The 116,461-nt window shown below is 56.0% G+C and overlaps 7 protein-coding genes and 1 long non-coding RNA gene across 13 annotated transcripts; 2 read left to right on the top strand and 6 right to left on the bottom strand.

The window, feature by feature from the left end:
• Positions 1-7,335: 7,335 nt before the first annotated feature.
• LOC309439159 lies at positions 7,336-8,667 on the bottom strand. The gene is made up of 2 exons (XR_014183930.1): positions 8,281-8,667; positions 7,336-7,588 (listed from the first exon to the last, which is right to left on the bottom strand). It is a non-coding gene; the product is annotated as an uncharacterized lncRNA (long non-coding RNA).
• A 1,320-nt stretch (positions 8,668-9,987) lies between these two features.
• On the bottom strand, positions 9,988-12,794 carry LOC309439059 (extracellular matrix organizing protein FRAS1-like; the record flags this gene model as incomplete). The annotated part of the gene is made up of 5 exons (XM_082051182.1): positions 12,680-12,794; positions 12,285-12,451; positions 11,764-11,969; positions 11,075-11,221; positions 9,988-10,512 (listed from the first exon to the last, which is right to left on the bottom strand). Exons 1-5 carry the CDS (start codon positions 12,697-12,699, stop codon positions 9,988-9,990), a joined length of 1,065 nt encoding a protein of 354 aa, XP_081907308.1. The 5' UTR covers positions 12,700-12,794.
• A 9,647-nt stretch (positions 12,795-22,441) lies between these two features.
• On the bottom strand, positions 22,442-24,008 carry LOC309439060 (extracellular matrix organizing protein FRAS1-like; the record flags this gene model as incomplete). Its single annotated transcript, XM_082051183.1, has 3 exons — positions 22,442-22,966; positions 23,528-23,674; positions 23,973-24,008. The coding sequence occupies 3 exons, from the start codon at positions 24,006-24,008 to the stop codon at positions 22,442-22,444; spliced, it is 708 nt and encodes a 235-aa protein (XP_081907309.1).
• A 228-nt stretch (positions 24,009-24,236) lies between these two features.
• On the bottom strand, positions 24,237-31,484 carry LOC309439061 (extracellular matrix organizing protein FRAS1-like; the record flags this gene model as incomplete). The annotated part of the gene is made up of 12 exons (XM_082051184.1): positions 31,455-31,484; positions 30,544-30,771; positions 30,063-30,176; positions 29,280-29,430; positions 28,464-28,623; positions 28,090-28,279; positions 27,094-27,269; positions 26,821-26,981; positions 25,409-25,623; positions 24,716-24,866; positions 24,486-24,593; positions 24,237-24,373 (listed from the first exon to the last, which is right to left on the bottom strand). Exons 2-12 carry the CDS (start codon positions 30,670-30,672, stop codon positions 24,237-24,239), a joined length of 1,692 nt encoding a protein of 563 aa, XP_081907310.1. The 5' UTR covers positions 30,673-30,771; positions 31,455-31,484.
• A 4,784-nt stretch (positions 31,485-36,268) lies between these two features.
• Positions 36,269-46,416, top strand: GRSF1 (G-rich RNA sequence binding factor 1). Its single transcript, XM_082050723.1, has 10 exons — positions 36,269-36,469; positions 36,777-36,921; positions 37,793-37,948; positions 38,298-38,438; positions 39,805-39,934; positions 43,009-43,169; positions 43,319-43,443; positions 44,342-44,477; positions 44,599-44,682; positions 45,390-46,416. The coding sequence occupies exons 1-9, from the start codon at positions 36,284-36,286 to the stop codon at positions 44,658-44,660; spliced, it is 1,242 nt and encodes a 413-aa protein (XP_081906849.1). The 5' UTR covers positions 36,269-36,283; the 3' UTR covers positions 44,661-44,682; positions 45,390-46,416.
• A 148-nt stretch (positions 46,417-46,564) lies between these two features.
• On the bottom strand, positions 46,565-97,127 carry RUFY3 (RUN and FYVE domain containing 3). Of its 6 annotated transcripts, none has more exons than XM_082050712.1 (18): positions 96,772-97,125; positions 72,641-72,814; positions 71,649-71,766; positions 69,821-69,922; positions 68,735-68,858; positions 67,971-68,032; positions 67,574-67,639; positions 67,394-67,463; positions 65,457-65,549; positions 64,896-64,976; positions 64,414-64,581; positions 63,561-63,658; positions 53,861-53,980; positions 52,420-52,522; positions 51,037-51,116; positions 49,583-49,610; positions 48,954-49,028; positions 46,565-48,025 (listed from the first exon to the last, which is right to left on the bottom strand). In XM_082050712.1, exons 1-18 carry the CDS (start codon positions 97,067-97,069, stop codon positions 47,858-47,860), a joined length of 2,028 nt encoding a protein of 675 aa, XP_081906838.1. In that variant the 5' UTR covers positions 97,070-97,125; the 3' UTR covers positions 46,565-47,857. The 6 variants fall into 6 exon arrangements, 5 of the variants coding, with proteins under 5 accessions (XP_081906838.1, XP_081906839.1, XP_081906840.1 ...); XM_082050713.1 differs by lacking the exon at positions 96,772-97,125 and adding an exon at positions 88,074-88,625; XM_082050714.1 differs by lacking the exon at positions 53,861-53,980 and having other exon boundaries at positions 96,772-97,126.
• Positions 97,128-101,914: 4,787 nt separating this feature from the next.
• UTP3 (UTP3 small subunit processome component) lies at positions 101,915-103,641 on the bottom strand. The gene has a single exon (XM_082051667.1). The coding sequence runs from the start codon at positions 103,598-103,600 to the stop codon at positions 101,990-101,992; it is 1,611 nt and encodes a 536-aa protein (XP_081907793.1). The 5' UTR covers positions 103,601-103,641; the 3' UTR covers positions 101,915-101,989.
• Positions 103,642-108,652: 5,011 nt separating this feature from the next.
• JCHAIN (joining chain of multimeric IgA and IgM) lies at positions 108,653-113,239 on the top strand. The gene is made up of 4 exons (XM_082050803.1): positions 108,653-108,846; positions 110,638-110,773; positions 111,611-111,691; positions 112,136-113,239. Exons 1-4 carry the CDS (start codon positions 108,783-108,785, stop codon positions 112,332-112,334), a joined length of 480 nt encoding a protein of 159 aa, XP_081906929.1. The 5' UTR covers positions 108,653-108,782; the 3' UTR covers positions 112,335-113,239.
• The last annotated feature ends 3,222 nt before the right edge of the window (positions 113,240-116,461 follow it).

The raw sequence follows: 116,461 nt of genomic DNA on the forward strand, positions 1-116,461 counted from the left end.
CAGCTGTGCGAGCGTGCTTAACAAACGCACATCTTCCCATTTGTGGAAACTTAACGTACAGCATGCTCAGAGCATCACTTCAGCCCAAGTTTTCAAATAAGCAAATTGCATCTTTGCTGACAACAATATCACAATTATTTTGCTCTTTCCAAGCAAGAGAGCTGCACACCAAGGTTACACAGTGCAAAAAGTGTCCGGCAGCTCATTTGACACCAGATGACAGCTGCGGGCTGGAGACTGTGCTCTGGGAATCCCTACCTCCTGTTTCCAAACAGGGAACTGCTGTTAATTCTTGGGTTTGTCTCACTCACTTTAAATGTTCGAGGGGAAACAAAGATAGCAGCATCCAGAAGGCTTTAAAATAAAATATATTCATATCAAACAAGGACCGCACATTCCATTGTACACTTAGCCACACCCAGGTGCCAACTCTTTCTGGCAGAAATCACAATCCCAGCCTGCAATTTCACATGCAAATTTGCCTCTGTTTAGGTCGGTAAGAAGGCAGCTGGATTCCAGAGAGGGCCAGGACTTCAGCCCCTGCCCCGAGCGGATCCCGCGAGGCCGGCAATCCGCACGGCCCACGCTGCTGCAGGTAGGCCAGGGGAAACCCGCTGGCTTTCACGTTCGCTATCGGGCAAATTCAGTACACACAGCACTACGTGTCCGTACAGCACGTAAGGGGTTTCATCTACAATACTTTACGTGGCAACAAGGACAGTCATCTGCTTCTTTCATGTTTTCAAATGCTGAAACTGCATTTTCTATTTTCCTGGCTCTGTCCTTCACACCAAGTGACAATGCCAGGTCAGTGCATCTGTAAGTAAAAGAAAATTACACTGCTCTTCTTTGGGCACTTTTAAAATCAAGTCTTTTACTAGGCAGTGAAGGTACAATTAAAAAATTAATTTCATGATGTTTGCAATTTTCCTTTTGGCCACATTAGTAAAAGCAGACATGTAAAGGGTCTCGGGGCACTTTGTAACAGACGCTGTCAGACTAATATGGCCACGTACATCAAACTACGGAAAAAAGTATTGCTGATCTTTCAAGCACATTCATGTTGGGACATGAGCAACCTCCATTTTCTGTTCCCACCCATACGCTTCCTTCTACGCACAGACTGTTTTATCTTAGCAGCAAGTTAAACGTCTGTTACTGCCGCAGTCAGTAGGAAATAGCTTGCCAGGGTGGCTGTCAGGAGAAATGGTTGCGTAACGTGTACATTTTGAGTCTCACTTAGTTTTTGTCTATTCAGGACAGCTGAGGGTCACACAAAGTGCTCACTTCAGAGGCTGCCGCTGCCAGGGGCTGGCAGCACGCTCCAGTCTTACGTAAGAGTCAAACGGCTCAGTTGCTCCAGGAGAGGCACGGTGAACGCACCCACGGCCTCGCGTCTGTCATTTTGGTTTATCCATTGTACTGTGGAGCTAAAAGAATTAGTCTGAAAGGGCCCTCAAGCTAACAAAGTGCTTTGGTCCTGAACTGAAGCTTCCAGGTGCTGCAGCACAACTCAGTAAGCACAGAACGTTCCAGCACAAAAAAGCTCAAAAATTAAAATGAAAATACTTAATATGCAATGTTATCAGGAATACAAAAAAGGAAGCATAATTTTATTTCTAAATGTAAATAATACAGTATGTAAATACTAAGCTCTGCAAACATTCTCCCCACATTCTATCTAAACTGATAGCATCCATCAATTTTTTAATTGGATACTTGTCTGTGCATTAAGGTAAAGGATTTGATTTGTGAACAAGCGATACCTAGAGGATTAATGATAGAACTGTAGCAAAGTATCTAAGTATCAATATCAGACTGAATGTGTGGTACGTACTCATAGAATAACTACTCTCTACAAAACAATGCAATGCATGAAGAACTTACAGGAACTCTGAGGTTAGGAGACAGCGGTCCCGGGAGTCACCACAACGCTGGAGCTGAGACAGTACAACTCATCAGCCTTGTCACTGCTGGACTGTAGCAACAGTAATAACTTGGGCCTCCTGTTGCCTCCAGCAGTCACGGTGCTCAGATAGGTGTCATTCCTGCTACGACATACATACACTTCAGTAATGTCTCAGAAATCAATTATTTGTGTAGGAGCTGCTCCACCAATCTCAACAGTATTTATGGTGTACATACCATCTGCAGGGAGGATCAAGATCTCAAAATCTCTGTGCAGAACGTTCTCTCGTCTCTGTTTTTCAGTGCCGACGGGCTCGCTCAGGCCAAGCACGCTGTGTCTTGGCAAATGCAGAGACAGTGGCAGATGAGCGACTGTATGCCAGGCTCATCTTCCATGGAAATTGGTGGAAGACCCACTGCTCACATAACCGAAAGCTAAATTAATAATTTTGGAGTATACAACAACAGAATACAAGGCCAGGTTTTCTTGATGACAGATCACAAAGCGACAGCTAACGTATCCCAATATAAAATAAGCATTTGTTTTAGTCTCAGCTGAGGGGATTTTCCCCTCTTGCTCTGATCAAATTAAAAAACCAGCTAGTATTAATTATTTTTAACAACAACCTGTTTTACGTTAGGTATTGAAAAGGTATCTTGCACGGCAGATAAATCCAACTTCTTGCTCAACAGCAGTGCGGAGGGGCATCTCCTGAGCCTCAGGGCTTTTATTTACCGTAACAGATTTTCTCTCAGAAGTAGAGTCCATTCAACACCCGTTCTGTTTAGTGGATAAAAGCAAATTCTATCACCCTCGGCTAATTCTTTTTTCCATTATAAGTGCAGAGGCTTTGCTCCCTCACATTTGCTAAGGAAGCCCTGAGATGCTTGGACAACAGATGCCCCACAAAACGGTGCCTTCTGAGGGTAATTTGCACACAGTGACAAGCTATGGGACAAACAGCAGCGGGATACTTTTCACTGTACTTGGGAAACAAATATATTGAAGGAAAAATGGGTGGAAGACGTGTGTCTGTGTTAGAGTCCTCCTTGTGCCTTGCTTGGTTCTCAAGAGAGGAATGTACCTAACATTCTCTTGGTCCCTAACATTCAGGGATCTGCCAATTCAATGAGATTTCAAGCATGAAAGCTAATCTAGATAAAGATAAGTGTTCCAGAGGAATTCCTACACTTATCTTAATTTTTTTCTCCAATAAAATTCGCTTGTTTATTTAAAGAAGGCTTTGAAGAGAAACGGGACTTGTAGACTATGAAAAACTGGAATGTGAACCACTTGAGCACCGAGGTCAACATTCCTTTGAAAATGTGGATAATACATGATTTACCTTGAACAAGAGATCAAGAGCGCTATTGTCAAGAGACTGTGCTATTGTTAAGGTAATAGTCTGTCACATGAAAGTTACATGAAATAGTTCATAACAGAGATTACTTGCAATAGCTTGTTTTCAAAATACTGATAAGAAACAGTCAAGGCTTCCAAGAAATTAACCAGTTGGCTGCACTACAAGCTGGAAGACTCCTGAAAAAAACAAGACCATATCTTGTTTGCTGGTTTGCAGCGGCCCACAAGCACAACTCTTATTGTTGATCCCAAGACGGGAGCTACAGGATGCCAGCCAGAAGAACCTCCCTGTCACAGCTGTCACCTCCGCACGCTGGGGTCCACGCACAAGGAAAGGCCAGCACACCATCCTTCCAAAGAACCTCTCAGACACCTGCCAACATACCCTGGATCCAAACCTCACAGCCTCCCTCGGCCTCCTTTGCTGGTGGCTGGTTGTGGCTTGTCTTTTGTCTTCCTCCTCTTTCTGCTTCACCCTAATTATTCTTTTGAGTTCAGCATCATCTTACCTTCCCCATGCGTGCACTTACCATCAGACGGGCCAGTAACACCCACGCGTCCCACAGCCCAACAGCAGCGCTCAGCACCAGAGACCCCGTATTCTCTTTGTCCCACAGCCCAACAGCAGCGCTCGGCACCAGAGACCCCGTATTCTCTTTGTCCCACAGCCCAACAGCAGCGCTCAGCACCAGAGACCCCGTATTCTCTTTGTCCCACAGCCAACAGCAGCGCTCAGCACCAGAGACCCCGTATTCTCTTTGTCCCACAGCCAACAGCAGCGCTCAGCACCAGAGACCCCGTATTCTCTTTGTCCCACAGCCCAACAGCAGCGCTCGGCACCAGAGACCCCGTATTCTCTTTGTCCCACAGCCCAACAGCAGCGCTCAGCACCAGAGACCCCGTATTCTCTTTGTCCCACAGCCAACAGCAGCGCTCGGCACCAGAGACCCCGTATTCTCTTTGTCCCACAGCCAACAGCAGCGCTCGGCACCAGAGACCCCGTATTCTCTTTGTCCCACAGCCAACAGCAGCGCTCGGCTCCAGAGACCTGTATTCTCTTTGTCCCACAGCCAACAGCAGCGCTCGGCTCCAGAGACCCCGTATTCTCTTTGTCCCACAGCCCAACAGCAGCGCTCAGCACCAGAGACCCCGTATTCTCTTTGTCCCACAGCCCAACAGCAGCGCTCGGCTCCAGAGACCCCGTATTCTCTTTGTCCCACAGCCCAACAGCAGCGCTCGGCACCAGAGACCCCGTATTCTCTTGCACAGACGCAGCAGCTGCTTTTCCAGATCATCTGGAAGCTGCATGTTCTTGGCAAACCGGTTACGACAGTCCTGCCTCTAACACAGAGGGGTAAATCAGCTCTTATTAGAGTCTACAGGGAAGGGGTGTAAGAAATGTTGTCGTGCTTAAGTCTCACTTAAAACTTGACACTGCTAATACACTGTGGGGTTCTGGGTTTTTTTCCTTCCTGTTCTCATTTATAAAAAGGGAAAAAAAAAAGTGTCAGAAATTCTAAGTAAGCAAAAGGCGCGGGGAACCGAGAGTACACCGCGGGCCGGACGGGTGCGGGTGTCGGCGGCGGGACGGCGGGGCCGGGCCGTGCCCGTGGGGCCGGGCCATCCCCCGTGGGGCCGGGCCATCCCCCGTGGGGCCGGGCCATCCCCCGTGGGGCGGGAGGGCACGAGCGGGCAGGGCCCGGGTGCCGACCCCCGGCCGGGCGCGGCGGCCGCAGCCCGCGCCATGTGCCGCCCGCTCCCCCGCTGCACGGCCGGCCCCGCCGGGACGCGCACGGACCCGGCTCCGTGGGCCCGGCGCCGCCATCGTGCGTGTTCTCTGGTCGGTGCAGGTGCCGGACGCGCCGCCGCGGGACGGTCACCGCCCAGAGCGGGAGCACGAGCCGCCTCAGGCAGAAAACGACGGCGTGTTCCTCGTCAGGGCACAGGGATTCCCCTTCTCCTGCACGGAGGAAGACGTGCTCACCTTCTTTGACAGTAAGGGAGTTAATGTTCCTGTGTAACTGTTCCGTGTGCTGCTATTGAACCTAATAGCTTGCTATAAGTTTACAGAAAAAATATTTAAAAAACCATTAGCTAAAGAAAGATCAGTTGTTAATACTACTGTAAAACTATTCACAATTTATGCGTATAAAACAAATAATTACCTCCTAACTGCTGGAGGATGACTAGAAACTCATCAGGATGGAGTTTCACGTTCAGCTGACCATGCCTTTCCCTTCTTACTCCATGTTTCTGCGCGGATCCAGTTTCAGGTGGCTCCTCGGAACACCGCTATGGTGGCTTTTCCCCGCTGCCCTCCTTTAAACTAACCGAAGGGTCTCGAGAATTCATTAGTTAAAACTGCAGTGCTGCTTTTGGAGCCCCACTAATAGGCTTGTGCAGGACTGATCCTTCCGTACTCTCTGTTTGTGAGGCCCCTCAATTCCCGACTTAGTCTCTGTTTGTGAGCCCCACAATTCACAACTTAGCCTCTGTTTGTGACCCAGATTCATGATTTAGTCTCTTTGTTGTGGGCCCCACAATTCACGACTTAGTCTCTGTGAACCCAGCTCACAACTTAGTCTCTGTTTGTGAGCTCTCCAGTTCCTGACTTAGTCTCTTTTTGGTGAGCCCCTCAATGCACAACTTAATCTCTGAGCCCCAGATTCATGACTTAGTCTCTGTGACCCAAATTAACCCAGCTGGACAGCGGGTGCATTTGGCCAGAGGGAGGGCTCAGGGACAGAGACTAAGTCGTGAATCCGGGTCACAATAGAGACTAAGTCGTGAACTGGGGGGGCTCACAAAAAAGAGACTAAGTCGGGAATCGCAGAGCTCCCGGTTGCAGCCGCAGCCCAAGCTCACCGCCCCCGGGCCGGGGCTGCAGCGCCGCGTCCCGCTCGCTGGTTCCCCCGGAGCGCCCGGTCCGGTACCAGCGTCCGCCTGGAGCGGAGCCGCCGCGGTTCTGCCGGAAGAAGAGGCGGCGCGTGCGCGGGGCGGGCCGGAAATGCAGCGCACCTGGGCGGGGCGGGGCCAGCGCAGGTGCGAGGGGCGGGGCGTCGTGGCGCATGCGCGGGGCGGGGCCACCACAGGTGTGAGGGGCGGGGCCTCGTGGCGCATGCGCGGGGCGGGGCCAGCACAGGTGTGAGGGGCGGGGCGGGCGGGGCCCGGAGCGCGTGCGCGGGGCGGGGCCGAGGGTATTTAAGGCGCTTGGTTCCGTCAGTTCCGGTTTCTCGGTGCGTGCGGGGGCGGCAGCGGCCGGTCCGGGCTCTCCCGGCGGGGCCCAGGTGAGGTGCGGGGAGCTCGGCCCGGGCGCGGCCGCGCCGGGGGTCGGGGCTGGGAGCGCGGGGCCGGGCAGCGGGGAAGGGGCCGCGGCCCCGGGGGCTCTCGGGGCGGAGGCGGGTGGGCAAGGGCAGCCGGTGCCCGGGCGGCTCCGCGGAGCAGCAGCCGCAGCCGCGGGGCTCGGGGCGCCGGGGCGGAATAAAGCCCGGAGGGCCGGAGCCCGGCGCCCCCCGTCCCCGCCCGAGCCGCCCGCGGCCACACGGGGCCGGGCCCGCTCCGCGGGTCCCCCCAGCCAGTTCTCAAGCACCGCCCGACACCGCCGGGGCTCCCGACATCACACACGGGGTTGGGTTCGCTGGGGCTGCGGGCTCCGTGGGTGCTTGTGCAACTGGAGCCCCGGGCGTTTCCCAGCCCTGAGCACGGAGCCTGAGCTGCGTTCCCGGGGCTGGGAAAGGGGCTCCTGGGGCCCAGGCCTGGGCTTTGGGCTCAGGAACAGAGACCCAGTCGCTGTTCCTGGGCTCAGAGCCAGGGGCCGGGTTGGCCCCTTGGGCAGGGGCTGGTGGGCGCTGGGCAGGGGAGGGGGGTGGGCAGCAGTGGGAGGCTGGGGAGGCAGAGGGGGGGCCAGGCAGGGGGACCCCCTCCGGAGGTGGGGGTCCGGACGCCCTGGCCCCCAAACGCTGGGACGCCGGCCTGCACCAGGCCGTTTCAGGTGTTCGACTTAGTTTCTGGCGCGAAAAGTGATTTTCCCCCCTTTTTTATTCAAGGACTGTTCAACCACTGGACTCGTTATTAGATAATTAGTTCATCTTTATTCATGATTAGTTATGACAGGTCATATTCATAAGCAGCTTGTGACAGTGATTGATTTACAATCTGGAACAAGGCCAAGCTCAGTGGAACAAGCACAAGCTGAAATGGGCTGGAAGCACAAGGAGCTGGAGCTGAACTGGAGCTGGAGCTGCACAACAACTGGAACCAGGAGCAGCTGAAGAGGAGCTGGAACCGCAAACAAGCTTGAAGCTGCACAGGCTGGAGCTGAAAGAAACCAGAGAGAGAAACTGGAACCAGAACTCAACTTCATGTGAAACACAAAAGGCACAAACACAAAGTGAATAATAAATGGTGCACACCAAATCAAGTGGGGTACACACCCAACAAAGGAGGCACAAGCACAAACCCAATAAAAAGTGGTCACTGCCAATAAAACAGCTGCACACACCAACTCATATGGGGGCAACAAACCCAACAGGTGCAGAAACCAAAGAGCCACAGCTGAACAAACTGCAACACAACAGGTGCAGAAACCCAAAACACAATGGGTGCACAATCCAGCAACAAAGAGGCACAAACCAAAAAACCAAAGGTGCAGACCCCAAAGCACAGCCCCCCTAAGAACAAACCGCGTGCAGAACCCCCCAAACGGGGACACAACCCGGCCCCCCAGGCCGAGCTGGAGCAGAAACCCCCGCGGCCAAACCCCCCGGCCCCCCAGCCCAGCGGGGCCAGCGGCTCCGGCCGGACCCCCCAGCGCCCGCTGCCGCCTCCCCGAACACCCCCCGGCCCGGCCCGGCCCCGGCTCAGAACCGCGGGGCCCCCCCTGCACCCCCAGCAGCCTCCAGCCCCGGGGGAGCCCTGCCGGGGGACGGGACCCCCCTCCCCGGCCCGCAGCAGGACGGGGGGCGAAGCCCCGAGCACAGACCCGCTCCCCGAGCCCCCGGGACACTCACCGGGCACGTCCTCGCCGCCTCGGGGCCGTCCGGGCTCCTCGCCCGGCGCCGGGATGAGCCTCTGCTCCCGCCGCAGCGCTGGGGACCGGGACCAAAGGGGCTCCGGCCCGAGCCCGGCTCCGCGCAGGGCCCAGAGCCGCCCCGCGGCCCCGCCGAGTGGAAGGCAGCTCCCCCGGCAGCAGCTGCCCCGGGCCCGGCAGAGCCCCCGCCGGGCAGAGCCCGCACCGGGACCCGCTCCCGCCGGCCCCGCTCCCGCCTCTGCGCGTGCGCCCGCCGGAGCGGCGCCCCCTGCCGGCCCGGGGAGCTTTTGAAGCCTCGGGGGCCGCCGCGTCACGTCCCCGCGGGCTCAGCTGCGCTCGCGGGGCGCGGCCGTGCGCGGCTTGGCCCCGCCCCTCTAGGCCCCGCCCCTCTAGGCCCCGCCCCCTCATCCCCGCCCCTCTCTCCCGCACAGTGGCGCCGCCTGGCGGACACAGCGCGGCACTGCTAGCGAAGCGTTACCCGGTGGTCATTGGGCGGCACCGCAGCTCCCCCCCGGTACTGGTGACACCTTCCCGTGTCGCTTTCCCCTGGCGGGGGGGAGAACCCGGGTCCCCGCATCGGGGTGGGGCGGAGGGGGGGGGCAAGGTATCCGGGAATAGTCGCTGGTGTGGGATGGGTGGGCTGGGGGAGCTCAGGGCACGGCTCGGCCTGACCCCCCCGCCCCGGGCTGCTGACAAGAGGGACCCGTAAGGACCACGGCGACATGCGGACACTTTCCACCACCCCCTATCGAAGCCATTGTAGGTTTTAACCCTTCCCGCCGCTGCCTCTGTCCGGGACCTGCCCGCAGGCACCTGGAGCTCCTGCGGAGAGAGGGGACGAGTTCAGCCTCAGCAGCCGCCCCCCAACCGGGGGTGTCCCCTCCCCCAGGCTCAGCCGCCCCCCGGCCCCACGCACCTTCGCGCCCCGTCCGTGTCCAGCACGTCCTCGCTGCGGGCTCGGCTGCGCTGACCTGAAACCAACGAGGCACCAACACCAACCAGACACACAGGGGAACGCACCGAACAAACGCGGCACCAGCACCGACCCAATGAAAACCGGTCACCGCGTCCCCGCTGCGGGCTCAGCTGCGCTCGGGGCGCGGCCGAGCGGGTTGGCCACGCCCCCTCTGATCTCGGCAACGCCCCCTCTTCTCTCGGTGCCGCCCCCTCTCACTCGGTCCCGCCCCCCCCGCAGCCCGGGATGGCGCCGCCTGGCGGACACCGCGCGGCCCTGCAGAGCGCAGCGCCATCTCGTGTCCGTTCGGCGGCACCGCAGCCGGGGCAGGGACAGCGGGGCCGGGACTGGCACACGGGGGAGTCACACGGGAACGACCCCCGGGCAGCCCCGCTTCGTGCTCCCGCTTCACTCTCCCCCTCGTGGGACAACTCCTGTCGCTGCCGCCCCCGCCCCAAAACGAACCTCCCAGCCCCAGCCCCAGGGCTGCACTTGGCCTTTCTGGACGGTTCTGCCGCATTTTCTGCGGCAAACGCCGCGTCTCGGGTGCTAAACGAGGGTTTCCCGGGGCTGCTGAGAGCTCCCAAAGCCCTGGGGCCGCTGCTGGAGCCGCTCTGCCCTCCCCCAGACCATAGAAACAACAGCACAACTTTTCTTACCTTTTTATAAAGTCTTTTATTTTTTTCACAATTTATAAAAGGCGTTTCTCACCAACCCACAGCAGGTGCTGCGTTAAACCTCTGTCCCATCGTGCAGATCGTTCTGCGCTTTGACTGCCCCGTTCGGCCGCTGCCCCTTCCCGCCCCTCCCCGCGCAGCCGCCCCCGGGGTCCCCCCGCACGGTCCCGGTCCCGTGTCTCACGGTGCAGAACCGGCCGCCCTCCCGCTCGGGGCTCGGGGGCCGCTGCTCTCGCTTCCTCCGCAGCCCCCGGCGCTTCCCGCCCAGGACGCAAACCCCGGCCAGCAGCAGCAGCAGCAGCAGCAGCGCCGCGGCCAACGCGCCGCCCAGGGACGCGCCGGCGGGGGACGCGGAGGCCGCGGCGGCGGCTTCTTCCCTCTGCAGCGTCAGCGGCTTCATGTTGGTGCCGTTCCTGACCTGGTCGCCGTCGTTGTCGTAGATCAAGGGGTCGTCCAGCGCCGCGTCCCGGCGGCCGCGTGTCCAGCGGCGGGTGAGCGATCGCTGCACGCGGGGCCCCGCGATGCTCTCCGGGCCGATCACGTAGATGACCTGAAGGTACCACTGGTGTCCGGCTTCCACCTGCACAGACACAAGCGGGCAGCAAATTCTAACGGGGCCTTGGGAGAAAGCGGGTTTGCTGGGGCGAGGTGGAGCTGGTGACTCCTTCATCCCCTTTACTGGCTCCTGCAAACACCAACAGAGCAGCTCGGGGTGGGTTTGGGAGCCCCCGCAATCGTGGTCATCACCAAGTGAGGTGTTCAGCCTTCTCATCTGTCTTTGGAAACTGCACTAATCAATTCAGGAACGTTAATAAAGTGGTGCTAAGGAGCTCCTTTCCCGACTGCTTTCAAAGAACAAACCACCTTCATCACCAGAATAAACTCCTCACCTCTGTTTCCCGTGCTAGAGTTTGTTTGGTACCTGGCTCCGCTGTTAATTTACGGTGCAACAGACACAGGCCACTGGGGGACAAATACGGCCCGTCTGGGGAAATCGGGATATAAAATCCTGCCAGAGCCTCCCCAGCGCGGATTCGGTGTCTCTGGGCAGCGTGGGGCCCGGCGCCCGCCATTCACCGATGAACCCGGGGCGTCCCGGGCAGAGACGGGAGTTCTGGGGCCCGAAACCCCTGGGCACAGACCTTGTAGAGAGCGTCCACCCTGAGCGTGAAGCCGTCGACTCCGGGCGCGCTGCTGACGGAGCGGAACTCGGCCAGGTCGGAAGCGAAGTGGGCGTCGAAAGGCACGTCGTGGAAATACCGATCGGTCGCCTCGGGCTGCGTTCGGTCCTGGCACCAGAGAGCGGCGGGACGAGGGGCTTGTGACCCGCACGATCTCACGCTGGTTCAGCGCTGAGTGTGTCAGGCCGGAGAACTGACCATAGAGACGGGTGTGACCAGCCCGCTCGGCTGTGCTAACGCCAAACCGACCGACACCGGGAACGGCACCTCGTTCTGGGGGGGTAACGGGGCTGCGGCGGGGACGCGGGCTGATGGTGGTTTATACAGGGAGGGAGAACTCCTGCGTAACCGGTAAATAAATGTCCCTTTACGGGCGGCCAGCCCTGTCCGTTCCCAGCCACGGCACCAGCAGATCGAGGGCGATTGCGCAGGCTCGGTCCATCCCTGGTTCCCCTCTCCCTGCGCTGCTGTTCTCAGGGTCCCTGTGCTCCGCGCCCCGTGTCCTGCCTGGCGATGCTCTCCCGGGCTGGCAGGAACGCCATTCAGCTCCAGGGCTGCTGGGGCAGCCAGAGCCCCAGAGACCAGGCCTGTGCGGCCCCGAGCGCATGCAACGCTCCACACGCTGGTTCTGTGGGCGGCGGAACACTTACCAAGAGCAGAAATCGGTGCTTCAGCTGCTTGTTGGGCTGGATGCAGCCGTACTGGGGCCCCTCGTTACAGACGGTGCCGGTCGGGTCGAAGAAAGGCACGTGCCCGTCCTTGCCCGTGCACAGATAGACCTTTTCCAGCTGCAGCTTGTAGGCGGCGTTCAGGTTCTGTTCGGGGCTCCAGAGCACGCGGCCGTACAGGATTTGCCCTGAGGAGGGCGGGAGAAACACGGTCGGGTTAAATTCTCCAGAAAACAACAGAAAAGAAAGAACAAGAGGAGCCTCGTGAGAGCCAAATGCCCCGAGCCACGCGCGGTTCTGGTTCTGCAGGGCTGGGTTGCGTGTGCAGGTGACAGAACGCCGTGCAGAGCACGTTCCTGTCCCTGCTCACGCTATTCCAGGGCTGCAAAAGAGGCAAAGCCCAGGCTGGGTTCACCCCTCTCTCTCGCAGGCGTGGAAGTTGGGGAGACGGAAACATCAGGTACGAGGGGAACAGGTAACACAGAACAATACGGAACTCCCACCCTTTGAAAAAGCCCCTTTGTAATCCATTTCTGCCAGGGACATTTCGGATTGGGTGGGATCCATCAGAAACACCTTCTCGTTGTTGCAGAGCTGGAACTCCGTGTTCAGGGAGTAGACGACAGGAACCGGGCGGTTCGTCTGCTGGAAGGCGATCGGGATCAAGAACCTGACACGGGCACAAAAAGAGGCAAAGGGAGAGGTCGGGGCTGCCCGCGCCCCGAGTGCCCGCGCTGCTTCCCCTCCGCTCCCTCAGCTTCAGCGCCGCTGGTCCAGCGCCCGTGGGCCGTGGCGCTCAGCCCCCGCCCCTTCCCGCTGCCGTCACCGCCGGCACACGGGACCACGAACCCCCCGGGCGGGCTGGGACCGTCCTGCCGGGGTGCTGACGAGTCCTTACCGCTCGGGAGCGTGGGCCATGCAGGGCAGGGGCTTGTCGCCGGGCTCTGCCCAGGCCTGCGTGGGCTGCACGGTGCAGGGGATCAAGAATCACAGAACCACAGAATCCCAGAATGTCAGGGGTTGGAGGGACCTGGAAAGCTCATCCAGTGCAATCCCCCCATGGAGCAGGAACACCCAGCTGAGGTTACACAGGAAGGTGTCCAGGCGGGTTGGAATGTCTGCACAGAAGGAGACTCCACAACCCCCCTGGGCAGCCTGGGCCAGGCTCTGCCACCCTCACCCCAACAAGTTTCTCATCAAATTTAAGTGGAACCTCCTGTGTTCCAGTTTGCACCCATTGCCCCTTGTCCTGTCACTGGTTGTCACCAGAAGAGCCTGGCTCCATCCTCCTGACACTCCCCCTTTCCATCTTGATCCCCAGCAATGAGTCCCCCCTCAGTCTCCTCTTGTCCAGCTCCAGAGCCCCAGCTCCCTCAGCCTTTCCTCACACAGGAGATGCTCCACTCCCTGCAGCATCTTGGTGGCTGCGCTGGACTCTCTCCAGCAGTTCCCTGTCCTGCTGGAACCGAGGGGCCACAACTGGACACAATATTCCAGGTGTGGTCTCCCCAGGGCAGAGCAGAGGGGCAGGAGAACCTCTCTGACCTACTGACCACCCCCTTCTAACCCACCCCAGGTACCATTGGCTTCCTGGCCACAAGGCCCAGTGCTGGCTCATGGTCACCCTGCTGTCCCCAGGACCCCCAGGTCCCTTTCCCCTACGCTGCTCTCTAATAGGTCATTCCCCAACTTACACTGGAACCTGGGGTTGTTTCTGCCCAGATTCAAGACTCTACACTTGCCCTTGTTCTATTTCATCACATTTTTCCCTGCCCAGCTCTCCAGCCTGTCCAGGTCTCTGATGGCAGCACAGCTTCCAGTGTCACCACTGCTCCCAGCTCGGTGTCACCAGCAAACTTGCTGACAGTCACTCTGTTCCCTCGTCCAAATCATTGATGAATATATTGAACAGTCCCGGCCCCAGCACTGCCCCCTGAGGCCCTGCACTGGATCCAGGATCAACTGGACTCTGCCCATTGACCACGACTCTCTGGCTTCTTCCCTTCAGCCAGTTCGCAGTCACCTCACCACCCGCTCACCCAGACCGCTCTCCCTCAGGGAGGGACAAGTCGTTCCACCAGTTTCCCAGGGATGGAGGTGAGGCTGACCGGTCCAGAGTCACCCGGGTCCTCCTTCCTGCCCTTTTTGAAGACTGCAGTGACATTTGCTTTCCTCCAGTGCTCAGGCACCTCTCCCGTTTCCCAAGACTTGGCAAAGATGATGGAGAGCGGTCCAGCAATGGCCTCAGCCGGCTCCCTCAGCACCCGCGGGTGCATCCCGTCCGGACCCACGGATTGATGGTGTCCAGATTGCCCGACTGCTCCCTGACCCCGTCCTCACCAGCCCAGGCAGGCTCTCCACTGTCCTGCCTTCCTCTGGGCTCAGCGGTGCGGGATCCTCAGCACAGCCCCGGCAGGGCAGACAGAGACACAGAACATCCCGTAACTCTGCCTTCTCTGTACCTTCTGTCACCAGGGCACCCACCCGTTCCTCAGTGGGCCTGCATTGCCTCTGCTGTTAGTTTGATCTGCCACCCATTTGAAAAAGCTCTTCCTGGTGTCCTTGACCCCTCTCGCCAGCTGTAATTCTAAGGAGGCCTCAGCTTTCCCAGTTGCCTCCCTCCACCCTCTGACAACAGCCTGATATTCTCCCTAAGTGCCCAGCCCCTCCTTCCATGATCTGTAAACTCTTCTCTTCCACCTGAGCTTACCCAGCAGCTCCTGTTTAGCCACGCAGGTCTCCTGGCTCCCTTCCTTGGCTTCTTACGTGTCGGGATGCTCTGATCCTGTGCCGGTACAAACAGTCCCTGAACAATGACCAACTATCTTGGGCCCCTTTACCTCCAAGCAGCCCCTCCCATGGGATTTCCCCAGCAATTGCCTGAAAAGGCCAAAGTTTACCCCGCTGAAATGCAGGGTTGCAATTCTGCTTCTGTCCTGCTCCTGCCACACGAGATCCTGAACTCCACCATCTCATGGGCGCTGCAGCCAAGGCAGCCCCAACCCTCACCGCTTCACCCAGCCCGTCCTTGTTAGTGCGGATGAGGTGCAGCAGGCGCCTCTTCCAGCAGAGATGGTGTGCTCGCCGGAGCAGTCCTTCCTGGGACAGACGGGAGGCACCGCGGGCACCAGCGGCACCCCGAGCCGGCACCGTGGGATGCGTTTGCCCGACACCCACCGTCTGCCAACAGGGGTGAGCGGGCAAGACCGAATTCACAGCAGGACCCGACCCTCCCAGGAACGTCCGTCCGCTCCAGCAGATGCGGGACGGACAAACGTGACCCGCGGGGTTAATTTGAGCCGCTGTGCGAGCAGCAGGACTGAAGGAAGAAACAGACACGGGCAGAACTCAGAGAAAGGAATTCCTTCTAAAAGTGAACCAAACTTTCTTAACACACCGACCTCCGCCAAGCACAGCGCTACTGATTAAGGTGTGGACGCAAAATCCCGCTTTTAACTTGCTGACGGCAAAACGACCTTGAACACATCAGCACCGCTGGTGTCCACCTGCCCCGGCTTAACTAGAAAAGCGCATTTACAACGCAACGAAGGGTTTTTTTCTCTGAGTCTGTAACGCGGGCCGGTTCCCGAGCAGCCACACAACTGCTGTGCCCGCGGCTGCTCCAGGGCCACAGGGATGCTCTGGGTTCGGTTAATTACACGCACATAATCGCTTCCGAAGCTGAACCCGCCGGCCTCACCCGTTGCAGGAGCCGGTCGCTCTCCAGAGCTGGGAGGGCGAGTCGAAGGTCTGAGCGCTCCACAGCAGCTGCAGGTCGAACTGGATCCTGCCAGGTGCTCCGGGGTCAGGAAAGCCGAGCTGGCGTGGGGCAGGCTGTGGTGCTCCAGCACAAACAGCCCTGGGGCAGGACACGGGGGGACGGCTCAGGCAGCGCAGGGGGACTCCTCCCGGGAACAGCGACCCGTCCCGGCGCCGGTGATCCGGGAATGAGGGGGACGGATGGGGGACCCGGGCTGCGGCAGAGCCGGGAGCTGACGGACCGTCGGCTGTGCCGGGGAACGTGAGGAGGGACAGCGGGGACGGCCGGGGGGCTCTGCCCGCTCCGGCTTCGTGTTGTCCTGAGCGCGGGAGCGGGGCGACACCGGGACCCCCCGGAGCGGAGCGGGGGACAGCGGGACTCCCGCGGGGCACAGCGGGGCAGGGCCGCCCCGGAGCCAGCGGGGAGGGACGCCCGGCCAGCCCTGCCCGCGGGGACTCGCTCCCTTCTCGGGGAGACACACAAGCCCGCGGGGGCCGGAGCGCCGGGCTCGGGGGTCGGTCGGTGCCCCCCCCGCCGCCGGGGTTTGCCGGTGCTGGGCGGGCGGGCACCGGGACCGCGCGGACAACGGGCCGGACCCCTCTGGCCACGCCCCCGCGCCCCCAGCTCCGCCCCAGCGGAGCCTCCTCCCCCGGGCGGGGCGGGGCCCAGGGCGCCTGCGCGGGGCGGGGCCGAGGAGTTTAGTCCCCTGGCGGCCGCCGTCCTTGTGTTATTGTGGGTGTGGCTTCGGGTCGGGTGGGTTCGGGTCTCGGGAGCAGCGGCCCGGGGGGCAGCGGCGGCCCCGCGGGCGGGGGGACCGGCCCGGCCGTTCGGCGGGAGCTCGGAGCGGCGGAGGGGCCGAGTCCGCCCGCCCCAGGTGAGAGGCCCGACCGGCCCGGGGAGCGGCAGCAGCGGGGGCTCTCGGGGCGGAGGCGGGTGGGCAAGGGCAGCCGGTGCCCGGGCGGCTCCGCGGAGCAGCAGCCGCGGGGCTCGGGGCGCCGGGGGGAATAAAGCCCGGAGGGCCGGAGCCCGGCGCCCCCCGTCCCCGCCCGAGCCGCCCGCGGCCACACGGGGCCGGGCCCGCTCCGCGGGTCCCCCCAGCCAGTTCTCAAGCACCGCCCGACACCGCCGGGGCTCCCGGCCCCGACAGCACACGCGGGGTTGGGGCTGTTGGGCGCTTCGGGGGCTCAGCAGCTGGGCTGTGAGATGGAGAAGGAGCTGCGGGGGCTGCCGAGGGACAGGAGCTCCCTGGGGGTGCAGGGGCAGAGCCGAGGGCTGGGGCAGCCCAAAGCCGGGCTCCCCGGGCCGGGCCGGGGGCTCAGAGCCCCAGTCCCCCGTTTCCAGGGCCGGAGAGCGGCTGGGGCTGCTGGGGGCTCAGCCCGGCTGGGAAGCAGAGCCCGAGGCGGGTGGGTTGGGGCTCAGCGCCCGGGGGGAGGCTGAGCTGTGCCCCGGCACCTCCAGCGAAGGGAGAGCCCGTCCTGCCCGGGGGAGGAACAGAGACAAGTCCTGCAGTTGGGGCTGGACAGCGGGTGCATTGGGACAGAGGGAGGGCTCAGGGACAGGGACTGGGATGTGAATCGGGGGGCTCACAAAAAAGAGACTAAGTCGGGAATTGGGGGGCTCACAAAAAAGAGACTAACTCGTGAATTGTGGGGCTCACAAACAGACTAAGTCATGAATGTGGGGCTCAGAGATTAAGTTGTGCATTGAGGGGCTCACCAAACAGAGACTAAGTCAGGAACTGGAGAGCTCACAAACAGAGACTAAGTTATGAACTGGGTTCACAGAGACTAAGTCGTGAATTGTGGGGCCCCCAACAAAGAGACTAAATAATGAATCTGGGTCACAAACAGAGGCTAAGTTGTGAATTGTGGGGCTCACAAACCAGAGACTAAGTCCTGCAGTGGGGGGCTCACAAACAGAGACTAAGTCGGGAATTGAGGGGGCTCACAAACAGAGACTAAGTCAGGAATTGAGGGGGCTCACAAACAGAGACTAAGTCGGGAATTGAGGGGGCTCACAAACAGAGACTAAGTCGGGAATTGAGGGGGCTCACAAACAGGCTAAGTCATAATTTGGGTCACAGAGACTAAGTCATGAATCTGGGGCTCAGAGATTAAGTTGTGCATTGCGACGCGCACCAAAAAGAGACTAAGTCAGGAACTGGAGAGCTCAGAAACAAAGTTGTGAACTGGGTTCACAGAGACTAAGTCAGGAATTGAGGGGGCTCACAAACAGAGTCTAAGTCGTGGATCTGGGTCCCAGGGCTGTGTATTGTGGTGTTGATGAAAAAAGAGACTAAGTCGTGGCTCTGGGTCCCAGAGGCTGATTCAGTGTTGGTGACTGACAACCAGGCTCATTTGGCCTGTGAGGGGCTGGACACCAAGTGCTGTGTGTGGAAGGGCTGGAACCCGTGTCACTGGGGCAGTTCTGGCTGGAGGAGGAGACTCAGTCCCTGTTGCTGTGGTTGCAATGAGGCTCATGCGGCCGCTGATGGGTCAGACACCGAGTCCTGTGTTTCGGGTGCTTGAAACGCGGCTCCTTTGGCCGGTTTTGTTGGGGGCTCAGCCCGGAGCCCCCCGGGTGTGTCCGGGGCGGGCGCAGCCCCCTCGGGGCGGGGCCCGAAGGGCTGTGAGAGCCGAGACGTCCCCTCCCTTCCCCTCCCCTCCCCGGTCGGTGTTCGGGAGCCCCGTTGGGCCCCGTTGGCCCCGAGCTGTGCGGCGGGTCCGGGCAGCCGGTGCCGGGGCAGCCCCAGGGCCGCCGGTGGCTCCAGCCTTCCCGGGGTGTCCCCGGCAGCCCGGCCCGGCAGCAGCCGCGGGGGAACGCGGGACTTGAGCTCCGCAGCTCCGGCAGCTCCCGGCTCGGTTCCGGCGCTGCTGCTCCTGCTCCTGCCCGCCGGGCCGGGGCCGGGGAGGCCGGACTCGGGGCTCCGGGAGCTCGGGGGAGCGGAACCCTCCGGCCCCGGCCGCGCGGGGAGCGGCGGACACCAAGTCCCGGGCCGGCAGCAGCCCCTGCAGGGCCGCAGCCCCGGTCCCCGCGAGCCCCGTCCCCGGTTGCAGCCGCAGCCCAAGCTCACCGCCCCCGGGCCGGGGCTGCAGCGCCGCGTCCCGCTCGCTGGTTCCCCCGGAGCGCCCGGTCCGGTACCAGCGTCCGCCTGGAGCGGAGCCGCCGCGGTTCTGCCGGAAGAAGAGGCGGCGCGTGCGCGGGGCGGGCCGGAAATGCAGCGCACCTGGGCGGGGCGGGGCCAGCGCAGGTGCGAGGGGCGGGGCGTCGTGGCGCATGCGCGGGGCGGGGCCAGCACAGGTGTGAGGAGCGGGGCGTCGTGGCGCATGCGCGGGGCGGGGCCAGCACAGGTGTGAGGGGCGGGCGGGGCCCGGGGCGCGTGCGCGGGGCGGGGCCGAGGGTATTTAAGGCGCTTGGTTCCGTCCGTTCCGGTTTCTCGGTGCGTGCGGGGGCGGCAGCGGCCGGTCCGGGCTCTCCCGGCGGGGCCCAGGTGAGGTGCGGGGAGCTCGGCCCGGGCGCGGCCGCGCCGGGGGTCGGGGCTGGGAGCGCGGGGCCGGGCAGCGGGGAAGGGGCCGCGGCCCCGGGGGCTCTCGGGGCGGAGGCGGGTGGGCAAGGGCAGCCGGTGCCCGGGCGGCTCCGCGGAGCAGCAGCCGCAGCCGCGGGGCTCGGGGCGCCGGGGCGGAATAAAGCCCGGAGGGCCGGAGCCCGGCGCCCCCCGTCCCTGCCCGAGCCGCCCGCGGCCACACGGGGCCGGGCCCGCTCCGCGGGTCCCCCCAGCCAGTTCTCAAGCACCGCCCGACACCGCCGGGGCTCCCGACATCACACACGGGGTTGGGTTCGCTGGGGCTGCGGGCTCCGTGGGTGCTTGTGCAACTGGAGCCCCGGGCGTTTCCCAGCCCTGAGCACGGAGCCTGAGCTGCGTTCTCGGGGCTGGGAAAGGGGCTCCTGGGGCCCAGGCCTGGGCTTTGGGCTCAGGAACAGAGACCCAGTCGCTGTTCCTGGGCTCAGAGCCAGGGGCCGGGTTGGCCCCTTGGGCAGGGGCTGGTGGGCGCTGGGCAGGGGAGAGGGGTGGGCAGCAGGGGGAGGCTGGGGAGGCAGAGGGGGGGCCAGGCAGGGGGACCCCCTCCGGAGGGGGGGGTCCGGACGCCCTGGCCCCGAAACGCTGGGACGCTGGCCTGCACCAGGCCGTTTCAGGTGTTCGACTTAGTTTCTGGCGCGAAAAGTGATTTTCCCCCCTTTTTTATTCAAGGACTGTTCAACCACTGGACTCGTTATTAGATAATTAGTTCATCTTTATTCATGATTAGTTATGACAGGTCATATTCATAAGCAGCTTGTGACAGTGATTGATTTACGATCTGGAACAAGGCCAAGCTCAGTGGAACAAGCACAAGCTGAAATGGGCTGGAAGCACAAGGAGCTGGAGCTGAACTGGAGCTGGAGCTGCACAACAACTGGAACCAGGAGCAGCAGAAGAGGAGCTGGAACCGCAAACAAGCTTGAAGCTGCACAGGCTGGAGCTGAAAGAGACCAGAGAGAGAAACTGGAACCAGAACTCAACTTCACGTGAAACACAAAAGGCACAAACACAAAGTGAATAATAAATGGTGCACACCAAATCAAGTGGGGTACACACCCAACAAAGGAGGCACAAGCACAAACCCAATAAAAAGTGGTCACTGCCAATAAAACAGCTGCACACACCAACTAATATGGGGGCAACAAACCCAACAGGTGCAGAAACCAAAGAGCCACAGCTGAACAAACTGCAACACAACAGGTGCAGAAACCCAAAACACAATGGGTGCACAATCCAGCAACAAAGAGGCACAACCCAAAAAACCAGAGGTGCAGACCCCAAAGCACAGCCCCCCTAAGAACAAACCGCGTGCAGAACCCCCCAAACGGGGACACGACCCGGCCCCCCAGGCCGAGCTGGAGCAGAAACCCCCGCGGCCAAACCCCCCGGCCCCCCCAGCCCAGCGGGGCCAGCGGCTCCGGCCGGACCCCCCAGCGCCCGCTGCCGCCTCCCCGAACACCCCCCGGCCCGGCCCGGCCCCGGCTCAGAACCGCGGGGCCCCCCCTGCACCCCCAGCAGCCTCCAGCCCCGGGGGAGCCCTGCCGGGGGACGGGACCCCCCTCCCCGGCCCGCAGCAGGACGGGGGGCGAAGCCCCGAGCACAGACCCGCTCCCCGAGCCCCCGGGACACTCACCGGGCACGTCCTCGCCGCCTCGGGGCCGTCCGGGCTCCTCGCCCGGCGCCGGGATGAGCCTCTGCTCCCGCCGCAGCGCTGGGGACCGGGACCAAAGGGGCTCCGGCCCGAGCCCGGCTCCGCGCAGGGCCCAGAGCCGCCCCGCGGCCCCGCCGAGTGGAAGGCAGCTCCCCCGGCAGCAGCTGCCCCGGGCCCGGCAGAGCCCCCGCCGGGCAGAGCCCGCACCGGGACCCGCTCCCGCCGGCCTCGCTCCCGCCTCTGCGCGTGCGCCCGCCGGAGCGGCGCCCCCTGCCGGCCCGGGGAGCCTTTGAAGCCTCGGGGGCCGCCGCGTCACGTCCCCGCGGGCTCAGCTGCGCTCGCGGGGCGCGTCCGTGCGCGGCTTGGCCCCGCCCCTCTCGGTCCCGCCCCGCTCGGCCCCGCCCCCTCATCCCCGCCCCTCTCTCCCGCACAGTGGCGCCGCCTGGCGGACACAGCGCGGCACTGCAGAGCGCAGGGGGCGGCACAGCAGCCCCCGGTACCGGTGACACCTTCCCGTGTCCCGTTCACCTGGCGGGGGGGAGAACCCGGGTCCCCGCATCGGGGTGGGGGGGAGGGGGGGGGCAAGGTGTCCGGGAATAGTCGCTGGTGTGGGATGGATGGGCTGGGGGAGCTCAGGGCACGGCTCGGCCTGACCCCCCCGCCCCGGGCTGCTGACAAGAGGGACCCGTAAGGACCACGGCGACATGCGGACACTTTCCACCACCCCTTATCGAAGCCATTGTAGGTTTTAACCCTTCCCGCCGCTGCCTCTGTCCGGGACCTGCCCGCAGGCACCTGGAGCTCCTGCGGAGAGAGGGGACGAGTTCAGCCTCAGCAGCCGCCCCCCAACCGGGGGTGTCCCCTCCCCCAGGCTCAGCCGCCCCCCGGCCCCACGCACCTTCGCGCCCCGTCCGTGTCCAGCACGTCCTCGCTGCGGGCTCGGCTGCGCTGACGTGAAACCAACGAGGCACCAACACCAACCAGACACACAGGGGAACGCACCGAACAAACGCGGCACCAGCACCGACCCAATGAAAACCGGTCACCGCGTCCCCGCTGCGGGCTCAGCTGCGCTCGGGGCGCGGCCGAGCGGGTTGGCCACGCCCCCTCTGATCTCGGCAACGCCCCCTCTTCTCTCGGTGCCGCCCCCTCTCACTCGGTCCCGCCCCCCCCGCAGCCCGGGATGGCGCCGCCTGGCGGACACCGCGCGGCCCTGCAGAGCGCAGCGCCATCTCGTGTCCGTTCGGCGGCACCGCAGCCGGGGCAGGGACAGCGGGGCCGGGACTGGCACACGGGGGAGTCACACGGGAACGACCCCCGGGCAGCCCCGCTTCGTGCTCCCGCTTCACTCTCCCCCTCGTGGGACAACTCCTGTCGCTGCCGCCCCCGCCCCAAAACGAACCTCCCAGCCCCAGCCCCAGGGCTGCACTTGGCCTTTCTGGACGGTTCTGCCGCATTTTCTGCGGCAAACGCCGCGTCTCGGGTGCTAAACGAGGGTTTCCCGGGGCTGCTGAGAGCTCCCAAAGCCCTGGGGCCGCTGCTGGAGCCGCTCTGCCCTCCCCCAGACCATAGAAACAACAGCACAACTTTTCTTACCTTTTTATAAAGTCTTTTATTTTTTTCACAATTTATAAAAGGCGTTTCTCACCAACCCACAGCAGGTGCTGCGTTAAACCTCTGTCCCATCGTGCAGATCGTTCTGCGCTTTGACTGCCCCGTTCGGCCGCTGCCCCTTCCCGCCCCTCCCCGCGCAGCCGCCCCCGGGGTCCCCCCGCACGGTCCCGGTCCCGTGTCTCACGGTGCAGAACCGGCCGCCCTCCCGCTCGGGGCTCGGGGGCCGCTGCTCTCGCTTCCTCCGCAGCCCCCGGCGCTTCCCGCCCAGGACGCAAACCCCGGCCAGCAGCAGCAGCAGCAGCAGCAGCGCCGCGGCCAACGCGCCGCCCAGGGACGCGCCGGCGGGGGACGCGGAGGCCGCGGCGGCGGCTTCTTCCCTCTGCAGCGTCAGCGGCTTCATGTTGGTGCCGTTCCTGACCTGGTTGCCGTCGTTGTCGTAGATCAAGGGGTCGTCCAGCGCCGCGTCCCGGCGGCCGCGTGTCCAGCGGCGGGTGAGCGATCGCTGCACGCGGGGCCCCGCGATGCTCTCCGGGCCGATCACGTAGATGACCTGAAGGTACCACTGGTGTCCGGCTTCCACCTGCACAGACACAAGCGGGCAGCAAATTCTAACGGGGCCTTGGGAGACAGCGGGTTTGCTGGGGCGAGGTGGAGCTGGTGACTCCTTCATCCCCTTTACTGGCTCCTGCAAACACCAACAGAGCAGCTCGGGGTGGGTTTGGGAGCCCCCGCAATCGTGGTCATCACCAAGTGAGGTGTTCAGCCTTCTCATCTGTCTTTGGCAACTGCACTAATCAATTCAGGAACGTTAATAAAGTGGTGCTAAGGAGCTCCTTTCCCGACTGCTTTCAAAGAACAAACCACCTTCATCACCAGAATAAACTCCTCACCTCTGTTTCCCGTGCTAGAGTTTGTTTGGTACCGGCTCCGCTGTTAATTTACGGTGCAACAGACACAGGCCACTGGGGGACAAATACGGCCCGTCTGGGGAAATCGGGATATAAAATCCTGCCAGAGCCTCCCCAGCGCGGATTCGGTGTCTCTGGGCAGCGTGGGGCCCGGCACCCGCCATTCACCGATGAACCCGGGGCGTCCCGGGCAGAGACGGGAGTTTTGGGGCCCGAAACCCCTGGGCACAGACCTTGTAGAGAGCGTCCACCCTGAGCGTGAAGCCGTCGACTCCGGGCGCGCTGCTGACGGAGCGGAACTCGGCCAGGTCGGAAGCGAAGTGGGCGTCGAAAGGCACGTCGTGGAAATACCGATCGGTCGCCTCGGGCTGCGTTCGGCCCTGGCACCAGAGAGCGGCGGGACGAGGGGCTTGTGACCCGCACGATCTCACGCTGGTTCAGCGCTGAGTGTGTCAGGCCGGAGAACTGACCATAGAGACGGGTGTGACCAGCCCGCTCGGCTGTGCTAACGCCAAACCGATCGACACCGGGAACGGCACCTCGTTCTGGGGGGGTAACGGGGCTGCGGCGGGGACGCGGGCTGATGGTGGTTTATACAGGGAGGGAGAACTCCTGCGTAACCGGTAAATAAATGTCCCTTTATGGGCTGCCAGCCCTGTCCGTTCCCAGCCACGGCACCAGCAGATCGAGGGCGACTGCGCAGGCTCGGTCCATCCCCGGTTCCCCTCTCCCTGCGCTGCTGTTCTCAGGGTCCCTGTGCTCCGCGCCCCGTGTCCTGCCTGGCGATGCTCTCCCGGGCTGGCAGGAACGCCATTCAGTTCCAGGGCTGCTGGGGCAGCCAGAGCCCCAGAGACCAGGCCTGTGCGGCCCCGAGCGCACGCAACGCTCGACACGCTGGTTCTGTGGGCGGCGGAACACTTACCAAGAGCAGAAATCGGTGCTTCAGCTGCTGGGAGGGCGAGTCGAAGGTCTGAGCGCTCCACAGCAGCTGCAGGTCGAACTGGATCCTGCCAGGTGCTCCGGGGTCAGGAAAGCCGAGCTGGCGTGGGGCAGGCTGTGGTGCTCCAGCACAAACAGCCCTGGGGCAGGACACGGGGGGACGGGTCAGGCAGCGCCTCCCGGGAACAGGGACTCGCGTTTTCGGGACAGACGTGGGCTGGACGGCTCTCTCCGTCGCGCTCACGCTCTCACCTCTGAACTTGGCCTGAGTCTTGAACTCGATCACCAGCCGGCCGTCCTCGCGGATGTAGATCCTGACGATCTGCAGGCGGGCCGACAGCACACTGTCCGTCTGGATCCCTGCGGGCGGCAAGAACAACGTCACCACGCGGGCTCTGTCACCTCACGGAGCTCCAGGGGCGCCACAAAGTCCCGGTTCAACCGGGATCAGCCCCGTGCTCCCTGCAGAGCCTGGGGCCCACCTGTCCTCCAGAGAACGGTGTCGTAGAAGAAGGAGAACTCCATCTCGGTGTGATGCTCCAGAGAAGCCCAACCTCTCGGCGCCGTCACGTAAATGTAGGACACGTAGAGCGGGACGTGGACGGTTAAGAAGGACTGAGCAGAGTCCCGGACCTGTTGAGAAAACCCAAAAGGTGGTTCCGCAAAGGAGAGACGCCGGCCCAGGCTCATTCCACGGGGAAGAAAAACTGAGGCCAAAAGTGGCCAGTCTGAAAGCGTTTCACACCCTCACATTTAGGTGCAGCTACTTCAGACAAATCTGCATTTTACATAAGGGTAAGTACTGACGTGCTCTGGTGTCGTGGGACAACAGGAGCTGGGGTCACTTCACCGCAAAAAACCCAACTCAGTTTCTAATTACGTGAATTAGAAATGATCAATTCTGCTTGCTCAGGACCGCACATGTCTAATCCACCCATGAGAGGGCACTGAGGCACGTCTGGGAGAGAAAGCCAGAATTAAGAATTGGCCAGAATTAAGAAATTACTTAAAGATTCCTGTGACCTCCCTGCCCTGAGCAGTGTGGACTGACATGCCTCTGCTCTGCGCTCTTTTATACTGGCCAAGACCGTGGTGAAAATTGTAAGAGAACGGAACACAAGTGGGAATATTTTGTATTTCCAGTGCGTCCTGGTATTTAAAAGGCAGCACCTCACCTGGAAGTCGGCGGTGACAGCGCCCCCGCAGACGTCAATCAGCTCGGTCATGTCGTAATAAGCATCGAAAGTCCAAAGGCAGCTCTTGAGGTTGAGGTGCCTGTAGAGCTGGATGCTCTTGGGCTCCCTCACGCCGGGGTCGAACTGGAACGGGCGGTCGTAGCCGGGACCCAGGACGATGCTGTCGTAGGTCACCTCCTCCAGAAACCCGCCCTCTGGGGTGGACAGACAGCAGGACACGGGTCGCTCAGGGAGCAGACATTAAAGAGCTCGAGGCTGAGCACTGAGGCCCCATTTTCCCTCTCAAATCATGTCAGTGACTTTGATTATATTGGGGACTTGACGGGCTCCTCTCCCTTCGTTATCCTGCATATGCACAGGTCTGCAGGGGAAAATGCTGTAGGAGCGAGGTGAGAATCCTAAAAGCCAAACCCATGGACACATTAACGGAAGGCTGAAGGTAAACTCTGAGAAATGCAGAACAGCTCGAGGACGAAATGAACAGAATGAAGTTCAAGCACCCCCTGCCCACCACCGAACAAGCGTGGAGCACGTTACCCTGCGCTTCGGGGACAAAACTATCCACGGAACGAGCGTGGAGCACGTTACCCTGCGCTTCGGGGACAAAACTATCCATGGAACGAGCATGGAGCACGTTACCCTGCGCTTCGGGGACAAAACTATCCACGGAACGAGCGTGGAGCACGTTACCCTGCTCTTTGGGGACAAACTATCCACGGAACGAGCGTGGAGCACGTTACCCTGCTCTTCGGGGACAAAACTATCCACAGAACGAGCGTGGAGCACGTTACCCTGCTCTTCGGGGACAAAACTATCCACGGAACGAGCGTGGAGCACGTTACCCTGCGCTTCGGGGACAAACTATCCACAGAACGAGCGTGGAGCACGTTACCCTACGCTTCGGGGGCAAAACTATCCACAGAACGAGCGTGGAGCACGTTACCCTGCTCTTTGGGGACAAAACTATCCACGGAACGAGCGTGGAGCACGTTACCCTGCGCTTCGGGGGCAAAACTATCCACGGAACGAGCGTGGAGCACGTTACCCTGCTCTTTGGGGACAAAACTGCCTTTTTTCGCTGGCTCTGGCATTTCCCGTAGCAGTGAACGTGCTTTTGCCACCTCTGTGACACACACAGAGTGACCCACTGCCTGTGGGTCCGTTTTTAATGACACGGACATCACAAGACGGATTCAAAAAGCAAAAAAGTCACCAGCATGGTGTGAACCTACAACCTCCTCACCTCGAGCAACGCTGCGTAACCCCGTCATTATTATTGAAAGATCCCTTTGCATCCCGTCTCATCTCTGACAGGGTAACTCTGTTCACTGCTGTTAGTGCAGGAAGATTCATTAGTGTTAGTATTTAGCAAAAGTGGCTTTAAAGATTACCCGAGATGCCTTTGAGGTCTCTGGCGGTGACCAGGTTGGAGCAGACGTGCTGGTGCCTGTAGATGGACTCGGAGAGAAGGAAATGCAGGTTGTGCAGCGGCAGGGTGGAGATGAGGGGCAGCATCCCGTCCTGATGGGGAATCTGCACCGAGATGTGGATTCTGGAACAAACCGGGTGAGACGCGGCTCAGACACACGTTCTCTCCTCTCACAGCGGCCCCGTCACCGCAGGGCCCGGCGCGGGACGCGCTGTCCCCTTCTCCAGGCTCCCACCTGTTGGGATGCTCCTTGTGCTTCACGTCCAGGTACTTGAGAGTGGCCACGAACGACTGCGCCTGGAAGCCTCGGGCTGTCCCCGCCACCACGGGCGTGTGACAAATGGCGCTGTCGGTGCCGATGGTCACCACGTTGCTTTGGGGACTTTGCTCATGGCCATGGGATCGCAAAACCTGCTTAAATTGAAAGAAGCAGCTGCTGAAATACCCTCTAAATCATGATGATATAACACTTCTATTAAATCAGCAATAGCCACAAAATCCAGGGCTCTAGACAGCACAGGACGAGGCAGAAAGGAAAAGTGGGCTTTCTGAAAACGTGCCAAAAGAGCCACTGGAGAAAAGGTAAGAAATCCCAGCGCTGTGCTGAGGGTGCTCAACACGATCCCGAGGTGCACGGAGAAGGAAACAAGAACTGAAGGGCTGGAGGTGCCGTGCACAGCACCCAGGGACAGTCTCCGGTAGGAGGTCTCTGAAGGAAGAAATGGCTGGGGACAGAGACAAGTCCTGCCAACTATCCGTGCAATTATTTTGTAGTGAAGGTTTTCAGGAGCTGAAGCTCCTGAAGATAAACACGTAGAGAGAGAGTTACTGCCTAGGCAGAAAACACACAGCGCCACAGAACTCCTGGGTCTGGAGGAACACGAGGAAACAAGGATTGTGGAGAAGGAAGCTCATGTCCACCAAATGCCACCAGAACTAAAGACTTTGTAGCAGTCAGCATGTCTGACTGTAGGAACAACCTCACCAGAGAAGCGCTCTTCCTCTGGGGACTTAAAATCCCCGTTTCAGATGTTTTTCCGGAAGACATAGTTTGGATGTCACTGAGCATAACCCAGCCCAGCAGCTCCCAGGCACTCCAGACTGGGAAGCTGCTGGAAATATAACCCAGTTTCCAAGCGTAGTTGTGATAACTACAAGCACACCACGGTTTTCCAGCAGCTTCCCAGCGGGAACTGCCCTCCTGCCGTCACTGCCACCCCGGGGCGGTGACCTGTCCCCTCCGGTGTCCCCAGCCCACCTGCCCCGCGTGCTCCACGTAGTCCCGCAGTCCCGGCGGCCGAGCGGCGCCGGAGGTGGCCGTGCCCTGCTCCGTGCGGCACAGGACGATCGCGTACTGCTTGAGGTTTCCCACCCGCCGCACCGGGATGCTCACGGAGCCAGCGCTCTCTCGGACACTGTAGCTGGAAACACATCAAGCAGAGACAATTAACGGGCTGGGGAGCGAACGTGATGTGTTTGCGCTGATAACGAGCACTGCAGACTGTTGCCTCCATGGAAAATCCAAGACGTCCGCCATTCCGCAGCCCTGCTGCGTGGTTTAACCCGGCAGGCGCTTCCCACTGACCAAAAAAGAGTGCTGTTTACCTGGTGTGGGTAAAGCTGAGGAGAGACCACTGCACGTGGAAGACGTTGCCGCTGACCACGTTGGGTTTGCTGTCCCTCACCAGGAACTGAAAGCTGTCCATGGTCTCCCAAACCTTCTCCTCGTCCACCACGTACCGAATGAGGCCCTGGTTCACATCCTCTGCCGGGAGGAGACACCCCGTGAGCGGACCCAGACATTCCACAGCAATTGTACCGACGAGCAGCGTGGAGACACATCTGGGTTGGACGAGATGCTCTCAGCGGTCCCTTCCAACCCTGACCACTCTGTGATCCTGTGATCTGCACAGCGCGGGGACCGGGTTCTCCACAGCCCACCAGCTGCCACAGTCATTCCCTTGCCTGGGCTCTATCCGTAACGCTCAGGCTTAAAAACAAAGTCAATGTAAAGTAGCTTGGATCAAGTGCAAAGGTTTGCCTGGGCAGCACATTTCAGCGCTGTTCTATAAGCTGGTGTGTCCTCACAGGGCTCCTTCTCACTGAGGCCCTATGGCCTTCTGCACTCACTGAGATGTTTCCTGAGCTCCAGCCCTAAAATCACCACTCTACACTGTCGCGAGTCAAACCTCCAGCTACAGTAAGTCTGGAGAACCCCAGCGTGCTACAGGACATGGGCTGGCGTCTCTCAGAAATTAGAGGATCCCTGCAATTTAGAGCAAAGTTCATATCTTATTTTTGCATGCACCTTTGAGATCTGACCCCTCCCACCTTCCTTTTCGCTCTCAGCACACACAAGCTATTTGGCAAACTGAAGCAGCTGAAGGAGAAGAGAGAAAACACAGAACCCCAGTTCCATACCTTGCGTAAAGGTGGTCACAGCCACCCCTGGCCTCAGCTTGTTCTCCACATAACCATTTCTAGGAGCAGTTGTGATCTCGTAGATCAGCTGCTTGTCATCTGTGTCAGGATCTGTCGCCAGCAATTCCTTCTTAGTGATCACATTGGCTGCCTGGATTAAAGCCAAAGCAAGGGAGTCAAACACTCTGGAGACCCAGCAGCGCGAGTCCGATGGACAGTTCATCCCAAAGCCCAGCCATCCCTCCGTCAAACACCACGCTGCGAGGGAAAACCCAGGCAATGTCCGAGCACCAGAGAGCTTCCTGGGTTTTCTTTGGACTTGAGCAAAACAAAGGCACGGCACAGCAAGAAATCCCTGCGCCGCATTGCTCTGAATGCCATATATATTATCTTTACCATGGCTGCTGTGGCACATCATCAAGACTTCTCTGTCATCAGCAAAGCTGAAAACGTCCCACCCTGGGGAGGGGGACAAGAGCTGCCTTGCACGGGACAGCTCACGCAAGAGCCAGAAGAGCCAGGCCTGGCGGTCCCGCCGACGGCAGGAAAGGAGATGGCCCAGGAAGCAATTCAGTAGCCAGGGTGCCTGCTTTGGCTCATGAAGCCGCCGCGCGGGCAGCCCTGCACAGCTCTGCCTTTGCCAGACCCTGCATGAGCGCAGGGGGACACCTGTTCTGTACCACAAAAATACAGATGCTGACGGATCGGGATGTTCTCCTGTGCAGCCCCTTCTCCTGGAACGGCCCGAGAAACAACCTAAGCCGAGCCCAGGCCCGCGGTTACCTTGCCGTCAATGTACTCCAGCCACTGCAAACCCAGGTTGGTGACAACACGGGGTGTCCCATCGTCCACAGGGAGAATGTCCACCTGGAAGTGCTGCGGTGCTGCTGTCACCACCTGACAGAAGTGCAGAGAGACGGCTGTTACTTTGGGAGGCAGAGTCTGGGCCACCGTATCTCCAGCTTGGCTCTTTTGGCTCTGTTGGGACTGAAGTCCTGGGGCAGCTGCACCACGGAATGTGGCATTAGAGAGTCATTTTGACTGGAAGAGACCCTCAAATTCATCGAGTCCAACAGTTAACCTTGGCACTAATCCATGTTCCTAAGATCCTCATAGGTAGGAGTACTTATAATTATAGAGTCCTAAAATTACATTCGGTCCTCTGAAAGCAACCGTGAGGCTGATGTGACCCCAGTGGAAATGAGTTTGGCAGCCCTGTACTAGCTGGAGAAGGTCTCCCTCGCATCCCTTCTGCTCCCCTCACCTCCTTCCCCCCATCCTCCACGATGAAGAGGGGGTTGGTCCCATCGCTCACGGTGAACGTGAAGCGATCCTGCAGCGAGTTGCTGCCGTCGTGACTGTAGCTGACGCGGCTCTGGTAGATGTCGTCCATCGTGAAGGTGGCGGCTCGGTGGTAACGCTGCCCGGAGCCGGTGCGTTCGATCAGCCCGTGCCGGGGGGGCTGCACGACCGTGAACGTGATTGACTCAGCCTGCAGCAAGGAGACAGCGTTGGAAACCGAGGAGGTGACCCAGGACCGAGGACAGGCAGGTCCTCCCAGCTCCAGGGACTCTGGGCCAGGACAGCTTTCCCAGCACAGCGTTTCCAGCCGGAACAGAAACGCAGCACCACACGCTGAGCTGGGCTCCCTGAGCCCTGTCCCGTCTCCATCCCTCCCCCAGGGTGACTCTCTGTGAAACCACCCAAGCAGGGAGCCCTAGGCCGGACACATCAACCAAACTCCTGCTTCGGCTGCTCTGAGATGGCTCCCGCCCTCGTGCCAGCCCCTCAAACCCAAGAGCAGACCCCGTTCTGCAGCCCTTCCAGGCCACATGTGCCCCCTGTCACTTCTGTCGGGGTGGGGCAGTGACAACCTTTGGGTTTGTCCCTCAGGGCTCTTGTTTAGGGGCGTCTGAGACATCGCACATGAAGCCATTTCTCAAGGCAGCGCTTTGCTTGGCTCAAACACTGATTGTTCTGTTTCTATGCAAACCGGGCCTCCCACAAGCTGTTTGTCTGACGTGGTGACAGACAGACAGACAGACAGGGTACGAGCACAGGGAGGGATGGCACTCACTGCAGTCTCTCTCTTGCAACACGAGCCCGTTTTTCTGGGAGCCCAGACGGGCAGAACAGGGCAGGGGGAGGAGGCTCGGGGGAGTCCTGCCCGATTACCTCTGTGTCAGCATCTCTTGCTTTCAGCTCGAACTCCCTCCGGCCTCCTTCCCTTCCCTGACAAACGGCATCCCCCCTCCCCTCACACACCCCGTGTCTCCGGCGGGACTCTGCCCTGAGCGCCGCTGTCTGCGGCAGCGGCCTCGGCCTCGGGGACAGCGCAGGCCCCGGCAGTGTGTCCCCAGGCCGGGGAGCCAGAGGAGCAGAGGCCGTGAGCAGGGCCCGGCCTCCCCAGACCCTGCCCGGGAAACCTGGGCTCGCTCCGGCTGTCCCTGGGCAGGACTCCATGGGAGCGAGCGCCCCGTGGATGCCCTGGCGGCCTTCAGGCAGCTGTGGCAGTGAAGCCCTTTCCCCGTTTCCTTGCCCCACGGAGCCTGTCCAGGCTTGGTACCTCAGGCTGCCATTTGCAGGGTCTGTAACCGCATGGAGACGGGTATGCTGTGGAAATGGCACCATTTCTGTCCCTGTGCCCCCGCAGCAGGGCCTGGGCAGGGCAGCCTCCATTCTGTGTGGAGACACCGTCACGGCTGCGGCAGCAGCTTCTGGGCAGGAGCGTGAACAGCCCTGATGTTCCCCACCAAGTATTGCAGGGGAGCCACAACAAGAGCCTCAGCAACAGCGTGGCCTCCTGATTCAGTGTCTTCCACCCCAGACGCTGGCTGTGGAGCGTCCCTGTGTGCCGCAGGTACGGAGCCGATCACTGCGGCTGTGCGCATCGTGCACAGACTGAAACGCAGTACACCGTAATTACTGACACCATCCAGGCTTCCTTACGTGGTACCAACCCACAGATAACCACCATGGTCATAAAAAGAACAGGGAGACCCTAAATTCTACGTTTCTGCCCTCTCACTCAATAGTCCCAGCATTTTATAAAAGAAGTTTCTCAAAATGGCCTCCAGTATTTCAGAAGTCTCAATGTTTGATGTGCGAGCACTGTGGGACTAAGCTGGCTGGGGCCGGGGACGGCTGAGGACACGGCCCAGAGGGAAGATACAGGCAGCTGCAAACTACTGCAGTAAAAAAGGACGCTTTTTGTTACAAACGCTGGGCAAGCCCTTCACCTGACCTCTGCCCCGAACCGCTCAGCTGTGCGAGCGTGCTTAACAAACGCACATCTTCCCATTTGTGGAAACTTAACGTACAGCATGCTCAGAGCATCACTTCAGCCCAAGTTTTCAAATAAGCAAATTGCATCTTTGCTGACAACAATATCACAATTATTTTGCTCTTTCCAAGCAAGAGAGCTGCACACCAAGGTTACACAGTGCAAAAAGTGTCCGGCAGCTCATTTGACACCAGATGACAGCTGCGGGCTGGAGACTGTGCTCTGGGAATCCCTACCTCCTGTTTCCAAACAGGGAACTGCTGTTAATTCTTGGGTTTGTCTCACTCACTTTAAATGTTCGAGGGGAAACAAAGATAGCAGCATCCAGAAGGCTTTAAAATAAAATATATTCATATCAAACAAGGACCACACATTCCATTGTACACTTAGCCACACCCAGGTGCCAACTCTTTCTGGCAGAAATCACAATCCCAGCCTGCAATTTCACATGCAAATTTGCCTCTGTTTAGGTCGGTAAGAAGGCAGCTGGATTCCAGAGAGGGCCAGGACTTCAGCCCCTGCCCCGAGCGGATCCCGCGAGGCCGGCAATCCGCACGGCCCACGCTGCTGCAGGTAGGCCAGGGGAAACCCGCTGGCTTTCACGTTCGCTATCGGGCAAATTCAGTACACACAGCACTACGTGTCCGTACAGCACGTAAGGGGTTTCATCTACAATACTTTACGTGGCAACAAGGACAGTCATCTGCTTCTTTCATGTTTTCAAATGCTGAAACTGCATTTTCTATTTTCCTGGCTCTGTCCTTCACACCAAGTGACAATGCCAGGTCAGTGCATCTGTAAGTAAAAGAAAATTACACTGCTCTTCTTTGGGCACTTTTAAAATCAAGTCTTTTACTAGGCAGTGAAGGTATAATTAAAAAATTAATTTAATGATGTTTGCAATTTTCCTTTTGGCCACATTAGTAAAAGCAGACATGAAAAGGGTCTCGGGGCACTTTGTAACAGATTTTCCCCTCTTGCTCTGATCAAATTAAAAAACCAGCTAGTATTAATTATTTTTAACAACAACCTGTTTTACGTTAGGTATTGAAAAGGTATCTTGCACGGCAGATAAATCCAACTTCTTGCTCAACAGCAGTGCGGAGGGGCATCTCCTGAGCCTCAGGGCTTTTATTTACCGTAACAGATTTTCTCTCAGAAGTAGAGTCCATTCAACACCCGTTCTGTTTAGTGGATAAAAGCAAATTCTATCACCCTCGGCTAATTCTTTTTTCCATTATAAGTGCAGAGGCTTTGCTCCCTCACATTTGCTAAGGAAGCCCTGAGATGCTTGGACAACAGATGCCCCACAAAACGGTGCCTTCTGAGGGTAATTTGCACACAGTGACAAGCTATGGGACAAACAGCAGCGGGATACTTTTCACTGTACTTGGGAAACAAATATATTGAAGGAAAAATGGGTGGAAGACGTGTGTCTGTGTTAGAGTCCTCCTTGTGCCTTGCTTGGTTCTCAAGAGAGGAATGTACCTAACATTCTCTTGGTCCCTAACATTCAGGGATCTGCCAATTCAATGAGATTTCAAGCATGAAAGCTAATCTAGATAAAGATAAGTGTTCCAGAGGAATTCCTACACTTATCTTAATTTTTTGCTCCAATAAAATTCGCTTGTTTATTTAAAGAAGGCTTTGAAGAGAAACGGGACTTGTAGACTATGAAAAACTGGAATGTGAACCACTTGAGCACCGAGGTCAACATTCCTTTGAAAATGTGGATAATACATGATTTACCTTGAACAAGAGATCAAGAGCGCTATTGTCAAGAGACTGTGCTATTGTTAAGGTAATAGTCTGTCACATGAAAGTTACATGAAATAGTTCATAACAGAGATTACTTGCAATAGCTTGTTTTCAAAATACTGATAAAAAACAGTCAAGGCTTCCAAGAAATTAACCAGTTGGCTGCACTACAAGCTGGAAGACTCCTGAAAAAAACAAGACCATATCTTGTTTGCTGGTTTGCAGCGGCCCACAAGCACAACTCTTATTGTCGATCCCAAGACGGGAGCTACAGGATGCCAGCCAGAAGAACCTCCCTGTCACAGCTGTCACCTCCGCACGCTGGGGTCCACGCACAAGGAAAGGCCAGCACACCATCCTTCCAAAGAACCTCTCAGACACCTGCCAACATACCCTGGATCCAAACCTCACAGCCTCCCTCGGCCTCCTTTGCTGGTGGCTGGTTGTGGCTTGTCTTTTGTCTTCCTCCTCTTTCTGCTTCACCCTAATTATTCTTTTGAGTTCAGCATCATCTTACCTTCCCCATGCGTGCACTTACCATCAGACGGGCCAGTAACACCCACGCGTCCCACAGCCCAACAGCAGCGCTCGGCACCAGAGACCCATATTCTCTTTGTCCCACAGCCCAACAGCAGCGCTCGGCACCAGAGACCCCGTATTCTCTTTGTCCCACAGCCAACAGCAGCGCTCGGCTCCAGAGACCCCGTATTCTCTTTGTCCCACAGCCAACAGCAGCGCTCGGCTCCAGAGACCCGTATTCTCTTTGTCCCACAGCCCAACAGCAGCGCTCGGCACCAGAGACCCGTATTCTCTTTGTCCCACAGCCAACAGCAGCGCTCGGCACCAGAGACCCCGTATTCTCTTTGTCCCACAGCCCAACAGCAGCGCTCGGCACCAGAGACCCGTATTCTCTTTGTCCCACAGCCCAACAGCAGCGCTCGGCACCAGAGACCCGTATTCTCTTTGTCCCACAGCCCAACAGCAGCGCTCGGCACCAGAGACCCGTATTCTCTTTGTCCCACAGCCCAACAGCAGCGCTCGGCACCAGAGACCCCGTATTCTCTTTGTCCCACAGCCCAACAGCAGCGCTCGGCACCAGAGACCCCGTATTCTCTTTGTCCCACAGCCCAACAGCAGCGCTCGGCTCCAGAGACCCCGTATTCTCTTTGTCCCACAGCCAACAGCAGCGCTCGGCACCAGAGACCCCGTATTCTCTTTGTCCCACAGCCAACAGCAGCGCTCGGCTCCAGAGACCCCGTATTCTCTTTGTCCCACAGCCCAACAGCAGCGCTCGGCTCCAGAGACCCCGTATTCTCTTTGTCCCACAGCCCAACAGCAGCGCTCGGCTCCAGAGACCCCGTATTCTCTTTGTCCCACAGCCCAACAGCAGCGCTCGGCTCCAGAGACCCCGTATTCTCTTTGTCCCACAGCCAACAGCAGCGCTCAGCTCCAGAGACCCCGTATTCTCTTGCACAGACGCAGCAGCTGCTTTTCCAGATCATCTGGAAGCTGCATGTTCTTGGCAAACCGGTTACGACAGTCCTGCCTCTAACACAGAGGGGTAAATCAGCTCTTATTAGAGTCTACAGGGAAGGGGTGTAAGAAATGTTGTCGTGCTTAAGTCTCACTTAAAACTTGACACTGCTAATACGCTGTGGGGTTGTAGGTTTTTTCCTTCCTGTTCTTATTTATAAAAACGGAAAAAAAAAAAGAGTCAGAAATTCTAAGCCAGCATAAGGCAGTAACAACTTGTCTCGACCCGCCGCGCCCGCCGAGCCCGGCGCGGTGCCACCCACAGCGCGGCACTCGGAGCCGCCGTCCCGCGGACCCGGCCGGCGCGGGGACCGACCCGCCCTGCTCACCTCCGGCCGGCAGCGGCGCCGCGTCCCGGGCAGGGGGCGCCCGTCCCGCGGAGCCCGGCGGCTCCTGGGAAGGAAGGCGGAGCGCTCTCCGTCCGTCGCTCATGGCCGCCGCAGCGCGCCGCGGGCTGGCCGTGCTGCTGCTGGGCCGCCGCCCGCCGCCCTGGCTGCGCCCGCCGCCCGCCCGCGGCCTCCCCGGCGCCGCCGGCCTGGGCCCGGGGCTGGGGCTGCTCCCGGTCCCGCCGCGGGCTGCGGCCCCGCTCCGCGCCGCGCTCCGCCGGTACAGCCAGGTAGGCCGGGACGGGCCTAAGATGGCGGCGCGGGGGGGACCGAGAGGACCCCGCGGGCCGGACGGGTGCGGGTGTCGGCGGCGGGACGGCGGGGCCGGGCCGTGCCCGTGGGGCCGGGCCGTGCCCGTGGGGCGGGAGGGCACGAGCGGGCAGGGCCCGGGTGCCGACCCCCGGCCGGGCGCGGCGGCCGCAGCCCGCGCCATGTGCCGCCCGCTCCCCCGCTGCACGGCCGGCCCCGCCGGGACGCGCACGGACCCGGCTCCGTGGGCCCGGCGCCGCCATCGTGCGTGTTCTCTGGTCGGTGCAGGTGCCGGACGCGCCGCCGCGGGACGGTCACCGCCCGGAGCGGGAGCACGAGCCGCCTCAGGCAGAAAACGACGGCGTGTTCCTCGTCAGGGCACAGGGATTCCCCTTCTCCTGCACGGAGGAAGACGTGCTCACCTTCTTTGACAGTAAGGGAGTTAATGTTCCTGTGTAACTGTTCCGTGTGCTGCTATTGAACCTAATAGCTTGCTATAAGTTTACAGAAAAAATATTTAAAAAACCATTAGCTAAAGAAAGATCAGTTGTTAATACTACTGTAAAACTATTCACAATTTATGCGTATAAAACAAATAATTACCTCCTAACTGCTGGAGGATGACTAGAAACTCATCAGGATGGAGTTTCACGTTCAGCTGACCATGCCTTTCCCTTCTTACTCCATGTTTCTGCGCGGATCCAGTTTCAGGTGGCTCCTCGGAACGCCGCTATGGTGGCTTTTCCCCGCTGCCCTCCTTTAAACTAACTGAAGGGTCTCGAGAATTCATTAGTTAAAACTGCAGTGCTGCTTTTGGAGCCCCACTAATAGGCTTGTGCAGGACTGATCCTTCCGTACTGTAATATTAGGATGCATCCTTACAGAATAGTCACAGATAGTCAGATCCAAGTTCTTAAATGTTTTAACAACCTGTTGAGCTAAATCAAGTCAGTTCGCGTTCTGAGGGGAAAGAAAATACAGCGGGCAGAGTATGACTGAAAGACTGCAGTATTTGTTCCAGGTGTCCAGTACCTCAGAAACAAGTAGTTTCCAACAACACGGGGAAAGGAATTTTACAGTTATACAGCTGTGGAAGCTAAAGGACATCAAATGAGCTTCTCCGTGTTGTGTTTTAGAGCTAAGGTTAGAAACAGGAGTCTCATAGCCTTTGTTTCAGGACACTGTTTTGCACCACTGAGGGAAAGCGCTATACACAGAATATTCATTTTTTAACTTCAGTTGGAAGACCCCCGCATTTGATGCAGTTGCATCTGTTTCTGTATCGTGTGTTCCCTGATTTCTAGGCTGTAGAATTCGAAACGGTGAGAACGGCATACACTTCCTCTTAAACAGGGATGGGAGACGCAGGGGAGACGCCTTGATCGAGCTGGAGTCGAAAGCAGATGTCCAGAGAGCACTGGAGAAGCACCTGCGGTACATGGGCCCGCGCTACGTGAAAGGTGGGTTTGAAATGACGCAGCTTACGTTGGAAGAAAACTCACGATAAAGTGAATAAGAACTGCTGACTAATAGAACAGCCTGGTGTGAGGGGGCAGAGTGGAGAGGTGCAGCACCTAGAACAGAGCAACAAATTGGCAAACAAGGCACTGTTAAGCCATAATTCCTAGACCAGGCAGGAAAAGCAAAGTGGCTCATGCAGCAAGGGGTGCCATTGCTGGTTGGGGAGGGTGGGAGAAGAGACCTCCTCAGGTTTTGGGGCGGGGGGACGCTGCCTTACAAGGCAGCCTGCAGGGTGGCACCTCGTGTGCACAGCCACGGGAAACTGTTGTGTGCCCGTCTCGCCCGCAGTGTTTGAAGTACACGACAGTGATGTGGAGAGCTTGCTGCAGAGCCTGCGGGACGAGTCCCAGGCCATCAATGACGGGGTGGTCATGCTCAGGGGCCTGCCGTTCAGCTCCACCGAGGATGACATCGCCGAGTTTTTCTCAGGTAACTCGGCCTAGTCTGTGCTCTCCTGTTAAGGGGTGTTTACTCCTCCACATTCACGCTTTGCTGGGCTGTTGTTTCTTGTGAAGGACAACTGCAAAATCACATGTGCAGCCTTCAACACCCTACAGAGCTGCTGCCTCCCTGCAGCTAAAAGCAGCTAAAGCTCTCTGGACAAGCTTTTGGCTGCAGTGTTTTCCTGCACCTGTGGCTTTCTGCAGGCCTAAGCTGGGATCAGTGCTCACAGCACTCTTTGGGGGCTGCCATGGAAAGAGAGGCACCTGGATCCTATTCTCTGCGATTGGGTTGCTACCAGTGCATAATTTGGCAAAGTCAGGAGAGGAAATAAACATCTGCATGATAGTTAAAGTACAAATGTATACAGCACAGGTATTCACAGATGTGTGATCATAGTGGCAAGATCATATTCACCACTGTAAACATTTGTTTTTTTCCCAGTGAGCGGCTCTTCCCTGGTGTTGATGCTGAACTGCACCGGCTCTCAGCTGAGCACACCTGTCGCACACCCCGTGCTGGGCGTTCCAGCGCTGCTGCCGCCTTCCTTAGGAAATAGGCCTCTCTAGGCTTGGCAAAATTAATTGACAAATTAATTTAGGTAAAGTTTAGGTTTTAGACTGAACCAAAACCAGTTCTGCCCACCAACTTCTTGCAGTCCAGGTGTGCACACACACAGAGGCCTCCAGCTTTAATAACCAACACGACACCAAAAGCAAAGGCCACCAACAATCAACTTTTGAACTGATAGCCATTAATTATGTTTAAAGGAATCTAGTAGCACAGTTATCACAATGAAACTACATGGGCAGCGTTTTAGAGCAACTACTTCTATTTCTTTAGGAGCTTGGGGAGAGCCTTTGAGAAGGTAAAAAGGTACAAAAAGGCATCCTGAAAAATGAGTGCAGGAGCCCGGCCGGTGTGCACTGTGTCGTGGCACATGCGGCACTCTACTGGATTACAGGCTCCCTAACCACACAGCACAAACACGTGCAGTTGGTTGGACCTGGGTTTTAAAGAGATGGAGAAAAAGCTACCATAATATCCCAGAACATTTGTGCCCTGGACCTCCTTGTCTAGAACTTGAATTCATTTGTTGTTTTTGTAGTTCCTTGAAGCCTCAAGTGAATTCATTATTGGCAGTTAAAGCTTCTGTGAAAACCGACTGAGCCAAATCTAATAAATTGAAATTTAAACAAGTTTTTAAAGTATTTTGGTCAGCATGAGCAGTCGTTTCAGCACTAGGGAACTGCTGGATAAGCTTGCCAAAAAGCAGAAGGGGAAGAGAGGGCTCTTAGAGCTATGGCACAAGTTCCTGACAGTGCGAATGCCTCCTTCTGCCACCCTTGTACAGGTTTGAAAATAACAGACATAGCCTTCGTCTACCGGGGAGAGAGAAGAACGGGAGAAGCGTTCGTGCAGTTCGCGGCTCCGGACATGGCGGCTAAAGCCCTGTCGCGGCACAGGGAGTACATGGGCAATAGGTACGTGCTTGCGGGGCTCCCAGCGCACGGTCAGGCCGCGCTTGGCTGGCCTGCTCCGTATTATGGACCACGCTGTTGTGCTCAACGCTCCTCATACCCAGCACCCAGATCTTAGCTTCAAATTTCACAAGTCACGGCTACATCTTTCTCAGACTGTTACTTTGTGGCTTATAACATTTTTATTTTAATATTGTTCTCCAAAACACTCTGCATAAATACTCTGTACAGCCCAAGTGCTGCCTCCTTTGGTGATTTTTTTTTTTCCTTATAGAACCTTGACAAAATCGGAGAAAAACAGATGAAGCCGTTTAGAGGCTCCTGTGCTCTGCAGAGGCGCCCTCAACACTTATAGCGCACAGGAAATTTGGGCCTATCAGAGAAAGTGGGGGGTTTATTTTGATTTTTGCTTGGGTTTATTTTGTTTGGGGTTTTGTTTGTTTGTGTTTTGTTTTTTAAGTTTTCCCGACAGCAGCCTCGTCCCAGCAAACCCGGGCGACGGCGTTGGGAGGGGGCAGCGCTGGGGGGACTCCCCCTGCCCGGTCACAGACGCAGACACTCGCCCGGCTGAATTCCCAGGCGCCCCCCACGCGTCCCACAGTTCAGCCCCCTCCCTTCAGCCCGTATCAGGCTCTCGGTGTCCCCGGAGGGACGTTGCACAGACACAGTCCCCGCTCACCTCTGCTCCCGTGTGGCTGGGGCACCGTTGGTGGCCGCTCCGGTGAGCCCTCACACCTGGGGGCCGTTCTTCTCCTTCCTCAGGAATCCGCGTTTCACAGCCTCGTGCCAAAGCACTCAGCCCTGTGCCATTAGCTTTGCACAAAATCCTCTCTTCTCTCAAGCAGAAGCATAAACAGCTTTTTCCCAAAATCCTGAGCTGCACTTGGGGGAAAGAAAACTCTCCTTTTAACCTCATCAGGCTGGTGATTTTCCCTAAATACCCCAGTGAGCTCTTTCTGACCAGCAGACCCCGAGAGCCCTCCCCAGACTGCCACTCACAGTGCACAGCATCAGCTTCCTGTTTCCCATCTGCCCCTCCTTTTATTTACACCCGCCCATGTTGAAACAGCTGCTCTTTGGGGGTACCCTATAATTGAATTACCTGACATACTTTCTTGACCTCCCGAATCAATCAATCAATCAATTAATTAATTAATTAATTAAATTATTAATTAATTCATTAATTAATTCACTAATTAATTCATTAATTACATTTAATTAATTCTCAATCGGCTCTTTTATTTTTGATCTCGCTAGATCATGAACTGATCTGACCCGCGCACCTGAGCTCACACATCTGTCATGGGCCAAGAAACTGTTGTCCAGTCCCGCTGTCACCTTGTGTTCAATCATTGTTCTTGTCTGATTTATCCAGCAATGGCTGGAGCCGTGTCCGGCCTGTGCCTGAGCTCATGGCTGAGCCTGGAGCCGTGTCCGGCCTGAGCTCGAGCTCAAGGCTGAGCCTGGAGCCGTGTCCGGCCTGTGCCTGAGCTCATGGCTGAGCCTGGAGCCGTGTCTGGCCTGAGCCCGAGCTCATGGCTGAGCCTGGAGCCGTGTCCAGTGCTGGGCCCGAGCTCACGGCTGAGCCTGGAGCCGTGTCCGGCCTGTGCCCGAGCTCAAGGCTGAGCCTGGAGCCGTGTCCAGTGCTGGGCCCAAGCTCACGGCTGAGCCTGGAGCCGTGTTTGGCCTGAGCCCGAGCTCATGGCTGAGCCTGGAGCCATGTCCAGTGCTGGGCCCGAGCTCACGGCTGAGCCTGGAGCCGTGTCCGACACTGAGCCCAAGCTCATGGCTGAGCCTGGAGCCGTGTCCGGCCTGTGCCTGAGCTCAAGGCTGAGCCTGGAGCCGTGTCCGGCCTGAGCCCGAGCTCATGGCTGAGCCTGGAGCCGTGTCTGGCCTGAGCCCGGGCTCATGGCTGAGCCTGGAGCCGTGTCCGACACTGAGCCCGAGCTCATGGCTGAGCCTGGAGCCGTGTCCGGCCTGTGCCTGAGCTCATGGCTGAGCCTGGAGCCGTGTCCGGCCTGAGCCCGGGCTCATGGCTGAGCCTGGAGCCGTGTCAGGCCTGAGCCCGGGCTCATGGCTGAGCCTGGAGCCGTGTCCGACACTGAGCCCGAGCTCATGGCTGAGCCTGGAGCCGTGTCCGGCCTGAGCCCGAGCTCAAGGCTGAGCCTGGAGCCGTGTCCGGCCTGAGCCCGAGCTCAAGGCTGAGCCTGGAGCTGTGTCCGGCCTGAGCCCGAGCTCACGGCTGAGCCTGGAGCCGTGTCCGGCCTGTGCCCGAGCTCATGGCTGAGCCTGGAGCCGTGTCCGGCCTGAGCCCGAGCTCATGGCTGAGCCTGGAGCCGTGTCCAGTTGTGCCACCCCCTTCGTCACATCATTCCTGTGACACCCTTAGTTCAACCTGTGGGAGGCTCAGCTGGGGAAGTGACTCTAAGGAAGGGGCTCTGGAGCACAGAGCTAGAAATGTGTGTTACAATTTTATACATCCACTCACCAAGCAAATAAGTGCTTGGATTTTACTCTTTCCGCAGTGTAAGGGGATTTTGGTGGAGTCCCTTCATGCTGCTTTACACAGTGGTGCATTACACTCATAACTTTCACGCAGTCCCCCCATTACATTTTATCTCATCAATTTCATACGAATACATAAAACGCTTAAGGCGTTACTGAAGTTTTTAGTATGACCCTGTGCATCTTCTGTGTCTGCTTGTTTCACTAACCAATTTTTTTTATTTCTGGAACTAAACATAATTTTGGCTTGTGTGAGTGTTATTTATTCTACAAAAGCTTTGAGTACACTGTGAACAAAAGCCGCTGCCCGGGCCCCGCTGGTAGCGCGTCCGCAGCGTGGGGGGTTATACAGAGGAGCCGTCATTGCAACTTCAAAAAGGGTTTCATAGAAATCAGGGTGCAATTTAAATGAGTGGATTATTCAGAGCTGTTGCTTGCCATGCGTGGCTGTCACACCTGGTACGAGTGGGGCTGAAACAGGAGCAGGTCCTGAAGTAACGGAACCTTCTCAAACCCGTGAGCTCTTTGCGGAGGCGCGAGATGTGCTGTGTAACCTTTTCCTTTAATTCTAGATACATAGAAGTGTACGTCAGTAGAAAGCATCAAATGCAAAGGCACGTGCCTTACCACAGGCAGCCAGTGACCTACCCCAAAGTGAGGAAAGAACATGAGTCTGTTTCTGAAGAAAGGCGATGGAGCGACACGGCAAGTTCTGATGCCGCAGGAGAAACTCGTGAGTCCCTCTGTGTCCTGCGTGTTCTTTAGGGCACCTTCATTTTACCCTCGTTGTCTGCCGTGAGCGTGACCCTGCGTGGCTACAGTGTCCCTGTGAGGGAGGTGGGAACTGGAACCACGAGTGACGGGGTTTCCTCCATTCCACAGAAGTGTGCAGAGAGGAAACAGAGAGGCCTGCGCACATTGCAGAACCCGAGAGCGTCTCGTCACCACTGCACTTTGTCCACATGAGGGGTTTTCCTACCCAGACTAGTGCCCAGGACATAATCAATGTGAGTAACAGGAAAACTGGGAATGAAGTTAGCTTCTCATTACCACTGCAGACCTTTAATTAATTGTTACAGATGAAGTGACTTAAGGTTTGTGCTTGACCCATGCCTGTCAGCCCCCGGTGCCGCAGGGCTGCCGGCTGTGCTGGGAACTGGGCGGTGCTGTTGCCGAGGGTGACGGGCTCCGGGCCGCCCTGCGCCAGGCACAGCCGCAACACGCTGTACGTGGAACGGGTGACAGGCTGCGCCGGCCCCGCGCCGTGGGCACAGCCGCAACACGCTGTACGTGGAACGGGCGACAGGCTGCGCCGGCCCCGCGCCGTGGGCACAGCCGCAACACGCTGTACGTGGAACGGGTGACAGGCTGCGCCGGCCCCGCGCCGTGGGCACAGCCGCAACACGCTGTACGTGGAACGGGCGACAGGCTGCGCCGGCCCCGCGCTGTGGGCACAGCCGCAACACGCTGTACGTGGAACGGGCGACAGGCTGCGCCGGCCCCTCCGCCCGTTACGTTTCAGAGTAGCTGACCGTACAGCAATGAACTCCAGAATGGTTTACTATTAAATGTACTTTGTTTTAATAGTCTACAGCATCACAGAGCCAGCATACCAGCACTCAATGGCTTTGATGTGCACAGAACACGTGCTGCATGGGGATTTTTGCTCGGTGAAGAACTGCTCTGCCAGGAGCTTGCGGAGGGTGGCAGCTGCGCCCAGGGGACACTTGATTTGGGTGTCCCTCGGCCTCCCCGCCCAGAGAAGGGGGCTTGTGCTGCTCAAGAGCTCGGAACCCCCACAGCTGCACATGTTTCCTGAGTAAAACACCACGTTTCTCAGTGGAAGAGCACGTTACTGCTCTGTTGTTTCTGTCACACCAAACCTGGTTGTTTTCCTCCGTTCAGTTCTTTGCTCCCCTGAAGCCCACGAGGATCGTGGTGGAATACAACTGCCATGGAGACGCCGCGGGACAGGCGGACGTGCACTTTGAGAGCCGCGAGGACGCGGAGGCCGCCATGGCCAGGGAGGGGTCGCGGCTGCGTAAGTACAGAGCGGGTCTGACAGCCCGGGCGCTGGGCACAGCTCGGCCGCTGCTGCCAGGCCCCGTGGAAAGAGCGCTCTTGTTCACATTACACAGCCTGCCTCTCACATTGTTCCCCAGAGTGCAGTGCCGTCGAATTATTCCTGAACGGACACCCAAAGGCAAACCAGAACTGCTCGTGACAGCGGCGCGGCCGCAGCTTTGGTGAGTGCATCCTTTCTTCCCTGTTGCTCATTTCCCATTGTTAACAACGGCTGCCTCAGGCTTGTTATCGCTGATACCTTGTATTTCATGGAGCTCACAGGAGAGACATCCGAGTGGCTGAGGGTGAGTGTCGCACCTTACCCGGGTTGGGATGGGGCCCAGGCGCTCTGGCCTGCAAACGCAGGGTCCGCAGCAGGAACTGTGGTGCTGGGGCCCGGCCGGGCAGGACGTGCCCCTCCAGAGCCCGGGGGCTGGTGCGGCTTTGCAGTTCACTCCCCATAAAACCGCTGGCGCGAGCGGCTCCAGGTTCGGAGCGGGGTGTCCCTGGCGTGGAAATGGCTCCACGCTGGCCAGGGCTGGGTGACAGTCAGGCTTTTGCTGTATCGTCACAGACAACGAGCTTGACAAAATAACATTGGTCAGGTTTGGGGTTTCTGGGGGTACTGGTGGCTCTTGTTTGGGTTTGTTTTGGTTTTGTTGTTTTGGTTTGGGTCCATTTGGGGTTTTTTTTGGTTTTGTTTTGGTTCGTTTTTAATCCATGTGCTGTTTCAGAACCAGGCTGTGATGGTTACACGGGCTGTCCCGTGCTGGGAGAGTTTTGGGATCGTTGTTGCATGTAGCCTGTGTATCTCCTTGAGGCTCACAAGGAAAGAACTGCAGGAAAGCAGCAAGCAGGGCAGTGATTTATCTTTTTTCTTTCATTTTAGGCCAAAGTGAACACATTCCGTGGGTACGAGCATGAAGATCGAGCGTGAGCGTTGCTGTTCAGTAACAAAGATACACTGTATACATTTTAGGATTGTGTAATAAATGTAATAAATTCTGTTGATACCCTGTGGAAAGATTGGCTGTTGCAGCAGCAGCTGCACTGGAGGAATGGGGAGGCAGCAGCACAGCAGGTGTGTCTCCAGCTGCGTGCTGCTGCGGAGGCGTTACCGGAACACAGCACCTAACAAAACCAGACCCAGTTCAGCTCCTCCTGGCAGAAGGCAGCGGGTGCGCTGTGCGGTGCAGCCGATGTTCATCCCCCTGCACATCTGTCCCCCGTTAGCGGTTGTGAAACGCTTTCAAACACGTAGTGGAGCAGAATGGGATGGAAAGACCACTTGGGACACGGGATACAGATGATCAGGTTTTTATTTTTGTGTGGAACAAAAAACATTGGGGAAAAAAAAAGCCTTCCCTCCCACCCCCCCAAACATCCAGGTGTGAACCCACGCTCCCGCACCACCAGCAGCACCTGAGCAAACGAGCCTGGGACAGGCGCAGCATCACGAGGCGAAACGTCCAGCTGTGCCCAGCAGACACCCCCGGGGGCCAGGAGAGCAGGGAGGGGCTGGTGCCGCACAGCTGGCACAGCTGGCACAGCTGTGTGACCTCCCGACGCTGCTGCGCCTCACGGCAGCCGCGGCTCCATTCCCAGGGGTCGCGGCGCCTGCCCGGGGGCTGCTCGGCGGTGCCACCTGTGACCGCAGGGACCCGCCGGCGGAGTCCAGGGCCAGGTACAGCTCACAGACGGGCCCTGGAGCTGCAAAAGCTGCACCTACCGGCACTAAAATGATGTACAGTAAGCGCCTGGATTCCAGTTTAACCCTCCAACATGGAATTGTGTGGGTCCCACTTTCTTCTGGGCGATGAGTCACTCTGGGTTTGGATGCAGGAAATTTGCCATCTCATAAATGTGTACAGTATGGACACAGAACTGTTCAATAAATGCAGTATCTTCTCTGGTGTCTCAGGCCTTGAAAGCAGCGTGCCCACACTTGAACTCCAGGCTTCTCAAACTGCAACACTATTCCCAATTCCTGCTCTACCTTAAGGGACAGCTGCCAGGAAGTGCAGGTGCTGATTACAAGAGGGGAAAACAAAATCAGAAACCAAGAACTATTTGAAGTTGCCCCCGCAGTGAAGTGCTCTGGCTCCAAAGGGCACCCAGAGGAGCTGGAGAACTCGCGTGTTCTCCCACTAGAACAGAGTAACTCCTGGACAGGCTCTAGCACCAACCACGTACGTAACCACAGCTCTGACACGCTTGGTGATGCGGTTCCAGAAAATCCCCTCAGAGGAATTTAACCACTAACCCCTAATAACATTTGTACAAACCCAAATGCATTTGTCACATATAAATACAGCAGTTTGCTATGGGCTACAAAACATTCCGTGGTCTTGAAGACTGAAGTAGGATTCCAGTGCAAACCAGACCAAACTGGGCCGTGCTGCGTGCCTTACGAGGGAGAAAGCCCTGCTTCTGGAGTCACAATCCTTGAGGTAACAGAACAAACAGTGATGCAGCATCAGCTGCGAAACCGCTTTAAATGGTGTTTCAAATTCAGATTTCAAGGAGGTGGAAAACATTGTGATTGCATCTTGCCTTCCTTTTGATCTAACAACAAAAAGTGAAACACCAGGTTTGCTGAAATGACCTTTTGACGTGTGCAAGGGGGAGCGGTGGGTACCAGAGGCCCTAGACCGTGCGGTGAGGAGGATTTGCTATTTCAGCGCTGGGGAGTCCGGCTGTGGGGCTGGGCCCCCGAGGCACCTCTGTGCCCGGGCAGGGCAGCTCCCCAGGGCTCGCATCCTGCACCCCAAAACCGCCCCCTCCCCACCCGCACGCCCCTGACACGGGAGAACCTTCCCAGCGCTGATTCGGCGATACTGGTCCGCAGAGCAGGGCCGCGGCCGGGGCGCTGAGCCAAAGGCACCGAGTGTTCGCTGGCACCTCACCTGCCCTTCGACGCCGGGCCCTGAGCAGCGCGGCGGAGCCGCATTGTCCGACGCAACGGGAAAGGGGGGATGATGTTTCAAGTGCAGCCAGATGTGAGGATTAAAAAGGCTCCCGTTTTGCTCTCGGAGCCTTTGCTCAGCAGCAGCACGCGGTCACACACGCGGGGACACGGACGCTCCCCGCTGGCACAGACGCCGCAGACACAGCTCGGCTCTCGCGGCGCTGGGGCTGCCGCGCACACCGCGGGGCCGTCACACGGGGTCCCAGAGCAGCTCCCAGACGAGCTCGGTCTGAGCTTTGTACAGGGTTTTTGTACAGGGAAGGCTCGGGCTGCTCTGTTTTAGTTGCACAACACTCAACACCATGAAGCTGCCTCCCCTCTGACCTCCAAAGAACAGAGGCGAGTGTCTTCACGTTCCCCGAATGGCTCCAGAAGCGCCGCCGCTGCAGCTACTTGTCTGCGTGCGGCGCGGCCTGCGCGGGGCTGCCCGCGTACTGCCGCAGGAGCCGCGCGTGGCAGCGGTCGCACACGCGCTCGGGGTTGATGCTGGAGGGGAGGGGCAGCTCGTGCGCCGAACAGGCTCCGCAGAAGACCCCGCCGCAGCTCTTGCAGACGTTCTGAAACACAAAAAGAGATGCTCAAGACAGAAACAACACAAAAGAAATGTTATGTTCTCTCTCATTAACACTCAGTCAATGCAAATACTCTACCGGGCTACAGAAAGATGCTTAAAAACTCGGCTCTTGCCCCCCGTAGGGCCAGCAGTTTGCTCCCGCGCTCAGGCCCAGGCTCTAGCAGCTCCCTGGGCCGGAGCAGAGCAGGGGACGGCTTGTGCTGAGGCAGGTCTGAGTTCCCAGTAAGGAACCACTCAAATGTTCATCCATTCAGTCTAGTTACGCCTCACATTCTGTCGCAAGAGGTGTATGGAGTCTGGCCACACAAATACACTGAACAAGGCTGCCCTGAGAGCTGTATTTAAATGTGTGCATACATTTGGAAATGTATCAATGTTGGATGTAAAACTGGGTGATTTGCTTTGCTTTGAACCCATGTGTTTTCTCAAGGCAAACACGGGGCTGGCAAAGACCAGAACTCCTGCAGCGTTCCCAGGCAGAACAGTCTGCCTGAGGCAGCGCTGTTGCCCAGCACCCTGTGCCGCAACTGCCCTGCAGCCCCTGGAGCTGGACTGGGACACCAGGGAGGAGCAGCCACCACAAACAACAGAAACGAGAAAGAGGCAAGGTGCTCGAGTGTAGAAACAAGTGTTAACCTCTCCTATTCTCTCTTCTGTTTGGTCCCGGAAATAAAAAATCATGTAGCTAAAAAGGCACGAAGCAATAAACCAGTGAAGCCAGAGCAGGCCGGGGAACCCTCAGGTGACCTCCATTTCATACATTTGCCTTAAGGGTAAAGTGGACTTGAGCAAAGGGCTCGTTTCTTTGTCCCAAGTCACCGGTACCAAATCTGTGCCATTTGATAACAAAAATAAGAGGAAACGTCCATCCCCCATACGGCAGAGATGACAACACGAGTCCTTGCGGTTACCTTCTCCTGGCTGCGGCTGCTCTCCTCCCGGCAGAGCTGGCAGACCTCGGCGCTCCCGCGTCCCGACGGCCGCTCCTAAACCCAGGGAAAAGACCAGACGTGGTGGCTCGCACACAGCCATGCTGCAGCTCCGTGCCGCGGCTCCGTGCCGTGGCTCCATGCTGCAGCTCTGTGCTGCGGCTCCATGCTGCAGCTCCATGCTGCGACTCTGCTGCGGCTCCGTGCCGCGGCTCCGTGCCGCGGCTCCCGGGAGCGCACGGCTCCCTGGCGGCTGAGCTCAGCGCTGCGGGGCCAGCAACAGCGCAGGAACTCAGCACTTTTCCGTGGGAAAAGAGCTGACAACTGCAGCAATGCCAGCAGCAGGACCCCCAGGGAGTGCTGCAGCGGCCCGTGGCTGCGGCTCTGCCCATGCTTGGCCAGGGCAGAAAGGACACGCTGGTCAGCTTGATGTGTATGGAAAACCAGAACAAAATAGGGAACAATTGCTGCTACAGCCTCTGCAGACAAATGCCCTCAAAAGCAAAACCCAAAGCACAAACGTCAGGGTACTCGGGCCAAGGAAGGTGCCGCAGCAGCTCCAGAGCTCCTCGGTACCCCTGCAGTTCAAAGCAAGAGAAGACATCACCAACCTGCTCCTCCTGCGTGCTGCTCGGTGACCTGCAAGAGAAGGACACCGTCACTTGGAGCTGGCGCTTCAGCCACCGCCGTGTCTAATAAAAACATCGGGAGTATCAGCAAATGCCCTCATCCTGGTTTTCGAATCCTACCCACAGCGATTTTTGGGTTAGTTCTTTAGAAGGAGGCTGCCCAGCCTGCTCCCGGGAGACGAGGCCTTGGCAGGCTGGGTCGGCCGGCCAGGGACGGGCGGCAGCGGGCGGCGCCGCGGGGACCGGCGGGGACAGGCGGGTGGCGCTGCGGGGACCGGCAGGTGGCGCTGCGGGGACCGGCGGGCGGCGCTGCGGGGACCGGCGGGGACAGGCGGGTGGCGCTGCGGGGACCGGCGGGGACAGGCGGGTGGCGCCGCGGGGACGGGCGGCAGCGGGCGGCGCTGCGGGGACGGGCGGGGACCGGCGGGCGGCGCCGCGGGGACGGGCGGCAGCGGGCGGCGCTGCGGGGACGGGCTGCGCTCCTGGGCACAGGGGAAGAGCAGCAGCAAAACTGGGAAAATGCCTTCAGAAGAGCATGGAAAATGGAGCACGGACACATTCAAGACTATTTAGATAGTGCAAACAGTTTAAAACTAGCTCTAAATGTGTTACTGCAAAACGGTGGAGCCCCGACCATTTCTGCGAGCAGGAACAGCACCACCGCGCTCCAAAGCCTCGCAGATAAGCTGGCAGGCTGGTACTCACGGGCCTGGGCGCTCAAGGTGAACCAGGGCTAAAAGCACCTAATGCCTAGGAGGTTTTTAATACCTGCTAAAGCAGATTTAGTTGAGCCGGTGCTATTCTCGGCCCGCGCTCCGCACGCCGGGCCGGGCGCCGCGTGTGCACAGGGACGGTCAGAGACCGGACGGGCTGTCGCCGCCCCGCTGTCCCGCGCTCACACGGCTCTTCTGCACCGGCAACACCCCGCTTGAAACACGCTGCTGAACTGCACTTTTACACAACCAGCTTCTTGAAATATTATTTCGAGTTCTTTTTCTCCAACAGCTGCTATTTTTGCCCAGAAACCACTATTTTTTATCTCTAAATGCCACTGATCCACCAACCCTTCCCCTTTCCCTCACCAGCAGAGACACCCTCTCTGGAGACAAGTACCCAAGGTCCAGCTCTCCACAGGATTTGGTTTATGAAGGTTCATTAATTAAGGAAACTAGGAAAACAGCAGATTTCTATAGAAACAAGTTGAGAGGTAAAAGGGAGAGAGCGCTTTTCTGATCCAGAGGTGCTGATGGCAAGCAGCACAACCTGCTCATTTCCTTTAGCTACGAAAACGAAGCCAGGAGACCTCAACAAAGGGTGCGAGGTGGAAAATCTTTCTTAGACAGCAAAGTTGAGCTATTCCAAACTTCCCATCAGCAACGAAATTAGAGAAGGGGACAAGGACTTCGAAAGGAGGCATAAAGAAGATTTCCCCGTACCTGTGTGGCAGGACACTGTTTTCCTCTCTTGGCGGCTGCTTCGGTTTAGCATTCTCTTCAGGGTTTTTGAGCTTCCCATCCTGCCAAGAGCAAAACGTCCCCCGGTCAGAGGAGCTGCGGTGACATCCCAGCTTCCTTCACCACCCCGCACGGGCAGCGGCTCCGGCGCCCCGCACGGGCAGCGGCTCCCGCGCCCCACAGCAGCTCCCGCACCCCACAGCAGCTCCCGCGCCCCGCACGGGCAGCGGCTCCCGCACCCCACAGCAGCTCCCGCGCCCCGCACGGGCAGCGGCTCCCGCACCCCACAGCAGCTCCCGCACCCCACAGCAGCTCCCGCACCCCGCACGGGCAGCGGCTCCCGCACGGGCAGCGGCTCCCACACCCCGCACGGGCGGCCGTTGCCGCTGGGCGCACAGCAGCTCTGCTCTGGGACCAGGCCGCTGCTTCAGGCCTTGGGGATTCTCGCTTCCATCGCTGCTGGCCAGCCGCATGGCACCTGGTTCCCCATTCCTTCCACCGATCTGCAGCTGTTCTGCTACGGCAAACCCGACTCTTTGATAAATGAACCATGATGTGTAAATAACCTCTCCGAAATTATGTGGAATATGGGTTAAAGAACCCAAACCACCTGAATTAAGCAGCCCAGGGGAGCCAAGTGAAAGCAGCTCTGAAGTGCAGCAGCACGTGAGAATTCTGAAACAACACCTATTCCTTCCCAGTTCTCATGCTTACACGTTTTGCCTCCAGAACAACTGTTTCACTGCCAGTTCCCAGCAAGAGAGCCCATTTCATTTTACAGAAAAAGCTGTACAGCAGATTTCACTTTCAAAGGCAAATTTACTTCTAAAAAGGGAGCTTCACTTGGGGAATGCGAGTTTTTCTCTCGAGGTGATCACTGAGCTTGGCTGTAAAAAGCACTGAATTCACCAACGCAGCACCAAAGGAACACAAAGTGATGCCTGATGCCCACAAAAGATCATTTGATCTTCCAAGTTTTACTATTTACCTCTTTCAGGAGAATTTCCCTTATTAGGATGCAAAAAGTAAAACGAGCCAGCCTGCTTTTGGCTGTGAGGCGCACGGCACCCGACCCGCACGACGCCCGTTTTGTTAAACTGCCGCAGGAAGAGCGCGGTCGCTGTCGAGGCTCTTGGTCCCCAGCCCGAGCAGGAAAGCCGGCTGCTGCAGGCCAGCTCTGCAACCTGCATGTGAGGCTCAAATAATTAAAGTACCTATTTAGCGAATGTAAAGGATGTTCCAGAGCTCTTTTCAGTGTGGCACATTAAGAGTACGTTATATCTATGGCCTAATAAAGCTCAGGAAAAGTAAACAAGCAAAATGAAACCATATTGAAGCAGCACAGCGAAGACAGAAGTCACTTACCGCTCTCAGCCAGGCCTTGGCGCCTTGTTTGTTCTCTTGGACGCGCTGGTGACCCTGGGACCATCTGTCTCTTTCCCGCTTCAGCTCCAGCTCGAGGTGGCTCCTAGAATGACGAGGTGCAATTGGGAATAAAGGCTTTGGAACACTCGGCACGGAGAGCCAGGGAGCTACCGAATCCTCTCCTCCCCAGAGCAACTGCACCCCCGCTCAGGAGCTGGAAACTGCCCCTCAATAAGTTGTTAAGCCACATTATGTCAGGATGGAAAAGCTAAAAGTTTTTCATCTAATTCCAGCAGCTTTGTGGGAAATTTGTTAACCAAACCTGCAAGTCTTTTACAAACTAACCACGTAGCTATTGAAATGCTTGCCCCGGTGGCCGCGCTAATCCAGCCCCAGTGACGCAGCGCGGGGGCATCTGCGGGAAGGTGCCTTCCCCGCTGCCACCGAGAGCGGCGCCGAGCCCGCCCGGCACTCCGGCCTCGCGCCCGTCTCTGGCAAAAGCCACTCACTGCCTTTGTGGTGGCCTCTAGAACCTTTTTAAAGCAGGAACAAAAGACACGTGCCAGGAGAGCAGGGGCAAAAAGGGGAGGAAAAAAAAAGCATCCATCAGTGCTTCTACACAACTCACTGCAGTGACCTGGCTACAAACAGAAGGCCTGTCCTGCAGAAGGAGAGGTGCCCCTCCATTTGAAGGTAAGAGGGTTTCTCTCTTTTCCTGGCACTGGTAAAGTGATGGCACTGCAGGGAAACTGGGAAGAGCCCTCGCCAAGTCCTCTGCATTGGGCCTCCAGCTTTTTGGTTGTCTCCCAGCAAAACTGACACCATTTCAACTGGAAAAACCAGCAAGATCACAGCACCGTCTGTGTGCCTGACAACCCGGCTCGCCGCCCTGGCTCCTGAGCCCTCCAGCGCTGGCCGCCCGGGCTCCCGGAGCGCAGCCTGACCCGCAGCACGGCCCGGGCACTCCGGGGTCCACCGGCGTCCCCAGCGCCGCCCAGCTCCTGTGACCTCCGACGGGCTGCCACAGGGAGGACCGTGCACAGACGCCCAACAAACCCGGAGGTGCAGAAAGCCTCCTCGGATCTTTCCGCGTTTAGAAAAACATCCTCATGTTCCATTGCCACCCAAGAGATGATCAGCGACCTGTGTCTGAAACTGCTCGGCCACAGAAGGCTGTACTTTCACTGGTGGTCTGAGCTGACCACTCCGTTCTTTTGTATTTTCTTCCAATCCGATTTTTCTAGTTGTAACTTTAAAGACACGCATATTAAAAGATTTGCCATCTCACAAATCATTTCACCTCCACAAAGTCAAGCCTGCCTGGCCTCTAAGAATACTCTTGTCTCTGCGCTCCCAAGCGCTGCTTCCTTCTGTGCTCGCCCTGTTTCTGCGGACAGCAGTCAGAACAGCCCAGAAAGCAGAGCGAGAAGGATTTATTCACCGCTGCCTGGAGAGCTCTTCCACCTGCAGCTGGAGGCTGTTGATTTTGTCCCCGAACTCCTGCTTGAAGAGCCGGTTGTCCTGCTGGGCCAGCTGCCGGTCCTTCTCCGCCTGCCGCAATCTGGATTTGAGCCACATGAACTTGTGATAAAAAACAAAAGCCATGGTGGGGAGGAAGACCGAGTTTAACCAACAAATGAAAAACGCAGTGAAAAGGTAAAGCCAAAACAAGGAATGGTAAAAACAATGGAAACGAGGAAAATATTTTAAAGAAAAGCAAAATGCAGGTGAACCAGGCAGAAGCTCAGATTTTCAATACTTTTTATTCTATTACTACAGTTTACAGCCATTAGATGAAAAACATAAAACATTACTTTTATCCAGATTCGAAGCAAACCTCAAGTACACAGAATTTTAAGTCAAATTGGATTTTAATGTAGGTTACATTTCTGCTTTACACATGTAACTGGAACTTGCGACATAGGTTAGCTACCGTAGTGGGAATCAGTGCACTTCCCAGGCTCAGCTCGGCTCAGGCGCACCGGAGCGCGGCTGCTTGGGCTGACAGCACAATGCGCCAGATCCTTAATTCTGCCTTATTGTAGCGTTACTGTGACAGCAAACAAACCAATCCAGCCTAACCCTAGTTCTACAGGAGGAATCTGGGCAGGGCCAGGGCAGTCAGCCGCTCTCACCGCTGTTTGGATAGCTCCAGGAAAGATTCCCCCTCTTCACTTTTTTCCTCTCCAGGCAGTTCAAATGCGTGTCTAGTTCAAGGCTACTGCAGGTTAATTTCTAGTCTCAAGCTGGGCAGGCTGTGCAGGTCTAACAGGGTCTGCGGGTCTGCTCGCGCGCGCAGCCCGGGGAACAGGCCAAGCGAGGGCCGCGCTGCGGGCGGGACGACGGGGCTGCGCCGCGGCTCCTGCACGCACCCGCTCAGCAACGGGCGCTTGTTCCCCGGCTGTGCCGCACTGCCCACGGAGCACTGCCCACGGAGCACTGCCCCAGGAACACTGCCCCAGGAACACTGCCCCAGGAGCACTGCCCCAGGAACACTGCCCACGGAGCACTGCCCCAGGAGCACTGCCCCAGGAACACTGCCCACGGAACACTGCCCCAGGAACACTGCCCACGGAGCACTGCACCATGAACACTGCCCACGGAGCACTGCCCCAGGAGCACTGCCCACGGAGCACTGCCCCAGGAACACTGCCCACGGAGCACTGCCCCAGGAACACTGCCCACGGAACACTGCCCCAGGAACACTGCCCCAGGAACACTGCCCACGGAGCACTGCCCCAGGAACACTGCCCACGGAACACTGCCCACGGAGCACTGCCCCAGGAACACTGCCCACGGAACACTGCCCACGGAACACTGCCCACGGAACACTGCCCCAGGAGCACTGCCCCAGGAGCACTGCCCCAGGAACACTGCCCCAGGAACACTGCCCACGGAGCACTGCCCACGGAGCACTGCCCACGGAGCACTGCCCCAGGAACACTGCCCCACGGAGCACTGCCCCAGGAACACTGCCCCAGGAACACTGCCCCAGGAACACTGCCCACGGAACACTGCCCACGGAACACTGCCCACGGAGCACTGCCCACGGAGCACTGCCCCAGGAACACTGCCCCAGGAACACTGCCCACGGAGCACTGCCCACGGAGCACTGCCCCAGGAGCACTGCCCCAGGAACACTGCCCACGGAACACTGCCCCAGGAACACTGCCCCAGGAACACTGCCCACGGAGCACTGCCCACGGAACACTGCCCCAGGAGCACTGCCCACGGAACACTGCCCACGGAGCACTGCCCCAGGAACACTGCCCCAGGAGCACTGCCCACGGAACACTGCCCACGGAGCACTGCCCACGGAGCACTGCCCCAGGAGCACTGCCCCAGGAGCACTGCCCCAGGAGCACTGCCCACGGAACACTGCCCCAGGAACACTGCCCCAGGAGCACTGCCCACGGAACACTGCCCACGGAGCACTGCCCACGGAACACTGCCCACGGAACACTGCCCACGGAACACTGCCCCAGGAACACTGCCCCAGGAACACTGCCCACGGAGCACTGCCCACGGAGCACTGCCCACGGAACACTGCCCCAGGAACACTGCCCACGGAGCACTGCACCATGAACACTGCCCACGGAGCACTGCCCCAGGAGCACTGCCCACGGAACACTGCCCACGGAGCACTGCCCCAGGAACACTGCCCACGGAGCACTGCCCCAGGAACACTGCCCACGGAACACTGCCCCAGGAACACTGCCCACGGAGCACTGCACCATGAACACTGCCCACGGAGCACTGCCCCAGGAGCACTGCCCACGGAACACTGCCCACGGAGCACTGCCCACGGAACACTGCCCCAGGAACACTGCCCACGGAGCACTGCCCCAGGAACACTGCCCACGGAACACTGCCCCAGGAACACTGCCCCAGGAACACTGCCCACGGAGCACTGCCCCAGGAACACTGCCCACGGAACACTGCCCACGGAGCACTGCCCCAGGAACACTGCCCACGGAACACTGCCCACGGAACACTGCCCCAGGAGCACTGCCCCAGGAGCACTGCCCCAGGAACACTGCCCCAGGAACACTGCCCACGGAGCACTGCCCACGGAGCACTGCCCACGGAGCACTGCCCCAGGAACACTGCCCCACGGAGCACTGCCCCAGGAACACTGCCCCAGGAACACTGCCCCAGGAACACTGCCCACGGAACACTGCCCACGGAACACTGCCCACGGAACACTGCCCACGGAGCACTGCCCACGGAGCACTGCCCACGGAGCACTGCCCCAGGAACACTGCCCCAGGAACACTGCCCACGGAGCACTGCCCACGGAGCACTGCCCCAGGAACACTGCCCACGGAACACTGCCCCAGGAACACTGCCCCAGGAACACTGCCCACGGAGCACTGCCCCAGGAACACTGCCCCAGGAGCACTGCCCACGGAACACTGCCCCAGGAACACTGCCCCAGGAACACTGCCCACGGAACACTGCCCCAGGAACACTGCCCCAGGAGCACTGCCCACGGAACACTGCCCACGGAGCACTGCCCACGGAACACTGCCCACGGAACACTGCCCACGGAACACTGCCCCAGGAACACTGCCCCAGGAACACTGCCCACGGAGCACTGCCCACGGAGCACTGCCCACGGAACACTGCCCCAGGAACACTGCCCACGGAGCACTGCACCATGAACACTGCCCACGGAGCACTGCCCCAGGAGCACTGCCCACGGAACACTGCCCACGGAGCACTGCCCCAGGAACACTGCCCACGGAGCACTGCCCCAGGAACACTGCCCACGGAACACTGCCCCAGGAACACTGCCCACGGAGCACTGCACCATGAACACTGCCCACGGAGCACTGCCCCAGGAGCACTGCCCACGGAACACTGCCCACGGAGCACTGCCCACGGAACACTGCCCCAGGAACACTGCCCACGGAGCACTGCCCCAGGAACACTGCCCACGGAACACTGCCCCAGGAACACTGCCCCAGGAACACTGCCCACGGAGCACTGCCCCAGGAACACTGCCCACGGAACACTGCCCACGGAGCACTGCCCCAGGAACACTGCCCACGGAACACTGCCCACGGAACACTGCCCCAGGAGCACTGCCCCAGGAGCACTGCCCCAGGAACACTGCCCCAGGAACACTGCCCACGGAGCACTGCCCACGGAGCACTGCCCACGGAGCACTGCCCCAGGAACACTGCCCCACGGAGCACTGCCCCAGGAACACTGCCCCAGGAACACTGCCCCAGGAACACTGCCCACGGAACACTGCCCACGGAACACTGCCCACGGAACACTGCCCACGGAGCACTGCCCACGGAGCACTGCCCACGGAGCACTGCCCCAGGAACACTGCCCCAGGAACACTGCCCACGGAGCACTGCCCACGGAGCACTGCCCCAGGAACACTGCCCACGGAGCACTGCCCCAGGAACACTGCCCCAGGAACACTGCCCACGGAGCACTGCCCACGGAACACTGCCCCAGGAGCACTGCCCACGGAACACTGCCCACGGAGCACTGCCCCAGGAACACTGCCCCAGGAGCACTGCCCACGGAACACTGCCCACGGAGCACTGCCCACGGAGCACTGCCCCAGGAGCACTGCCCACGGAGCACTGCCCCAGGAGCACTGCCCACGGAACACTGCCCCAGGAACACTGCCCCAGGAGCACTGCCCACGGAACACTGCCCACGGAACACTGCCCCAGGAACACTGCCCCAGGAACACTGCCCACGGAGCACTGCCCCAGGAACACTGCCCCAGGAGCACTGCCCACGGAACACTGCCCACGGAGCACTGCCCACGGAGCACTGCCCACGGAACACTGCCCCAGGAACACTGCCCCAGGAACACTGCCCACGGAACACTGCCCCAGGAACACTGCCCCAGGAACACTGCCCACGGAACACTGCCCACGGAACACTGCCCCAGGAACACTGCCCCAGGAACACTGCCCACGGAGCACTGCCCCAGGAACACTGCCCCAGGAACACTGCCCACGGAACACTGCCCCAGGAACACTGCCCACGGAGCACTGCCCACGGAACACTGCCCCAGGAACACTGCCCACGGAACACTGCCCCAGGAACACTGCCCCAGGAGCACTGCCCACGGAGCACTGCCCCAGGAGCACTGCCCCAGGAACACTGCCCCAGGAGCACTGCCCCAGGAGCACTGCCCCAGGAGCACTGCCCCAGGAACACTGCCCCAGGAGCACTGCCCACGGAGCACTGCCCCAGGAACACTGCCCACGGAGCACTGCCCCAGGAGCACTGCCCACGGAGCACTGCACCAGGAACACTGCCCCAGGAACACTGCCCCAGGAACACTGCCCCAGGAACACTGCCCCAGGAGCACTGCCCCAGGAACACTGCCCACGGAGCACTGCCCCAGGAGCACTGCCCCAGGAGCACTGCCCACGGAGCACTGCCCACGGAACACTGCCCACGGAACACTGCCCCAGGAACACTGCCCCAGGAACACTGCCCCAGGAGCACTGCCCACGGAACACTGCCCACGGAGCACTGCCCACGGAACACTGCCCACGGAACACTGCCCCAGGAACACTGCCCCAGGAACACTGCCCACGGAGCACTGCCCCAGGAACACTGCCCCAGGAACACTGCCCACGGAACACTGCCCCAGGAACACTGCCCCAGGAACACTGCCCCAGGAACACTGCCCCAGGAACACTGCCCCAGGAACACTGCCCACGGAGCACTGCCCACGGAGCACTGCCCCAGGAACACTGCCCACGGAGCACTGCCCCAGGAACACTGCCCCAGGAACACTGCCCACGGAACACTGCCCCAGGAACACTGCCCACGGAGCACTGCCCACGGAACACTGCCCCAGGAACACTGCCCACGGAACACTGCCCCAGGAGCACTGCCCCAGGAGCACTGCCCACGGAGCACTGCCCCAGGAGCACTGCCCCAGGAACACTGCCCCAGGAGCACTGCCCCAGGAGCACTGCCCCAGGAACACTGCCCCAGGAGCACTGCCCCAGGAGCACTGCCCACGGAGCACTGCCCCAGGAACACTGCCCACGGAACACTGCCCCAGGAACACTGCCCCAGGAGCACTGCCCCAGGAACACTGCCCACGGAGCACTGCCCCAGGAACACTGCCCCAGGAACACTGCCCCAGGAGCACTGCCCCAGGAACACTGCCCCAGGAGCACTGCCCCAGGAACACTGCCCCAGGAACACTGCCCCAGGAACACTGCCCACGGAACACTGCCCCAGGAACACTGCCCCAGGAACACTGCCCACGGAGCACTGCCCACGGAGCACTGCCCACGGAGCACTGCCCACGGAGCACTGCCCCAGGAACACTGCCCCAGGAACACTGCCCCAGGAACACTGCCCACGGAGCACTGCCCACGGAACACTGCCCCAGGAACACTGCCCACGGAACACTGCCCCAGGAACACTGCCCCAGGAGCACTGCCCACGGAGCACTGCCCCAGGAGCACTGCCCCAGGAACACTGCCCCAGGAGCACTGCCCCAGGAGCACTGCCCCAGGAACACTGCCCCAGGAACACTGCCCACGGAGCACTGCCCCAGGAACACTGCCCCAGGAGCACTGCCCCAGGAGCACTGCCCCAGGAACACTGCCCCAGGAACACTGCCCCAGGAACACTGCCCCACGGAGCACTGCCCACGGAGCACTGCCCCAGGAACACTGCCCCAGGAGCACTGCCCACGGAACACTGCCCCAGGAACACTGCCCCAGGAGCACTGCCCACGGAACACTGCCCCAGGAACACTGCCCACGGAGCACTGCCCCAGGAGCACTGCCCACGGAACACTGCCCCAGGAACACTGCCCCAGGAACACTGCCCACGGAGCACTGCCCCAGGAACACTGCCCCAGGAACACTGCCCACGGAACACTGCCCCAGGAACACTGCCCCAGGAACACTGCCCACGGAACACTGCCCCAGGAACACTGCCCCAGGAACACTGCCCCAGGAACACTGCCCACGGAGCACTGCCCACGGAGCACTGCCCCAGGAACACTGCCCACGGAGCACTGCCCCAGGAACACTGCCCCAGGAACACTGCCCCAGGAACACTGCCCACGGAACACTGCCCCAGGAACACTGCCCACGGAGCACTGCCCACGGAACACTGCCCCAGGAACACTGCCCACGGAACACTGCCCCAGGAACACTGCCCCAGGAGCACTGCCCACGGAGCACTGCCCCAGGAGCACTGCCCCAGGAACACTGCCCCAGGAGCACTGCCCCAGGAGCACTGCCCCAGGAGCACTGCCCCAGGAACACTGCCCCAGGAGCACTGCCCACGGAGCACTGCCCCAGGAACACTGCCCCAGGAGCACTGCCCCAGGAGCACTGCCCCAGGAGCACTGCCCCAGGAACACTGCCCCAGGAGCACTGCCCACGGAGCACTGCCCCAGGAACACTGCCCCAGGAGCACTGCCCCAGGAGCACTGCCCCAGGAGCACTGCCCACGGAGAACTGCCCACGGAGAACTGCCCCAGGAACACTGCCCCAGGAGCACTGCCCACGGAGCACTGCCCCAGGAACACTGCCCCAGGAGCACTGCCCCAGGAGCACTGCCCACGGAGAACTGCCCACGGAGCACTGCCCCAGGAACACTGCCCACGGAACACTGCCCCAGGAACACTGCCCCAGGAGCACTGCCCCAGGAACACTGCCCACGGAGCACTGCCCCAGGAACACTGCCCCAGGAGCACTGCCCCAGGAACACTGCCCCAGGAGCACTGCCCCAGGAACACTGCCCCAGGAACACTGCCCCAGGAACACTGCCCCAGGAACACTGCCCCAGGAACACTGCCCCACAGGACCAAGGGGGAACTGGCACCGAAGAACTTTTACAGGCATCTCACCAGAGCAGAAAGCCCCTTCGTCAACACAGAAAATCCCCAAAACCCGTCTTTCTCAAAAGAATAAAAATCATCTCTAGGATGCCTTACAACCTGAAGCCTGTAACCGGCCAGCACGGGGAACTTCTGCGGCCACAGGGAAGAGCATGTTAGTTTACAATAGTCCAAGCTACAGTCACATAGAGTTTGCACTGGGGTGTTAAACTGATGATGGTTTTTTCTATGCAGAGCTGTTTCCAAGCTCTGTCTGTTCTTTCATTAGCAAATTCCATTTGCATTGCGCAACAGAAACAAGCGAATTTAAAAACTTATAGTAAAAGGCAAGTCTTCCTTTTAAACCACTAACTACTGAGACAAGAAGTGGTCGAGTACCAAATTACCATTTCCACTCCCCACCGCTGCGCATTTGGTTCCTTTCTTCTGTTATTTCTTTTCTTTCTTCTAAACACTGGAGTATAAAGATGGGATTGTTTTTTGTGACATGTTTAACTTGCCTTTCCAGGAAGAGCAGAGACCTCCCGAGCGCCCTCCTCAGCCTCCCTGGGGGCGCGAGCACCGCCCGGAGGGCTCACGGCAGAGGGAGAGGGCAAAGCAAAGAGCAGGGGGTCTCCAGGGCACGCACCACGCTACCTAAGACACCTACCTAGCTACCAACCCGGGACACGCGGGCTCAGGGACAGGGCGAGCGCCAGCCCGTCACCAAGGCAAACCGCAGCAAGCGGGCTCGGCACAGAGCGGCACAGACCTCGGCGGGAACGGCTCGGGGCACAACACAACTACTTCCAACAACTTCTGGGACATGTTTTTCATCTACTTCACAAAAAGGGTAAACACAGAAAACGAGTTGACTTTCAGAGCTGGGCCAACGCGACACGGCTGGCTCGAGCGCCGCGGCTGGCACCCCCAGCGCCGAGCCCCGCGCGGCGCCCGCCGCACGGAGCCACCGCTCCGCTCCCTGCGCCCTCCTGGAGTGCTCGTTGGCCAGCTCACCGGTACCTCAACACACTTTAAAGGGCAAAGTTAGGGACTTTTATACCCGACTCTAAATCTCTGAAGAAAAACTCACTGATTTTAAAAATTCAGCAAATTCCAAATCAACTTTAGGTGACAATTAACATTTTAATGGTTGCTTTTAGCAATTCTCAAGTTCTCCCCTCATAAATGAGTTCTGATGTCAGAGCCGTGAGGTGACCCGACATAAAAATGTCTAATGATGCTTCTGGATCAGTTTGTTTGCTGCACTGTTTAAGGTTTTTGCCTGTTTCACCAAATCCTTTTCACTGTATAAGTAAGTCAGAATGAGGATGAGGAGGAAACGGAAAAATAAGAACAGCAAGAGAAAAAGAGCAAATCAATTAGCTGAATAGATATCATAAAACATTTCCAAATACACATTTTGACACACAGAATGACCCATTTTACCAAGAATCACTCTCAATATAAACCCTAAGATGGTGTTAGTGCAGTGCACTGCCATTTCCATTCAATAAGCTATAGACAATAGCCGTTGCCGAGACCTGCGCTCTGCCCTGGTTTGCCCAGAGCTGGCACCACAGCCCAGGTGATTCAAAGGGCCTCAAGTTCTGAACCTCTGGCCAAACCTCGGCAAGGCCGGCTCTGAGAGCAGAGCGAGGGGAAAGGAAACACGCTCCTCCTCGAGTGCCCCTGACCCGGCTGCTGGGAGCCCTCCCAGCTTCATGGGGTCAGCAACACAGGAGCAACGCCAGCATGGAGCTTGTCCCCGTCCAAAGGGACATCAAACCTCTGGGCTGTCTTTGAGAGCTTCTCACGGCAGCCGGGCTGCCCTCTCACCTTCCTCTCTTTGCTCTCATGGGAGGAATTTGTGTTCTCTTCTCCCCAAGCTCGCCCTCCTCAGGAAGCACAAGGCTCAGACCACCTGGCCGTTCATGAGGAGAATGGCTCGCTGTGGGGTACTTTTCCAAACAGTACCAAGAGCTCTGAACAGCCACAGCTCCCTCTGGAACGCTGGCACTGACAGGCAAGCACTTCCCAAGCTCACGTTTTGATCAGCGCCACCACCGACAGTAACTGACGCGGACTGACCGGCCTCAACAGACCAAGCCGCTCTGTTCCTTACTGTTCCTGTTCCCCTTCTCCGATGGACGCACACAAACTCTTCTCCTGAGCACACAAACCCTCTCCCAGCACCTCACACCACGAGTGCTGTCCTCACCCAGCTCTGCTCCCTTCGCGTCAGCCAACAGTATCGCCACAAAACACACGACGTGCTTATTGTAAAAGGTTCTTCCTTTACCTTTGTTCGAGCTGTTTGATGGTGGCAGCCATCTGATTTGTTTTTTCTTCCAAACGGCTGTTTAATTCGCTCTTCTGTTTCACTCCCATGTCTGAACTCTGGAAAAAGGAGCATTGTGGGTTTTTTAAGTAGCAGGAAAACCAAAATAAGCCACGGTAAATCATGTGGCGCATGAAATGAAAGGGGCAGAAGCCAAAGAAACAAGAGGAGCTCAAAAAGCAAACGCTGGGTTGATATTGCAAGGACAAGCATCTTGCCCTATGGGTGTAGGCTACGTATATAACCCACAGAAGGGCAATTCCATAATCAAAGAAGCTTCCGTGTAATACACACTAATGCAGTACCTGCTCATGTCACTCAACTGTTTTGCACAGAACGACTGGCTCAGAGAGAGCAGGAGCAACTTTTTCCTGCTCTAGAATTTATTTCAGTATTTATTTCTGAGAATTCTGTGTTGCTGTTGTCGTGTTGTTGCCGTTACAGTCTGCTTTTGTCAATCACAGAGTAAGTCATTACACTGTATTCATCAACACTAGATCGTACTGGAACAGGACCTGCCATGGCTGTTTTTATAGCACAAAAAACCCACACACGGCACGAAACAGATGATGCTTTCCCGGTCAAACATACACATTTTTGGATCATCAAGAGTCAGAATCAGCTACATTTTCCTTTAATCCCCAACAAGTTCCAATTGTTCAAGTACCAGATTTCTTGCAGAAAGACAGAAGTGTGGTATATAACCTGTATGCCTTCCAGACCTAGCGCCTTTGAAATAGATATGAGAAAAAAAAGAACAAGCTCTACCATTTTTACATGGAATTCACTGCATTCGATTTAATTATTTCCCTACCTGCAGCTTAAAGGACAGTTCATGCTTTAGGGCCCTGAGATCATCCAGCTGCTGCCTGAGCGCCACCAGCGCATCCTGCTTCTCACAGACGTCCTTCTCCAGCATCTTCATGGCCAGCTCCATCTCCTGCCGCATCCCGATCTGCACCTCCAGCTCCTTCTCCACGTCCTGGAACACAGGGCCGGGCGGCATGACGGGGCAGCTTTCCTCACCCCGGGAGAGACCGCACTGAATCGCAGCTCGGGGCTGACATCCTCACGCCACGGGGGCTCATCACGCCCACACGCGCCACGGCACCGCCCGTGTGAGAAACAGCCCTCGGACTGATCAGCGGGGCCACAGAGGTCACATCGCTGCTGCCAGGGTGGCCTGGGACCCGGCTGAAGCAGGCAGGAATGACAACAATCCCCGCCAAACATCTGACATGGAGTCACCACGTGAAAAAGCCCTTTGTAGGGAGCCCAAGCCCCCATTGTGCTCACCAGTCGCAGCTGAGTCTCCTCCTTTAACTGTTTTCGTGCCTCCGTCAGGGCTTGTCCATCAGCAGTTCTGTCTTTAGTGACCTAAGTTAATGAAGACATCCAATTAACTTGTCATATATACGATTAACCCTCGCATTCACTGATTAACTGCTTTTCCCACCACCTTGAAAACAAGCTTATACTAAAAACAGATTGTCTGTCAGTTCTTAGCACTTCTGTTAAATCAGTAAAAAAAATGGTAGATGCTGCCCCTTGATTTCCAAAGGCAGCAACTGTTTCAGGCCAAAAAAGCACAACTGCTACTTCCAATTCTTCCTGCCCCGCTCAGGATAGCTCCTCAAGCCGTGGGCACGGCGCGGGAGCCCGCGGCTCCGCAGCCCACGCTCAGCCAGCGCGGCCAGGCCCGGTGCCACCGCTGCCGAGGCTGCGCCGGGAGCCGCGCCGGGCGCCGCTCGGCTACCGCGGGTTTTGTCCTAGATACACACGGAAATCAAGGCTCTTTGAAACAGCTGCTTCTTAGCCAGCTTTGGGCTGCAGCCGTAACTGTTCACACACACCAACCTTACGATTGGACTCCAAGATGTAAGAACTTTCTTCTTTAACCCGTTCCATCTCTTCCTGCAGTGTAATAATCCTGTTGTTCGCAACAGCAAGCTGTGAACAAAACAGAACAACAGGAACACATCAAACACATACTTGACCTCTTTTTTTCCCCTCTAGACACATTTTCTGGACTCATTTTTTTTCTACCTTCCAAGGGAGAAAAAAATATTTGGCCTGACAGAAGACAACTGAGTCTCCACCACAGAGAGCCCATCCGAAAACACATCGGTTAGTGCCAGTGCAATGGATTTCCAACACTGGCTAAATAAGAGCCTCCCCAACCTATTCCAGGTCCTGCCTTTCAGCAAAGTTATTGACTGCTTTGGGTCAGCAACAGGAATCCTCTCTCCATTCCTCCTCCCTTGCCAGAGACGACAAAAAGGAAAAACCCAAGAGAACCTGACAGCTACGCTGACTTCTAGCAACGGAATTAAACTACCAGAGAATAAATACTTGTATGGGTTTCTAAATCTGCAGCAGTTTGGGTGCAGCGCTAGGCAGAGCACCTGGGCCGGAGGATGCTCCAGCTTTTGGGCAGCAGAAGCGCCTCCGGCTGTGCCACCACAGCTCACACAGGCCTGGCACGCAAGAAAAGCCCAGTGACATTCCAAGAGATCAATGTCATTAAGTGACAAACCCAAGGAGAAACTATCCGATAAAAGTGCAAGTCTTGGGTACAGCTCAAGTCAAATACATAAACTGATGTGACAAGTGATGCAGTTTGTTAAGCACACCCCGTGAGTAGTGCTGCTCGGCACAGCGTGTTCCAGCGTCGCTCACATTCTTACTCTGAACAGTCTGCGGACTCCACTAAGACACAAGCAAGGAAATTATTAAAAATATCAAAAACCACTTCAGCCGACATTTGCCGTTAATCTCAGGCGTACCACGCCTAATGGACACAGCACTCGCTCTGCGGGTAACACATCAAGAGCCACGTATCGCAGCACCGGCAAAGGGAGCCTCCACTGCAGACCACCCCTTAAAAACTAATAAATAACTAAAATCCAAAAGCCATGTCTCAACCCTTAACTGCGAGAGTGGATACACTCATTTCCACCGCCACAGCTTCTCATCGTTTGGAATACTGGTGCTATGTCCAGTAAGCAGACGCACAGACCTCCTTAACGAGGGTCAACAAGGAACAGAGAGGCTCTATTCCATACTTCGCTGCAGGAGCACTGAGACATCCCACTCAAAACCATCCTGCTGAGTGACACGGGTACAGCAATAGCGTAAAACCGCCAGGATGAGACCTACTGTCAGCCCATTTGTCAGGCTACTGACGGGAAAGATTTTATGGCATTGACACCATTCCTGATGAGCTGTGAGACCAGCTTCACCACACCAGCTACACCTGTGACTCACGTACCAACCACCTCTCACACTCCGATGCAATGAAGTTTTATCTATAAGGACAGTTTTTTTCTTTCTTTCTTGCAAATTGTGACAGGCTAGAGAAAAAGTTACTGAAACACCTCAGTTATTATCTTTATACTGTAAACTTCTGCACCTGTCTTAATGAACAGACACATACAAATTTCTTTGTCGCGTCTGGATGTCTCATAACCCACATCAGCTGTACCGCATTCAAAACCACATCCACCATTCAGTTTATTCTTCAACATTTTCCAAAAAATGGGAAAGCATGTGAAGGTTCCAACAGGATTGAGCGTGTTCATCTGCTTTTGGTTTTTAAGCAAAACATGTAGTTGTTTTTCCACCTCGTGCTTAGTAGCAACACCCAGTGTAATTCCGTGGCAGTTCAGTTGTTCCAGTTCCTTCATTAATCAGTCATTATGTACACCAGAATTCTGAGATTACCTCCTCCCTTACCTTTTTAATCCCCCATTTCCAAAAGGCCAAAACAGGAGATGGTTTTCTATCACACTCACCTCCTCGGTCAGTTTAGTGTTGGATTTCTCCAGGGCATCCACCTTGGCCTGCAGGTTGTTCACTGTAGCACTGTTCAAGAAAAACAAACGAACCAACCAACCAGTAATTCCGTCTCTTTTGAAAGCCTGTTTTCTACTTTGCTATACTATATAATAGAGAAAAAATACATCACGTCTTACCTTAAGTGTCTATTCAGTTCTTCTACGTAGTTCTTCTGGTCCAAGATAGCGGTGATCTGACCGTCGCTGTGAAAGAGACGCGCGGCTCAGCCTGTGCCACACGGGGCGCAGGGCCGGGCGCAGCCCGCGCCCCACGGAGCTGCTGCCAGCGACTCGGAACAGGCAGCTACCGCATCCGCCGCATCACCGCCCAGTGTTTTGTAACACACGGGACAGGACGATTCAGGCAGACAGCAGTTCTGTGAGCACAGTGGTATTTGGTTTTGCACCACATTTATAGTCAAGAAGAGTCACCTCACTGAATTTCACTCTAAACAGCTTTTCAATGAAAAATGTAACTTGAAATACTTGAATACAAGTGACAGATGAGAAGCAGGCCAGCTGTGCCTGTGCTTACCCTTCACTGCCTTTCGTGCTGTTCCCATCTTTCAAATACATTGAGAAATCAATAACTCCAACCTAGAAAAGAAAAACTTTCATTTTACACTGAACACTTTTCCTGAGACTAAACACTGTCCTTAGCCATCAAAATTTAGAGTAATTCAGTTAAAACATCAGTACACGTTGTATTATAGCAAGGATTCATTATACCAGCAATCTATCCAAAGTTAATGAAACCTCGGCTTATTTCAAGCAAATATATACTAGGATAAGCAGCACGTTGGCATGCGGGTCCTGGGACACAAGGACAAAACGTTCCCGTCATCATGACTGCACATACACTCCTGCAAGCTGGAATTTAAGTGCACGCAGGTTCGCTTTCTCCTGTTAAACAGCTACAATGATCTCATCACGCAGCGTGAGGGAATTCTCAATTCTGCCATTTTGGCTCAGATCTTCCCCACTGTCACCTCCTTTTTCATCTGTGCTGTTTTGCTCCCCAGTGAGCTGCACGCAGACCACGGCCAAGAGAAAACCAAACTCCCCTGTCTCTGAGCTCAGCCCCGCCAGCTGACGGCTGGACCTGACGACCTCAAGTGCCTTTTCCAACCTAAATGAGCCTATGACTCTAACCAAAGAACACAATCACAGTAAGAAGCTTGTGTTAGTCTTCCATTACACATAGTGACAAGCTTCAATCTCAGTTGGTCCAAGTCCTCTACAATGGAAAATTGTGCAAATTTAAACAAGCCAAAAAAACATGAACTGAACACCCAGTACCTGCGAGTCCAGGTCTTCTCCTTTCATGCAGAAGTTTGCGTCAATGACGTTCAAACCCACCAGGAGCCCAGCAATGATGGCACCTTCTTCTTCCATCATCAGGGCATTAGGCTCATAAAATTCACTGCAGGACGCGTGGCAAGAGAAGACAAGTGTTGCATCGTTACAAGTCAGCTGAAATGATGCCAACCAGCACAAGACCCCTGCTATTGCATACGACAATATAGCGTACGTGCAGCCTTAACAAAACCCCAGGCAGTGGCACATAGTCCACACAGAAATGTACCCCTATGTACCACATACGTCCTCCTGCTCTGACTGAACACACCCCTCTCAGCGCACTAGGACTTGAGGTGAGGCAAGGACCCGATAAACAGGAGACCTGATCCCTCAGCTGGGGAAAGGTGACAGAAAATGAGCACGATTTTCTAGTAATGCAACAGCACAGAGGAGACTTAAGACTGAGGCTTAATATCAGAGTTTCATAAGTAGTATACTTGTACATATACTATACATATACTATTTTACATCATCCTGCAAACGCAAGCTACCAGTGGACAACACCAGGCTCTCCTTTCTAACCCCTGTCAGCTGTGCACTTGCATGGACAGCCAACAAAAACCAACGCAGTTATTAAACTGCTTTACACAGAAATAGAGACTTTCAATTAAACGACAAAACAATTGCTATTTTATGCGTGGGCACAGATACAGAGATGTGAAATGACTTGTTCCAGGTCAGGCAGTAACGAAGTGACAAGGTCAGAGATAAATCCAGGGCCAAGACCTTGCAGACAGAGAACGTTGTAACGCTTCTGTACAAACACTTCACCAAATCACCCCTGGGGAACCAAATCTGTGTTATTCTAATGGCTACTTGAGACAATGAAAGTGGAGAAATAACTTCTGAATCAAGAAAGAACACTAAGACCTTTGAATCCCTCCGAGGAAGCTCTGCATTTCATAACTACTACCATTTCTCAAGAAAAGTACACACATACTTTATCATTCGCGTGTAAACGAGCACAGAAATCTTACCAGAGGGCAGAAGTGCCCCTGAGCTAATCCAAGAGAGCACGGTGCTCACCTGAGAAGATCCTTTCTGTTAATCAAGGCTTTCATGTACTCCGAGAGCTTCTTCTGCATCAGCGCCAGGCGCAGCCACGCTCGCCCTCTGCCCACGGGGGTCCTGCCGGGGCCAGAACAGAACAGCTGCAGGCGCGCCGCAATGCACGTCACAAACAGCTTTAACCATCTCTCCCGAACGCTGCTGCACCTCAAAGACAGAGCTGATACTGATGAAAACAGGTACGCGCCAACAGTTACACACAAGTTTTTCTCAGCAGCCACTGCTTCTTTCATAACAAATCATGTATTTGTTGTTATACTAAAAATATTTTCCTGACTCCATCCCTGCTGGACGCTGCAACCATCGGTAGAGATCAGCTGCTTCCTCAAACCACCTTCTGATTCAGAATCAGCTTGGCATAAGGCAAGCAGGGAGAACATGTGCACGCTTCAGCTCAGCACGGACGCCCGAGCACCGCTCCTTAGGTAGGCGCTAAGTCAGCTGAAAACCACTAAGCCACTGAAAACACAAAATCCGTACTGCTCTCTTTAAGTATTTTGCTCGTTAACACACTCACAGGACGCAATTGGTTATAGCCCCAGTCCTTCCCCGTTTCTCCCGGCAAAGTGAAGCTTTAAGAACGCAGCAAGCGACACGTGGCATGGCAGCCCTGGCTCCCCCTGGCTGCCCGGAGCGGGTGCTCCAAAGGAGGGTGCCAATGCCCCGTGTTGAGCAGCGTTCCGATGAGCAGATTTCTCCTCCACCCCCAGCAGTCCATCAGCTGTCTCACGCCAGACAGCACGTGAGGCGCTCCACTTTCTAACCTGAACCAGTATGAGCAGCCACCGCCCATGGAAGTCGCCTTCACTGCTCTCCACCCTTGACCTCACCAACACGACATAACGCTTCCCAAGGGTTAGCATGAACGCAAGCCTACGGTTTAGAAATTTATTCTAAAAGTGCTCTTTATTTCAATGTATTTGGTGTTTTGACATTGTTTCACAACAGGGGAAGGTACCAGGAGCGCTGGCCCAAGGCGCTGGCGCTCCGTGCTGCCTGCAAGCTGGAGTCCTGCACAGCTCTCCAGGAAGAGCACCTGTCAGCATGCACATCAACACTGACCGAAGACAGACTGCTCCCAACTCATTCACCTCTCCTTCCAGCAAACAACATCCCATCCTTAGTCTTGCTCATCATACAAAAGCTTCTTTATGCCTTTTTTCCAATCTCCATATTGAAACCTTAACTGTTTCCTTTTAGCATGGACTAAACAAACCCGAATGCCATGTCTGAAATGACTATGACATTTTTAAAAGCAATACATGCTTAAATTGCTGTGGGTTTGGTTCTGTGTTCTGTTGTTGTTGGGTTTTGGTTGGTTTTCCTCCTCTATTAACATAAGCCAGCATCTTCTCCAGTTTGTGACCCTGCCTCCCTTTTACACAAACTCGACAAGTTTAACAGCATTTCTTTAGAAGAAAAAATACCTCTATCAGCCTGAAAATTATTTAACCTGTAATCACCTTCCTTCCAAGTCCCTTCTTCAGTCCGACTTCAGAAAGAGTCAGTAAAAGGCTATTCCTGTACCTAAAGCACATCGCCACTGGTTTAGTGCAGGCAATAACTGCTCTGTTGCCCATAAAACCCCATGTGCCTAACACAGAAATAACAGATCCTATCCTCTCCTTCCACAGACGATTACGAAGAAGAGCAGTGATCCATTTCTATCAGCAGAAGGCGGCAGATGGATTCCTGAGGGTTATGTTTGCCCTTTCTTCTCTTCTTCGGGACCCTTCTTACAATAAAAACCATGTTATGTAGTTGTGTGGTAAGAGACTGTACTTACTTCAGCCCCGGGAGATCTTTAACACTCGCCGTAATCTCTGCAGCTTCAGGAACGAGTTTCTCTACTAGTTCTAGTGGTCCCCAAAATGACTTATTTTGCCCAAGAAAAGTCTTTTTGGCTAGAAAAAGACAGAAAATGAGCCCATTAGGTCTGTGCTTACTAAATACATTCTCAAACATGGTCGGAAGTCAAAGAGCAGCAAACAAAAACCCCCAGAAAGATTCTTCTAGGACTGCAACTGGGCAAGTACACTGGCGCACGGATGAACAACCTGAAGAACGTGAGCACCTTCCCCTTGCCAAACGTTACCTTAACCAGAACAGGAGCCGCTCCTTCCGTGTGTCACACTGAACACAGCTGCTGAAGGAGCACCACAGGACGTACACACGGGTGCTCAGAGGGAACTGGACATTCTGCTTTTCATCTCAAGCTACTATCACACAAGGGCAGCATACTAAGAAAAGCAGTCCACCACTTGGCAATTTGAGTTGTGGCTCCATATGACATAGTTCAATATATGCTCTGTTTGCCATTTTAGAAGCAGCTTAGAAGACATTAGCCGCGCAAAGCCAAAATCTTCAGCTTTGGCAAAATATTGGGAAAGGATCTCTGTGTTACGGTTCCTCTTCCTGCCAGGGGACCGCTGTGTCCCTGGAGCAGGAGGAACTGCAGAGAAGAGGGAGTCATGAGCTTGCTGAGCAGCTGATTTTAGCCCAGGTCACTCAGTTATACTCGACCCACATCTGCAAAGCCGTGTGAAGCGCAGCAGGACACTGCACAGCCAGGAGCGTCTCACCCGCGGCGTCACACCTTCGGCACATTTACTGTTGCTCCCGCGGCCTGTCAAGCCAACCGCGGTTGCAGCAGCGACCCTGCTCCGCCTCTCCTCCATCTACAGTAGGTTACGAAACCAGACCTTAAAAAGCAGGCGGCTCTTCCCAGCTCGTACGCTCAGGCCAGCAGGCGGGAGGAGGCCCCTCGAGCCGCGTTACCTTTGAGGCCGTGTTTGAGGCAATGCTCCATCACCACGAAGAACTGCTGCAGAGGGGCGTAGTCCGAGTCCAGCGTCCTGCCCAGGTTAAGCGCCGACTCGATCAACCCCTTGATGCTCAGTTTCGCCATGTTCATCAGGTTCATGCGTTCATTAGCCATGAGATAATTAGGATCTATCAAAAAAAGAAAAACTCTTGAGTGACAGAGCTATTTTTAAAATAATAAGATACCCCACCTCCCTCTCTTTTTGTCCCTCAGCTTTGAAGACCTTTTTGGGGCAGCAACAGTTTGACCTGAGGTGCTCTTTTCAGGCCTTCAAAGCTAACTAGCGTTTTATGGCCAAAGGCACAATGGCGTGGGAATAGGCCGTATATCACACTTCAAATAACTACACAAGCTTTACATTTGCAAGAAAGAAAAGTCTGAAGACAGCTGTTGACATTGCGCTTTACATCTTGACAACTCGTCACTGAACGTCATGGCAAATCCCCAGTTACGCCCAGTCACTACAAACCGGTGAGAATTCTCCATTTACGGGTTGTTCTTCAATCTAAAGATAACCATGAATCCTCTCACACTTAAGCTGCCCATGTGTCTCTCTGTCTTTACCTCTCATGACCTTTTTTCTTTACACTTTGATATAACATGGAGCCAATTCCCACCCCTCTCTCTCCCCATTTTATCAACACTACCGATGTTTCTTTCCCAATGACAATAAGGAGCTGATCTTCACAGCTCCTGACAGCTCACTCACATTTCCAACGCTCACACAACTTTTCCAAGACTACATTCTTCCTCTACCATAAGTATTCAGATACTTGCTGCATCTTCTTGTTGCAAGAAACAAATACAGACACCCGTGTTCCAAACTACACCCTGCCTGCGGGCCCCCCTGACCTGTGTAATGTGCAAAACCCTCATTTACAGCAGTACTGTCCCATAACCAGAGTAAAATTGCCCTACAGCCACAAATAAAGTGTGCCTGAGCTTCAGGCCATGAAATAACACAGGAAGAGGGAAAAATCTTGCTACCGAAATGATGTTGCACCAGAGGCAAGTTTTCTGTTCGCACCTGGTGAACGCCAATTGTACCCCTCCTCCCCATTCCGATTGCCGCAAGTGCACGAGTCACGGAACACTGCAGATGTGAACAAACCTGCTCAAACACCGTCCTGTAAAGGGTCTGGATTGTATTCAGATGAACTGAGACACACTCATGGTGAAACGCACTTTCCCAAAGCAAACCAGCCGGCTGTCTACAGTGCACCAAGTTCCAGCTGAGCAAATTGACATGGGGAACGACACTAGTTCCAGCTGCTCAGGCTATGAAATCATGAACACGTATAACTTCAAATACATGTGAAAAGCAAATCTCTAGATAAATTAAGGACTTCATTCATTTGAGTCATCTCTTAGTCTGTGTTCTGCACAGCGCACAAGGCAGAAGATGAGCAACCCCCTCCGAGCTGAAGCTCTCTCCACAAACCATCCGAGGAGAGGCAAAGAGCAGCAGCACAATCTGCATTTATCTCAGAATAATTGATATGGTTCTCCCCTGGAAGGTGCTACTTGTTTTACGTACCATGCAAACACTCTCTAAGGCCAGCAGTGATGAAGGCAGAAGGGACACGACTACACCCTGTGAACAGCCAAGGCACGTCTGGTGATACAGAAAGGGGTTGTATGCTACTGGACTTTTGCTTCTATATTGGCAGTTGAACCTGTCTGCTCTGACTCTGTGGATACACCGGAATGCCGCTGCACTAGCACCATCTTGCAAAAATAAACCATGGTTTCCTAATAGAGGAAACACGGCCACCAGAGAGCCTCAAAGGTTGCTCCATCTGTTCCTGCGACCACGCTCCTCACGTTGACTTACTGGAGCAGCGCGGACCACAGCGAGAAGCGTCACCCACTGGAGCAGCACAGCCACAGCGAGGAGCGTCACAACCGGAGCAGCACAGCCCACAGCGAGGAGCTTCACAACCGGAGCAGCACAGCCCACAGCGAGGAGCGTCACAACCGGAGCAGCACAGCCACAGCGAGGAGCGTCACAACCGGAGCAGCACAGCCCACAGCGAGGAGCGTCACAACCGGAGCAGCACACCCACAGCGAGGAGCGTCACAACCGGAGCAGCACAGCCCACAGCGAGGAGCGTCACAACCGGAGCAGCACACCCACAGCGAGGAGCGTCACAACCGGAGCAGCACACCCACAGCGAGGAGCGTCACAACCGGAGCAGCACACCCACAGCGAGGAGCGTCACAACCGGAGCAGCACACCCACAGCGAGGAGCGTCACCGGGGGGACAGGACGGGGTCGCTCACACCAGCTTCGAAAAACCAGAGCGGGACAGTGGAAAAGAAGATGCAAGTGAAGCCAGACAAGACACACCTCTCAAACGTATTCCCTCCCGCCCCAAGACCAAACACAGGCAAAAATTCCGCACAATGTTTTATGGGAAAACAGTCTCCAAAGCCTGTTTTCCTTCAAGACCACCGTGGCTATCCCAAGGTGAACAAGCAAGGGACAGGTGTAGCTAATGCATCAAACCTCATTTTTGTGCTCAACACACCCACTTGAAACTATTTATACCATCGGAGTGGCCAAACTTCAATAGAAACCAGTGCAGGGTCGTGGCGGACGCTGCTCGTCCTGGTGGCAGAAGCGCTCCCCGCGCTGTTCGCGGAGCCGCTCTCCGGCCAGGCCCGCTCCTCCGCCTCGGCCGCCGCAGCCACCAGTTACTCTTCTGACAACAGTCGCAACCACCCAGTGTAAGGCAGACGCATCCTTCACACTGCTGCTCATACTTCACCTCCTGTTTATAACCCTGAACCCATACAATAAATGTCCTTTGCTTCATTTCACCATTTTCCTTTTGATTTATACATAGTCTTATATTTCAATTGCTCAGCTGTACTACAAAGAAACAAATGCAGCTTTTTCTTAATATCCCAATGGTAAGATTAGACCAAAACTGAATAAAACACTGGTAAGAAAACAGTCAGCATGGACTGTGCAATTACACCACCTTCCGAGACATTTAACTCAGAAATGGACAGAAAGAGCTGAAATGCGCTGCTCCAGGGTGATGTGTGGGGACAACAGGAGCTGTGCGCTCAGGCTCCCACGGAGACACCACGAGCCTCAGCTCCTCCCCGCGGCTGCGGGGGAAAGATTCGCACTAAAGTTGTAGTCGTTCGCACTAAAGATTTTGGACTAAATTTGTAGTCGTTAAACTACAAATTTACTTGAGCACATGCTGAGCTGGGGATTCATCTATTTCACACTTGCACCATTTGTAAGAATCAACATATATTGATAAATAAAAATAAATAAACAAACAAATATATATATATATATAAATATATATAAAATATTAGTACTTCACAAGTTTAAATCCAAATTTGCAGTAGAAGATTTTAGACTCGCTTTTGCAAAGTTTCAAGGTGATAAATGGAAATACTTGAGAAAATCTGAAGCTCTGGGGTGATTTCTGAAATATTTTGCCGCTGGCTTCCACATATCACTGCACCTTCTACGTTCTGTTTGCATCAGGCTCGGGAAAATAACTGTCTCAGAATGCATTTAACACAAGTAAATGTGTTTTTTCCTTAATCTGAAGTGTAAAAAGTGAAGAACATCTCGTAACAAAAGCAAACGAACTGTTAACAATCAGCTTGGGAATGGGGAACGAGAATATTGCCAGTCACTTGTTTATTCACTTTTTCTACCTCCACTTGAAGTCAACATGCCCCAATTTTTTTAAGCAACACTGCATGCACTTATTTTCAACATGAGTAGGAATTTAGAAACCAAACCGGCTCACACGGAACGCCGCGTGTCCGGCTGGGACCGCACGGCGCCACCCGCACCGGCCCCGCAGGGACAAGGGCTTTGCACCATGGCTCACAACAGCAAATCAAAACCATGAGCGGAAATAACGGCTGAAAGACGACGGTGTGGCACGCACCTTCGGTATCATCACGCAACTGCTCCACCTCATCTGTCAAATCCTCCCAAGAGTCTTTGCAAACAGCAAAAGGAAAGGAAAAGAAAGAAAATTCATCATGCAAGCCATGAACTAAAGGAAAGATTCAAAATCAAGGTATAAGGAAAGGATAACTGAAAGGGAAATTTGCATAATACAAGACTTAATTCACAGTGCTGAGAGATTTGCAAGTCAAAAGGGTTTATTAGTCTGCACAAAGCATTCAGCAAACATTTTTTTCCTTGAGAGTCAAAGGCAGGCCCCAGCAAAGCTCTAGGAGCTTGCTTTCTTTAAGGCCAGCAACAGTTTTGCAAAGCACATCCTAAAAAGAAAAGAAATACATAATTTTGCTTTTAAGTTCGCAGTACTCAATTTTTATATTGATGCAACGTCAGCATTCCTTCGGTTTCCTCCTACCCCTGCCCAAAAAGATCCCCCCAGGTCACAAGGAAATACAGCCGGACATGAAAAGCAAGCACGACAAGCACTGCCTGTTTCGGGACAACGGCACTGAGGACAGTCTGCATACGGTTGAACAGTGTCGGCTCCGTTACAGGCGCCGTTCTGCGTGTAAGCCCGCTCAGGGGTGACGCAGCTCGGCCTGGGCGCAGGGTTACGGGTTGTTGGACGCAGCTCACGGCGCGCTGGCTCTGGACGGCGCGCTGGCTCCGGACAGTGGGCTGGCTCCGGACGGACGGCGGGCTGGCTCCGGACGGCGCGCTGGCTCCGGACGGCGCGCTGGCTCCGGACGGCGCGCTGGCTCCGGACGGACGGCGGGCTGGCTCCGGACAGTGGGCTGGCTCCGGACGGCGCCTCTGCCCCCGGGGAGCCGGCGAGGGCTGCGGGTCCAAACCCAGCGAACCAGGGCTGACGGCCCCACGAGCCTGAACCCTGCGGGGTTTTCAGCCCCTACTTACGTGCCTGCTCTCCCAGCGCTCCCTTGCAGGGCGTTGGGCGTCCGAAGCACACAAGGGCTCTATTCCCCTTACCGGCCAGCAGTGCCAAAGTCCCGAGCAAAGTACACGGACTGCTGGACCTCCTCCCGCCCACGGACAAGGCACCGCCAGCCTGCTCCTGCCGCGCTGGCCACAAATTGCATGTTTGCAATCACTGCCTTCACAGGAAAAAATCTACAGACCCCTAAGACTAGTAGTTGAACTGAGCCCCAAAAGCTTCCCGTGCTGCAGTACCACTGACCAGCAGACCCCTCGCTCTTCTGAACATGTTTTATCTGAGTAGCTGCCTTCTAGAGATCAGTTTTCCTCATGCACCAGTTCGGTTCTTCCCCATAGTGTTAGTGCAGCACTGAGAGCAGAACAGCAGCGCTCCGCGTCCTGCCCGTGTCCCAGGGTGACCTGGAACAGCGTTCACCCAGCAGGACGGCTCCTCTGCCCGGGCTGCGGAGGGACCCTGAGCACACCTGGGTTTACGTGCAGTTATTTCCTTAACAGCGCTTTCCATCACACGCAAAGATCAGAACCAGGCTCTGATCACCCCAGAATCCCTACCTGCATACCAAGGCCAAACTTCATCACTGAATGCTCTTGCATCTCATATTCATGAATGTTGTTTTTTCCTTAATCTGAAGTGTAAAAAGTGAAGAACATCTCGTAACAAAAGCAAACGAACTGTTAACAATCAGCTTGGGAATGGGGAACGAGAATATTGCCAGGCTTCACTTCATCTTCCATGTGATCTTTCTCACTTCAGACTCTTGCCTACATACCCTATTTAGCCTACATACCCTATTTAGCCTACATACCCTGTTTAGCCTACATACCCTGTTTAGCCTACATACCCTGTTTAGCCTACATACAAGTCTCCGATTATCTAACCTGTTATAAGCCTCTTGCTTTGCTCAGCTCCATAGCCAAAAACCAGCCAGCACCTCCGTCCTGCTGTGACAGCTGCCGGCAACAGGCAGCGAGGCGCGCACACACACAAGGTTTTGCCTTCTCGTGACCCACGTTCGGTTGGGTTTTTGGTGTGTTCTGTTTGGCTGGTTTGTTTGTAAGTTAGCGCAGGAATCACCGCCCTGAACCAGGTCCCAGCCGGGCAGTGCCGTCCCCACCTCGCCGGGTCCCCAGAGAGCGAGACCTGACACGGCCGTCCTGGCTGCCCTGGGCATCGCTGCCCAAATCGCACGGAAGAATTACGGATTTCTTTCCTTAGCCCTCGGCAAGTGATTCACGTACAGCTTACAGACACACAGCCAGCGCGGTCACGAGGATTTCCTTCTGTTACACCTCTACAGGCAATACTCTTACCCTCTGTCTAGAGAGAAATGCCTGCAAGAGTGACAGGAACCCGGCACTAAGGCACTACGGGATCTGTACAGATTAGAGGTAAAGCACACCTTGAATTAGCACCTTTTCCTTCACATTTCCGTGCATTTCTTCATGCAGCTCGCACACATTCCCTTTTCTCTTTTACATGGTACAGTTTCCCGCTTGTCTGGGATTTCCACTGAACAACAGCGGGGAAAAAACCTTTAGAAACACATGTGCACAAAAAATAACCATGAACCCCTGCAACTTGATCGTTTCCATGCCTCTTCTCACGGTACATCTAAGACAAACCCAATACTTTTGACTACCATGCAAAAGCATTAAAGCCAGGAAATGACGTGTACTAAGTTTGGAAAACAGGATGACCGAGACTTGTAAGTCCTTATAAACCGATCACCTCATTCCAACTGGATTCCCAGGAGGATTAGCATTACAGAACTGAATATCCCACTGCAATAAACACAAGCGAGTCCTTGACAAAGGAACGGAGTGCTTCTGCCGCTCACGTCCTACCCATGCAAACCCCAACCGCTATTCCAGTCGAGTTTCCCGGGTTCCTGCGCCTCGCGGACCCAGCAGCAGGTGTCTCGCTGGTCTGAGCAGCGCACGCTCCAGCGGCAGCTGCGGGCTCAGTCGGAGCCGACGTACCCGGTTTTCCAGCCCCAAGGCTCCAGCTGCGGGGGAACCGTGCAAGCGCCAAATAAGGTTGATCAAGACATTTCACCCTTTGCTAACAACTTAAAAATATATGTAAAAACATCTTACTGAGCCACGATTCTAACGTATATGAAGCAGCAGCTCCTCTGTGCCACCATTTTGTTCCCACTAATTAGAATGCTTACAAAGTGGTGATTGATTACAAGTGAATTATTACATACAGTAAGCAAACCAACACAGACTCTTGCTCCTAACCTCAGCTTCCTGAACCTGCTCAGATCTCACTCTTTGGTTCAGTATCTCTCACAGCCATGGGTGACACCAACCAGCCCCACTGGACCGGGAGCGGCTCGTGCGGGAGTAAGGGACGTCGCCGGCGGAAATACCGCCCCATGCAAACGAAAGCCTTGAAAAACAAGCCCGAAGAGAATGTACCAGCAGTAACATTATTTCATGCTGCTCTTGAACAGAGAGTGCTGCGGGTTTTTTGGCTTTGTGCTTTAGTTTATCTAAGATTGAAGCAACTGGCCCAAAGCAAGGGGTGAGCAGGAGGCTCCACCAGCGCCCCAGGCTCGCAGCGCGTCTGACGCAGCTGTGGCACTTTTCATGGGTAAAGGACGATGCGCAAAGCAATGAATTTACACATCCTTTTTATAGTTTTCAAGCCTCATGTGACAACCAAGTTCCTCCAAAGACGGACTAAATAGGTCAGGATCTTTCTTTTAGGTACAGAAGTTGTTAACAAATGCATAAGGAGAAACTGAGAAGTCAGCGAAATAACTGAAAAAAACCCCAGCATCAACTTTGGGAAGTGAAACCTGAGTCTGAAAGCACTCGGCAACAAAGAAAGGCCAGTTGTGCTGCCTCGGCCACAAGGAAGGGCTTGACCCCGATCTGGGGTTTTGTGCGGACGCTTGCAGAAATTATTGAGGAGTTCCAAAAACCAAAGATGCAGCAATACCAGGGTCCCCATGCTCTGTTTACCCATACACAAAGGGCTTATTCTGTAAGCTTGCCCACGACAGCCGTGGAGATGTTCGGTAACGCCGCAGCACCCCGAGCCAGCACTCGGCACCAGGACAGACCCCGGAGAGCTCGGTGGCGCCAGCGCACGCCGGCCGGCCCCCTGCTCCTGCTGGCACCCACACGGTGCTGGGGAACCACCTGGGAAACAACCAACGTGTTTAAAATAAGCCCCACAGAAGTGCTGGCAAATCGGTTAGGACTGAGCAACAACTGCAGGAGCCTGGACAGTGACGAAATGGACGGAACCAAAGCAAACTCAGCCGCAAACACAGCCACCGAGCAGCAAGGGGGCTCTCTCCCCATCCCTGTTTTACCCAACACCTCGCTCTTATCGAAGCCGAACTACACCAAGCACCCCGGGATCTCTTTCCTTTTCCTCCAGAGAGGCTGGCAAAGACCTCCCGGCCCCACTGACTCCCCAGAGCACTCACTGCACCCCCCGGCACCGGCGGCGCCGCTGGGGCTCTGCGGCGCCCAGCGCCACCGCTGACGGGTTCCCGGCCCCTTACGCCTCATTATGCCCTAAAGAGAATAAGCACTATCCACACTCTAACGTTCGGCGAATGAAACTCTGACCCGTGTGCTCTTCAGGTTATTTACAGGGTTATTAGTCTGATTTTAACCTTCGGTCTGCTGCTCTAAGCACTTGCTGCTCTTTTCTGGACCATCTCATCCCACACGCAAGGGAAAGCTGGAAGAGTTCACTGGGAAATACTGCAAATGCATGACAAATTGTACTAACATCACATTTAACACTAACGTGTTCTCCTGCATTGTATGGACAAACAATGCTTAGGTCACAAAATGAAAACCTATAGTCACATTATTATATTTATTTAAATGGCATTAGCTCATATTTTTTGCCTTAAGAATGACAAATCACACATTTCATCAGGATTACACTGGTCAAGAAAGAAAATTAAGTAGCTGCGGTTTGTATCATAGAATTGTTTTGGTTGGAAAAGACCTTTATGATCATGGAGTCCAACCATTAACCCAGCACTGTCAAGTCCACCTCTAAACCACATCCCTGAGAACCTCACCCATGGGTATGTAATTAATATTTCTTTCAGATTAGATTTGCAAAGCAGGTGGATCATGAAGCACTGACAAAGAAAACAGGCCAGCAAAGAGTTTCGGCATCACGTTCCAACACCTCGCAACGCAAAACTCGAGGAGCAACCAGGCAGCCTGCAGCCCAGAAGCATCTCTTCACACCCTGGAAAGCAGCTCCAGACAACACATTTCTTACAACCCAGTGCACAAAACCCCATCTCTAAATGTACATGTAAACAGAGAAAGGCCTGCAGTGAAACAAAAATCAAGCCCGTTCATTTCACCTTGCAAGCTCAGCCTGGGAAAGCTGCTTCCACACGCGGGAGGCTGGAGAGCGGACACTCCGGATCCTCCCACGCTCTGCCCTGCGCCCCGTTCCACCGCGCTGCTCCTGGCCGCGGCACACGCTGACAGCACCATCCTCCTGCGCCACACGCGGGAGGCTGGAGAGCGGACACTCCGGATCCTCCCCGCGCTCTGCCCTGCGCCCCGTTCACACGCTGACAGCACCATCCTCCTGCGCCACACGCGGGAGGCTGGAGAGCGGACACTCCGGATCCTCCCCGCGCTCTGCCCTGCGCCCCGTTCACACGCTGACAGCACCATCCTCCTGCGCCACACGCGGGCTGACGCTGAACTGAGCTGCGCTACAGCAAACGGCAAAGTCACAGGTGTGCAACAAACTGGGAACAGGTTACGGGGAAGGAAAAACAAGCACAGGGGAGTCGGGAATTCCAAGTCCACTCTCCATTACACGTACGGAACAAGTAAAGAGCAAGTGTACATCACATGCAAGTACTTTTTTTCCCCATCTTTCACTTCCCATCTTGGCTGACAACAAAGAGTTTTCTCTGCAACACTTTCAGTTCATTATCTCTGAGGGAAATAACCCTGCCACACATTTCCCAGATCTGACTTGACTTGGTCTGAACAAGCTTAAAAGAGCAAAGAAAACACCTCTCCACTGTAATTTCTTAATTACAACATAGGAACTATCTACACAAGTTTACAATTTGAAACACAGAACTAACTCAGTGCAGGCCTGCTGTGGGTCTCAGCCCGGCCTTTCGGGCCCTGTCTGAGTTCCCTCGGCACAGGCTGACCCGGCACACGGCACTATCTGGGACACGGCGCCGACCCGGCACCGACCCGGCACACAGCGCTGATCTGGGACACGGCACTGACCCGGCACACGGCACTGACCCGGCACACGGCACTGACCCGGCACTGACCCGGCACACAGCGCTGATCTGGGACACGGCGCTGACCCGGCACTGACCCGGCACACGGCGCTGATCCGGGACACGGCGCTGACCCGGCACACGGCACTGACCCGGCACACGGCACTGACCCGGCACTGACCCGGCACACAGCGCTGATCTGGGACACGGCGCTGACCCGGCACTGACCCGGCACACGGCGCTGATCTGGGACACGGCGCTGACCCGGCACTGACCCGGCACACGGCACTGACCCGGCACACGGCGCCGACCCGGCACACGGCGCTGATCCGGCACACGGCGCCGACCCGGCACACGGTGCTGATCCCCCGAGGAGCTGTTCAAGCTCCATCTTCCCTCCCCTGTGGCGCAGGGTCCAGGTCCAGCTCCTCTCGCTCTAGGTCCGTTCCCTCTCCTCACGGCTCGGGAAGGCACTCGGTGCAACACACCCATCGGGACGTCTCCCCCGCCCCTGGGGAGGGACCATCTTGACCATGTTAATTTTCAGTCCGTGCTGCCTGGATTACATGACCTGTTATTCAAAAGACTTATGGCCATTAACACACTGTAATTCATTTATCTTGCTGACTATGAACTTCACACCTGTTCTATTAAGTCTGCTCTCCAGCTCCTTCACACTTTGGACCTGTTTGGGGGCTCCCACCACCATATACACTTTAAGAGAGGGTTTGTTTTGTTTGTTTTTTCCTAACAAAAGAAACCAAACTCATGCAATTTCTGTCAACGTGTGAAAGGTTCCTGCTGCTCTCAGGACAGTGCTCACAGCAGATCAGTTTTGCAATCGCAAAGGCACAACCCGCAGCGATCTCCCCTCTCCCCGGCTCGCTGTTCCTGCTCCCAGCGCCGGAGCGCCCGAGCCCGGAGCGGCCGCAGGGCTCCTGCTCTGCTCCCAGCGCCGGAGCGCCCGAGCCCGGAGCGGCCGCAGGGCTCGTGCGCTCTGCTCCCAGCGCCGGAGCGCCCGAGCCCGGAGCGGCCGCAGGGCTCGTGCGCTCTGCTCCCAGCGCCGGAGCGCCCGAGCCCGGAGCGGCCGCAGGGCTCGTGCGCTCTGCTCCCAGCGCCGGAGCGCCCGAGCCCGGAGCGGCCGCAGGGCTCGTGCGCTCTGCTCCCAGCGCCGGAGCGCCCGAGCCCGGAGCGGCCGCAGGGCTCGTGCGCTCTGCTCCCAGCGCCGGAGCGCCCGAGCCCGGAGCGGCCGCAGGGCTCCTGCGCTCTGCTCCCAGCGCCGGAGCGCCCGAGCCCGGAGCGGCCGCAGGGCTCCTGCGCTCTGCTCCCAGCGCCGGAGCGCCCGAGCCCGGAGTGGCCGCAGGGCTCCTGCGCTCTGTTCCCAGCGCCGGAGCGCCCGAGCCCGGAGCGGCCGCAGGGCTCCTGCGCTCTGCTCCCAGCGCCGGAGCGCCCGAGCCCGGAGCGGCCGCAGGGCTCCTGCGCTCTGCTCCCAGCGCCGGAGCGCCCGAGCCCGGAGCGGCCGCAGGGCTCCTGCGCTCTGCTCCCAGCGCCGGAGCGCCTGAGCCCGGAGCGGCCGCAGGGCTCCTGCTCTGCTCCCAGCAGGACACGCTGACAGGGAGCGTGCCAGGGGGCTGCTGATCCGCTCAGCAAAAACACAGCTAAGCAGGTCATGCTGCCTCCCTGAACCATCCTGAAGCGTTCAAGACAGATGGAAAAATACCTGCAAAGAAAATGGAGAGAAAAGGTAGAATCTGAAGGATGATGCAATACACGGTGCAGGAGACTAACAGGCAAGAGGAACTGGAGCACAGAGAAGAGCATTTGCTGTTCTAAAGAGGTGCACAACTTGTACTCGTGGCATTTTACACAAGCAGGCACCTGAAACAAACTTTAAATTCATTGTTAAAAAAGGGGAAAAAAAATCTGACCTTAGCTACTAAAAATTATACTATGGAAAAGATGACTTCATCTTCACATGTTGTAAATACACCACTTTAATTCCCCAGTTTAGTGCAACTACAACAGGATTTGAAAAAAAAAAAGACACTACATTGTTGAGTCACAAGTAAATGGAGACCATACGGTTATCACAGTTACCACGTGTATCCTCCTGCTCTCCATTACAAGCCGAGCCCACGAGGATTCGAATTCCCACTGCTCCAAGTGAAGCTCCTCAGAAAGAATGACTATTCCAAGGGGAAATTCACCATCCAGGAACACCGTGCCAGATTTTAACACTTCCCCCAAAGTTCAGATCAGTGTTCAATCCCACACATGCACCTACTCTCCAATGGGCAACAAAAACTACAACCATTATGGTTTTTTACACCTAAGTCCCTAAGGAGGCCTCCGTGATCATTATATATATATCGCAAACAAGCAAGAGCATAACAGCCACTGGAGTCACATTTCATCACTCTCAAACCTTCCTCATCCTGCCTGCTGTTCTGTTCCTGACCCTTTGTCTTGTTGTTCTTCCTCAGTGCCCAGCACCGCTCTCCTCCTCCGTGGCCATGGCGCGGCGGGCAGCGCCGGTGCAGCGGGGCAGACCGGGGCGGCGCCGGGGCAGCGGGGCAGACCGGGGCGGCGCCGGGGCAGCGGGGCAGACCGGGGCGGTGCCGGTGCAGCGGGGCAGACCGGGGCGGCGCCGGGGCAGCGGGGCAGACCTGGGGCAGTGCCCGTGCAGCGGGGCAGACCGGGGGCAGTGCCGGTGCAGCGGGGCAGACCGGGGCGGTGCCGGTGCAGCGGGGCAGACCGGGGCGGCGCCGGGGCAGCGGGGCAGACCTGGGGCAGTGCCCGTGCAGCGGGGCAGACCGGGGGCAGTGCCGGTGCAGCGGGGCAGACCGGGGCGGCGCCGGGGCAGCGGGGCAGACCGGGGCGGCGCCGGGGCAGCGGGGCAGACCGGGGCGGCGCCGGGGCAGCGGGGCTGGAGCGGTTTGCTGCGGGCGAGGAGGAGGACGGCAGGACGGCTGGGGAAGGGGCACAGCAGATCACAGAGCCAGGAAACTCCTGGGAAGCAGCAAGGGCTGAGGAACAGCAACCAGACGCTTCAAACCCTTATTTCAACAAGCTACAGCAATGTATTAATTTGTACGTCTTGATTTCTAAGGAAAAAATGCAACCTTTTGTTACGCCTTTGGCATTGTTTTTCTCTTTCCTCATAATCCCGGCCTTTGTCCCTCAGTTTTCTGGAGATCTTGGGAGACACGGCAGCCTCAGTTCCCCGGTGCCGTGTTTTTCCTCTGGGATGAGCGCTCGGTGCCCGCAGCCCCGCCGCCCTGTCCCTCCGCCCGCCGAGGACACCGCGGCCGTGCCATGCAGCGGCACCGGCTCTAACACCAGGGATAACGCTGTGTCAGCTTTTCTATTATGAACATTTTTTCCTGACCTCATATCTCCATTAAAAATACGACTTGGGTGAAAAACAAAACAAAAGAAACGAAACCCCAACCAGACTTTCTGCCTCCCAACAAGCAACCTCCAGAAGGTCATTATGACAGAGCTTTTTGCTTTATTGATTTCTGATATGTGAACTAAATAATATGTGAAGGAAATAAGCAAATACTATTTTCCAACCTCTTCTGGAAGGACAGCTTTTCAAACAATTCTTTTTTTAGTCTTGGAGAAGAGTTACTGCAGCACTAGCGTCTGCATTGCTTACCAGGCAGGCAGGAGTGCCATCTGCACACCGCAGGGACACGTTCCCGGTGCGTTTGGGAAAGGCAGCCCAGAAAAGCTCTGTTCCAGACCCCAATCGTCCCAGCACACCCTCCTCGGGAGCTCGGTCACAGCCGGAGCGCGGACAGGAGGACACACACAGAGAGCAGGATCTGAACCGACTCACTGCTTGACTGAAGGGTTTTCCAGGCTGTGCTGGGAACAGCCCTGGATTGCTTAGGGGTCACTTACTAACTACAGCACGACAAGCCAAGGGGTAGTTACCGTTTATGAGAGATAAGACATAAAAATAATCCACCTGCATTAGAATGTACTGTTCAAAAAATCCCGAAGGCCCAAACCATACCAGCGAGCTGAGCCAGGTGTAAGGCCGTGGCGCTCCGAGAAGCTGGAGCTGAGCAAGGTGTAAGGCCGTGGCGCTCCGAGAAGCTGGAGCTGAGCTGGGCCGGGCAGCCTAGGCTCGGCCTGCACGCCCTGCCCCGGCCCTGCAAGGCGCTGAACCCGGGAACAGCGCCTGCCCCCCGGGCTCTGCTGGGGCCTCTGACTGACTCCGTGCTTGGCAACCAAACCCAAAGCCGAGGCTGCTACGGCTGAACCCGGCTGTCAAAGGGAAACTCACTTATCACCTGGGAATTCATTTGAAAGCTCTAATCCTCACCGCAATTTAAGTCGCCTCATCCCGCAAGGCAGCAATACAGTAAGATATTACTGGCTTGACAGGCCAGCAAACAGGTCAAGCAGGACAGCGTGGTGGAGTCGCAGCTCGGCGGTTCCCGGACATGAGCTGGAGCCCCTTGGCTGAGGGGCTGAGGGTGCTCGGCATCCTGCAAGGGACACTCCGAACCTCGCGTGTTGGGGCCCAGTAACCACAGGAGCAGTAACCACTGTGCAAATCCCTGCAAAAATTCATCCTGCCTCCTCCTTCCCCACATTTTTATTGGTAGAGAATGACTGGACGTCCTCTTGTTTTTTATGTGCTCACAGAGCTTTCAATTCCCATATTATGTGACCCAGTATTATACTGTTTTCATTATTAACCCAGATCACAAATCCTTTCCCAGAAGAGAGCAAGGTGCGTTGCACTTCCACATTTCGGGCTCCCAAGCCATGATAAACAAGAGCACACTCCAGAGCAGCGAGCTGCAAGGCTTGTGACGGTTTATCACCTGACAAACGCGTAACTGCGTAAGCACTTGGGGACTTGGGGCTTTCCAAAAACCACCCACTGCATGTAGGCCAGTCAGTATTTTGCCAGTATGCCCCGTTTGTAAAAGCTGACAGCTGATAAAGAGCTATAAGCCCTGTTTTAAGAGTAAAATCATTATTCCAGGTATCACTGAACACACGGTGTGGCATGCTCCTTCCTGACACACACACCTTGTCTTTATACATCTTAAAAACAAACAAAACAAAAGGCAACGAAGCACCAATCTGCCTCTCTCAAAGCGTGGATTACAGCAGGTGCAGCACATCCCCGGGCAACGTGGAGCACCGGCGCGGCCTCCTGGCTCCTCTCCCCGGAGCCCCCGCTCCCGCGCAGCGCAGCGGCCGTACCTTCGTGCGTGGGCTCCGGGTCGGGGGTCAGCGAGATGTCGTCCAGCTCGCGCAGGCAGAGCCATTCTCCATCCATCGACACCCGGAATTTGCACAGATAGATGGTCTCCATGGCAGCCTGCGTGATCTTGTCTGTGGTGGGGGTTGGCATGTCGCTTTGAGGCGTCAGAGCAGACATGATGACTCAGCTGGTACAACAACAGCGCGGGGGGAAAGAACTAAAAAGAAAAGCTTTCTGAAGAATAAAATAAGAAATACCTTGCTATTAAAGGACAGATATGCTCAGGATCGCAGACTGCTCTGGCCTTTTCATATATAAAGCAAGGTAAAAACGCTGCTCCTTGATGCTCGTCTGTCCCTCCTCTGCACCGACAGCCGCCGTCTTCAGCTATGCTAGAAGGCGATTGATCCCAAGCGACCACGGAAAACCCGCCTTCTGCATCAAAGACGGGAGGAAAAAACGCAAGAATACAAAGGAAAACAAGAAGGGCAGCGGAGCAAAAAGAATGGATTCCTCTGATGATTATCCGAGCAAAAACAAAGGCAGCAGGTAGAGGCGGCTGTGCAGGGCTGCGACCCAGCGCCGGTGCGCGGTGCGGGCAGGATGGGCTGTGCGCACTGAGCAGGGTGGCGACCAAAATGGCTGACTAATGAGCGGCTCAGCATCCCGCTCATGTGACGGGCGCCGGGGTGCGGGGCCGCGCTCGGCTCAGCCCCTGTCACCGGGCTCGGCTCAGCCCCTGTCACCAGGCTCAGGCTCAGCCCCTGTCACCGGGCTCAGGCTCAGCCCCCGTCACCGGGCTCGGCTCAGCCCCCGTCACCGGGCTCGGCTCAGCCCCTGTCACCAGGCTCGGCTCAGCCCCCGCCACCGGGCTCGGCTCAGCCCCCGTCACCGGGCTCAGGCTCAGCCCCCGTCACCGGGCTCAGGCTCAGCCCCTGTCACCGGGCTCGGCTCAGCCCCCGTCACCGGGCTCGGCTCAGCCCCTGTCACCGGGCTCGGCTCAGCCCCTGTCACCGGGCTCGGCTCAGCCCCCGTCACCGGGCTCGGCTCAGCCCGTCACCGGGCTCGGCTCAGCCCCTGTCACCAGGCTCGGCTCAGCCCCTGTCACCGGGCTCGGCTCAGCCCCTGTCACCAAGCTCGGCTCAGCCCCCGTCACCAGGCTCGGCTCAGCCCCTGTCACCAGGCTCGGCTCAGCCCCTGTCACCGGGCTCGGCTCAGCCCCTGTCACCAGGCTCGGCTCAGCCCCTGTCACCAGGCTCGGCTCAGCCCCTGTCACCAGGCTCGGCTCAGCCCCCGTCACCGGGCTCAGGCTCAGCCCCTGTCACCAGGCTCGGCTCAGCCCCCGTCACCAGGCTTGGCTCAGCCCCTGTCACCAGGCTCGGCTCAGCCCCCGTCACCGGGCTCGGCTCAGCCCCCGTCACCGGGCTCAGGCTCAGCCCCTGTCACCAGGCTCGGCTCAGCCCCCGTCACCAGGCTTGGCTCAGCCCCTGTCACCAGGCTCGGCTCAGCCCCCGTCACCGGGCTCGGCTCAGCCCCCGTCACCGGGCTCGGCTCAGCCCCTGTCACCGGGCTCGGCTCAGCCCCTGTCACCGGGCTCGGCTCAGCCCCTGTCACCGGGCTCAGGCTCCACTCAGCCCCCGCCACCGGGCTCGGGCTCGGCTCGGCCCCTGTCACCGGGCTCCGCTTGGCCCCCACCACCGGGCTCGGCCCCCGCCACCGGGCTGGCCGGGCCATCGGCCACAAGCGGGACACACGGCGCCTTGCTCATCGCTCGCCCCGTGCTACAAAGGAGCCCAGACGAGCAGTGCCAGGAATACAAAGACGGATTTGTATTCCTTTCACACGCCTGGATGTCACCACAGGAATTAAACCAGTACCTTTGTTTTCACAGTAGATGCGCAAGTTGCAGTGTGCGTTTCATTTGCTGTGCAACCTCCTCAAGGGGAACCTCTGAGCTAACACTTCCCACATAGACAAAAACGTGAGGATGGATTTATCCTCCTGGGGAACAGCGAGGAAAAACTGATCTGGCTGCAAGCACCTCAGCAACCGAGGATTAAGCTCTTCTGGGAGGGCAGGCACACATGGAAGAACCATGATGGAGAGCACCACAAAGACACACAGCTACTGGACTCTATCTCACGCTTTGAAAACCTCGTGTGACAACGGGCACCGCTCAGGCGCGGCTCGGGCGGCAGTCCTGGCTCCCAGCAAGCAGAGAAACGAGTGCCCAGCCACCCCCGAATCCAAGGACAGCACTGCACCCCGTCCCGCCCCAGCCGTCCAAACCGCGTGTCCCAGCCCAGGCAGCCCCGCCTGCTGGGGACAGCGCCGGGACACCCCGCAGCACCGCTGCGGCACAACGCCGGGACACCCCGCAGCACCGCTGCGGCACAACGCCGGGACACCCCGCAGCACCGCTGCGGCACAGCGCCGGGACACCCCGCAGCACCGCTGCGGCACAGCGCCGGGACACCCCGCAGCACCGCTGCGGCACAACGCCGGGACCCCCCGCAGCACCGCTGCGGCACAACGCCGGGACCCCCCGCAGCACCGCTGCGGCACAGCGCCGGGACGCCCCGCAGCACCGCTGCGGCACAACGCCGGGACCCCCCGCAGCACCGCTGCGGCACAACGCCAGCAGCACTAAATGAACTCATCTTCTAGTCCTCTGGGGCTCCAGCGTATTTGTGGAGAGCCATGTGCAGCACCCATCGGAAATGCTGCACATGTGGAAAGGGCTGACCGTTCACCAAAACACTGTACTGATAGCAACAGATCAATTATTATTGCATGAGACCTTCATCACTCTCTTTACACTTTCCCTCCTAAAAAAAATACTCAAAAGGATGCTTGTCTATTTCTTAGGGGTGTGAAATACAAAAATTGATTAGTCAATACAGAATTCAGCATCCCAATGCACACAGCTTTTGGAAAAAAAGCACCCATTATGTCAAAAGCCTCATAAAGGAAAACAAGGTTAATAGCTGTTATTCTAACAGGCAAGAGAAAGCAGCTGCTCTCAGGAAAACTTCCTGCTCGCTGCTTAAAATTTTGACTCAGCAGGTCTTTCTCGCCAGCACACTAAGCCAACAAAGAGCCATGCAGCGCATTATTACAGCCATGCAAAGGAGAGTTATCTCACAAATGACAACAGTTACTATTGTTCCTTCTCCCCGAGATAAGGGCGTTTATAAACCATAGTGACAGCCTTGGAACGGCGGTGATGCTTACGCGTCCTCTCACTGATCACTATCTCTAGTTTCGGCGTTCACATTGCAACACACTCTTACAACCAGGGAAAGCTGCCATATACAAACAGCTACAGGAGAAGAGATGTTCGCCTCCCCTTAACAACCTTGGGAAAGGGTCTAAACAGACAGCAAACCATCAAAATAAACCCTTCAGAGTCAACAAAGCACCATCAGCTATTGTGCAAGCTATTATGAAACATACCTGATTGTGAGCCAGGTGAGCTTTTTTGTTTTGAAACCATTGCAATCCAAGGAGTGTCAGGTGTGAGGCTGAGCCCCCGTTCCACAGCGCGGGCCGGGCCGAACCAGCCTGCGGGACCCCGCGCCAGCGCCGCCGGTCACACACCATACGGAACCGCTCCACTTACTGGGGTTTCCTCCTCTGCTGTCTGCTGCATGAAGGAATAAAAAGCCCGTCTACCTCTTCCAGCTCAGCTGTGCTTTCAGGCTCCTTTATGCAACGTTCTGGTTGCGAATATTCCATAGGGATATTTAAAGGACTCGAAGAGTATTTTTCAGCATTGATAATTTCAGTTGATTAGTACGTTTCACCCCAACCAAAGCTTTGGACACCATACACCACCTGACAGAGTTTCTACATAGCCACCTTAACAGAAACGAAGATATTTCATCTCTGCCAAACTGCACCTTTGCTGCTCTAAGAAACAAATACGATATAATGTGTGCGGATGCTCAGAAACTCTGAGGGGCTGTACAGTTTTTTTTCTGGAAACAACAATGACAAGGTTCAGAACTTGTTTTTCAAGCTGTTTTGTTTTTCCTTGCCAATTTTGCTCAGGGTGTTGAAGACCTAAGAGCTCCCCAGCTGTGCGGAGCAGACTCACCGGCGGTTCCAGCAGACGCCTCAATCTACACCCGCACTTCAAAACCAGACAACTTGCCCTTACAGTACAGCTTTCGGGAAACACTAAATCAAGCAGCAACACTGTAACAAAGGCAGGTAGTGTCCATGTATCAGCTACAGTGCTACGGGAAAATTTTTTTTAAAAGATTAAAAAAAGGAACTATCCTGTGAGTTACTGCTCTGGGAGCTTTTTATGGTCACCTGGCAAACACAAGCCAAGCCTCCCTGCCCTCAGCCAGTGCCTCAAAGAATTACAAACAAACAGAAGAAGGTATCAAATATTTGCATTTTCATAAAGCCTTTGATAAAACTGCCACGCAGCTCAAGGGCGAGTGATAACGCTCCATCCCGCTTCTGTGAGCGGCCAAAGGGCAAGAGCGACCCTAGTGCAGGTACCAACGCAGAGAACGGCGTTAATGCCGAGTCCTTTTCTCGGCCTCGGACAAGCCGGACAGCCTCGGCTGCTCTCGCGAGCCCCTCGGGCTGAGCTGCACGGGCCCTGGCGACACCACAAGACAGGGCAGGGTTTGGCTCCAGTGTTTTCAACATAAAAGAATTGAAATTGGCTGCATTGGGATTTTAAGACTCATCATCTGCAAAGCAAAGCAAAGCAAAGCGCTCCATCAGCCACTGGTACCAGCTGTGCTGGAAAGTGGGTTTAGTGTCAACATCTGAATAAATCACAACAATCTAAGCAATAAAACCCAAACAAATTCCCAAACAACCTTTTGGATCCCGGGGGCACCTTTGGGTGGGGTTTTACTGCCACAAGTCCAGCCTGCGACCAAACCAGGTTTCAATGATTACAAGACTTTACCCAGTCACTGTGTAGAGGCTGCAAATCAGCCGTACAGCAGAACGGCAAGGCTGGCAGATGAGATTATTGCTTCACACGACTACACTGCTGCTGGTTAGTTAAAATCCCAGCAGGCCACAGAAATCACAGAAAAGCCGTGGATGCCATACAAACGGGAGCCACTGCCGAAGGGAACGGTCCGATGGTAACAGCTCAGATACACCACTGAGCTCTGAAACAGCTGCTCCGAGTGGCTGAGAGAGGCTAAAACGCCAGAGGCAGCCCCATGCAAACAGGACAGAAGTTATGAAGAAACACCAGCCTCTCTATCACACACACATGAACCATGAGCAAGTCCTTGCAAGTTTTTCTAAATCATGTAACCTGTCTGTGGGTGCTGTATCGGGTTAAGCAGCCCGACAGGCTGGTCCAGTAGGGCAGCTCCCTGGCTTCCAAGGGCAACAGCTCTGATCTGCCCATGTTCTACCCATGTTCTTGCCCGACATGTGACAATCTCTTACTAGCAAACCTATGAACATGTCACGTCTTTTGCTCTCATCCTCTCTCTTTCTTTCAGTTGGGCTTCAACGTCGCATCAATATACCGTCCAACCGCCCATCTCCCTGCGCAGCAGCTGTACCACTTGTGACCACCAGAAAAACCAGCATCGGGACTACGCGGTCGGAGAGCCGATAAAGCTGCTGCTCACAAAGCACACGGTTGGACTCTCACCTGGAGTGTAAGCTCAAAAGATAGTGTTAGTGACACAACATCTGTGTTGCAAAGCGCTTGACTGCTGTGCCAACACGGATACATACGTTACCTCAAACAACAGTGACACTGTGAACCCTGCACACAGGGTTCAACATCGAGTTGGTTTTACTGTATTTTAGAAATATTCTAAAGATTTACTGCAGCTCAGCATGTTCAAGTAAATCCTCTTGCTCCTTTTGTGTGTCCGGAATCATCTGGATCTAAAAAGCAGGTGTCATTGGCATGAACGACTTTCACAACCTCCCTCCCTTGCACTTGTGGCCTTATCTGACTCAGGGAATCACCTCATCTCTCTTACCTCATAAATAAAACAACTTAGGCAAGAGGGAGAAAGATTAGTTGGAGGGGAAAAAATACATCCAAGACAAAACCCACAGAGCAAATGGAGTTGTAATAGGAGACTTCCTCTTACGATGTTCTGCTCTGTTACCACGTGTTCTCCCGAGGTACCACCGAGCTGCAAGGGCTTTCATTAGTTCACAGACACCAAACACACCTGTCCAGATTTTTAAGTGTAAAGCAGCTGTACGGTACCATTCAATCCTGTGGCAAGACCTCGAGAGAGAGAGAACAGTTTAACAACTGCATCATAACGAAACAAACAAAAAAAAAACCCCATGCCGACCTTCAAATAAACCTCCAAAATATTCTGAAACACTGTCTTGTCAGCGTACGGGTCACTACCTCCACTGAAACACATAGATGTCAACACCGAGCACGGGTTTTCACGGCTTCTCGTGGAAATGCCAACCTGCAGGCGCCGCAGCGAGAGCTCCTGAGCCAGCACAAACGCTCTCCACCGAGGCAGCTTCTCTCAGTTTACAGCTGTGTGGAAAAGGATTAAGATATCACAGAGGATGTCACATTTTTTTAATACACACACAAGATGCAAAAATAGCCTTCTCCACACGCCCCAGCTTATCGTGACTAAAAATAACTGCAGCACTGAAGAATCAGGGGAAGCAGACAGGAACAATCACTTTGGGTGCTCTTGCGGATCAGGAACAGACGATGCTGAGCTGTCACACGCTATGACAACCCGGTCTGGCGGTACCGGAGCAGAGCCTGTGAACAGGGCTCCACAGGCACCGAGGGGCTCCCGCTGAGCCGACACCAGCACAGACCTGAAGCCTTTGCGCCCGGGCCCACGGCTGACAGCAGCGCACCCCGTGCTGCACAGAGGAGCTGCTGCTCAGAGCAGGCGCAACGACAACCCCCACCAGGCCATACGCTCTACAGGTAGCCAGCAGTTAACCTGCTTAACTTACTGAACTGAAACACAAAACGGCGCTTCTGTGGCACAGTGAAGTTCTACCCCCTGCTCCGGTGACGCTCCCAAAGCATCCGGTGGACAAGCACACCTCGTTAGCAGCGGAATCCACTGCTCTTGCTGCTCCAGCAACAAATGAGAGCTGGTTTTTCAGAAATAAAACCACCACACAAACACAGAACCAAAGCCAGGATGATGAACAAATTGATTTACAGAGTTTGCCTCAAGAGAAACAGCCCAAGACACCATGCAAACCGACAGCGATTCCCGTAATTGCCGTTCCTGCAGCCATTGCTCGCACTGCGCTGGCGACGAGCGGGCTCTGGCACACGCTGCTGCACGGGCAGCTGGACCTCTGGGAACTTCCCTACGCCCTTTGTAAAGCTGTTTCTCCAAGCTTAGCTGAACAGCCGCTGCAGGGGACGGGGAACGCAAGGGAGGGACCATCGCCCAGCAGCCCCTACACGACCCCTGTGAACCGCCACGCTCACCTCCGCGCCCGGCTCCACCGCGTTACACAGAGCCCTCCTTACAAAGAGCTTGGAACAGTAAAAGCATGATGCCTAAGATTAAATATTTTTCTTAAAAGCTTATTTTCTGTCATAAATGGCTCAGTACCTTGCACACACATCACAGCCCTACAGCGCATAAAGATCTTGTGATTAGGAAAAAAATAAATCTAAAAATGAAGGGTTTTACAGGATGCTGTCTGTTTGAACAGCTCGTCAGGGAGGGAGCTCTGGTCTGTGCACAGGAGCCCTTCATACAGCTCAAAGCCAAGTCAGGTCATTCCACCCGCGTTCAGCATCACAGAAATTATGTTCTTACCTCACTGGTGACAGCTTTGCTGAGTAACGGTTTAAATGAAGTACATGAGCTTCAAAAGAAGAAGAAAAAAGAAAGATACCCACCCGAAAATCATCAGCTAATATGTGACCATTCACCCAGGATGTAGACAGAAGGGAACAAAGCAAAGGCAAAACCCTTGGTCACCCACAGCATGGCCCAAGCCCAGAAGATGAAGCGGATGGCTATTTTAAGATGGATAGGTACGTGCAGATCCCATACAGTTTTTGTGTGTTTTTAAAGCACACACAACAGCTACTTCAGAGTACTTGAGCTCACCCAATACACCACAAGAACGTGACACAGAGTCTCAGGAAGCAGAAACTGTTTGGTACCCAAACGCCGCACGTGAGAGGGCACAGCGGCCACGCACTGAACCTCGCCGGGCACCCAGCGCGCAATGCCCTTGACTGGGGCTTGTTCCCTACAAGAGCACTGGGAGCAAGTGTTTGCCAGCCCACGACTGCACCCCAGCCAAGGGCTGACGTTTGACTTCACGGGGCGGCACGAATCGTTCCCACAAGAAAGAGTCCAGAAAGGACTCTGCGCGGGGCCGATTTTGCTGAGCCCGTGGACGAGCGTTGCTCACAGACGCCAGCACAAACCGCCTTCTTCCAGAGCCCCACGGGTCCCGCTCTGCCGGCCCCCCCCGCGGTCACCCCGGCTGCCCGGGGGGCGGCCAGGCCAGGGCGGCACCGCCACGGCGGGGGAGCCGGGGACACGCCGTCCCTGCGCCCGGCCGCCCCGTGCGGGCGCTGCCAACTCCCCCCGGGCTGCCCCGCAGGGCACCGCCCGCTGCGCCCCGGCCCCGCAGAGCCCCCCGGCCCGCCCGGCCGGGCACGGGCAGCCCGGGAGGCAGCGCCCGCCGCCCCGCCCCAGCGCCGCTACTCACGGGGGCCGTCGCCGGCGGCTCCGTCGGGCCCCGTGTAGCTCAGCAGCAGCACGGGCAGCGCGGCCCCGCCGCGGGGGGCCGGGGGTCTCCACGCGCCGGGCGGGGCGGCGGCTCCATGGCCGGGGTAGAGCAGGAAGAACGGCGGCGAGTCCGGGCGCGCCTCGTCCTCCTCCTCGGCCGCCGCCGGCTCCCCAGGCTCGGCGCGCCGCTCCATGCCGGGGGGCGCCTCCCCGCCGGGCCCGTCCCGGGAACTTCCCGCCAGCGGCGGCACAAGCGGCTCCCGCTCCGCCTCCGCCATCGCCGCGCGGCCCCGCCCGCCCGGGCAGCAGCGCCGGGGCCGCCCCGCTGCGGGAGGGGCGCTCGGGGCCGGGCCGCTCAACCGCCACCGGCCGCGGCTGCGCGGGGAGGGGCCGGGCGGGGCCGGGGCCGCGGGGCCCCAGCGGCGGGAGCCGGCCGGCTGCCCTGGCCATGGCCCAGCCCGGCCCGGGCCGCCGCGCCCGCCACACGCGGCCTGAAGGATGGACCGCGGGAGCCGGACAAAACCGCCACTAACCAAACCCGTCTGGGGGCGGGGGCACCCCCCTGCTGACGGCTCGGGGCTTTGCCCCAGCCTCGTGGACTCCACACTTTGTTCCTCCCAGCTGATACATTTCTCACACCTTAAAGAACAAAAGACAAGCTCACCTGGTCTCCTAACAAAGACACCCGCCCTTGGTGTGTATTTGCACACCCATTTCCACGGCCAGCGGCAGCCCTGTGCTCACGGAGTCACCGCCGCTGCGGTGCTCCCCTGGAGCAGAGTCCCCTGGAGCAGAGTCCGCACGGGAAAGCACAGACTTTAATCTTAAACATCCACCTTCGTACAGGAACAAGGAAGTCGGACTCCAACCTGCTTTACCTTACCCACAAAGCAAAGCCACCAGTCGCACGTCTCCTGCCTCCCCAAGGGTGAGACCTGATGGACGAAAGCATTTGCAGACCCTTTGGCTAGAAGTGACAATACAATGTCCAAATACACTCCTTACTATGAAGACAATGCTGATGGGAATTTCCCTCTGGAGGATTGTATTTCTGAAGAGAATAACAAACCCTTTTCGTTAAGGCAGGGCAATAAACATGGACCACCGTGTTGTCAACAGGGAGAGCAGCAATCTGACGGTTTTAAAGACATACTGCATTCGGTGCACTATGGTCAAGCTGAAACACATTGCTGTTTTCTTTTTAAATCTCACATTAACAATTGCAAGAACAAAGCTCTAAAGGCAACTGATTTCTGGAGACGGCTTTTTCTGGGGGTGCCCCAAGTCATGCAACACGTTGCAACTTACCTAACAGATGCTTTAACCCATCTTAAAAACCCAAATGTTTGGGTTTGAGATTTGTATTTGCCAGCACTAGTGACAATAAAACAACACCCAGGCTGTGGCTGATGGAATATCATAGAAGACACCTACGAAAGCCTTGACACACTTTAAGGCAGCAGCAGATCTCTTTCCATGTGAGTTGGATATATTTTGCTTACCCCGCACAGGCAGCAGTTTCAGGTGCTGGCGCAGAAGCACCGTCCATCTCTGCCACGCCAGCTCCTCTGTCCGAGCTTCCACAGGCGAGCCAGGCTTACCCCGCATGCTTGGCACCCACCAAGGGCTATGCTTTCCAGGTGCAGAAAGACAACGTTACCTACCGATAATTTTCAGTACCATTGTCCTGCCAATGAGGAGATTCACACCACTGACTAGACTGTCCTTTGGGCAGGTTTGCTCTGTACATGCAGTTTTCCAGCTCTAGAGCAGCAGGGTACCTCACACCGCTCCTTCGAGGGTTCTACACACTGCCTGCGTGCTTTTCAAATGCACATGGTTTACGTGCACGTGGGACCGGCGGTGTCTCGAACCACCGCACCCGGAGCCAGCGGAGGGAAGGGACGCTGCGCGGGTGACCCCGGCAGAGCGGGACCCCGCGGGGAAGCAAAGCTGCTGCCCAGGTACCCAAATGCTGACCTGCAGCAGGGGCTGCTGGGGCAGGCCCCGCGCGGGTCCCTCCTGAGCGGGGCAGCCAGACTGGCTGAGCAGGAGCCCAGGGGGACGAGTGCCGTGCCATGGCCGAAGCACACCCCTGGGCAGCGTCCGCGCCTCCTCCAGAAACACTGCGGGAGAGACCAAAACCAGCACTAGCCACGACCTTGCTTCACTTCTCCATATTTTCATGACCATCTGCGGCCCTTCCCATCTCACACCCCTCCCTCCATTTTCAAGGGCATCTTCAAAATCTATTTACCATCAGGGGTTTCCCTCCAGCACGAAACACCCTGCTACAAGTATTTGTTAGAGCAACATAACAGTGTCCTCTCTCCCATGGCAATAATACACACAGGCTTCCTGTGGCCACTCACACCTAAAACCATATTGAAAGAACTATTTATGGCTTTGTCCAATCTCTGAACTAACCAACTGCAGATAATGCTGTGTTTAATTTTCATTAAACGGCGGGCCCGGGGAGACGTGCTGTGCCATCTGCTGGCTCTCTGCACTAGACGTGCTGATACGCTGCGTTTGCTGTTGCCTTGAGCCGTAATCCAGCGTTTCTGGGAGCGAGTCACTAACAGCACGCTAATTTATGATTTCTCTTATTTATTGCTCAGATGGAAGTTGACAGAATTGTGATTGCCAGCTGCCTAAACCCTTCCGAGGGGACGCAAAGCTGTCTTGGGTACTTACAGCTTGCCTGCAGATCTACAAAATATCATCAGCCCTTCATGTTTGCACAAAGTGCAAACCATACACGAGCAGGTGCTGCATTAATGAGATCAGTTAGCATCTCTGCTGGGTATTTCCCACATCCAGCGCGATAGCTGTTATGAAACACCATTCACCCCCAGGAGGAATTTCCTAGCGTGGTACCTTTTGCTGACCTCTTTGCAGAGCCTCAGGAGCGCGGCTCAGCGTTCTCAGCGGCGGGCTCCATCATGGCACCAGCACAGCGTTAATAGGAGACGTGGTTTTGGGAAAAGCTCTAGTTCCCTCCTTGGTAAGGCTGCAGCTCACTCAAAGCCACGCGTTTTTCCCTGGGGAAAGCAAGCAGACAGCAGTGTTGGTTGCTGCTCACAGTAAGGGAGAGCGGGCAGAGGTGAAGCACAGCGTGATCCGCACAGCTAACGGGCTGCACAGCTCACCAGCGGTGAGGTGAGCACGGCTCAAACGAGACAACGCTTGCAGTGACCTCCTCAGGCAGGCCTCACATTTGCCTCTACAACTCTTGCAGAACAAGAGACGCAGGGTTCGCCATGCTCCTCAGCAAGAGAAGCTGAGCTAGGCCCAGCTTCCCTGGAAAAGCCCAGCTCTAGGCAGTGATTTTCATCTTAAAACAGTTGCTGCCAGAAAACGTGATGTTTCAAATGCTCTCTGGCTTTTGCCCTCACACTAGAGCCCGACCTCCATTTTGTTACGTGCAAAGCTGCATGAAGGTCTGTGTCCAAGAACGTTATTTTATCTTAGCACCCCTCCTCCCTTTTGCAAGGATCTTCTCCCACGAGAAGCACATACAGGCTCACCCCCAGCCACTTCGGGCTGTGAACAGGTACTCATTCCTGCACTACCTGCAGCTCTCCCACTCCCACACGTGCTGCCAGCACCGGCGGCCGGTCCCAGCTCCGACCGAAGCACCGAGCGTTCTCCCCGCGAGCGCTCAGCGCAGCTCCCGTCAGCCCCTGCGCCCAGACCGCAGCACGAAAAGATGTGCCACGCAGTGTCATGGCGGGGATCAACTCCCAACGCTTTGCAGCCTGTTTCTGTGCAGCAACTTTATTTAATGATGCAGAATTCACCTGCTGTTTGGCCTGTGAGCGGCAGGGGGCAAACTAACGCTGGGCCACTGGAGTCAGCCCAAACGGTCCTTCCACGACTTTGTCCTTTGTGTTTATGTACCACAGCAGAATCCCCTTTGAAATCACCATGCACAGCTCCACATCCCACGGATCCAGGACATGTGGGGACTATAAAAAGTTTCCTTATTCCTGTTCCCATCTGTCCAGCTTCAGTTCGTTGTTTCTCCATCTCTCCCTTTAACAACCAGATTTGAAAACACACAAAATATTCTCCAGTCAGCCATTAACAGCATTTTCTGACAACACAGTTATTCCCCAAGCGATTCCACTTGGGAAACAGTAGTGCCTTTCAGACGTGACTGGTACACTAATCCAGGCAGAGGCTCCCTGACACCTGCCCCAGACACAAGTGCTGGTCTTACCTAAGACAGCATTTGTTAAGCTTGAAAGCAAAACCAATCGGTCATTCCCCCTTTACAGCCTGACCTGAGACTGCCCACTCAGTCACCTCCCAGCAAGAACTTCAGCGTGGGGCTAGAGGTGTTTTCCCACCAGCAGGCACAGAAATAACCAGGCATTTGGAAAGTTTGCCTTCAAACTGAAGACAACGTTACATTTTAACCCCTTTGTCCTGGATCGATGCTACCTGTAACAGCAGAAAACAATTAACATTTTATCGCAGATGAAGGTAATATATTTATCACAGATATAAATAGGTATGAAATCCAGAATAGTCTCTCTTGGCTTCTCACTGAATCCAGGAGAGGAAACACTATCTCAGGCCACGTGGTGTCGCAGCAATAGCTTTCTGCTTAGCTACAAAAATATTGAAGAGAGCCTGAAAGTGGTTAGTTATTAAACCTGAGAAGGAGTTAATCCAAATGAGAATTAGAGAAAATACCATCACCCCGCGTATCTCATTCTGCAGCTCAATGCAGAACAAGGACGGAGCAGAAAAGGGCAGTAAAAAGGAGAAGGCAGCGACAGCAGCATGAGCCCCACCCGAGCCCCCCCTCAGGAGGTCTCTCCATCCCACCCCATCGCCCCACCAGCTCATTCCCTTCACTGACGCGTCCCCTGCAGCCCCTCCAAGTCAGTATTGACTGGACAGAAAGACCATGGCATCGCCACAGAGGAAACCACCAGGTGAGGAAGGGACCCTGTGCTGCTTTTGGAGGTGACACCTTCTAAGAAGCATCCTCTAAAAAAACAAGAACCATATACACAACAAACCAACCACACACAAAAATAACCCACCCACCAAAACCACCCCACAAATGCACCTCCCCGCAAGTTTTCTTAAGGATATAAACCACCAGATCCTTTATACATTTTTTATTGGATTCAGTAGTGCTGCTTGCAGCTCTCAGAAACAGTAAAAAAAATATACAAAAATCATTGCAGCTTCCTGCTTTTCTTGACCCCCGCGCGAATGCCCGACAGCTCCCCGGCGTATCTGTGCAGCTCCCGCCGAACCTCGCGGACCTGGCCCTTGCGGCGGATCTTGGCGCGCCGGAACTTCTCCCGGTGCTTGACCCTGGGGTTGCGATCGATCTTCTTCCTCCTGGGGGTCAGGCCTTTGTTCTTGATCATCTGATAGGTCACGCCTCGCTTCTTATTTGGATCCTCTTCTTCCATCGCTGCTGCCTCTTCAAGGGCGTCCTGGTCTTCAGTTCTCTTCCTCTTGACTCTCAGCTTCTCCTCCATCATTCTGTAGTATTTCAGGGCAGCCTCCTCATCCAGGTCTGACTCACCGGACGGCTCATCAGCCCGGCCATTGGCAAGCGCAGGAGCACCTTTTGGTTTGTTTTTCTTAGCATCCAGTGGAAGAAACATCGCAAACTTCTTCTCTTTCGGTAATTTCTGCTCCTTCTTATCATAGTAGTTCTTCAAAAGCATGCGAACCTGTGAGGATAACCTTTGATCTACAACAGCTAGGTCATTGATTATGTTTCTATAGGCAACCAGCCGTTCGATAACGGGGTGGCTATGAACCGGCATCCTCTTGGACTTCAAAACCAAATAGAAACTGATATTGGCACAGTAATTCAAGTAGAGGTGGTACTTGGTCTGCAAGTAGCGACTGCCTTTCCCTTGCGGGATGGTGCCATTTTTGACCATCTGCAGCAGCGGGTGCAGCTCGTCCTTGAGCTCCATCAGCTTGACTTCCAAGTCCTCGATCAGCTGCAGGAGCTCAGGGGACTCCTGCTTCAGCAGCTTCAGCTGCTCCTTTCTGGAAAGGGCCTGCAAATCCTTGTCAATCTTCTGCCCCTTGCTGTCCTGGGTTTTGCGCTGCTCGGCCAGGTAGCCCTGGATCATATCCAGCCCATAATCGTCCTCCCCCAGGTCCTGCACTAGGCGCCTCTGGATGACCTGAGCCTCCTGCTCCTCCTCCTCCTCCTCCGCGTCCACGTCCTGCTGGCTGCGCCCGCCCTTGGCCCGGCCGTCGCTGCCGTAGTCCGTGTCGTAGTACAGCTGCTTGCGCTGGCCCCAGGACAGCTCGTGCGGGAGCCTGCTGTCCTCAGGACGCTCCTCCAAGTCGCTTTCCATGGACAGGTCCCCATCTCCATCTTCCATCTCATCTCCCTCCTTCTCACCTTCTCCATCCTCATCCTCCTCATCTCCATCCTCGTCCTCCTCATCTCCAACCTCCTCTGCACTGTGGTCCACATAAGAATCGAGCCCGTCTACCTCTTCTTCCTCCTCCTCCTCCTCTTCCTCCCCGAGTCCATCCTCCTCCTCGCTGGAGTCCTCGGGCAGCTGCAGCCCCAGCACCTCCTCCTCCTCCTCCTCCTCGCTGTCCCCCGCCTCCTCGCCGCTGTCCAGGGCCGCCATCACGGCCCGGAACTGCCGCTCGTGGAACTCCTCCACCTCGTCCGCCAGCCCCTCGGGGCCCGCCCGCCCCTCGGGGCCCGCCCGCCCGCCGGCGCCGGGCTCCTCCGCGCCATCGGCCGCCCGGCCGGGCCGCGGCGGCGGGCGCAGCACGGTACCGCGCCGCGTCCGCATGGTCCGGCACCAACGGCCCGCTTCCGGCAACCCGCTTCCGCTTCCGCCGCTCCCGGGGGCGGGGCCTCCCGGGTGCCGCTCCCGGTTCGCCGCCGGGTGTGCACTCGGACTCACCGCGGGTGCGTCGTTGTCGTTCCGAGTCACTGTGCTGCCAGACTCTAACGGAGCGGTGCCCGCTGGGCGCTCCGGGGCACGGCCGCCCCTGCACTGGGATGCCTGTTCGGATCGTGGCAGGTCGCAGCAGTGAATTTTGTCATGACGAAAAACAAAACAAAAACATTTTTAAAGCACCTTTTTTCCTCACCTCAAAGCACAGACCCTCCCACCTGCGCCAGCGCCTGCACGTTCATCCCACAGCGAGACAAGGAAAAAGCCAAGCGGAAAATGCACCTGACACCTGTCGGCTCGTTAACTGAAACTTGTCAGTACCCGGTTCCCTGCAGCCGCGCTGTGCTTTCAGAAAGGGGTGAAAATGAAACAAAAGGGTTTGCAAACGGCCCCGGACACACGTGAGGTGCACTGCGAGCTGTCCGACTCCGCTGCCCCTGCCCGCCCACCGGGGCCCGTGTCCCGCAGCATCGGGATCGGGGCCGGTGTCCCGCAGGATCGGGGTCCCGCAGCATCAGGATCGGGGCTGGTGTCCCGCAGGATCGGGATCGGGGCCGGTGTCCCGCAGGATCGGGGCTGGTGTCCCGCAGGATCGGGATCGCGGCCGGGGTCCCGCAGGATCGGTGTCCCGCAGGATCGGGATCGGGGCCGGGGTCCCGCAGGATCGGTGTCCCGCAGGATCGGGATCGGGTCTGGTGTCCCACAGGATCGGGATCAGGGCTGGTGTCCCGCAGGATCGGGGCCGGGGTCCCGCAGGATCGGGATCCCGCAGGATCGCGGCTGTTCCCAGGCCTGCAGCGCCCGCACCGCTGGGCTGCTGCACCATCCTCTGTGCTCCTTTCGTGCCAATAGACACGTGTGCGGGGCGTCAGTAAAGGAGCAGCTCTGATCTTCAGCAGTTGGGGACCCCTCCATCAGAGGGCTCTTAAGACCCTGAGTATTCATGTACAGTTACGTTCTCATCCTGTGTTTCAGCCTGTTCGTTTCTGTCACCCATCCATAGCCCCCCCCTTTCCAAAGGGGAAGCATGCTAACGCTGAGCCTGGCGGGAGCAGTCTGTGTTCAGGAAACGCAGCCAGCCACGTGCGAGGCACAGTGACGAGTCAGGACGAGCAGTCTGTGTTCACAAACGCAGCCAGCCACGTGCGAGGCACAGCGACGAGTCAGGACGAGCAGTCTGTGTTCACAAACGCAGCCAGCCACGTGCGAGGCACAGTGACGAGTCAGGACGAGCAGTCTGTGTTCACAAACGCAGCCAGCCACGCGCGAGGCACAGTGACGAGTCAGGACGAGCAGTCTGTGTTCAGGAAACGCAGCCAGCCTCGCGCGAGGCACAGCGACGAGTCAGGACGAGCAGTCTGTGTTCACAAACGCAGCCAGCCACGTGCGAGGCACAGCGACGAGTCAGGACGAGCAGTCTGTGTTCACAAACGCAGCCAGCCACGTGCGAGGCACAGCGACGAGTCAGGACGAGCAGTCTGTGTTCACAAACGCAGCCAGCCACGCACGAGGCACAGCGACGAGTCAGGACGAGCAGTCTGTGTTCAGGAAACGCAGCCAGCCACGCGCGAGGCACAGCGACGAGTCAGGACGAGCAGTCTGTGTTCACAAACGCAGCCAGCCTCGTGCGAGGCACAGCGACGAGTTAGGACGAGCAGTCTGTGTTCACAAACGCAGCCAGCCACGTGCGAGGCACAGCGATGAGTTAGGACGAGCAGTCTGTGTTCAGGAACACAGCCAGCCATGCACGAGGCACAGCAACGAGTCAGGACGAGCAGTCTGTGTTCAGGAACACAGCCAGCCATGCACGAGGCACAGCGACGAGTCAGGACGAGCAGTCTGTGTTCAGGAACACAGCCAGCCACGCACGAGGCACAGCGACGAGTTAGGACGAGCAGTCTGTGTTCAGGAAACACAGCCAGCCACGCGCGAGGCACAGCGACGAGTCAGGACGAGCAGTCTGTGTTCAGGAAACGCAGCCAGCCACGCGCGAGGCACAGCGACGAGTCAGGACGAGCAGTCTGTGTTCAGGAAACGCAGCCAGCCACGCGCGAGGCACAGCGACGAGTCAGGACGAGCAGTCTGTGTTCAGGAAACACAGCCAGCCACGCACGAGGCACAGCGACGAGTCAGGACGAGCTCAGAAACCAGGGCCTGGTAAATTAAGCAGCAGCACAACCCAGGAAGAGGAGTTCTGCACAGACCAAGTGCAGGTGCTTTTTCTTGCCACAGAACAGGTGCAGCTTTATTTATAAACACTCCTGTCCATCTTCTTGTGGGAAAAGACCTGTCAAGCAAATATTGAACTGGAACAGAGTGCGAGCTGCACAACTTCACTCACATTTCGGTGATGCAGTTGGTTTCTGGCAGATCCGATAGCAGACCAAAGGCACCCGTGAGACTTCTTTCCTGACACGCTCAGCCTCTCCACATCGTCACCTCTGGGTCAAAATTTTCCATACTGGCTCTTGCAGCACAGAGATGTTTTGCCTCAGACAAAGGCATCTTTTCCAAACCTGTCCATGCCCATTTTCAGACATTACTTCTCCTGGACACAGGCCTGTATAAAAGACAGCAACAAGAACTTGGTTGTGCTATGTGAGATATAGCGTTCATTTGATTTGTTGGCCACATGTCAGTGTTTTGCCTCGCCTCGTCCAGATACTGCGCTCAGTATGTCCAGGGCCAACTGGAGGCACAGGACAAGTCCAAAGAGACTGAGACTGTAAGGCTGGTTCCGGTTTCTTCACGAGTTCCCCATTCCCCCCCGCAGCGCGGTTGGGATTTGAGCTGCCCACTCGCCAGCCCAGAGTCCAAGGGCGATGGTTTGCCAGCCCCTTGCCAAACTGCCACAGTTCCTTCATGTCCGCTCGCCCAGATCGTTTTCTGATGGTTTAACACATCACACAGCAAGAAGGGGATAACCCATAAAACAAATCCTCTGAAAGAGCTTGCGATCTAGATAGAAATCCTCAGAGACATGCAGGTGGCTGAACGGGACTAAAAATAACTCTCACACCACCATCTAAAGACCAGAGGGACTGCATGCAGACATGCAGATTTAGCAACTGAAATTCAGATATGCTGAGCACTGGCAGTTGGGGAAAACCACCAAAATCCACAGAATCACATAGAACATCATTCTGCATTCTCTCTCCCTTAGGTTTTAAAATACTCGTGGATGCCTCTACTTGTTTTTTCACCAGTGCCATATTTTGATCTATGCAGTTTGGCAGAAAGGCCAGAACCTGTCTCTTTTACATGTGCTTTATTCTGGCTGCCTGCATCGCTTCTTGCATGTTGCTAAAAACCCCTCCTATCTTGTTACCGAAAAGGTGACTGAAACAAGTAACACTTCAGGTGGACACCCCTACCAGCTTGTGGTCAGCCAGGTGTATGTTGAACCTTCTGCAGGCGCTGGGACACAGGGGACATCTTGCTGCTGCTTCAGAAGGGAGCTCCACATAATACTATTGGCAATACTTCCCAGCAGAGGGAAAAGATGAGAATTTGGCTCTCCGATGATGGACTCCAGTGAGAGAACGAGGTGTGTACATAAGCGCTACACCGAAGCCTGATGCCCTGCTCGAAGCTGCGCTTGCACCCATCGCCCCACCAGCTCCCAGGGGAAATGCTGTGTGTCAGCGCTGCTGATGCAACACAACAACCCTTTGCGTCACGCAGCTGCCAGATGAGACGTTTGTGTTCAGAGCAGAGCTCAGGACGCAGATGCCGGGTTTTTGCACAGCTCTAGGGCTTAGGGACCCTGCCAGCAAGGTCTGAAGAACAGGAAGACAGCCTGAGAGGTGACGGGCTGGGGAACCGGGCTGCTGGTGGTGCTGGCGTCAGGAGCTCGGGAGCCCAGCCGGAGCAGCCAGGCCGGGCAGCGGGTGGCGCAGGCTGCGAGAAAGGCCTGTATCTGCTCACAGAGCTGCTGCTCTGCTGCGTAAGGAGAAGCTAGAGACACACAGATTTACCGTGTGCTGCTGAAAGTTAACTGAGAACAACATGCATTGCAGATAGCAGAAACTCAGGTAACACTAACACCACAGCCCTGGCTAAGAACAGGCCCGCCAGCATCATGCTCCTGCCTTCTATATAATTACAGCAAAGGAGACTATATCCCCTGCTGGAGGTGCTTGGAGGCCCTGGCTACTAAGTGCCATTCAAGACGGGGTTTCCCTTAAAAGGCAGCGTTTTCTGTGCCAGACACGCGTTTATGCTGCAGAGACAGCTCTGGTCATGGCAGGTTACCTTGCGCTGTTTATTTCTCAGAGTGACACAGGTGATCCCACATAAAACCCAGATCCTCTCCAGAACTCGCAGCTGGAGGAAGAGTCTGTTCGACCTTGGGGAAATTGCCTGGGACCTGGCTCAGAGCCTTTATCCTGCCACAGATCCCATGGAGCCCCTTTTCCATTAACAAGGAAAGAAACTCCTTGATGCAATGGGAGAGCTGGCAGGGGAGTTCAGCTCTGCCACAGACCTGCTGGCTCTTTACCTCCTTCGCCCCTCCTCCCTCGTCTTGTCTGCTTTGACTGCAAGCTCTTTGGGGCAGATCGGGCCCTTAATATATGTTTGCATAGAATCTGGTGCAAACAGGATTCTGATCTTGAAGCCTGAAGTGTTTTTATATGGGTCAAACTACTCCCCAGGTGACATTTAAGTCTGATTTCTCAAAGCCAGGACCAGAGCTGTGACCCCTCAGCGGGCCGCACACTTTGCAGCCTGCGCTCCTCACCGCGGGGCAGGACGGAGCCGCTGCTCCTGGGGCTGAGTTGCTCTCAAGGGACCAGGGTGGTTTTGCACTCAGCAGCTTCACTGCTTTTGGTGATGAACAGAATAAAAATGTACAGTAATACTGCAACCCCCCCGCCCCCCAGCATCTTTGAAAACCAGAGGTCTTTGTGCATTAAACATACCTGGTTTCAGTCCCCAGCCACATTTTCCGCCGTGTCCGTGCGAGCCGGCTGGGCTGTTTATTTTAGGAAACGAACAGCTGTATCATTTGCACACACCCTTATAGGCACACGCAGGTTCTCCACTCGCGTTCTTCAAAAGAAGGGAAGGCAAGATGAAGAGCTCTTTGTTGCTGTGCGTGGCCTTGGCTGTCTCCTCGGGGTTCGTCTTCGTGGCAGGTGGGTGACACATGAAAACAGCGGAAAACTATGCTTAAGATATGGGTGGTGGTTTTGTGTAATCGGCCATTAATAATTTAACAGTCAAAAATGAAGCCTCAAAGCCAGCTCGAGCAGTCATGCCTCAGTGGTGCTTGGACACCTCAGTATCTTTTTGCACCATAGAGCTGTGTGGTTTTTAATTCCTATCTTAAAGCTAAAAAAAAAGCGATGGCTAGCTGCAAATTTAAGATCTTATGATTAGCCATTCTTGATCGGGTTCTGAAGTGACAAACCGCAAACATGCATTCTTGCTTTTCTCCAGCGCTAACAAGCTTGCAAGACTCTAACCTGCTGCATTTAAAGGCTTCTAAAGTCCTCCTGGTGAGCCTGTCGCACTGCTGCAGCCAACCTGTTTGATTAATCTGTGCTTTACCATGTAACTCCCCTGAGTTTCTTGAACCTCTTGATGCAGAGTGAGATCAGAGTATGTCCCAGCACAGCCCTCAGTGTGGCTCACAATAGCAGACACCGGCTACACTGGTGCCCGATCTGTGCAGCAATCTCAAGTCATTCGCATTCCCATGCTGGATCTGGTCCGTGGGATTAAGTCCATGCTCTAGGTGAACCGTCCAACACATGGGCAGCAGCATCCCTGCAACTCCTCCAGCTTCGGGGAAGGGCACCTGGTGCCTGCGCAGGTCCCAGGACAGCTCTGCTTCCCGTGCAGAGCGCCCGGCTGCACAACTCACCAGCTGAAAAGGCAGAAAATGCTGAGAAATGCTGCTTTGATTCAAGACAGAGCCCAGTCTATTTTTCCCCATTCGTACACATGGCTCAAGATATACGTATATACGTAAGCAGGTTAGCGTGGAAGTCAAGTTTGAGTTACGTGCAGCTACAGAAGTGCTGTTTGCACTACCTAAGTTGAAATCAATGTATTTTTGTCTAAATGTAGAGCCTCTTCCTGCTTTAATCAAGTAGCCATTTGCACCTGCAGCAGTTTCAACAGATTTTTGGAATGCATTTGCTGCTTCTCTATGCTGCAGCTGGATTTTGTAGGAGTTCAGCACATTACAGGACAACCCAATAATGGAAGATGGGAAATTTTGTCCAATAGTCTCTGCATGTGCATCGAGGAGGGAGGGAACAGCATACTGCACTGAGCTGTGCACCCGAAAAGCCAGCCTGCAAACATTTAGAAGGGCATTAGCAACTGGAGTATTTAGCCATCACCTTCTCCCCAAAGGGGACTTCAATTGGTGATTCATTGCTGGTAAAACTATCTTTTGTGCAGCTTTGTAACTTTATCTTATTTTTAAAAATGATATGGAGCTCCTGTCACTTTTATGGTTACTGAAGCCAAGAATATTACACAAGGAGTTATATCAGGACAATATTTTTAGAGTCCTGCATAATCATGAAAGATTATATTAACGTAGTTTTGCAAGACGAATTAAAGCCTGCTCCCAAAAGTTTTGGGACAGCTCCCAAAGCCAATAGGATCTGACTTGAATATCATCATTGTATTAAGCCCTTAGAAAGAATTGCACACAACATTGTAGAGAATAGTGCGACAGACAGCAGAGGAAGAGCTGCATGAAGGACATGAAGCTAGAGACTTTCTGCAAGGCAAAGGGAACACCAGGACTCAGGGAGGCAGAGGCTAAAGAGGCTTTTCTGTGAGTTTCTGAGACAACCGAGATGCCGTAATGGTGCGATTTCTGGCACCCTTGTATCACTTACCTTGCTGCTAGAGCAGGTTCCAAGGGTTCTCTTCTTGGCCCTGGGCTGCATCTCCTCTGCCTGCAGGTTACCCACGGGACCCCGCGGACCAGGAGTACGTGCTGGTCAACAACAAGTGCCAATGTGTGACCGTGACTTCAAAGTTTGTCCCTTCCAAAGAAAACCCCGATGAAGAAATCCTGGAGAGAAACATACGCATCGTGTAAGTGGCAGACGATGACTACATGGAGACAGCAAACAGGAGATGGTGTCATAGGCCTCGCTTTGCATTGTTTCCTATGTCCTAGCACCGATAATATGAACTGGTTTTCCCATGGGCTCCTTTCCGTAGTGTCCTGCAATAGTTCCTTTCGACCCCATCTTAAGCCTTGTGTTTTTCTAGCTCACATGCAACCGTCTGGTATTTGTCCCTTGAGGTACAAAAAGCATCTCGGTGTTTCAGGAGGTCCGGTAGCTGTAACTGCACCACACGGGCTGGGGAAGCACAGTGCAATGTTTCTAGAGCTGATCTACTCCGAAACCAAACCAGTCCCATGATACCGTACTCATTTATGGGTCGGATCTGTTAGCAAGCCCGCTATGATATAGGCTGGGAAAACTAGTTAATGTCTACATGATCAGAAAAAGTTAATCCTACGAGGCAGACCTTAGTTTAGGAGTAGGATTTTGTCCTATTCATTCACACAAACCTTACAGAACCAGGGTCAGGCTCAGTTCTGGTAGAGCTCACAAGAGCAGAAACACTGATGCAACATCCGTCTGTGCAGTTTTCTCAGGCCTCTGCCAGCTCAGACCTTTTCAAAAGGGGCTGTCCGCACCGTCCCTGAACGCAGTGCTCCCAGCACCGCTGCAGCCGCTCGGGGCTCTTGCCTCGGAGGGCACACAGAGGCCAAGATCCGCCGCTCTGGGCCCGGCTATGGAGACAGGTCGGAAAGGAATAACCCAAAGAACAAGAAGAGAGTGCAGAATTGGCCACAGCAGAGTAGTCCCCTGTTCAACAAGCGCTTTTCATGGCAGTGATTCTCTTTGCTCTTTGCAGAGTGCCCCTGAAAGCCCGAGAGAACATCTCTGACCCCATGTCCCCACTCAGAACGACTTTTGTGTACCGCATGACTGAACTGTAAGTAATTTCATCTGCTAATTTCATTTCCTCAGACTTGCAGCGCTGCCCGCAGCAGCTCCATAACCTGCCTGAAGGCCGGCAGAGGAGGCGAGGCAGGCTCACGGAGCCTAGCTTTTATATGCTGTCACAAGCCAATATATTGCTATCCCCATGATTATTTCACATATAAAGGTCTCAGATATACAGCTGTATGTTTCATTTTTACCCTGTTCATCTTGAGTGTCTTAAATATAAGCAAATTACATGTTTCCTGTTTAACCCTCCCTTTTAGGGGCCAGTCTCGCTAACAGCAGTTTGACAGCACAAAGCATCTGGCTGGGGGTTCCTCTATGAAACCGAGAAAGGCTCCAGTGCCTCTGCAGATCAGAGCAGAAGATTTGGGTTTCACCAGGGGCACCTTCTCATCACGATTCTTAATGCTTTATTCCCCATCTCTTCCAGCTGCAAAAAATGTGATCCTGTAGATGTCGAACTGAATGGTGAGATATACCAGGCCCAGCAGAGCAACTGCAACGAGCCCGAAACCTGCTACACCTACGACAGGGACAAGTGCTACACCTCGACCTTCCCGCTGCTCTACCACGGGGAGACGACCAACGTTCAGGCAGTCCTGACGCCAGCATCCTGCTACGCCGATTAGCTCCGTCCTCTGCCGCTCTCCTGCCTTGTTGCGCTCAGTGTTCCTACCAAAAATACACATATAGCACCGTAGCACCTGGACAACAGTGGCCAAAGTATCAGCTCCCAGAGTCACGTCAACTTGCCTCTCTCCGTGTTGTTTTTAATATCAACCTAAAGCAAACCCTGGCACAACCTGTACACAAGACCCTTTGATTACCTTAGCAGAATTAGTGCCATTATTAGAAGGCTGTTGTACAACTGTATCTGAGAGTAAAGATGAGGGATGAGACCAAATTCAGATTTCAAAGTTATTCTGAAATTGGGCATTCTAAACCCTCGACAATTGCAGCCTTACCGCTTTCAGGTACATTTAGGGAAGACCAAAAGATGCCGCTACCCTGAAGCATTTTGCAAAGTTGCCAGGACTTGCACCAGGAATAGTAAAATCTTCTGGGAAATAGTTATTTCACTTTCCACAGTTAATTACTGATATCGATAGCTTCGTCTGGCCCTGCTCCCAGTTCAATTGATGGGAAAAAGCAAGTTGGTGTGTATTTCTTTTGTTGTTCCTCACTTGGCATTAGAGCTGAAGGGATTCTCTGGAGCCGGTGCAGCGGCTGGAGCAGGACCCTGGCTGGACTCCTTCCTCCTCCACACCAGTGCTCTCTTCCTCCACACGAGAAGCCCTCACCAAACTAAGGAGCGGATGCTGTATCACACATGACATTCAAAGGCGGCTCGTGTAACTTTTGGGATGGCCGGTATGTTTCTCGCTGTTGTCAGAAGTTGATTGTAAAGCCTTAGGCTATTCTGAAAAGTCCTCATCTGGCTTCATATATTTTTGCGATAATAAAGCAGTAAAAACTTTACTCCCACAATTGTAGCTCTACTAGCAAAACATTCAATAAATTCTTTCTGCAGCAATCTGTGTGGTGTATTCTCGTTCGGTAAGAACTCATAAGAAAAAGCCAACTCTAGAATGATTTTTCACTCTTCAGATGAATAAGTAAAAAGCTCTCCCTGAAGAACTGCTTATCTGGTCTTCCAGCAAGTTGAATGAGCAGCAGAAACTGCAGCAGGTATCAACACAGCAAAAAACAGAAGAAAAAATGGAGCTCCAAGACATAGTTTTACAGTGGGGAATTCAGCACAAAAAGCAGCTTATGACCATAAGCTGCCGTGCAAAGCTGCAGCCGCAGTCAGAACAGGACACGGGGCTCGGGCCAGCCCAGCTCCGCTCTGTAGAGGCTTCGCTGTCCTCAGTGGGTACTTCGGGTTGGTAAAAAAATAGCCTTTAAAAGTTTTTACAATATGCTTTTTTTCCATATGTATGAAGTGTAAAATAAAACCAAAGAAAACCAAAGCTTGATTGCTTTGATCTCAAAACCACCTGCACCGTGTTTAAGAGCTTTCTAGAAAAGACGTTAAGATGTATTTTGTAATAAAGAGTTGTTTACTTTGTTCCCAATGTACAACCACAACAAAACTTCCTCTCATAAACCTCAAAGAAAAGCTAAAGCTGAATACATCTACACCTCATGGGAACACAAAACCAACCAAACCAAACCAACAAACCTTCCCTCCCCCCCAATAAGCAAACAAACCAAACTCTGATCCTTTAACACTATGCAGTTCTTCTTTTAACAGAATTGCCCACTTACCAACCTACTCAAGCCATTCTACTCACAATAAACGCACAATACATTCCATAACCGCTTCCCAAAAACCAACAAAAATGCACTTTTCTTATCTTCCAAAATGCAATAACCTCAACAAAACCACAAGCAGCCAAGAGGACTGAGGTGTCTCCTCGGTGATTTAAGCAATCAGGGCTTAACTGGCTCCCAGCAATCAGAGCAGTCAGGTGCAGGAGGGAAGGGTTCGGCCATAAAACCTCACACGAGGAATGGGGCTGCTTTGGTTGAAGTTCCTAAAAGGGGGGGGGTTCCTCTGGCCTTGCTGCAGGTTTCTGAGCAGCAAAATTCAAGTGAAGTGTGCGGAAAGGATTTTATGTTTTCTAGTACTGTGAAATAATTAAAAATGGATGTTGTGGCCATTTAATTTTTGTTTTTACTGAAACAATAGAAGTTGTTAAAAACAGATATAACCTTGTCTCTCACTGAAGTGCTATAACTACAAAGTTTTGTTATGTGCTTGTTGCCTGAGGATGAAGTTTTTTATACGAAAAGCTGTTGAGGTGTAAATGGGAACTTTCCAAGCAAGCTGTTTTACAGCTTGGGTAAGTATATATATTGTTTTTCAACTAGTGAAATTATTGTGGCTTTTTAGTTGTTTTATGTATTAAAACCAGGGAACAGCTGAACCTGTAAATGTGTTCTGTGTGTATAAATAGGTGTTTTTTGCATGGTTATTTTTGACATTATTGCTACTCCACTGAAAGTGTTATGTGTAATTAAGTTACTGACTTATCCTTGAGCTGGAGCAGCTTAGTTTGAAATTTTCCTGTTATTTTGATAGTTTAACACAAGTTATGTAGCTTTGTTTGAATTCTGTAAAGACCGATGATGAGATGTGGGTTGAAGATGAGGTGAGGATTTACAACTGGAAGTGCGGGATCAAGCAAGTTATTTTGTCTGTTAATTTCAGGGTTATGTTCAAGTCTTCAGAACAGTAGAGGTGCCTGAAGCTACGAGTGAAGCATGTGAAGATGTTAAAGAAGAGACCAATTAGCAAGTGGTACAGGCAATATGAAGTTGAAAGGTGCATTTTGGGTAGCGGAGGGCTTGCTGTAGTGCTACTGGGTTTGTAACAGCCCACATATGGGTTCTGCTCTTACCTTTGCAGTCACTTTAAACTCAGTCTGAGGGTAAGATTGATTTCTGGCCAGCTATGCAAGAATGTCAGAGAGAAAATATTGTTTATGCACTAATTGGCATAATTGGGATATAGCATAACCTAACCTTCTGGCATAGACTGTCCCTTCTCTACATCAGCTCTATCCAAGTGCTTTGGAAGGAGAGCAGTGACAAAAGGCAGCGAGTTTCCCTGTTTTGCCCAGAAGCCTGAGCCCCGGGTGTGGCTGGAGGGGCTGTGCGGGTGCCAGCTGCGGGCGGGCAGGGAGAGGGAAGGGGCTTGGGGGCTGCTATCGATGGCTGCCGGGGCAGAACCGGCACTGTGGGCTTCGGCTGAGCTCTAGCAAGCAGCTGTATTGGTGTCAGTGAAAATGTCCATTTCCCTGGAAATTAACACTGAAAAAGTTACATTTCTGGTATGTAATTTGTGTTTTTTTTTTCCTAGGGCTTTGTGTGAGTGACCAGAAGAGATCTGTTGGCTACCAGTGCAGATGGACACTGTCCCTGCCGCAGCTGAGCGCACGCTGCCCCGCGGGCTCTGCGGAGCCGTCCGAGCGCACGCTGCCCCGCGGGCTCTGCGGAGCCGTCCGAGCGCACGCTGCCCCGCTGGCTCTGCAGAGCTGTCTGAGCGCACGCCGCCCCGCCGGCTCTGCGGAGCCGTCCGAGCGCACGCTGCCCCGCCGGCTCTGCGGAGCCGTCCAAGCGCACGCTGCCCCGCTGGCTCTGCGGAGCCGTCCGAGCGCACGCTGCCCCGCTGGCTCTGCAGAGCTGTCTGAGCGCACACTGACTGAGCGCACGCTGCCCCGCCGGCTCTGCAGAGCTGTCTGAGCGCACACTGACTGAGCGCACGCTGCCCCGCCGGCTCTGCGGAGCCGTCCGAGCGCACGCTGCCCCGCCGGCTCTGCGGAGCCGTCCGAGCGCACGCTGCCCCGCCGGCTCTGCGGAGCCGTCCGAGCGCACGCTGCCCCGCCGGCTCTGCGGAGCTGTCTGAGCGCACACTGACTGAGCGCACACTGCCCCGCCGGCTCTGCGGAGCTGTCTGAGCGCACACTGACTGAGCGCACACTGCCCCGCCGGCTCTGCAGAGCTGTCTGAGCGCACACTGACTGAGCGCACGCTGCCCCGCTGGCTCTGCAGAGCCGTCTGAGCGCATGCTGAGGCTGCTCTCTATGGGGAGCACCAAGCGTCCTGGTGCCCGCAGCATCAGCGGTGCCGCCCGCTGGACAGTGTCCTGGCACTGGGCAGGGATGCGATTCCTCCCCTGAGCCTCAGCTGCTATAAGGGTTTCAGGACAAACACAAAGAACCTGAATCAGAAGCTTCGGGTGGCCATT

This window comes from Streptopelia decaocto (assembly GCF_964273445.1).
Source record: "Streptopelia decaocto genome assembly, chromosome: 4".
Classification (NCBI taxonomy): domain Eukaryota; kingdom Metazoa; phylum Chordata; class Aves; order Columbiformes; family Columbidae; genus Streptopelia; species Streptopelia decaocto.

What these genes read in the sequence shown, in the direction of transcription:
- GRSF1 (XM_082050723.1), top strand. Translation starts at nt 36,284, where the DNA reads ATGGCCGCCGCAGCGCGCCGCGGGCTGGCCGTGCTGCTGCTGGGCCGC. An exon ending in CGCTCCGCCGGTACAGCCAG is followed by an intron (nt 36,470 to 36,776) that starts GTAGGCCGGGAC and finishes TGGTCGGTGCAG; the next exon opens with GTGCCGGACGCGCCGCCGCG. An exon ending in GTGCCCAGGACATAATCAAT is followed by an intron (nt 43,444 to 44,341) that starts GTGAGTAACAGG and finishes TCCTCCGTTCAG; the next exon opens with TTCTTTGCTCCCCTGAAGCC.
- RUFY3 (XM_082050712.1), bottom strand. Translation starts at nt 97,069, where the DNA reads ATGGCGGAGGCGGAGCGGGAGCCGCTTGTGCCGCCGCTGGCGGGAAGT. An exon ending in GAGAAGACCTGGACTCGCAG is followed by an intron (nt 68,033 to 68,734) that starts GTACTGGGTGTT and finishes TTTCTTTTCTAG; the next exon opens with GTTGGAGTTATTGATTTCTC. An exon ending in AACTGTCCTTTAAGCTGCAG is followed by an intron (nt 63,659 to 64,413) that starts GTAGGGAAATAA and finishes TCCTTTTTCCAG; the next exon opens with AGTTCAGACATGGGAGTGAA.
- JCHAIN (XM_082050803.1), top strand. Translation starts at nt 108,783, where the DNA reads ATGAAGAGCTCTTTGTTGCTGTGCGTGGCCTTGGCTGTCTCCTCGGGG. An exon ending in GAGAGAAACATACGCATCGT is followed by an intron (nt 110,774 to 111,610) that starts GTAAGTGGCAGA and finishes TGCTCTTTGCAG; the next exon opens with AGTGCCCCTGAAAGCCCGAG. An exon ending in GTGTACCGCATGACTGAACT is followed by an intron (nt 111,692 to 112,135) that starts GTAAGTAATTTC and finishes CATCTCTTCCAG; the next exon opens with CTGCAAAAAATGTGATCCTG.
- UTP3 (XM_082051667.1), bottom strand. Translation starts at nt 103,600, where the DNA reads ATGCGGACGCGGCGCGGTACCGTGCTGCGCCCGCCGCCGCGGCCCGGC.